General features: G+C 46.9%; 9 protein-coding genes and 2 long non-coding RNA genes across 30 annotated transcripts; 5 read left to right on the top strand and 6 right to left on the bottom strand.

The window, feature by feature from the left end:
- The first annotated feature begins 7,892 nt into the window (after positions 1–7,892).
- On the top strand, positions 7,893–63,650 carry LOC130529898 (thymocyte selection-associated high mobility group box protein TOX-like). 3 transcript variants are annotated; one of them, XM_057040578.1, is made up of 9 exons: positions 7,893–8,551; positions 30,304–30,396; positions 37,567–37,626; positions 47,035–47,322; positions 57,382–57,612; positions 58,938–59,018; positions 60,236–60,631; positions 61,140–61,279; positions 61,936–63,650. In XM_057040578.1, the coding sequence occupies exons 1-9, from the start codon at positions 8,447–8,449 to the stop codon at positions 61,973–61,975; spliced, it is 1,434 nt and encodes a 477-aa protein (XP_056896558.1). In that variant the 5' UTR covers positions 7,893–8,446; the 3' UTR covers positions 61,976–63,650. The 3 variants fall into 3 exon arrangements, with proteins under 3 accessions (XP_056896558.1, XP_056896559.1, XP_056896557.1); XM_057040577.1 differs by having other exon boundaries at positions 7,895–8,551; positions 61,933–63,650; XM_057040579.1 differs by lacking the exon at positions 30,304–30,396 and having other exon boundaries at positions 7,894–8,551; positions 61,933–63,650.
- Positions 63,651–65,511: 1,861 nt separating this feature from the next.
- LOC130530626 (large neutral amino acids transporter small subunit 1-like) lies at positions 65,512–74,221 on the bottom strand. The gene is made up of 11 exons (XM_057041968.1): positions 73,859–74,221; positions 72,984–73,517; positions 72,786–72,911; positions 70,989–71,094; positions 70,859–70,903; positions 70,658–70,781; positions 70,477–70,580; positions 70,184–70,280; positions 69,912–70,061; positions 68,409–68,583; positions 65,512–68,192 (listed from the first exon to the last, which is right to left on the bottom strand). Exons 1-11 carry the CDS (start codon positions 73,932–73,934, stop codon positions 68,116–68,118), a joined length of 1,614 nt encoding a protein of 537 aa, XP_056897948.1. The 5' UTR covers positions 73,935–74,221; the 3' UTR covers positions 65,512–68,115.
- A 3,119-nt stretch (positions 74,222–77,340) lies between these two features.
- On the bottom strand, positions 77,341–86,524 carry LOC130530630 (N-terminal EF-hand calcium-binding protein 1-like). Of its 2 annotated transcripts, none has more exons than XM_057041975.1 (12): positions 86,238–86,524; positions 84,936–84,960; positions 82,415–82,523; positions 82,159–82,184; positions 81,971–82,068; positions 80,195–80,453; positions 80,005–80,084; positions 79,371–79,424; positions 79,177–79,289; positions 78,610–78,687; positions 78,392–78,483; positions 77,341–78,129 (listed from the first exon to the last, which is right to left on the bottom strand). In XM_057041975.1, the coding sequence occupies exons 1-12, from the start codon at positions 86,352–86,354 to the stop codon at positions 78,026–78,028; spliced, it is 1,155 nt and encodes a 384-aa protein (XP_056897955.1). In that variant the 5' UTR covers positions 86,355–86,524; the 3' UTR covers positions 77,341–78,025. The 2 variants fall into 2 exon arrangements, with proteins under 2 accessions (XP_056897955.1, XP_056897956.1); XM_057041976.1 differs by having other exon boundaries at positions 77,341–78,245; positions 86,238–86,522.
- Positions 86,525–87,742: 1,218 nt separating this feature from the next.
- alas2 (aminolevulinate, delta-, synthase 2) lies at positions 87,743–91,931 on the top strand. The gene is made up of 10 exons (XM_057041967.1): positions 87,743–87,901; positions 88,722–89,049; positions 89,124–89,210; positions 89,292–89,514; positions 89,644–89,828; positions 89,918–90,097; positions 90,180–90,344; positions 90,967–91,235; positions 91,323–91,485; positions 91,573–91,931. Exons 2-10 carry the CDS (start codon positions 88,743–88,745, stop codon positions 91,734–91,736), a joined length of 1,743 nt encoding a protein of 580 aa, XP_056897947.1. The 5' UTR covers positions 87,743–87,901; positions 88,722–88,742; the 3' UTR covers positions 91,737–91,931.
- Positions 91,932–92,754: 823 nt separating this feature from the next.
- Positions 92,755–97,870, bottom strand: ttc34 (tetratricopeptide repeat domain 34). Of its 6 annotated transcripts, XM_057041962.1 has the most exons (9): positions 97,219–97,870; positions 96,976–97,011; positions 96,764–96,862; positions 94,917–96,457; positions 94,650–94,842; positions 94,366–94,532; positions 93,893–94,166; positions 93,589–93,803; positions 92,755–93,528 (listed from the first exon to the last, which is right to left on the bottom strand). In XM_057041962.1, exons 3-9 carry the CDS (start codon positions 96,834–96,836, stop codon positions 92,983–92,985), a joined length of 3,009 nt encoding a protein of 1,002 aa, XP_056897942.1. In that variant the 5' UTR covers positions 96,837–96,862; positions 96,976–97,011; positions 97,219–97,870; the 3' UTR covers positions 92,755–92,982. The 6 variants fall into 6 exon arrangements, with proteins under 6 accessions (XP_056897942.1, XP_056897939.1, XP_056897943.1 ...); XM_057041959.1 differs by having other exon boundaries at positions 94,917–96,862; XM_057041963.1 differs by lacking the exon at positions 96,976–97,011.
- Positions 97,871–99,696: 1,826 nt separating this feature from the next.
- On the top strand, positions 99,697–107,359 carry LOC130530627 (zinc finger protein 362-like). Of its 5 annotated transcripts, none has more exons than XM_057041972.1 (9): positions 99,697–99,853; positions 101,569–101,632; positions 101,882–102,110; positions 102,218–102,316; positions 102,724–103,042; positions 103,434–103,658; positions 104,873–104,951; positions 105,027–105,185; positions 105,260–107,359. In XM_057041972.1, the coding sequence occupies exons 2-9, from the start codon at positions 101,570–101,572 to the stop codon at positions 105,374–105,376; spliced, it is 1,290 nt and encodes a 429-aa protein (XP_056897952.1). In that variant the 5' UTR covers positions 99,697–99,853; position 101,569; the 3' UTR covers positions 105,377–107,359. The 5 variants fall into 5 exon arrangements, with proteins under 5 accessions (XP_056897952.1, XP_056897949.1, XP_056897953.1 ...); XM_057041969.1 differs by having other exon boundaries at positions 101,855–102,110; XM_057041973.1 differs by lacking the exon at positions 99,697–99,853 and adding an exon at positions 99,895–101,368.
- Positions 107,287–117,831, bottom strand: ccdc30 (coiled-coil domain containing 30). Of its 6 annotated transcripts, none has more exons than XM_057041956.1 (30): positions 117,713–117,831; positions 116,949–117,039; positions 116,267–116,449; positions 116,057–116,177; positions 115,773–115,957; positions 115,496–115,576; positions 115,330–115,401; positions 115,078–115,231; positions 114,653–114,768; positions 114,461–114,561; positions 114,193–114,385; positions 114,002–114,100; positions 113,751–113,882; positions 113,524–113,661; positions 112,861–113,021; positions 112,304–112,553; positions 112,090–112,212; positions 111,874–111,990; positions 111,400–111,558; positions 111,048–111,170; positions 110,372–110,488; positions 110,082–110,291; positions 109,745–109,902; positions 109,496–109,661; positions 109,244–109,323; positions 109,052–109,163; positions 108,838–108,965; positions 108,542–108,653; positions 108,410–108,462; positions 107,287–108,335 (listed from the first exon to the last, which is right to left on the bottom strand). In XM_057041956.1, exons 2-30 carry the CDS (start codon positions 116,964–116,966, stop codon positions 108,173–108,175), a joined length of 3,825 nt encoding a protein of 1,274 aa, XP_056897936.1. In that variant the 5' UTR covers positions 116,967–117,039; positions 117,713–117,831; the 3' UTR covers positions 107,287–108,172. The 6 variants fall into 6 exon arrangements, with proteins under 6 accessions (XP_056897936.1, XP_056897933.1, XP_056897935.1 ...); XM_057041953.1 differs by having other exon boundaries at positions 116,831–117,039; positions 117,713–117,793; XM_057041955.1 differs by having other exon boundaries at positions 113,751–113,879; positions 116,831–117,039; positions 117,713–117,793.
- Positions 117,527–120,848, top strand: LOC130530631 (epithelial membrane protein 3-like). Of its 3 annotated transcripts, none has more exons than XM_057041977.1 (6): positions 117,527–117,544; positions 119,044–119,169; positions 119,901–119,988; positions 120,069–120,171; positions 120,240–120,380; positions 120,662–120,848. In XM_057041977.1, exons 3-6 carry the CDS (start codon positions 119,911–119,913, stop codon positions 120,835–120,837), a joined length of 498 nt encoding a protein of 165 aa, XP_056897957.1. In that variant the 5' UTR covers positions 117,527–117,544; positions 119,044–119,169; positions 119,901–119,910; the 3' UTR covers positions 120,838–120,848. The 3 variants fall into 3 exon arrangements, with proteins under 3 accessions (XP_056897957.1, XP_056897958.1, XP_056897960.1); XM_057041978.1 differs by lacking the exon at positions 117,527–117,544 and adding an exon at positions 119,421–119,497 and having other exon boundaries at positions 118,509–119,169; XM_057041980.1 differs by lacking the exons at positions 117,527–117,544; positions 119,044–119,169 and adding an exon at positions 119,602–119,736.
- On the bottom strand, positions 119,177–120,163 carry LOC130530633 (uncharacterized). Its single transcript, XR_008951885.1, has 3 exons — positions 119,920–120,163; positions 119,580–119,727; positions 119,177–119,479 (listed from the first exon to the last, which is right to left on the bottom strand). It is a non-coding gene; the product is annotated as an uncharacterized LOC130530633 (long non-coding RNA).
- A 3,427-nt stretch (positions 120,849–124,275) lies between the features above and the next one.
- On the top strand, positions 124,276–125,449 carry LOC130530632 (uncharacterized). The gene is made up of 2 exons (XR_008951884.1): positions 124,276–124,969; positions 125,217–125,449. It is a non-coding gene; the product is annotated as an uncharacterized LOC130530632 (long non-coding RNA).
- Positions 125,450–126,946: 1,497 nt separating this feature from the next.
- rimkla (ribosomal modification protein rimK-like family member A) lies at positions 126,947–137,688 on the bottom strand. Its single transcript, XM_057041974.1, has 5 exons — positions 136,941–137,688; positions 131,320–131,550; positions 130,069–130,155; positions 129,055–129,258; positions 126,947–128,606 (listed from the first exon to the last, which is right to left on the bottom strand). Exons 1-5 carry the CDS (start codon positions 137,101–137,103, stop codon positions 128,095–128,097), a joined length of 1,197 nt encoding a protein of 398 aa, XP_056897954.1. The 5' UTR covers positions 137,104–137,688; the 3' UTR covers positions 126,947–128,094.
- Between the last annotated feature and the right edge of the window lie 365 nt (positions 137,689–138,053).

Raw genomic sequence — 138,053 nt, 5'->3', positions numbered from 1 at the left:
TTAATGCAGAAAGTAGGACACTTAGACTTTGGCTCTGCGTTGCAATTCACTGATGGATCAAAGCTGTCAGCGCAGCCCGGTTCCTCTCAGGTGCCTTGGTCGGGTTCCTCTCCAGATCTGTTTGGACCGTCAGGCCGAGTCCGGGCGTTCGTTAGCTTAAGCAAAAGTCCATTTACCACAAAGTTACCTGTATATTAGGATTCCTTTTGCATCTCATTGCAGCAAGATGGCAGGGTGCTAGCATGTCTGCGCGGCTCCGCCTGCAGAAGTAATGAGTTACAGTGGTGTTCAAGGGAAAATTCAGAGATAACAAGGTGACTTTGGCTTCCACCCGCATCCTTAAGATGTAGAAAACAACCAGTTCCTTTAATAACCCATGCAAGCCTTCCATCAGCTTTGGTATGCCTGAGTAAATTGAATACCACTGCTTTGTCTTTTATTCCAGAAAATACATCAAATTGATTGAAAGAGGCAATTACGGGAGCAGGGAGCAGTATTGATTTTATGAAAGTGTGCAATTACTTTAATTGGGATAACCATGTTTCGATGATGCCCTTTTGCTGAAGCTTTGGTCCAAAAAAATCAACTAAATCTGCATTTCATTGTTGCTTTCTATTACTAGCATCACACGACTAGCGCACCTGATTAGCTTGTTTATTTTCTTTTTCGTTCCATTAGTGACGACGCTGCTTAGTGTCGCGTGTTTGAATCATTCTTAATCTGTGCACAAAAATGCAGAACTGTGTTCCCCCCCCCCCCGAACAAGGACAATCGAAACACGTCTCCTGAGTTGGAACCAGGAAGGAAAAAAAGGAGAGAGGGAAAATGAGGAGTGAAGTCAAGCCTTAAATCTGGCTGCATACCATGTGACCTGACATGAGGCAAACAAATGAAAGAGAGAGAGACAGAGAGAGAGCGAGAGAGAGCGAGAGAGGGAGGGAGCGAGAGCGAGAGAGCGCCATACCCCCATAAAACCATCTCTGCTTTCAGTTCAAATAGGTCCTATCATCTCCATGACAACAGTCGTAATGGTAACATGGAAATATATTAATGTAAAACCATGGCAACGTTCTCCAATTGAATTAAGCAGCACCTGTGCACATTACACAAGAAGATAAAAGACAAAAGGAGCCAGCTTCTGCCTGCCAAGCAGCTGTGGCTTTCAGACCTCAGAAAGAGAGAGAGAGAGAGAAAAAAATCTACATTTCCTCAACACATTTGTTTTCCTGTGTTTCCTGTGTTTCTGTGCAGAAAATTACCGTAGCGCTGCATGTTTTTCGAGTGCTTTTCCCCTATTTGGGCAAACAGATGATAGGCAGCGTAATTGTGTGTTGTTGTATTTTTTTCCCCTCCTTCCACAAACTAGGCAGTCTTCAGCAGGTCTGGATTAACAGCATGTACCATTAAATCACAGAAACGATCGCTGTGATAGGTAAAGGGCCCACAAAGGGACACGTTAGCCGCGAGAAGCCCTAGCATCGGGCTCACTTTGAGTTAAAAACAGAGGGAGGGAGGGGGGCAAAGTGGCTGTGTTCTACCTTCCCCTCTCTGAGCTGCACACAGAAAACATTATCTACATCACCATGCCATCAAATCTGATGGATTTCATCCCATCCCCCCCCTTCCTCTTTCTTCTCCCTTCCTCTCAGCCTCTGTGTTCACTGGTAATGTTGCATTCTCTCACCCTTGAAAATCTGACTGATTGTGTCTCTGCAAAAGATGCGTCGAGGCTGCAGAGGAGACACAACTCAAGTACTGTATATTTACCCTCAGAAAGGAGATCGTCGCACCAAAAAGAGTGGTGAGCGGCATTGTCGAAGCGCATGTTTTATTCATGTCCACAACAGCGATACGTACGCTGATTTCTCCGTCTCTGGGAGAAAATCCTTGTCCTGTTGCAGGGTGATGTAGGAAGCGTTGATTTAAAACCTCTCCAAGGATCTGAGAGCCACAATCTAGAGGTACCGGCTCTCCACGGGGCGCCCCCAGGTCGAGGATACGTTGAGGTTTTCAAAATTTGCCAAACACGTTGAACTCTGACCCCCTCATTCGCTGCGGCCCCGCCGCTAATTGGGACGCTACGAAAAATGAGCAGTCGGTTTTTCCGTCAGAATTAGTCCGTGCAACACGTTTTACACCTAACCTTTAATCACCGGCGTTCCTCGCCGCGGGAATCCCCTCCAGAGCGAGACTGGTCCATTTATAACGCCAAGGTGAGGAGGTATTACAAACTCAGCCTTGAGTTGTGAGAACGTAAAAACCCATTCGGCACTTGGCTGAAAAGATTAATGATGGTTCATTTCGCTCTCACGTTTCTCTGCTTTGTTTGGGACATTTGGGACTGACCTTAAAACGACGCGCTTACATAATAACGTCGTCTCGCCCGTTCAGATTCAAGGTTCTCCGCATTAAAAAAAATGTTGATTTTGAAAGTAGCTTCAAGAGCTGGTAAATTAGCCTAGTTAGCTCAGGCCTTCCCGTCACACTTCCTGTTCATCAAACTTCCTGTTCGGATGATGTTTGCACGCTTAAAGTAATTAAATAAAGCTGCAGGAATGATGGAACAATCTTTTATAGTTAGCAGTTACTTATTTATTAATGTTAGCAAAATCCAATCAGTTGACTGTAGCTTTTAACTGCTGCCTTTTGCATTTTGATACCCATAAGGAATTTCCTTATCTGACTGTATTTATATATTAAGGAAACCCCTAATATTATATTCATATACGTTAACATTCAGACAATGTGTGTAATGTTGTACAGTTTGCGTGCAGATTCAGTAATACTATGTTTAAATGTGACCAGTATTTGTGTGCACACATAGTTGTAAATATGGTCCAAAACCCTCATGTACATGTATGAATTGAAAGGTTTTGCACATCGCACTGCGTCACGCATCGACTTTTACATTTCACACAGTGAAGATTTGGGATATTTTAATAATTGCGTTAGACTGAGTCAACAAGATCACTTTTCAAGCCCCGTCCAAATATTTACTATTTCTACACGTGCAACACGTCTGATAAAGCCAGCGTGGAACGTTCATATTTTAATGTTTCTAATCTATAATCTTTGTCTAGTTGTTTCACAGCCTGCGGGACCTGGATCCAGGCCAGTGCAGGCATCATCCTTCAGCTCCGATAACGATCAAGCACGCCTCATTTAATCAGTGGATGGAACATGAGAAGCAAAAGCATTGTTTCACCACTGTGCACGGTGGAGATTACACAGGATCTGCATGTCCTGTGGTGAAAACTGGGAAGGGTTCTGCTGATCGTGGCTCTGGTGTCGTACCTGCACGGGATGTCACGGGAAGGTTAAGACCTGAGAGAGGCTGATGTTCAAATAAGCTGTCGCCTTCCGAGCACATATGTTCTGTCTTTAGGAGGTAAGTCTATTCACTGCTGATGGGTCACATAAAAATGAATTTGGATGAGAGTTTTTCCCGCTCTTCTTTCCCCCCTCTGCTCGGTAAAAAAGCATCTATAATTTCAGCATCTCAAAAAGAATGCTAATTGCTCATCTCAAAGGGAGCCTGATTGGATGCTTGAATTTCTTTATATAGGAGTGACTCACAATTCCTCCGCTTGAATGACAAACAATTTGCTCCGGCACCGGATGCCACGTGTCTCCTTCCAGCGAGGGTGAGAAAAACAGGCCCTTTTTCCCCGACACGTGAACCAGAACTTTCCCTCCGTTGCATGACCAACTGACACGGGAAAAAAAACCCACCGAGTGACTTGTGCCGGTGCCCAACTCGGGTTCAGAAGTCTGAAACTTTCCGCCACTTGACGCGGCGGACGTACATCCATAGGACGCTCCGATGGCGAGGCTGCTGCAGACTGCAGCGCTTCCCCGGACCAGGGCCGGGGCGCTACGGGCAATTACAAGAACCTGCAGAATTTCCTTGAATAGAGGCGCTAAATGAAACGTGGTCAGACTCCCAAGTCCGCTCTCCTCTTTTATTGAGCCTGTCTGTCTTCCTTGATGGTGGGGGGAGAGGTGCGCACCTCCCCGCTCTCACCCATGTGCTGCCTGTGAGCCCTGCTGTGATTTTGCTTAATTGTGCTGGGGTGGGGTGGGGGGGGGGGGGGGCAAGGTGTGTGACGCAACCGTGGACGTTACGTCAGTCAAAGAACACTCCGGCGTTTTTCTTCTTAAGCTAACAGATGTTCTGATCTGAGACCTGCTGGGGGGCTCGACACACCCTCTGTATGGAACAGATCAGGAAAAACACACACACGGACATAATCTGTTAGCGGCTGACATCTCAGAGGCTTAAAGTCTTGCGAGGGGGGTATGGGAGCTGACCCCAGTGGAAACTGGGTCGCAACCTTTTTGCAGGCGGAGCTGAAGGGACGACGTGGCTCCATTACTGGGGTTTATATCAGCTCACGTTTAAACATTCCTGATGGCTTTAATCTGGTGAGCCACTCCAAGAATTGCTGTTTTAATTTCTGCCCATTGATGGGGTAAGTTCTCATGCCCTGCAGGTATCGGCAGACGCAATCAATTCAGGGAAAAAGTTAAAAAAAAAAAGAAAAAAAGAACAACCCAGTGGGGGTCAATGCAGCCGAGCTGAGGGGGTTGAAGGGCTGAGCCTGGAAAATACTGTCATGTGCCTCTCAGGTGACTCTAAACTGTGTGTGTCTGTGTATGTGTGTGCATTTGGTTCATGAGTACCAAAATACTCATCCTACTATCAAACTGAGGACATTTGTCTGAAATGGGGCCATTTTGGCTGGTCCCCACAACTTTAAAGGACTGTTTAAGGTTCGGGTGAGGGCTTGGGTTAGGGATTAGTTGGGATGATTAAGGTTAAAATAGGAAGCTGGGCAATGTATTAGGTATTAGGTCCCCACAAGGACAGTAATATGAGGATGTGTGTGTAGTTAAAGTCCTCAGATGTTTATGTGTCCTCATTTCACTATTATATTGATCAGTGGAAGAATTACTCTAATGTGAAATAGCAAAACGATCCGTTAATGCAGATACAGTTTTAAATAACATAAAGTATTACATAAAAGAAGAGAAATCAATGAGATAAATGAGGTATGTTGATGTACAAACTGCGCAGCTTAACAGCTAATGGCGAATTCATGTCTAAGTTAACAACTAAAATGTGAACAAGTATTAAACCCAGAGTGTTATATAAGAGTAAATGTTCGCTTAATGATTAACTCTTGCCTCATATTTCACAGTCAGAGCAGCAAAAACCTTCCGGGATCATTTGCGTTACCCTTCCATGCTGTTTGCATAGATCCAAATGTGCTTAATGCTAAAAGCTACATTCCTGAAGTCGTTTCCTGACGCAGCGGTACCAAAACCTAAACCTTTCTGGATGAGATGCATCACCGTGGTTATGATGGACACACATTCTTCAGACAAACAGTGTAAATTTGAGCCCTTGCAATAAAGTTTGCTGTTTCTGGCAGAGCATCTGTTTTTTATTTAAATCTACAGCCGCCATATCCAGAAACACGCTCCCAAAATCCTCCCGGATAATTTGCTCAGCCACATAAAATCTCTCAAAGACTTTGCGTTGTCAAATACAGATTTACAGTCGTTCAGCTTAACACCCCCCCCCCCCCCCCCCCCCCAACCCCCCAAAAAGGCAAACATGTCTGCAACTTTGAGAATGGAAGAGAGTAAAAATAAAAGGTGTTGTGATCCCGAGTCTCAGGCTGGCAGCTGTGAGAGTTATTAAGGCTTCAACTCTAACAGCTGGCAGCCAGAAACTTGTAATCTGATATTATAAATAAAAAGTCGCAGGAATACAGAAGCACCTGTAAGTGCCGTGCAGACTGCCGCAGACAGCTTTCTTTCATTTTCCCGAGCGGAACAGTCGGACTAGCGTGTGCTGAAAGGTGCAGGGAAATAATTCTGGGAGGTGTTTTAATGATGCATAAATTTGGACAGGCTCCATCTTTAGAAACCCCCAGAATGCTTTGGTGCAGACCCGGCTGCAGTCAAAAGCAAACAAATAAACCTGAGACTTTAATTCCCGACAAGAAGAGCTGGAGTTGCTCCACAGAAGCAGTCAGATTGGGATTTGTAATGTGAGGGAATTGTGATGTAAATAGAGGTTGTTGGTTGTGTTTTTTTTCCGAGGGGGAGACGGTCGATATAGCAAAACAAAAGCCAGATTATTCTGAAATGTCAAGGCTCCGCGACAGCATCTGCTGCTCCTCAAGAAACAAAACCTCCTCGCAGTGCAAAACAGTCCACAAATGTCTGAGCTTTTAGGGAAGCCGCTGTTTTGGGGGGACACCTACTGTTTCCTGCTCTTTAACTGGACAAGAAATGCTCAGCTATCACTTTCACTCATCTATATATATATATTTGGGAAAAAATGCGCTGCCGGAGGTGACTGAAACTGCAGTTTGACTCAATTTTGAGATGATTTCAGCTTCGGCAGCTCTTTTGTTCTTACAGCTCAAAAAAGCCGTCGTTTCTGCGGGACAGACGGACGGACCAATTATCTTACCTACCTTTCATCTTCATGTTTTTTTCTTCTCTTCATCTGCATCACATTTTATTTGAGATTAAAATAGGGCTGTGTCTTTGTGCGGCACTAATTGCCACAGAGATTCTGTAATTAAAGCACAATAAAGCCTTAGTAGTAATTAGTTTCTCTTGTTTGGTTGCTAGCCCATCAATTGTGCTTCAATAATACTGATCATTAGCATGCGCCTGGGCAGTGAGGGATGCTGGGAAAGGAGCCCTGCACACACAGCACTCCACATTCCATTCCCATGAAGCCATGGCACCGAGCCATGCGGTTAACCCTGCGTGTGCTGGGCCGGAGAGAGTGGTGGGCTCGTGCCTGCGCCAGGGAAGGAGCCCGGGAACCTCACAGGCCTGCTGACTCTACCACCAGCTTCTTCCTCCTCCTGATGGTGGGCTGCGGGCACAGACCACCATCAGGGCTTGTGCGGAAACACTTGCACCCTTCTGAGCGTCGTGGCCTTGGTTCCCCTAATGAGAGCCTTCCTGCGACAGAGCGACGGGCTGATTAAAAAAGAAAATGTGTATGATTAGTAATTAAAAGCCGAGGCATCTCAAAAACTGGTCCAATGATCTCCTGAGCTGAGCAGAGAAGGGAGAGTAGGGAGCGTCTCTGCAGAGGGAGCGTGCTCGTCCTGGTAATAACGCCAGGCAGCAGAAAATGTGCTCCATTCTGTACCTTGCCTTGACATGATTGAAAGACAATAGTCCCATGGATAGGCCATTTCAACATCAAATGTGCATGCACATCACAGGGCAAGGGTGCACTATCCATCACATTCAGTGAGCTGTCAAACGCAGCCTCGGCTTTCTCAACACATTTACAACTGCACGGCGTGCAAGATTAAACCTCCACCTATACGTTTCAAACAGAGCAGATCATATTTTAGTCACTTATGGGAGTCATAGATGTGCATTAGTGTTCAGTTTAGTTGAAATAAAAGAAAAGATTCAAGGTATTGGGAAAACCCCTATATGGCAGTAAAATCTGCCTTTTTGCGTGACTTTATAGCTGCTTTTAAGGCTCAGAGACTGGCAAGTTACTGAATTGTCCACATGAGGATGCTGGTTGGTCCACAGATGAGATGCTGGATTAGGGAAGATGGAAACAGAACCTGCATCTCTTTAGAATTGATCCATTTATGGAAGCCAAGGACTCTGCACCCACTGTTCTGCCCCACAGACTGATTATTTTTTTTCTTTTTAAAATAATAAATGCCCGAAAAAAAACAGGAAACAACAAGTCAGAGACTGTTCAATCGTTAGAACAATAACTCAAATGGAAGCCTTTATGAGGGGCTGATAGAAGCAGGGAGCGCTTGATAATGCACAGCCGTGCACACCACTACATTTCCAGCTAATCAGAAGCGCGCAGTTGCAGAAAGGAGAGCGGTTGCCAAGGCAGCCACATCTCCCCTCCCCCTACTCTTCTCCCTCCATTCCTCTTTCCCGTTTGTTATCGGCAGAGGTCGCATGGCAGAGGGAAGTCCAACCACTTCTGCACTGGAACCAAGAATATGCACCTCTACAACAAAGCCCGAGTGGAGTCCTGAGAACAGCGGGGGCTGCGCCTTTCTGGACTTTCTGAGCAAAGAGCGTCTGAACACGGTGGATCTAAGTTGAGGGATTTTCTTTTCTTTTGCTCTGGAACAAGGGGATAGTTTTGCCAACACGTGCGTATCCACCGAAATCTCCCGAACGCGTTTTGGCATCCCGGCGCGGAGCTCCGGCGGACCGCTGCGCATCACCAGAGTTGCTGCTCGAAGTTCGGCCGCGAACGGATGTTGAGCAAAGAGTTCTCCGAGTAGAACTCCCTCACTTGTTTCTTTTCCTCCCCTCCGTGCGCGTCTCTCCTGCCTCCTGTGCTGTGTTTGCCGAGACAATAGTGAGTCAACGACGCCGAAAGTGATTTCATGCCTTCGGTCTCGCACAGCCTGACATGGACGTGAGATTTTACCCTGCACCCCCGGCTAATGTGGGTTCGTGCTCCCTCCCGACTGATCCAAGTTGTCTGAGCCCGTTGGACTATTACCACTCGAACAAGGTAAATAACACCCGCGCGTCCTCACGCACGGACACGGTTCATATCTCACCTGTCCCCCCCCTCTCCTTAATATTCTTTCTCTCTTTTCTGAAACAACGCGCGTTTCGGGCTCATTCCGCCGACTTCGATGCGAGTACACGCACTTTAAAAATCTAAACCAAATCACAATAACAAATATCTGCAGGGAAAAGTGACAAGAGTGGTGATGGACTGCTTTTAATTTCGTCTAACTGACTAAAACCCTGCACCGATTTCATTTAGCTGAAAGAAAACGCGCAGTAACTTATCTCCCCCTTCCTCCCCTAACGTGGTTATAATGTCATATGTGGGGGGATATGGATGCGTGTTTTGCACAGAGCTGGCACTAAAATTGTCCCACTAAAGCTGGAGTGCCAGTATAGAATCCATACTGGCTCCGCACTCCAGCATCATCCCTCTTTCAGCTTATGCGCTCAACAATTAAATGGATGTGGATGTGTGCCACTAATGTTCTGGTAATGACGGTGTCAGCGGCAGCAGCAGCCTGGTGAAACTATCACTCTTCTCTCTCTCTCTGTCTCTCTGTCTCTCTCTCTCTCTCTCTCGCTGCTTTTGACGCGTGCCACTGTGCGGGTTGCATTTAAAACAACGTTAAAGATGCGTGATGGAGCGTGCAGAAGCCCTGGTGTAACGCCAGAGATCTCCTGGTATATTAAGGCGTGAAAGTGAAATACACTCATAAAGAAATGTCTGGCAAACAGTGGCGATGACCCAGGAGAACCCCAGAAACTACTTCAAACTGTTCAATTAGGAGACTCACAGCTTCCAGCGGCGCTCTGCTCACCGTTGACCGTGCGACTCGCCAGGGTGGGACCGTCAACAGGCTCCATCTCCGCTGACCTGCCGCCTCGCGTGAAGTTCTCACAGGAGATGAGAAGATTGTCTCCGACTTGCTGTTTTCAGTTTTGACGGTGCTGGGAATGAGTGAGTTGGTTTTTGACTATGTGGGCCATCAAACACCTGTGATGGAAAATTCCAAACATCATCTCGCTGAGGTGGCGTTCTTCTCTTAGGTGGTGTTTTTCTCTGTATACGAGGGAGGAAAAAACCCCCGCAAGGGATGGAGTGATGGTATATGGTTTCAGGAAATGGGTAGAAAAGGTTCCCCGAGCAGGCTGGTTCACACCTGTGACTTGCAGATGGGCTCACACGGCCGTGTCCTCCTGGCAGGCTCCCTTTTTTGTAGGTCAGGCGAATTAGGATCATCCTCCATACGGATAATCCCAAGAATATGCTGATATCCACACACACCGCATGAATCCTGGAAACAAAGCTGCGAGATATTAGTGATATAAAGTGCTCTCCGAGGGAGTGGGTGTGTCACAGACACTGTCTCCGCTGACAGCGAAAGCATGGCTCCCCTCAAAATTACAAGTGTTCCTCTTAATTATTGCTTAAGGGAGTGTCAGCGAGAGTTCTCCCAACGAGGGCAAGAGCTGGGAAGTTCACCCTCATCGCACGTGTGCCACCAACCGGCCTCGCTAACAATGCAAATGAGGGTCGTTTGGTGTCTCGTTATGAGGTCAACATCGTCTCCTCAGACCTTCCAGGAGGCTTCTGATCAGGTCTGGAGGTCAGAGCAGACTTCTTTCTGAAGTGTTGCAGAAACAACAAGCTGATTAGCAGACTGGAAATGTGTTAGAGTAGGTTAAGTGAGAAAGAAAGTTCTCTCATGGCAGTTTTTAAAATATTAACATGCGTCACGTGAGGTTTATTGCTGGAGGAAAGAGCGCTTTGCTTCACTGTTTGCAAGCCTGGTTGCAGAACTGGCTGGATGAAGGCGCCTTCGCACAGCAATCAGGAATCAGTTTATACAGCATGTGCGCTGCACTCTCACACCGCATGCACGTGATTCAATAGCTGACGTGTGCACGTCTGCCTCTGGATGTACCACTTCTTCCACCATGTTCAAAGAAAATTACCGCGATCTTTAGTCGGGTCGCAGCTCACTTCCTGTGGTTGGCCCCGATTGTTGGCGACAACTGGCAGGGAAGAGATCAGACATTTTCTAGCCATCTATCACTAACAAAATAATTTTAATTGGCCTGCCTGCACGTTAGTGACAGTTCCCACTGTAAGTGAAGGCATCAAAGAAGCGATGAAGCAAGATGGATCGGTCTGGTTGAGGAGAGGAGGGAAGAGAGTAGGAGAGGAGGGGGAGGCGAGGAGAGGAGAGAGGAAGGGTGGAGGAGAGGAAGAGTGGAGGGGGAGGAGAGGAGGGAAGAGAGTAGGAGAGGAGGGGGAGGAGAGGGGAGGAGAGGAGGGGAGGAGAGGAGGGGGAGGAGAGGGGAGGAGAGGAGGGGGAGGAGAGGAGGGTAGGATAGGAGAGCAGAGGAGAAGGGAGGAGATGAGGGGGAGGAGAGGAGGGGGAGGAGAGGGGAGGAGAGGAGGGTAGGATAGGAGAGCAGAGGAGAAGGGAGGAGAGGAGAGAGGAGTAGCGGAAGAGAGGAGGAGAGGAAGAGTGGAGAGAGGAAGAGAAATGCAAAAACAAACATAGATCAGCATAAATCATACATGCAGTACATAAACAGGGTACAAACAAGGGTACATAATACTGAGCATTGCGCGATACACCAGAGATTGACGCAGGATCAGATCAAACCAGCTGTCAAAGTAATGATTATGGAAGCTTAATGGCTGTACACTCAGATTACTGTTATGAGAAGAAGCAAGGGCATGGAGGCAGAAATTGTAAAATGAGCACACAATGTACTTCAATGCAGATTCAGATGATTCAGAGATATATAAATAACCACGAACGCGTCTGCTTCGATACTTTCAATACTCACTTGAATGTGTCTACTCATTACTACCCACCCCCAATGCAGCTAAACAGAATTAAAACACACACACACACACACAAACACACACCATGTCATTACAGCTGCTTTATATTCGGATGGTAATATGAATACATGTGTCATTTAATAACACCGCATGCTTCCTTATAGACTGGGCGCAGTATATTACTCATAGGTGCTGTGCAAATGCAGTCCTAATTTGCACATATATCGCTGGAACTATAAAGATGCGCTCAGTCTTGTGCACCTTGTATGACTGTAATTGCACGGCTTGTTTGTCAGGCCCTTTTAGTTTGCTCTGCGAAATGGGAACACAGTGTCTGCTCCTTTATTTGAATACCTTAATCAAACAGAGCTGAATGGTGCTGCGGCAGCTGCAGCTGAGCTTGTCTACAGTATAGTGCCGTACAGGGAGAGTCGGCCCTTGTTTATACATCCAGGCCCCACCCAGCTCATATATCCTCCCAACAACTGATATCTGCTGAGATAGGGCAGGACTGAGGAGCTGGCTTTGTTAGTTGGTGGTCCTCTCTGCCTCGGATATGATGGGAAATGATGTGCTCCATTTGAATGCCTTATCATAGTTTTCCTTTTAAAAAAAAAAAAAAAAAAAGACAGGCTCCTCATTCTGTGCAAAGTTTTGATGGATTTGCATTTTAAAAACCGAGTCGGTCTGGCTCGAATGACTATTGTTGAGCGAAATGAATTCACAAATGTGTCGGAAAAGTAAAAAGGTTCCATTAGCGCCCAACAATCTCTAAATGAGCCAGTGTGTGATATTCTGACCTGACTTTTGCTGCGATATGTGACAGACGAGCAGAGGGGGGTAGTCAAAGGGTGAGTGAGAGTCAAATGTGTACGTGTGTGTGTGTGTGTGTGTGCATGTGTGTGTGTGCGCCTGCTAACCATTCAAGCGTTTTGCTGACTATGGAGTCACAATCACAATTGCTTACATAGCCTTGTGCAGAGGAAGGCCACGCATACCACAGCAAGTGCTGGTGACACACAGCGAGCGGGGGCAAAAACAGCCATTAGGTTATATTATCCCTGCCTCGACGCTCCAGTAAGAGGGTAAGAAGAAAAGAGGGATTCTGCCAGTTTTATATATATTTAGTAAACCTCGAATTAGCTTTGATATTAGCTGAGTCAGAAAGAGAGTGTATGGCACTGTGGGAGACCCTGGGAAAGCGGTGCATTTGGCCATATTTTTGTCGTTAAAAAGAAGAAAAAACATGCAGAAATGATAAGACTGGGCTATTACACCTCATACAACGTCACTAATGTTTCTGATTTAGTGGGTGAAGGGGAAATTATGAACACATTTGCTCTCAGTTGCCGGTGGTGAGGCCTTGCCCGTGTGCTCATTATCGGTCCTGGAAATGCAAAGTTACTGAGACGTTGGTGGGAAGAAGCGCGTCTCCCTCAGCGTCTGTTACCGTAATTAAGACCCGTCGCCCTGCCGAAGTGTGCTTACATTATTCAGCCTGCGTCCTCCCATGGGGCACTGCAGTGGCTCCCTCATTCTTACCACAGAAGAAGAACAGAGCTGGCACCTGCTACAGAACATGTCCCAGGGTGCTAGCTCATTTAGGGTTGTTAATGCCCACAACAAATGAATCAATCAATCAATCAATCTATCTATCTATCTATCTATCTATCTATCTATCTATCTATCTATCTATCTATCTATCTATCTATCTATCTATCTATCTATCTATCTATCTATCTATCTATCTATCTGTATAGGTGTACATGCTGTATGTGATGTTATTAGTCATTGTTTGTCATTGCCCTATATGTCACTGGGAATAAAAATAAGGGATGAAATCATTTTTCACCCCATGAAAGCATCCTGACATGTTAATATGACCATTTTCCCATCTACTGTATATGTATGTACAGGCGTGTAAGAGGCTGGAAGCTGGACAAACATTCCCAGTTGTCTCAGCTTCCTGAGGTATGTCCTGTACAAACACGTTGGGCAATGGAATAAGCTCTTTGCAAAGGGATTGAAGGTTCTTTCCTTGCCTTGTTTTCACTGAATATCCTTCACAAATATTATCAGCCTGGTGTCAGTAACATGTTTGGACGGGGGCCTGAAGGGATTCTATAGAAAAGTTCAGTTTATGGTAAAGTCATGGCGGTCATTCCTCAACCGCATTGATCGATTTCCTATCCACGCTGCTCCGACTCGCTCTCCTCCTCGTCTGTTAGGAACAAGTGTTTATTATTAGTGACACATTTAGCAGCTGATATAATTGCTGGTGTGCGTCTGTAATCATCTGTATCATCCGTAACTCTTTGGGAGCTACCCAGGAGCTAATCCAGATGCCACGAAGATCTTTGTTTTGCGACGCTGAGATAACCTCACACACGGATTCCGTCAGGAATGTTAAAAAAAAAGCATTGACAGAGGTTAGAGGAGGGTTGTGGGTTGAGAAAAGGGAGTGAAGTGAGGGAAAAGAGGCCCTCTCTGTGCTGTCAACCCCTTCAGTCTCAGGCTGGCCAAGAGCCACGTCGATGAGTGATGCTGCTCGGAGAAATGCACAGAACTAAATGGGATTTTTAGGGAATTTTGATTAATGCTCTGCAGCCTTTTTGCTTTTGAGGACATTCTCTTAAGTAGTCCTCAGCAACTTCATAGCTGTGAGGAAGGGTTGTTTAACATACAGGAAAGGGAAACATGAGCAGATCTTTTTATAGAATTGTTAATAACACAGTAGACAGTAGTGAAAACCGTAGCCTGAAGCTGCACACGCTGGCACAACCCAGAAGAACCAGGAAAATAAGAATATGTACGCATGAGGCACCTTCACAGTGGTGGAAAGTCAAATTATTTACAGTGGGAAAGGTCAAATAAACGGACACGAAAAAGGCAGCAAAGTCTCATATAAGGCCCCGTTCGCCGTGTTTTTAAACTAAATTAAACTTGCACCTCAGTCCAAAGTAGAATGAATCAACATTCTAGGAGTGAATGTCATCATCAGGTGTAACAGTGTTGCGGGAGCGGGCCGAGGCCTGAAAACCCAGAGATGGTCATGTTTTATTAAGCCTGATAATGCTGACTAATCTGCGGTTTGGGTTACACAGGCGCTTTGTGGGTAATTAGAGATCATGTCGTATGCCTGGCTTGCTGAAAAATCGCGCTCCACCCTAATCCCCTCCAGTCCGCCTTTCACCCGCTGCCTTCCGCCCCCCCCCCCCCCTTCCCCCTTCACTCTTCAGGCTTCCCAACGAGGCAGCTCAGTCGTAAATAAATAACCGAGCGTGGCGGCGTTACTCCAGGTAGCTCTTCGTCGCTGCTATAAGACACTTGGAAATGTGCGCATGTGCTCGGAACTGAATGAGAGGAAGTCACCAGTGGCGCTCTCTGTGGTTTGTTTTGTGGAACTTGTTAGATGAGTGACTAATGCCTGCTGGCAAGTGCCTCAGGTTTACTATTACCAAAACAATGGCACCTGATACGTAGCATCGTAGCCTTGGGCTGTTGCTTTCTTTTAAACCCTGAATGCTGACCGCTCTTTTATGCCTCTAACTCCGCCCGCCGGCACGCGAGGGAAATTCGCAACCGACACAGCAGTCCCCGCTTTCCTCGCACGTTGTCCACAGTCTTTCCAATTTAAGGATTTGGTCGTGATTTGGCCACATGTGAAGCATTAGCATCGCCGTCATCTTGGCTTCACCGGGGTTACCACGGCAACGGTATTAAACTTTCGGTTTGCGAATGCAGTGTTGCAGTGTGGCAGATCTATAGGTGTCTCCCACCACAAACTCAGGGAAGGGGCGAACATCTGACGAATGAATGAATGAATGAATGAATGAATGAACACACAGTCTTAAAACCTGTCGACAGGAAAAAGAAAATCCCCTTTATATGAAGAAAGTCGTAAAAACCACAGAAAAACATCGAGCAGCGTGTCTTTATCAGCCTCTTTATCTCTGCGTCTAGTCATAAACCATCTCCAGCCTGCACCATGATAAACATCACTCAACTGGGTCACGTGAGCGTATTGTCATGGACACCGTCTGCAAACATTAAACAGGACTTTTGCATGTGAATGCGCACGTTTGCACACTCACATTGAACTCATTAACCCTCCAGGACCTCTTCAGAGCAGGCCTGGACGAGGTGTGTGCCAGTTTGAAGGTTGATTAAGGCCCAGCGTGGCGCGCAGGGATGTGCTAGCGCTGCCATTTCGGAAACGTGCTTTCAAACTGCCTCTATAGGCCTCGCATTTGCATAAAAATGTATCAAAATGCAAAACTGAGGTGCATTCAAATGTTCAAGTATCTTGGTGATTACTGGCTGAGCTAAAAAAGGCTTTTAAGAGTCCAGGCAGCTAATAGCTGCTGGCTCTCACGCCTGTATAGTAGGTGTCTTTTTTATGGCTGTGAGGGAGACGAAAGAGGAGGCAGAAACCGAAGTTAGTAAGGTGGAGATGACGTCGAGTTTTTGGTTTGTTCTTTCTGATTAGGGATGAACTGATTGATTGTTGTTGATTTTAATGTGTTATCACAGCAATTATCAGTGCATTTCTCAATAAGACTGATGTGATAATGAAGAGTTGGGCGATGAAAAGGGTTAATTTCACCTGGTTTTGTGAGATCAGGACCTTAAAAAAAGATGAAATGATGTTTGAGCTGTTGTATTTTTAGTATCTGGACCCCCTTCTGCTATAAGCAATACTGCCAAATTAGCATAAAACAGTGTATTAGACTTGCAGTAATACACACTAAACATCACGCCTGAAATCAGAGATTTTTAATATGTTAACTGATATCTTGTCTGTAATTCATGGGAAAAACATGCAGATATGTGGGGTCACTCTCTCTCACACACACACACACATACACACACATACACAATGCAGCTTCAAGGCATTTCATTTCCTCTCCTCCTATGACAACATCCGAATATAATGGAACATGGTGTCATGTGACAAGAGCAAGAACACGGGGCGATCAAATCGCTCTCTGTGTCTCTCTCTTCAGCTTGAAGGGCAGAACGGTCGTTTGTTACATAAACTGCTGTTGGTTCAATCACAGAAAAATGTGCAATGTGTCCTTGTTATTTGAGAGCAAAAAACTTTTCTATTTGTGCTCCTTCGGGACTTTCTCTTCCGTTTTTGCTCGTTAATAAGTGTTAAACAGCCCAACGGTTCGTGTAAAAGCCAGCTTGAGCATCAGATGTTGCCGCTGCTGTTCCTGGTACCTGGATGCTGTCCCAAAGGTGCGACACACACAGACTGTTATTTTAGTACTTTTCCAGGTCGAGGCCACAGAAACGAAGATGTATTATACAATGTTGAGCTGATCCAAACTGCACCGCTTTGAGTAAACACACCTATAAGTAGCTCCCCTCAACACAATTCTAATCACCTGTGCACTCCAGGAAGTGACAATAGGTACCAGCTAACAGGTCGGCGGTGAACAAAAAAATGGCACGTCCCAAGAAATGGAGTCATCGGAGCAGATGTTCACATGCGACCGCCACTGCAGGTACTCACCGTCTGCTCCGGCGCGGCGCTGCCTCACACGTTTCAGGCGCGTCTCTAATTAAGTCATCTAGGAGCCGTGAGCTGAGACCAATTTGCTGCTAATTGTCCCAAGTTTTAATTTCTAATGGAATAAGGGCCAGAGGGAACGCTGTCTAATGAGATGCATTTACTCGATAGAGAGTGTGTGTGTGTGTGTATGTGTGTGTGTGTGTTTACTGTGAGTGTTGAACAGACAAGCGAAAATGAGTCAAGCCCGATGTTGCCTCCCGTTCTGTTACCTCGTTTCCTTCAAAAAGTCCAGCACTCTGGTTCCACCTGACTTAGCGAAAGGTGAGTTCACGCACGACAAACGTGGAGTTTGGAGCTCTGGGAGGAGTGACAGAAGCATTGATTGGGGTGAGGATGGGCCTTTAGCCCAGCCGGTGCCCCCTCCTCCTAATAAGTGCTGGGCAGAGGCGATTCCTCCGACAGCGAGAGGTGCGTTTACCCTTCGCCGCTGCAGTTATTGCTGGGAGAGCGCGGCTGCAGACTGGAACGGGAAAGGTTGTTTACATAGCCTCGGGTGTGTTTGTGTCAGGATTTAGATTCCAGCCATTTCAACATTCAAATAAATCAGTTTAGACTTCTGAGGACAAGTAAACCATGAAGAAGAAGAAGCGGGCCAGCTGTATTTAAAATGGTGAGGTGCTCTTATCTGTGCAGCGCGAGCAATTTTGTTTTCAATTATTGCAAGCAAAGGAAGCAGGGGTCAAAGGTCACGAAGCACATGTGTTTCAGTGCATCGGCCGCGTCTGTTTATCTTCACCGTGAGTGATTGCTTCAGCCGTGTTTGCGTTACAGTGTGTGTATTATTGCACTCCATTTGGTATTAACCACACACACATACGCGCCCACATACACACACGCACTGGGCACCACTTATCCGAAGAGGCGCTACGCAAACAACAACTTCGGAGCCGAAAAAAGACTTCTTTTTTTTTTTAAAAACCAACAAAAAAGCGCGTCAGCGTCGCACAAGACGCGCGACTTCGCCAGCGTTTCAAACACTTTGGCGTCGGGGAATCTTAATTTTTCTACCTTATCGCTCGTGAGTGGAGTTTGCTTTCGCGGCTGGCTCAAGGCCCTTCCTCTTATTGTTTCAATATGTCAGAGCATTGTTTGAATGAGGTCACCCATTACCGACGTGGCCCGGGGCCAGCTCGACTTCAGCTGATTTAATTGAATCTACGACATGAGTCAAATTCAAACAAGCAGAGACTGCTTCGCCGTGACAGCCTCATTACTCCACATTAAGAACTCATTCCAGAATGGTTTGTGACTCTGCGCCTGACAAATGCCGAAAAGGGATGAAATCCAATAAGCGACTGTACTTTTGGGAAGACTACTGCACTTCTGTATGTGCGTGAGAGGGCGGAAACCCGACACTTGTGCTGTTTTGTGTAAATGACGGCGGGTGCCTCCTGGGTTAAAGCGCCGCCGCGCTCGTCATCGGCTGTAATGGAATGACATTTCCCTGTTTAGATGGAGTTTTTTGCCCGAGCGTTACAGATTCAACCTGCTTTGTCACCAAGGGGAGGGGGGAGAAAAATAAGAATGCTGCTCCCCCCCCCCTTCCCAACCAAATAACGATGTCTTGGTGACGTCTGAGGCCGGACCAACAAAGGAATCCTTTTCATTTCAGGGTCACATACCGCAAGACGTGATACGAGGCAGAATCCGTATTCCCGGCATCTCGGCCTTGTTTCATCAGCTCACCCCTGAATTTCTCAATTAAGCATACATTCTTTAAGTCCAAGCGTGCCAGCCCCCCCCACCCCCCCACCCCCACCCCCTCACCGGGGAAGGAAACGTGGAGGCTGTGCAGGCTGCGGAGAGGAGATATGGCAGTGTTTGCTCAGGGCTAGGTATCGGGCACCAAAAACAAACATGGCCGCCCTTAATGAGCCTGTTTGCCTGCCAAAGGTAAAGACAGCTGTTGTCTCTCAGCACAATGAAGCAGGCCCCAGCGCCGCTGAGAACACAGCAGCTCCCACGTCCCCATAGTAACTCCCACCGCGTGTGGACTCAAGAGGGAACTTATTATGTCCTCTTTCCAGAAAAGTAGTGAGCAGAATCGACAGCACACGTCGGGAAGGTCCATGAAATGCGCAGGTTTGTTAAATCTTGTCCTCAGAGTGCTAAATGTGACGCTGGCGTGTGGGAGTGCGAGACGGCTGTGCGGGGAGGGGACACGTTTGACTTAGACAAAACACCAGCGGGCGCGCGTGGAGAGCGCGAGAGGTCGGACACTTTCTTTGCATTTGTCTTTGGCCGAAGGAGAAAAAGAATCGCCTCCGGCAAAGAAAAGCGCGTTTTCTCTGACATGACTTAAAACAATGGGGCCGTACCTGCGAAAAGGAATCAGCGCAGGCGGCTCTCGGCGCTAATTTTAGAGTTAAGAACAAGAGCGAGGCGACTGTGGGTAAGAGATCGAACATTAAAGGTCCGATTGTGTTTTAAAACAGGGTGACCCCCCCCACACGCTGCTTTCCTGCCTTTGTTTACAGTACAGTCTGGGCTTTTGTGTGCACTTATGAACTACGACACAGTAAAATGACAGTAAGTGAAAAATGTCTCCCAGGACTAAACACAGAGGACACCTCTGCCGCCGTTATCACGATCATCTGCTGCTCGAATGTTGCCAAAAGAGTCCAAGTCGTTCCAGCCCAACGAAGAGCGCGGCGGACGCGAGCAAATGTAACCGGAGCCAAAGTTAAACACTGGACGTCATCTGTAAACATTTCTGCCTGAGTCACATCAGATAGACTTAAGTATGCACTGGTGGTTTCTGAACAATAAAGACAACCATTCCCAGGACCGCTGGACCTCTGATCCTCAAGCAAATATCACACTAAAAACAAACATATCAGTCAAAAAGACCGTCCATAGTATGTTTAGAAATGTAAATCTACGCCCCTCTGTTGCCTGGATTGCGTGTTTTTACAGCTATGTTGCTCCTGGATATGTATTTACATTTAAAATTTGATGTTGTAGGAGTTTTTTTAGGTTGTATTTTTTTCCCCAGCAAATCCTTAAATTCCTTCCCATCCTGGATTTTCTTTATGAATTGATTGGCTTGCGTTCACTTAATGGGTGTAATGGGATTAAAGGGCCAGTTCAGACTAAAATAACACGGTTCGCTGCGCTGAGCATCTGGGTCGCGATTTAGCAAGTTTGCAAAACACGTGAAAGCAGGTGCACGAGATGTGTCACGGATCACTTTCTAAAAGTGTGTAAACTGTTCTTGACACAAAACACTAGTTGCTCGGTCAGAAAGTTCCCACCTCCAACGTGCAACTGCCCTGTTACACGTGCAAACGTATCAATCAAACCCTTTTATTTCAAAACCGTTGTGATGCATTGAATGAATTTTACTTTCAGCATCCTGAAGGTAGAGTGATGTTTATTATTTGTCCTTTTATCCCTAAAAATAGATCCTTTAGCATGTTTGGTTACTTGCTAACAAGGGCAGACAGAAGGTGTTGGCAACTAGCTACCCTCCTCTCATCACACTCATGATTCAGCGGATCTCATCATCACCATTTCCAAGTTTTGCTCGGTCGTGAGCAGCAGCTCCTCGCGCGTGCTGAGCTCGGCACATTCTGCTTCCTTTTGCCTCTGTGATTCAACTCTAAGGACAAGTCATCGCGGGACGCTCCTCGCCGTGTCCGGGCTGATGCTCCCGTCCGTGTTTACGCCGCGCTGCGATAAGAGAAAATTGGGCCGCGTTTCGGTCGGTCTTCACTTTTTATCGTCTCAGTTTAAACTGCATTCCTGCTTGTTAGGGTAGAAAAGGCCCGGAGGCAGACGGTTGATCCTTCTCCACGCCGCCTCTCGGCATCAGGTCGTCCCTTTTTTTGTTCACTCTGAAGAACCATCGGGTAAAAGTAACGAGCCCGGTCTTAATAAAGCTTATTACATTATGGTGATAATGAAGCTGCAGTCTGGGAATAGATGCAGAGTCTTATTTTTGCAGAGGCACCACTCACTTTGTCAGAGGCCAGGAGGATGTTTGGTTTATTTCAACCTCCCTGGATGGAGCTGAGGAGCTACTCTGCCTCTCATTTGTCCCGTAGTCAAAGACGGAGCTGTTAGATGATCTCACTCCCTTTTGTCTATTTATTTACAGCATCAACTTCTCTTTTTAGTGCTGCTCAGTTTCCCCTGCGTGCAAAGCTGTTGGCAACTTTTTTTCTTTATTTAAAAAAAAAACTCTTTTGCAGGACCTTTCAATTAAATGGCTCGGTGAGAACATTTGTCTTCGTGCAAGGCAACAGGAAATGGTCGAGCGCATCAGATGCGTTCGCCGTCTCTGCTCTTTTAAGTCGGCGATACCCATTTCCTCCATCTGAGGTGTTTGCGTTTGCAGCGTGCAGCTTCCTCACAGTCGTTTTTCTGTTTCGCTGCAGGTCAGCTGGCTGTTTTCCGACGGTGTTGCGTTCAAGGTGGCCAACTTTCTCCTCCACCGGGGCTAAAAGTGCACTAGTCACAGATTATTACTTAATACCCTTTGCTAGTTGTTGGTTGAGAATAAAAAGGCAATTATCTTAATAGGATACGGAGCATAATGACGGAATTAAACGAGTGTGACAGACAGACAAAAGGCCCGCTCTGTCATCGCCTTAGCCCAGCTTTGCTCATTAGAATTAATCTGGCCTGATTAAAAATGCAAATGGCTCAAAGACACTGACAGAGTTTACATGTTTTTATAAAATTTAACTGATTTAATTACATGGAAAATGAAATGGTGGGAAGTGCGATTAAATGCCCCCCCCACACCCGCGTCCTCACCCTCCTGTCAGTCGCTACAGAGAGATGAATATTCTCTCATGCCAAGAAGACAAGGTAATGAGATTAGCCGCTCTTCCTCCCGCTCTTTCTCTTTTTTCATCTCTGCCTCTCGGAGGCCGTCGGTGTGGTTCATCGAAGCAGGGAGACGGTTTTTTATTGTTGTAATCGCTTGGAACATTTTGGTCTGGGTCTCAGAAGCACCTACTCTATTGTGTGGGCCGAGAGCCTCGCTAAAATTTAAAGAGTTTCCACCTACAGTACATCTTTTCAGACTCGCACTGTATATGATTTTAGCTGGGGGGGGAACATGTTCTGATTATTCCTGCTGTTGTTTTTCATCCTTGAACAAGCATACATCCAGAGACATCGGCACCGAGGGAGGATCAGAGGTCCTCGCAGACAGATTTAATTACTTTATATTGAATATATGAATATTTCTACCGTTCTTTCGCAAACAGAAGCCATTTCTTTATTTTTCAAGCAGCCAAATGTTTCCGATCAGTCAGCCAGTGGGACACAATGACCTGTTGGAGGCTCTGTTTGCAACCTTTTCGTTGATTTAAGTGGCGACTGACTGGTTTTTACATGCTGAAACGCGCTTGGTGTTTTTGCACCTTTCAGCCGCGGACGCGAGAGCGTGTTGTGGACATCCTGTTTGGGGGGGAGGAAATTGATTTTGTACATAGTGTGAAGTAACAAAGCAACTGCTGGTTTGGGGTTTTTTTTGTGTTTTTTTTTTTACACGTTTTCATTTTGTCAGTATCTTATGGAACTTTTTCTGTATTTTCGCTCTGCAGGTCATGACAAAAAGTTAGCAGCGTGCGCTAATATAAATGTATTTAGCGGTTTTTCTCTCTTTTCTCTGTCTCTGCCTGCCGCCATCAGGAGCAGCACTGATCCTTTTCAGCCACAACAGGCTTTGACACTGTGAACGCACCGTTGAGAATAAGCTACAAAGCTTTCAGCTCGTATAAAGAAATAAATAAACGCCGTTTATTTTTGCAGCGGGAAGACGCACAGCGCTAAAACTTTGCGTTGACAGGCCAGGATCAATTCCAACTGTGCGTCCTGCACATCAGCAGGCATGTGTTGAAATGGAAAGTATGCTATTGATCTGTGTGCATTAGCGCTGTACTGTAACATAAGCAGCGAGCGGCAGAACAAAAGCGGCACTGTGCGTCACGCCGGAGGAGAGCCGCGCCACAAAGTGGACATTTAACCTCCTCCAATCTATTGGCATTCTATTGTTTATCATTTCAAGTCCACGTGTGTGTTTTTCTTTCATGAAAGAATCTCACCCGCCTGCATCTGGAGCTAATTTTGGTTGGCTTGAAACACACAAGCCTAATATACCATTTGGCTCCGCAGAGAGAATGTTTAATGTGGAGGAGTTGGGCATTAAAGTCCCTTTGTCGGAGACACTTGGTAGCAGAGTAGTGAGCCCTCTCATTAGCCTGTGAAGAACACATCCTGGCTACTATTTTCTCCACCTCTCATACTTCCCCTCTGGGGACGGAAACACAATTACTTCATTGTGCAGCATGGCACGGTTCATCACATACTGTACATTTCTGCGAGAGGAAAGAGGGAGCACTGTGTTGGGACGTATGGCTTCGTGATGAATATCTTTGGGAGGCTGGGGTCAAAGATCGGCGCGGGGTCTGCTCCGGGGCACAGAATGAATGGGCTGTCGTGTGGAGATCAGCTTAACACATTGTCAACAACGGGCAGCGTCTGTTAGCGTCATAATCCCAGAGACCTGGACGAAGGCAAGACGCTTTTCCCTAATCGGGTGTGATTAAAGGCTGATTTTACTTAAAACCGAGACATCCTCTGCGATGCGTTGTGTTAAATATATAGAGGAAATTGCCTGTTTATTCATGAAGGAGGGAGCATTACCACAGGAAGACACAATAGCAAAAGAGCAAGCGAGGCGGTTAGCGAGACAGCGCCAGGACCTTTGCAGCAATTGCATCGTTCAACTGTAGACCTGTAACAGCGGTGACAGGAAACATCGTGGTGACAAAGAAAACCCCGAGATGCCACAGAGAAGGGTAAATATAGGCCGCACGAGAGGAGAGTCAGCAACGGTGGAACATCAATGCTCAGCGCCGGGGGCTTTCTGCTGCAGGGCCCAAACTGGAAACCTCACTCCGTCTTGATGTTAGATGTTAGTTTCTTCTTCATTCCTTCCCTGAGAATCGGCCTCTGTTGTTTCTAATTTACGGCCAGCGTCGCCGGCAGCTGCCAGCTTTGTCCCATCGCCACCTCCAGCATGTTGCAAACCTCAGAGCAGAGCAGCGCCGCCCATACTTGAGCCACTGAGGCCAAAAACCTTGTCGTGGGTGTCGGTGCAGATTTAGAGGTGCCGCGCTCGGTGTGTGAAACACTTGGTAGCCTGTTGTAGTAAACAATGCTTTTAATTTTTCCTGAAGCTGAAGCTGATCCCGCTGAGCTCACAATTTGCAGCCGACTCTAAGTTTTACCTTAATCTCTGAAGAAGAAGGGAGGAAAAGTTAAAGCGAGGGAAATTTGCAGCGGGAAAACATCTGGGTCCCCTAAAATAATGACAGAATGGAGGCGAGGGTTTTTTTTCAAGTGGGTGGCTACGAAAAGTATGTGATGACCACAAGAAGCAGCGCTGTAGAGGGAAAACCATGAATTCATTTCCTAGAAAACAGCTCTGTATGTGGAGAAAGTTTACCAGAACAACACTGAGCAGAGATAATTCCTGAAAGAGGGGGCGGCTGAGCAAGAACAGGTGGCACGAGAATCGATGTTTTTGAAAAAGGAGCGTTATGATTGGATTTAGTAGCTGTATAAATGACCTTAATTCATCCATTTTCTGGTAACTGCTGCGGGAGTCTATCGGCTACCTGTTAACATTAATTTAACCTTGGAGAGGTCCTTATTTGCTCAAACACACACCGAAGGTCGTTTAGAGCCACCCTGTTGATGGTCGAACTAAGTTATTCAATGTTGGGCTGCAAAATAAAATCATTTCTTTCTTTCAGCGACTGTAATTTGGGTTAGAAATTGTCATAAAGTAACTTCAGTACATTGCTGGTAAATAGCATTCCAACAGTGAGGATATTAAACCACCAACCAAACCTAACATATTCAAATTCTTTATTAAAAAAATCCCTAATTTGTCAATTAGAGCACGCTCAAGACACCCAAATACAGTTGATTTAAACGACGCCAGAGCCATTCATTTCCCCGAACTGAGCTCCGCCTACTCAGAATCTATAGATTTTTCAATTCATTTCGACAAAAAATGTCTAGAATCTGATTTTTGGAAACATTAAATAGATCATCAACTAAGTCTTAAACAAAAGAGGTCCTAGAACAAACCCTTGTGGCAGCGAGCGCCCTAAAAAACATTAATCTGAATACATTTATGTAAGAAAAAGAACTTAAGTGAGCATTCAGTAGTATTCTAAGGGGTTTCTTTTAAGTAAAAAAAAAGCTTTGTAACTGTACTAGGTATAATTATTACAAGGACAGCTTGGTTTGGACATAAAAAAGAATGTGTTTTATGAAATTGTACTGTCCCCTTTCAAATAAACAAAGATCAAATAAATAAAAGGGGTGTTGAGGCGCGTGATATTTCTGTCAGCATAGCAGACATTTATACTAACGGCCATGACTGCTTGCTTCAGACTCATATTAGGCCACAACCTCAAATGTGCCGCCTGTCATAAGGAAAAATCAAAGTTTGACCTGCGTGAATCCCCCTGAATTATTCCCAACATTCGGGCTCTGACGGCTCAGTCCGGATCTGCATCCAGCCCTCGTGGGATGGAAAAATGGCGCCTGCCCAGGCCTCGCCCTCCTGGGTATTCCAGTTCACTCATCTGGGCAGCTCATTAAAGGCTAATTACCTGTAATTAGCAAATCATGTCGCTTTAATGAAGATGTTGAAAGCTGCCGGAGCCAGAAGGACTGGTCTTAATTCTGACTGATGCTGGAGATTAGCGGAGGAGAGGAATTCAATATAGATGGACACCTTAATGTGGTATTAACCTTATTTTTTCTCTGCTGGCCACCTTAGCAGTGTTACACTGTTAATCTAGAGGCGCAGAGTCAGCACTTGGCTGTGTGTTACGCAGCAGGCTAACGGGCTGATGATGACGACGGTGACGAAGCTGTTGCGTGTATGTGTTACTGTAATGTACTCTGTGTGAGTGTGTGCGTGTGTGTGTGTGTGTTCCCTGGCGGTGCGGTGACTGTTTAATCCGGCCCGGTGGCACGCCGCTGGCCCGGCTAATCACAGTGTGTCTGTAGGAGTTCGCTGAGCCATGGGTGCACGCCGCCGCTAACAGCGCCTGACAGACTCATTAGAGAGACCTGGCACTGAGCTAGCAAGACACACACACACTCTGAAACACACACACACACACACACACACACAGTGGGAAAGCCACTCAGATGCAAAGACATTTGGATATTCCACAATTAAACACCTCTGCTTCTCCCCCCCTTCTCCCATTTACACACACACACACACACACGTACGCGTGCACGTGGCTGATGGTGAGAACAAGGCTGACGGTGACCCCTCACAGTTGTAGGCCAAACACGAGAACGGGGAGAGCATCTGCGGAAAAAAAGGAGGGGGGGGGCTTGATGCAGCCACACTTCCTCTCATCCAACAGCTGTATTTACACAGGCAAATGCTGCTTTCTCAGGTTAATTGCCTGCAGTCAGGAGATCATCTGCACCCTGTTGACAGCCTGAAGAGGATAAAAATCAGCACGATAAGGGTTTATTGAACTGGTGCTCCATTTACGGTCCATTTAAAGTTGCACTTTTCAACATTTTCACCCATTTTTGGTGGCGCTTTTGTTTTATTTTCCAAGCATCGAAACCTCAATCATCAAAATAAAAAAAATAACAATAAAAAAATCTTAATTACGTGTGGTTAGCTGAGTTGGGGAAAGAGCTGCTCCGGACAGAGAGGCTGAGAGCGTCTCTGTGGAAACATTAGGTTCGGCTGAATAACAGGTGAATGCAAAGCAGGTCAGCGCATAGTCAAGTATAGGCCTGCCAGCTGTTCCCTCCCTCTGCTCTGTCATCGCCGCACAATGGCCACACACACACACACACACACACGGGTATGAGCGTGCGTGTACACACACACATGTTGTCCTTTTAGCTGTGTTTCTCGTTGCCAGCTCGTGAAACATTTATTCAGCTGCTAAATACCCTCCTGTACAGCCCGCGAGGCAACTTTCCGTCCCCTTCAAAGTGGACAAAGTTGAGTCGACGGACATTTTTTAAAGTGCTGCTGTTGCAGCCGCCGCGCGTCAGGCGTCCATGAGGGTGTCACCCAACGCCAGGAGACACCGAAACGGGTCCAGTTTAAAACCGGGCGGTAAGATGCGTGGCTGGCGTCAGTGCCCCCCTCCCCCGCTCGCCCCAACTGTCCGTCATCATGACAACTTTTCCCGACAACCTTGTTTCACCTTAGCTTATTCTCTGGGTGCACCCGTAAAGGGCGAAATTTCTCTGATTCTCTGCTTTTTCTCTCTTCATCATTGATGTGCGTCATTTCCTCCCCCCACCCCACCCCCACCCCCTCCCTCTCTCCAACACAAGGCTGTGACATTGAGGGAATGTGATGTGATGTATTGTAGTGAAGTGAATAATGTATTCTGTGAGGATTGTAGAGAGCACGTAGAGCAGATGGCAGCAGGTTGATCTTGAGCGTGTGTGTGTGTGTGTGTGTGTGCGTGTATGTGTGCGTGCGTGCCCATGTGTGTGTGTTTTAATGATGATAGTGTGTATATGTGTATCTTGTGTGTACTCGCCCTGAATGGGGGAGGGGAGGGGAGAGAGGGCGTGAGGAGAAGGGTGGGGGGAGGGGAATGGGGGTTGGTTTGTATGTGGGCCTATGAGATCCTCCTTTGTGAGATAAAACATGCAAATTGTGGACTATTTTAATGCATTTTTTTCCTACCAGAGCCCCCAAGCCTTAATCCCTAAAGCAGTCGAAATGAAAATAGTATATGTTTTCTTTCAAAGTCTCCCTCCCTCCCTGCTTTTTTAGTCCCTGATAGGACTTTACAACCACCAGCTGTCTAGGAAAACACGATCCTTAGCGCAGAAATTTCTCTGTGCCGCAGTTACGGCTGAAGACGGATGATTGTATCCAGATTGCGTCAAGCTTTTTAAGCCCAAAACAATGCGTCTGAGTGAGCGCTGGTAAAAATGTCCATCACCCAAACGAGGCTCGATGCTCGTCTCGATGCGGAAGGACATATAAGTTATGCGCATTCATAAATGCGCGCGCGTGCTAAGGGGCGATGCCCCGGATTACAGAACTACAGCAACTTTATATGTCTCTTTCCATGTTTGTTTGTGCATTCTGTACACGTTAAATATGCCCAAGAAATCACAATTTGTGTTAGTTTGTTGGTGGGTTGATAACAAAAATGGAGTACCGCATGGCACTGAGCTGGGCCCAGGAGGGATTTTTGTCAAAACAGTAATATGTGGTTTGGTCAAAATGCTCTTAAATGGCAGAAAAATGTGTTGCACTATTATTCCGTCACTTTTGCTGGCAAATGTATATATGAAGTAAGTATTAACTTAAAAGTGGGCTGTAGTCATGCTGTATCTCAGTGTTTGCGTTGCTTCAAAAACCTCCTGCTAATTTCCATTCTGCTGTCCTTGATGTGTCCTGCAGTAGCGTTAGAATAACAAAAACCATCCCATTATATCTCGCTTCTATGCCGACGATGCACAAACGTAGGAAAGTGAGGAACACAGCCAGTGATTTCCTTCTCCAGTGAATCAGTTGATGTCAGGAGGATTTTCTCGTCTTCTGAAGGCTGCTTTAGAGCACAAGAAACAGAAACAAGAAAAAAAAAAGCTTTTACAGTCTTGTCTATTTTAGATCAGGGACAGTGAGCATAATGGAATAAATGTATTTAAGTATTTGAGCGGGCTGATTTGGCCTCGCTGGGATGGTTGATATTGTGCTTGAGAAGAATTGCGCCCAAGGCGATTCATTAGCGGTAAATAATTGAGCAGCTCGGATAGTGCTAAGGTGAAATGTCTGTTATTATTTTATGGAGTTTGTGTTTTAAGGGCTTTCCAGTTTAGAATATTAAAAATGCACAAGCCTTTCCTCAAATTACTCACTCGAAAGATTCACAACGGCCGCCGACGATTAGCAATTTATCTGCTGTTATTTTCGAGCTTTGAAAAATATTCCGCTCCTGCAAGATTAATTCTGTTGTGGCTTCTGGGACTGGTTATTTAGTGTAACAGGCTTTTACTCTGTGTTAATGCTTATTTACCTGATTGAGACATGTGAAGTATGTCAGCACTGTGCTGCACGTCGTGCAGGTTTGCTGTTTTTCCACTTGCACCATTGTTTTTATTTATTTATTTTATTTATTTTCTTCTAAATGAAGAGAGAATATGCACAGGTGTGGGTTCGGTCACCTTGACCTCGATTCTAACCCTTCATCTGAGGGCCAAGAGACTGGGCACAGGGGACTTAGTTAACTTGCAGATAACCTAGCATGAAGACAGCAATGCTAACTGTGTCACCACTTGTCCCCATGCAGCAGGGGGTTGGGGGGAGGGGGTAACTGAGCTTCCAACCGGGTCTGAGGCTTGTTAGTACTATGAATAACACTGTTTTATCCATAGATCTTCCAGCAGCAGTCTGCGAGGCTAATAAACAGTTTACCTTGAATCATCGGACAAGTTTAAATGTGCTAATATTATACAACAATATAATACAACTCTCTGTGTTGTCACCTTTACACTCTGGTTTTCCTGTGATGCAGCTGAGGTTTTTTTTTTAATTAAACATCTTTTCACCCCCACTCACCGCCAAACAAATTGGACATCTGAAAACCTCACGGCATTGTCTGCAGGATAAATGAGCAGTGGGTTCAGCCCACGGTCTGTGGTCTGCACTCGAGGACAGATGTCCACAGAATAAATTGCGAGATGTTTACCGCTGGAATAAAAGGATCAGCTTTTCATCTCCGGGACGAAATACTGTCAGCGGTGGCCGGGGTTGTCCCTGTAACAGCAGGTGGCGCTACGCAATAGTTTTTGTTTTATGCTTCGAACAAACATGATCCAGAGTCACCGGGTGGCTCGTGTGACTGAACCGTGGACGGGGTCATTTTTATTTGCTTGTCTCGGGAGATGGTGCGCTCTAGATGCACCCTTTAGTCTCCAGCCCACTGACTCAGCGCTGGTCCCCAGCCCACCCCCCCTCGCGTATGTGCTTAATGTGTGTAAGAGACAAGGGAGGTGGGCACAGGGAGGAGGCGTGTTCGGGGCTCATGTCAGCTCATTAACCTCCATTCTTCTCCTCGCCGTGTAAGTTTCATGTTGCCACTCCTCCCCTTGTACACGCGTGCTGGGCGTGGGGGCGTGGGGGGGAAGCAGATGACGGGGCATTTAGGAGAGAGGCGGTGGGTTTGGGATTGACATGTTCCTTTTGCCCTGGTTGAACCCCGTAAAACTAAAGTCCTGCCATCTTGTTTTCTTCCCCACTTTTGTTGTTTCTGTCTCTCCTCTTTCTCTCCCTGCTGTCTCTCTCTAACCACAGGCCCGCTACAGTGTGGGTGAACGAGGGGTTAGGCTCCACACTGCGCCCCCTGCAGGCATCAATCCAGCTAGGAAAAGACTGCCCATTGCTGTGGTGAGATACAGTAGCAAAGCCCCTGACTGGTGTCACCCTCATCTCTCACCCTTAAAATTTCATTTAAAAAGAGGGACCTCAGGGTCCTGATCCAGGCCCACTGGTTTATTTAATGAGCGGCGCGTTGCTGATAACAGAAAATGGTTTCTTTTTTAAAGTTTTAATAAAGAAACCAAGGCATACTAAAAGGAATTTAATTTTACAATATGCTTAAATACTCTTGAGCTGCATGTTGTTTCCATTAATAATTTGATTGAAAATACTTTTGAATATAAAGAAAAGGATAGAATGTTTTAAAAGCTTGATAGAATCCAGACATAAAACTGCTTGTTGCAGTCTGATAATAGATAAAGAAATAAACCCTCCATCGGCTTTCACTCTTTTAAAGTTCATATGTTCAGTTGTTCCAAACAAGCCTCTCGAGCTTCTTCACATTGACCCCTCCTCATCTTTTCTACACCCTTAACTGCAACATTTCTTTAAAAAAAGTACTTCACACATGGCAAATCAGATGTATCAACTTTTTCTGTTGCTTCTTTTCCATTTCTCATCTTTTTTCCAATATCAGCTGATTTTTTTTGACCTTCACATTTATTCTATTATCATTTCCTTTTGAAACCGAACCTCTCGCTGCCTCAACCACAACGTTAACAACTGTAAGAATTATGCTAAGTGTAAAAGATTGATAGATACTATAAAAACAATACTATAAAAATGTTTCCTGTGCTTATAATGATTTATTTTAGTTGCTGCAAAAACTTTCTGTTCTTCTACCTTTGCACTTTTGTACTTGATTCTGAGAGCAGAAGATCACAATACGATAACCAATTATATGCTAGAGGAAACCAGAGTTGGTTTTTTTCCCCTTCTTGCTGCAGTTATCTGATGCTGCGGTGAGCAGAGGCAAAGGGCCGGGCTGATGTGACATTCACTCTGCCCTTTATCTGCTCTCATCATTGTTTACTCCAAAGTGCCTTGCTCTGCAACCTGTCTTAAGGCACGTTTACTGTACAGACAAACGTTTTTCTCTGCACACACACGCGCGCGCGCACACACACACACACACACGCACGCACACACATGCAGACCAACCCATCGCGTACTTCCTCAAAGTTGACCAGGTGGCGTGTGTGTCAGGTCGATCCGTGGGAGAGCTGCTTACAGCGGCTTTGTTGTTGCCTGACTCGCTGCTGCTCCTGCTGGGGAGGGCTGCTAATTGCAGGCGTTGCTAAGTTGGCATCCCAGCGTTGGTTACAGGCGGACTGCTGAAGGCCACCCCAGCAGAATGAGGAAGGCCTCTGGGATGGTTTTTATGTTTTTCCTTTAGAATCCTTTAATCCAGGATCCACCTGGGAACGCCAGCTCTCAGGTTTTTATATGCCGACCTCGTTTAGCACTGAACTCACATCCACTTTTCCTTCTCAATTCCAAAAGTTTGTTGTGATATAAATGTGCGCCGCTGCTCCAGACGCTCTCCTAAACTGTCGACTTTCTGCCAGTTTTCCATCAGACGTCGCCGTTGATTTTGAGAAAGAATGAAGACATAGTGAGGACTTAAATAAAGCAAATCTCGAAAGCCCCACAATCAGCCTGCATCCACCAAAATCTTTGTTAGTCATGTGAACAGCAAAACCCTAAATTTATTCCTATTATTTTGAACTGTCTTTTATTGTGTCACAGGTTCCAGAACTTTGTCTGAGTTTGTCAGAGCTTCCATAGATGGTCTAACTTATCATCCAGTTACAATCAAAAAAAGAAAAGCAATAAAAGCAGCTGAGCATCAATGTTTAGTAGCATTGTTATTAAACCCTACGTTGGCCGAAGGATGACATTTCAAGCTTATATTAAGGCAGCAGATTCATGTCTGTGACAGCCATCGGTTACCAAGCAACCCCCTTCATTTGGACCAATGTTACTTACTTTTTAATGTACACATAGCATTTCTTGGAGTCGTTCCATTACACTGCATAAACCTTCTCTTTTTGGCCTTGCAAATACTTTTTACCAAGAAGTCACAGCAGCGTTCCCTTCCACCGCCTGTTCACTGGGGCCGTCTCATGTTTCTTCCACATTTTTAAACCTTTTGGTACTGTACACTCATGCAGCGCCATGATCACGGCTGCACTGTGAGCTCACAATAAGAGCGTCTGGATGCTAAAAATACTGAGGGCTGTGATTGCTGTCAGAAGAGTGTCGGTTATCGTCTGTGCCCATCGCCGTTAAGATTTTTATCCTGTTGTGAACAGAGAATTCACAATGGAAACTTAACCACACACCACCCCACCTGGCTCCCCCCCTCCACACACACACACACGCGCGTGCGCACACACACACACACGAGCAGGAGCCTCTCCTTTATCTCCCCTCCCATCTTTGGTGTTGACTGTTGCTGCTGTTATGCGGTCGCTCCAGCGCAACAGAAAGTCGGCCTGCTTCTTTATTTTTACACATCACTCAGAGCCGGAAGCGGTTTGGAACACACGTCATGTGTTGTGCGGGGAGGGGGGGCGGGGGAGGGGGGGCATATTTTTCTGTGCGTTCCTGATGGGAACGGCGCCGTGTGTGTGTTGTTTGGCTGCGGAACGCTTCACACCTAATCCCAGCCAGCAGAGACGAGCTCATTAGTCTTAAGCTGATGGATTGCATTGTTGTTGACAGTGAAGCGAAACATTTCTCCGACACAAGAACCTAAAGAGAGAATGCCGACTTTTAACACTCTTCAAGCAGTCATTTGAGGAAATTCCCTGGCAGGGACTCATGTCCAATTCCTCTAATTAAGCACTTCCCAGAATGGCACCAGGCCAGCTAATTCCAAGCAGAATTCCTTCCAAACCCAACTGCGCTGCACGCGCCTCATCGATACTTATTTCCTGGGGGAACGCGTGGTCAGAGGTCTGCATACGACAATAAAGGACGGAGTGGTTAAAGCTGAGGATGCATAAGACGAAGGGTCTGGACGACGGGACCGCCCGCGCCCAGTGTGTTTGGGCGTGTGTCGGGTAAGGGGAGGTCAAACTCTTACACCAAGGAAGAGGCCCTGTTTCCCTTATCTAACGGCAGCAGAGCGTGTGTCGCCATGGCTGCGGGCTGCTCTTTTCTATGGGCCTGGTGTGTGTTTATTGTTCACTCAGGGTGTGGCGCAACATTACTTGTGTTCCTGTAGTTCCTCTGTATCGCTCACATAATAGCTGTGCATTCTACAATACCCTCTTTTCTTCTTGGTCGCACACGCGCGCGCCTTCTGTCCGTCTGTCCCTCCGGCCGTCCACCTTCCAGCCTTTCAACTAAACGTTGAACCAGCTGGTTCCGGGTCGAGGCAGCATCGGGATTCAGCAGAACGTCACTGCCCGGGTTCGTCAGGTCTTAATTGAACAGAGGACGGGGGAGCGAGACGCAGAAGAACTAAAGAGGGGGAGGATGAGGGAGAGGAATGTTCAAACAGGCATACATATTGCATGAGCCCACCCCACCCAGGCCTACCTCCACCACCACCTCCACCACCACCTCCACCACCACACCCCGTTTTCTTCCCAGAATGGCTGTGTACTGTTCTGGGGTTATTAATTCCGCTCGGTGAGAGGATTATTTTTAGAGACTTGCCTCACCGGCAGGGGCTTTTAGAGTCACAAGTATTGTACTTTTCTGCTCAGATTCTTTTAAGGATTGAAAAAAAGTTCTGAAAGTTTTTTTCACGGGGTTCTCCGGTACGGAACACAAACCGGTTCATTTTTTTTTTGCAATTTACTCTGGATTTAATGGTTAGTCAGAAGGTTAAAATGGTTCCAAATGTAGCTGAAATGGTTAATAAAGGGGAAGTAAGAGCATGGCCACTTCCAGAGGGTGTTTTATTATTAATGCCCGAGCCTATACGCACAATCTAAACACTCCTGCCGGTCGAAACAGAGTTTCGTCTATTGCAATTTGCCATCATGTCTTGCAGCAAAGGAAGAAAATCTGACTGTTTACACTTTATAAAGTTAAAATGCTGATCTGCAGGCATGATAAAGTCTTTTTCCGTGGCGAGACATTGCTGTAAGCACATTTTCCAGCGCCGGCGACGCCCTCTCTGACATTCTTTTGAAAAAAATCTCAAACAACTCGATCATATTTGTGGTTGATTCCGCTTTATCCGACTATTGTTGATATTGTTTTGCTTACTTTTAAAGGAAGCTATCTTTTAAAATCTCACATTTGTTTTTTTTCTCTAATGACTGGAAAGTTGTGGCATTACACGGGCACAACAGCCTTTCATCCCCCACCCCGCCGCCCACTCACCCACCCACCCCACCTCTTCAAAACCAGATGTTGCCTCAGAGGCTCTATGATGAGCTCGTAGCAACCGTCCATCAATCACAATCAATCCCTGGCAGAAGTCTGTAATTTGGCTTCCACAGTTAACCGTCGCGCCGAGATGAAAAGGTTCCGCCATGGCGGTGCACCATTAGCGTAAATATTCTGCGTTTTCCTCGCGCGTGCTAGTTAGCATTGCTTCTACCTCGCGGCTTCATTATTTCTTGAACCCCTCGTCTTTGTCTGCGATAGCACCTCGTTTCTGACCCACTTCTGCGGCTCCTTCTGTCCCTCACTCTCCCTTCTCTTCCCTCATCCTCTTTCCTCCGTCCTGTTTCTTCCCCACCTCATTTTCCTCCTGCCTGGGCTCGTTTATTCATTGTCTTTTTTCATTCATTGCCTCCATTCCTTTAGTCCCCCCCCCTTACTCTCCTCATCTTTCCCTCTTATCTGCGCATTCTTTTTTTCTCTCAATTTGTCTCTCTTCCACTGCCTTTTATTATTCCTCTCTCTTCCCCCTGCTCTCTATCGCTCTTCTGCACATATTTATTCCTCTCTCCCAGCACCACATGTGTCACGGAGGGAAACATTGCGAGCAGCGGTCCCTGCTGAACAATTACCATGCAAAGCAATCCAAATAGAGATGTTTGCCGAAAACAACATGTGTGTAATTACTGCTTAATGAGGCCCTTGTCTCAGGCAGAATGCCCAATTAGGCTGCCGATGAGGAAGTGATGCCAGGGCCCGGCAAAGAAGGAGAGGGAGAGAGGAGGATTGAGAACATGGAGGGGGGGGGGGGGGGGGGGGGGCATGAAGGGAGATGGAAGGGAAGGGGCAGAGAAAAATGAGCCAGGGAGCGAAGTGGAAGATGGAGCAGGATGGAAGGGGAAGAACAGGGAAAGATGATGTGTGCTGTAAATGTGGAGTCATGGCAGAGCGGGTAGCACCGAGCAGGAGGAGAAATTGGCATTTTAAGTGGGAGAATGAGGTAAGGTAAAACTGGGGTGGGGGTGGGTGGGGGGTGTTGCGCCATACTGTAGAGGGAGCCATGTTGAAGCACAAAATGGCTGACCTTTGCAGCCGTGCTGTGCTGTTGGGAGCTTCAACGCAGCGTTTGAGGCTTGGAACCAAAGATGGTCGACCTGCACGCGGCATCGCCCCGCACTCGACTCGATGGTCAACCATGTGACTTTGTAGAATGAAACGACCTTTCCCCCAGATTTATAGGCAGAATCTTGAGGCCTGCCTTGCTTCTTCACTTTTAAGTTTAGGTCCGAACAAAACTCTATTAAAATCCCCTCTGGCCTGCGTGCGATGACCTACAGGTGACAGTTAATCTGAATCTGCGTCATTAAAAATTCGTGTTGGCAAAACAGGACAAAAGTCGTCTCTCCTTCACGAAGGGCTCCTCTTTTACCGGAGAGTATCTTAGGGACGGTCTCTAAATGGCTTTACATCAGCGGCGAAATCAAAAGAGGATTTCTGTGAAATGAAATTGCTCGGCTAAGCGAAGACAAGAGGCTTTCGTGTGAGCAGAGAGGAGAGTTTATTGTAGATGTGTCACCAAGGTCAACATCACTCGGGCCCACTGAGTGAGTGCCAGTCACTTCTGGCTGTCAGGTGACAGACGCCGCCACGCTCCGTTAAATAAATTACCGCACCTCCAGCGTGGAGCGTTGCGCAATTAGCCCGGCGTTGGGTTCGGCTTGCTTGCAGGCGCCTACGCGGGGCTTCCACGTTAATCATGTGAGGTGTGAACAGTGTCGTTTTGGTTCTGGCGTCTGCGGCTGAATGTAAATGCAATCATTAGGATAACCACGCGAATCCTCACAAGGGCGTCCATGATATGCATCGTTAACCGTGCGTCGCCCCAAGGCGGCCGCACGCTCCCTTAGCCTTTTTCCTCCCATAATTTACAGTAATTTCTCTTTCTCGCCATTTGCTCATGTTTAGCCGCTTCTGCTTTTTCCTGTCTGGGAGTGTGGATATTAGATTTCACCCCCCTCAGGAATTCTGTCCATTTCCTTTAGGCTGCTCAGTTAGCGTTGTTTCTGAGCACGATCGGGCAGCCATGTTCATCAGGCACATTTATTTTCCAGCGTCTGTGTATTGTCCTCCATCAGCAGGAGGGCGCCCATATCTTCCTGGTCCTGCTCAAGGTTTCTCCCTGTTAAAAGGGAGTTTTTCACTGTTGCCTGCTTGTTGCTTTCTAGCTAAAGTTGGAGTGATCTGAAATAATGAGGAGGACATCTCAGACCGTCCTAAATCCCTTTGGGCCTCGCTGTGTAAGGGACCCTCTCTGGGTGGACCGGAGCACCTTGTTTTGTTTTCGCCGGAGTCAAAACACAGCACATTTTTGGAGGAGGGGGGGGGGTTGGCGTCAGCCGAAGGCGAGCAAACGGAGAGCCGCATCCCAAGCTCAACCGGTGACCTGGAGTCGTTTCCCATCGCACACGGGGGTGTCAGGGGTCATTTGTTGTTACATGAGTCATAACCCAGTGTCAAAGCGTGTTTTGGCACCTGCAGCAAGTGATCTTTCAATGCCCGATTAATCCTTGAGACACCGCAAGGCCTCACACACACACACACACACACACACACGCACACAAACACAGAAGAGAGCCCAGCGGGAAAAGCCTGTCTCTCATCACTGTGCTCGTGCAGCCTAATTACCGCCCCACTTACGAGCAGTAATTACCCACGCTGCCACGCCACCACGAGGTTTAACCAAAGTGACAAAGTCATTAGTCTCCCAGTTCAGGCCACCCGTAAAGAGCGTTCCCCCCTCCGCCACCCCTCCCAGCCTCCCCCCATTATTTCCCCTCACACCTCCTTTAATGTTGCAGATAGTTTAATTCTGCTCTCTGTTTCCGTCCACAGTTTGATGGTGACAACATGTACATGAATGACAGCAACCAAGAGTTTCGGACTCCGGCCCAGGTAAGCACAGCCTGTTCACACCAACGCTTGTAGACGAGTACAGATAAATGTCTGCTAACCCGGAGGGCAAAGAGGTCCGGTGCTGCAGCTGAAAATAAAAGAAAAATAGAGGGATTTAAGTGGTGAATCACTTTTTAGCTGTCGGGAAAAATAATTTATTTCTTAGATTTTGCTGGCTGAGTGTCGCAGAGCGTTGAACTGTATGATTCAGGTACCTTTTAAATCTAGGTGTGTCCAGAACTCGGGTGGCTCCTGTGACTCCAGTGGTTTGTAGACACTTTTGTTTAAAAAAGGAGCGTTAAATAAATAGTTTATAATGCAAAAGTGATACATTGTGGCAAACCGGCAAGATTTTTTTAAATGTTTCACGCCGACCTAAACAAAAACAAACAAAATTTACACATTTAAGTTAGCAGTTCGCTAAGATCATTCTCACAATGTGCGCTAAATACATTTCTTTTTTCTGGGACAGCATCGACATTCAGATAAACAACAGATTTGCACTCAGCGGAATCCTTGTTTTCAGCTGAAATATTAAAAAAAAAGTTTGATGCTTTGATCTTGTTGATTGTGCATCTAGCTTCATGAGAACACATCCATGATGTTCGGCCTCTTGTGCTTAGTGGGGGGAAAAAAGCCCTTAATTCCCCATAAACCACAGCACAACATGTGCCCTTTCATCCAAAGCACATTAGCATACGTAGCATACTATATATCTTTTACATTAGAGGGATTACGCCATCAAGTCCAGCGGAGTTGTTACAACGTTAAACAGGTCGCTCACAAATAAATGCTTCCACAGTTCCGGGATCGTTTAACCCCACTGTCACACTGTCACAGAGGCAGACAGGCGCGCCGCTGAGCGCTCTCAGCTGCGTGGTGAGAACACATGGTTGGACATATGGCACAGTTTGGAGCCCCGGCATTTGCCGATCCAGCGCCGAGGCCCTCGAGTTCTGACTAAATGCTGTGAGCTGGAAGCTCCCAGTCAATTAGCACCAGATTCTGGAGAGGAGTCACAGGACGAGGCCAGAAGGCTGAGAGCGAGACACACACACAAACACACACACACTTATACACACACACACTTACACACACACACACTAGCATAAATATGCGTGTGTAAGTGACACATTCTGTCATTCTGTGGACAAGTTGACACATTGTTTCACTCCAATGACATCATGACCAGGAAGGATCGCTTATTAAATTATTTCCTAAAACAATATCCTTTTAAATCCCCAAAATGTGAACGGAAATCACCATTTCGTGGCCAACACGCTGTGTTTTTGCCCATTAGCGCTCGAACGTGTGTGACCTTTCCCCACCGTTCCTTTGATGTCCAGACTCCCTGACCCCTAATGAGGAGCCCTAAAAGACGCCACAGACTGCCAGGCCCATTGTCATTAGCCACCGTCACTGATCTGCCCTAATTACGTCACTTTGCTTGGGTTCACGGGTTTGGGATAAACAGGATAAGTGTCCGGCTTTGAAGCCGCGCTGCCGCAGCGGTCGTGTGTCCATCACGCGCGCTGCAGGTTTGCTCTGTAGGGTCAACAAACAGCTTCTTAGCAGCTAAGGCAATTTGGGCTTTTCAAAACATGTCAGCTGCGGTTGACGCTCCGTCGGCGCTGTCAAATAGAAGCTTTGCTCACCACTTCTGGAGCGATCGCTCATTGGGCCTTTTTTTATTAAATAGTTTTGGCTCTAAAGACGCTCTGCGGTCTGCTGTGTTGTTTTAAAGCTGAAAGACTGTTTAACCTCAATGTAGCCATCCGTTGCTACCCATTAGCGCTGATTTTTACAGAGCAGCATTTTACAGTCAGCTTGTACACATTGTCTCATAATGTCCTTTGATGCAGCGTTCCTTATCCGTGATAATAATGGGCATTAATGGGACACAGGCCAGAAACTTGCTACAGCTAACCTGCCTCAGAGATGGAAGCGGTTCATTTCATAACCATCTTCAAAGCCGCCACATCTGAGGAATGCGTGCATGCGTTTTCTTTACGTCTCATACAAAATTCATCAACGCGGCCTCACACTGCGCCTGTGATTGTTTCTTAATTGAGCTGAATTGTATGTATTAGGTGACGGCGCTCACGTTTGAAGATAATGAGACAAAGTGGAGGTCCAAATATGGAAACGTTTTCTGCACCAGTTTTAAATGGGGGGGGGGGTTACTCCAATAAAGCCCAGTGTGATGTTAGCATCACTTAGCTGTCTTTATAAAAGAACACACTGTGGTCACTTTGCCGGCATCGCGAAGATGCTAAAGGCTAACGCTCTCTCGGTGGTCAAACAGTCTGTAACACGACGCCGCGATGCACGCTCACACCGCTGAGGTGCGAGCCGCCGCCTTTTGCATGACGTGTGACTGTGAAACGGGCCAGAACAGGACCTCCTTTGTCTCTTTGAGTCCGAGTCCTCCACAGCGCTCACGCCGAGGCAGCAGATTGCATTACACATACATCTCTGAGCTTTTTATTTTTTTTTTAAAGAGAGAAAACCACTAATAAGGAGCAGCTTGGAAGCAGTAGTTTACTGTACACCCAGACACAGTCTGTCCATTCAGACCTGATGTTTTCAAGACGTTAAATATTGCGTGTTTTTTTTAATTAGATATTCATACGGGCTGCACATATGGAGCTCCCAGACTTTTTACTGGTATTGATGGTTTCCATGTGGCCCCCCACGTTGATGTTTTGGTCTGTTTGGGTCCGGTTGTTTGAAATTGTGCACCCACGCCTGCAAACAAAGCTAATATGAAGTCACTTTGCAGAATTAAAGAGTAAACATCTCACTATGAATGACCGTTTTAGGCCTTTCGCCTGTGTGCGCTCGTACCAAAAGTCCACCGTCTGAGGAAAGTTCTGGCCTCCATGTCAGGGAAAAGCAGTGTAGGCAGAAGCATTGGCCCGGCCCGAGTGTAAATTCAGATGAGACTAATGCAGTTCCATCTGATTCTCATGCTCCTGCGATAAGGCCGGAAGAATCATTGCGGCCGAGCCAAAATCCAGAAACTCCCGCCAGCCATTGTACCTCCATGTATTCTGTTTATTGCACGTGGACGAGCACGTCCCTGCCCTGGAATCAGTCTGCAGCATATGGAAGTATACGTTTGAGGCAAAGCAAGAGACCAAAGGCTGGTTAGAGAAGCTTGAAAGAGAAAACCAGTTGGTGGCAGGAAGTGGGACAGTAACATTGCAGATCTCTAACTCTCACGTTTTACTTTGTTCTTGTGCAGGAGCGGAAGCTCGGAGGCCGACCCGTTAGGGGCAGCATGGTTCAGACCACGCGCCTCCAGTGTTCTCTGTGTCTCAGCCATTTCTATTGATCCGAATGTCTACGAAAGAGCAGCGGCTAACGGAGGAGATTAGCATAGAAGCCTCACGAGATGCTCTGAGAGACCCCCCCTTCCCATTTTGTCCTGTCCGTTTATTATTGTGTACTTCTTAACTGTGTCACTCTGCCGCATTCTCTTTTGTCTTCTACTTTTTCCGGGGTTTTCACCCACATGACTGATCTCTAAATATGTGTAGTCCTCCCTTCCAGCCTTAGCTGAACTAAGCAGATTACATCTTAGTTATTAGCGTATTAGTTATTTAGTTACTTCCTTATTACACAGTTAGAGTAAGTCATACAAAAATAGACACACTTGTTTTTTCATTATTTTGTCATTTATAAAGTTTCAACGCATTAGTTAAAATGACCATTGACCCAGGAATTAAAGCTCTTATAGCAGCTACCAGAAGCTAAACCTACGGATAATCAACTAAAGGAACCACGACTGCTTCTTGTCATTCAGCTAAGCTAACCTGAATGTAGCTTCACCGCTAATAAAAGTAGCAATTTGTAAGTCATCCGACTATAAACACAAGCTAGATTATAAAGGCAGGAATGTCTAAAATCATGTTGACTGGACAACTTAAGTTAAAGTTGGAGCCAGTTAGCATAGCCTAAGGTAAAACACTAGCCAGGAAACAAGTCATCTCTGCTGATTTGACTCCTTTTTTCCATCTCATTATTATATGATTATTTTCATTTGGATCCCAGCTCGCTGACCCCATGTGGTAACATCGCCCCTTCTTTCTCTCGTTCCAGCGCTCCCACCTGAGTGCTCCCTGGCACCGCACACGCAATGTGGGCGATGCTGATGTGAAAAGGCACCATTACTTAACGGTGACTCACATTGCACCTTTACCCCCCCCCCCACCCCCCCATCCCGCCACAACCGCAGCGCTCTTCCTCACTTCACAGCGTTCCGCTTCGTCCCCCGTGGTTCCCTCCTCTATCCTTGCATCCTTCCCCCTGTTTGAAAAAAGAAAAAAGTTCATGGGGGGGTACACATGAGACAAGAACACTTTTGGCTCCCTCTTTAAGGCCGAACGGAGCCGCCGGCAAGGTTGTTGCCAATGAAGCGCTTGTTTAAATTCGAAGACATGAATTCCTGTTCTCAGGATCCTCGTCGGGGGCGCGCTAACGTCCGCGCACATGCTCCAAGGCCCCTGACCTGACCGGGGATTTGTAGTTCTTTATGTAGGTCAGTGAGCGGCAGCCAATAACTCCAATTACCATCAGCCTCTGAAAGATCTGACCCCCGCTCAGCGTTCGTGGAGCCCAACGAGGGATCTCCTCTGAAATAAAAAAAAAAGATCGACCACAGAAGTAACGCGTGTTCAGGGGCGTCTCCTCGGTTCTGAGCGTGTTAGATGACAGAGGGTGGGGGGGTTTGAAGAGCTAAAATGATTCCTGCCGGTGGAAAAAACTGCCTCCTTGAACTACAGCACATTGATGGGAATGGGGAGGAAATAAAATAATAAATAAGAGCAAGTTATCAGCAGTGAGAGTGCACTCAGTGATTCATGGAGTCTTTTAAGAGAACTTGAAACCAAGGCTATTTCAGTCCCAGCCGCCCCCCTCCCCCCGCCCCCCCCCCCCCCCCCCCTCCCCTCTTTATATGCAGAACGATGGATTTAGCGGGACTAAGCAGTTTGATATTTCTACTGGTTTTCTGTGTGTATTTTTGTCCCTCCCCCCACTCGGTGATCTTCCTCATCATATGGAGACCAAGGTCACGGCTGATTGAAATATAATAGAAGTGCAGACATCTGGCCTAATACAGTGGGAAGCTAAATCTATTTTAATAGCCCCGCTGCACTGGATTCTCTCTGATGCACTCTTGCGCTTCACTGACAGTAAATCACAATGTTCTCTTATTACCCTGACTGGAATGAGGGCATAGAGAAAGAACAATGAGGGATCCACATCATTTGTTTTCACCCCTCCCCTCCCCTGCCCCACCCCCCCGCTGCGTTTGCGTCTCATAAAGTAAGGGGGCTTAAAGAGAGTGACATCATGAAAATAAAAATAAAGGGGATTACGGGCCGGCGATTGTGCCGTACATGATTACCGGGGCTTCTGAGCTCCCTTGGGGTGGGGGGGTGGGGGGGTGGTTCAGTTGACTATGAGACGACATGTTTTACGTATATATACGATGGTTTCTAATAAAAAAAAGACCTTCTTAGATCTGTCAGATGGAAGACAAAGAAATTGTTTTGGTATTGAAATGACAGCAAAAGGCAGATTTACAGTGTGATTTTTTAAGAGAATTTACCGGCGTAATTTACCTTGGAAGAGGTTTAGCTTACTGCTCCCTCATCGACTGGAGCTGGGCGACAGTCCAAACCACCCCGAGTCCACCATCACCCCCCTCTGCCAGGTCCGTCCTGTAGATCGTCAGCCGTGTTGCGGGTCAGGTGGCCTTCACGGACCCGGCAGACCACCACTACGACGGTCGCTCCCAGCTGCTTTCTGACTGTCGTGATGTTTGAAGGTGAACCTTCAAGATGCGCTCCAGATCCACGGCTGCAGCAGCAGCCTAGAACGTGAAGAACGTGATCTATATGCACGGCCAGCTGGTGTTTGTCACCACAGCGAGCCGCTCTGTCATCTCTTTATTCTCGTCATCCAGCAGCATATGGCTGAATGACTTTTAATAGGACACCCATTCAAAGTTATAGAGCCCGTTTATGCAAAAGAGATGTATGTTTCCGTGGAATTCAACTCCTGCGTTCGACTGTCGAGTTCTGCTGTTGAAGATGCGAACAACAGAAAAACAGCTTTGCTGCCTCCTCTGGTTTAAACTCTGGCTCTAAACGCTCTCGTGTCGTTGAGCAGCGCGCCGTTAGCATCGGCGTACGTGATGACGTACCGGGGTTCTTCCGAGCATGATTAAACGGGCTCCGCCAGCAGCACCACACAACGTCGAGCTTATACGCTAATCCCCGCCAGATTAGCGGTTACATCGTGCTTTGGAGAGAGCGTTGCCGAGGTCACGCTGATGGCTCAGGTTCACCTAGAAGGGCATTTGTTTTCACACGCGCGTTGCATTCATTCTGTGCATTTAGCTGTGGCTCAGTGGTTGCTTTTAAAGAAAGGACTTGGCTTTTCACCTTTTTTTAAAAAAAATAATAAAAAGTGAAGCTCGAACAGAACATACATGTTTTGTAAACCAGGGCCTCATATGTAAAGAAAAAGCAACACTGTCCCCTGTGGGTTGTGTCCCATCAAAGAACCTTTATCTCTGCCGATAGCCAATACGCCTCGGAGCAATATCTCACATCTGCAATGTTAAAGCAGTCTGGCAGTTTGATGTCAAACAACTGATGCACAAGAGAACCCCCTCTGCTATCACGTCTTAGCATCAGAGGGAAAATAAGAAAGAAGTGATGTGCAGATTCTCCAGGATTACACAGTCCTTGTCCATTAAGATGACAGATTTGCTTAAATTTCACCTCTGAGTGGGGGGTGTGGGGGGGTGAAGGTTAGCCCGAGCAGGCCGAATCAACATTTGGCCTTTTCTTTCTGACCTCCTCTCTCTTTTATCCGCTCTCCTCCGTGCGCTGAAAGACAGTGTATTTATGAATTATTTATCCCTGTTTGAAAATATTAAACTTGTGATGTCCTTGTCCTGCGTCTTATCTCCAAGGGCATCATAAGAAGCTGTTAAAAGAAAGGGGGGAGAAAAAGGCACAAAGAGATGGGAGGCATGGTTGTAAAGTAGTTCCTGACAGCATTTAAATCTCAGGACATAACTCACCATGTTAAACTGCTCGTTCTGTTCTGCGCGAGCTTTATTTTTCTCCTAACAGGCGATAGAAACCGAGCCACCGATACACAGCGGCTCGCTTCAATGTAGTATTTTACTAACTTACACGCTTGATTTTTATATTGGAAATTTGTCTCTAACAGTAAAATGCCAACTTAAAAAGGGTTCCATCATTCATTGATGTGCATCGTTTGCAGTGATATAAAATAAGTTGCTGCCGTGACGCGGAACAGATCTCTGAAACTGTCAAGAGAGGTTGTCTCGTAATTTCGGATCCCGGATGGCGATGCGGAGCCAATATCACAAGAAGCAGCTGAAAAATAAAGCTGTGCCTGTTTTTCTTTCATAAAATGAACGTATCCCCATCATCCCTGCTGACGTTTAAAGACAAGAGCAACGCTAATATACTGCTAGCACATGTGGACTTTGGTTATTACACTTAACCAGCTGGTGTTCCAGAATACAACGAAAGGATGAACAGGTAACTGCTTCTCAGACAGCGTGCCGCAGATTAGGCTGTAGCGTACCACTTATGGCCCATGCACCTCAGATTTCTTGACAGACAGACAGAATATTTTAGAACCTAGTTTTTCCCACCCCCACGGTGACACCAGTGTCACAAATACTCTAAATGCCCTAAACTCGAACCCACGGTCATTTTATTTCATCTTAACCAACATATCCTGGGAGAAAGCGACTTCTCTAAAGTGAAAGTGTCTCTAAAACTAAAGGAAGGAAGCTCATTTCCAACAGCTCTTTCTCTAGCAAAGAATGTTCAGCACAGAGCTTTAATAACATGTTGTCTATTACATGGAACCTCATTTCTGGGTGAAATTAGTATTAAACAAGTTATAAAAAAATAAATAAAACTACAAATTTGTTGTTTTGTCTGACCAATAAAACCAAAGATGGAGTTGTTGGTTCTGTTGACAAAAATTCTCTAAAATTGGCTGCATACAAGCCGACTGTTATAAGAAGCGAAAATAGCACAGCCCTCGATAATAAACGTGGTATTTATGCTGATTCTCTCCCTGATGGCAGCGCACATTAGCTGACTTTTATCCCATCTTCAAGAAGCACTTCTGTTCACGGGGACATTGTAGATGTTCCCTGTCATTTCTTTCCCCATTTTTTTTTTCCCCCTCTCCATTTGTTTGCTAAAAGTATTTGTTTGCGAGATGAATCGCAGCGCTGGCAGGCGGGATGACAGCCTACACAACGATGATATTGAATTGATTTCTGAAATGTTGCAGAACAGAGTGGCTGATGTGTACCACGAGACATGAATAATAAAAATTCTATTAAAAAGCTCTTGAATGGCTGACAGTGGAATATTATTTGCGATGATTAATTTTCTTCAGTCATTATAAAGGGGAGTTGGCATCAGATTGCCTCTGACAAAATTGCTTTTCATTCCCTGGTGACTACCATCAGTGTGCTTTTGGAGAGCACAAAAACATATTTCTCACTGCAATATTATGTCAAGTTGGGCCATAGAGAAGACAACCTCGGGCATTGTCCATGTATCATCTTGTTAGCGCGCACGTCCACCTGGTTCGGTCTCTTTTGGGCCCACTGGATACATTTCTCCACCTTCTTCTGGCTTTAAAATCCACGACTGCCGCTATATTTCCTCTGAAGGAACCTCTGAATGGCGGCATTTTCCCTCCTAATGAATTTGATTAACGCGTTTTAAAGGCAGTATGTCGCTTTGAAGCTGTCAGGCTTTCTGAAGCAAATTGCTCTGTACAGCAGCTGTTGTTGTCAAACTCTAATTAATTTGCCGCGTGCGTGCACGCGTGCGTGCGTGTGTTTGGGTTGAATTAATTCTTTACACTTTTGCAGGCACAACAATTTGCATTTTCTAATTATTTTTATTTGCAGCGAAGGGAAAACAGCCTAAATTGGCCGCGGTATAGCAAAAAGCTGAACGGCTGCGAATCAACAGGTGCATTTAAAAGGCAATTACGTTGTTTATTTTTTTTAATTACCCACGATTAACCTTTGTTGCTTTTTTCATATAAATGGAGCACTGGTGGGAAAGAATGCTTCAGGAGGGGTGAAGATCAAGGCAGCAGGTCCGTTAGAAGAGGAAAAATGCCGCTAAATTTAGCGATATGGGTGTTTTGTTTCAACTCCTGAGAGACTCAAACCCTAATTTATTTCTTCTGTGACTAATTGAAACATGTAAGCGCGCGATGAGATGCGGAAATCAGATTCTTCCCTCCTCACGTATCAAACACACGCATGATGCTAATGCAAATGTCAAAAATGCCTCTCCTTCTCTTCCTTCCCAGAGCTACTCCAGTCAGGGCCGCGGCAGCAGTGGTGGAGGAGGAGGTGGTGGCGGCGGCGGAGGAGGAGGGGGAGCGGGTGACGAAGACTACGAGATCCCGCCTATCACGCCCCCCAACCACGCCGACCCTTCCCTGCTGCACCTCATGGAGCACGAGGCCGGTTACCCCTTCCACTCCCTGCCCCACAACGGCCTGCTCAACACCTACTCCTACCCGGAGCTGCCCGCCCTCAGGATGTCCAACATGCTGGGTCAGGACACCCACCTCCTCACAGGGCCGGTGCACTCAGTGAGTACCCTCCCTGTCTCAGCCTGTTGGATCTTTAGCTTCAACGTTGATAATTTGCCTTCATTTGAGGGACGTGAAGCCCAGTTGAACGCTGGTGAAAACAATGGAAGCGAATTTACGTCAGGTCGCCTCAAACTGGGAAACCTTTGTCATCGGTGATGATTCGGAAGGTGGAGAAGTTGGAGGGAAGGGCTGACTTTGAACAGATAATCGCGATGAAGGATTGGGGGGATTTCCCCTGTCAGCTCCTCTTTTTTTCCCCAAAAAAGCATGTTGAGCATCGCGCCCCCCTCCCCAAAGCAAAGGCACTTTTTCTTGTGTTAAACATGCTTCAGACCGAACATGTAAACACCCCCGGCGAACACATTCAGATGCTTTAATCATCGTATCGAACCAGATGAATTATAGATGGTCCCAGCGCTGAATAATTCAACGTTATATACTTTCATCTGACATAAATATAACTTTTCTCTCTGCAGCTCATGAATATTTACGTTTTAATGTGAGCATCCGTGGCATTTATCCTCCGTTAATCAGGACTTATGTGATTTTCAGAATCAAACTGCATAAGTTGCAGGCTCCGTACTTTATTCCACTTCTCTTTTTTCCTCCTGTGGGTGGAAGCTAAGGCCTCCAGTTAAGCAGTCTCCAGGATTAGGTCAGAATCCACTGGCTGCTGTGCTGAGTGATCTCTGGGAGAGTCTGCAGCGTTTACAGTCGGACCCCTTTTTCAGTCCCACTGCCTGGAAACTGCTACCGTTAACCTGGTTTCAGTGTAAAATAACAGAAAGGGCCATATTTTTTTTCGACTGCGTTTATTAGAGGAAAGCAGCCAATAGAATTTCAGAATGGCACAAGGCGGCACCGCCTGCCTCTCACACTGCTTTTGTTTCACCTTTGCAATTATTTATTCTCCAGCAGCCCTTCGGGGTAATGTTCCATTTTCTTATTTCACACCCCCTTTTCTCATAAATGAACCATCATCGCAATAAATCACCGCAGAAACAGAGACTTGCACACACTGTGAAAGGTCCAGAGATTTATGTAACACATTCATGTTTCCCACTTCCACATTTTAGTACTACTCTAGCAGAGCCGGGCTAATAATAGCTGCTATTAATATTTCTTGTTGCCTAGCAACCCTTGCAAGTAATAGCTTACTCTGGAAAAATAGATGACCGATAAGGAAGGAGAGGGGGTGGGGGTTGGAAAGTGTGTGTGTGTGGGTGTGTGTATGTGTATATGGGGGGATTCAATTCATTTATTATCTCCTGGGACAAGGGGAGCTTATTTCTGAGACTGCAGAAGAGGAAAGTAGGATGCGTATAAAGAAATATTTTAACGCAATTGGAGATGAAGTTATTTTCATTACGGCTCCATTAGGGATGTTTCATTCGATGCTTCGCCAACAAAGTCAATTAACCTTAATTTCATGCTGATAAAGGCATAATGAGGGGGATTGAATTTGAGCCTGTGGAAAGGGTGAGGAATAACCAGGGCGGACTGGAGGAGGCTGGGGTTTGAAACCTTTACCCCTGGTCTGCTGGAGATGGCTGGGAAGCATTAATCGCTCCGCCGTCTCCTCACACCGTCAGCGAAGACGCAAATAAAGGGTCAAGAGCGTTACCTTGAAGATACACTCCTCTTCAATAGGAGCCATCCTTCAGTGCACGTACACAACCTCCTACAAGTACAAGCGCAGCTGGAGCAACAGATATGCTTCATCTCAGGGGACGTTGTTGCTGGGTTTTTTTGTACAACATTTAGCCCAAGGCTAAAGCTCTGTAAACTTCTCCCTGCTTTGGGATTTTTGTTTTCAGCCCACATCGATCGCACCGCAAACACAGTTAAATCGCTACAGAATCGAGACCAGCAGATTGATCATCGCTGGGCTAAATAAACCCGTAATTTTTCATCAGTCTGCGATGGGGAGGAAAGCATGGAGGCAGATTGGGGCGAAAAATGAACGTCAAGATATTCCTGATAATCCATACGCAGCAAAAAAATACCATTTTTGGTAGTGAAATATGTGCCTGAACTTTGTCTAGTTAGTCAGCTGTTAATTTGTGTTTATTTAAAAAGAAACCACCCTGGAGCAAAACTGTTGTTCTTATAAAGATTCCAGTTATAGCGGGATTATTGTTGCAGCCAGAAGAGATGGTCCTCAATGCTCTTCAGCTTGACCTGCTCTGTGGGTTGGTCCCTTAATGTGAATGATGTGAATGATGAGGGACTCTTTCCGCCAGGCTGGTTGTCAGGGAGGAGGTGACATCCAGGAGGGTCTCATGCTGGCCAACCCGCTCCCGTCATTTAGGGCCTGCCTGGCCCTTTGGTGACTTCATATCTATTCAATAAGAGGGAGAGAGAAAAAATAAGGGTCAGGGGACTCACAAGCAGACGGTAATGATGGGTCAGGAAGGAGTTTGAGGAGTCCCAACATGGAGCCTTGAGGGGCTTCAGTGCTGTTAAATATTGAAGTAGATTGGCAGCCCCCCCAAACTCATTATCAAAGAGAAGAGGCTGTTTAAAGGCCTCTGGTGTCAGTTTAAGTTCATGCCAAACCATGTTCTTGTAGCGGACACCGCAGGGACCACAGATGGAAACTAGCCTTTGGGCAACATTTGGTGTATTTACGGATACATGTTTTAATCTGCATTGGCTGCCTAAAACATCACAAATCCGACTGACTCGAGAATTCTCAGGCACTGGGAACCTTTTTTAAAGAAAACCTTTGCTGAACATCTACAGAATGGTGCTTTGATGTCATCTTCAGATGGGAATATAGATTATAATGGGATTAAAAGTAAACATCTTTAAACCAAACCAAGGTAGACCAAACTATCAGACACAAGGGACTAAAGGGATGATTTTTCTTGACAACCTCCTTCTCGATGGGCGTATACGTCCCAATTATTCCTTATAATAAATACTGACTGTGGAGTAGAGTTTAGATAATTCATCTCACTGTCGTCTCTTTACACTAATATAGAGTAAAAGGCTATTTACTATATATGTGTGTGTGTGTGTGTGTGTGTGTGTGTGTGTGTGTGTGTGTGTGTGTGTGTGTGTGTGTGTATGTCTTTATTTCCTGGATCAGCCTTTTGTCCAAGTGAATGATTGTTAAAAGGTTATATGAGCTCGACTTCCTTTGAATTCATTTATTTAGTGAATGTAAAATTGTTTTGCATCACTTGGCATTTAGGGCAGAGACAGCGGAGGAAAGGTCGTAACCATTTTAATGCAGCCGCATAAAAATAAAAAAAAGCTGTATTGACAGCTGCGGTTATTGACAGCAGGCGTTAAATAAAGGCCCGATCAAACATTATAACAACAGACGGAGCTTTTCCAAACGTAATGGAGCTCGGTGGAGTTTGGCTCCGGCAGTGAAAGACACTCAAGGGCTGCCTTAAAATAACCTTTAACTTTAAAAATACCCCTCAAACGTTCAAATTCTCGTGCTACTGCTCGATTGCTTCTGAAACAGCACCCCCCCCCCCGTGCAGGTTTCAGACATATCTGCTGTGACCTGCCTGCTCCGCTGCCTCTTACTGGGATAGATGTGGCATCTCAGTGACGTTCCCAGATAAATCACTTTTTTTTTTTTGGAATAGTAAAAAAAACCTGAAAAGCGGCTTTTCATTTCAAATCAAGGCGACTGCCCTTCAGCGCCACGCTCGGCGACCGGGGTGAGCACTGCGTCTTGTAGTTGTCGTGGGAGACGACAGCGGGATAATTGGGAGGGCACGCCCATTTTCATTTAAAACCATGCAAACAGGCTTCGGAAGAGATTGTGCTTCTTTTTTGGGGGGGAAAGCGACGCTTTGTTTTCCGCAGGTTATCGCGCCGGAGCTCCGAGAGGAGTAATGAAGACCGAAGTATTAAGGGATTGAGCGGTAAAAACAAATGCTCGCTCATTGCAGTTCATGAATATTCATGTGGCTAATTCAAACAACCTCGGGCGACGGTTACGACTAATGAATATTTGAAGCAGCTCGGTTACACATTTGCGCTCGGCGCCGCGACTGACTTTGTGGGATCATCGTGCATCAGGGTAAACAGTTGGGGATGGCGACAAAACAGATTCCAATGGTGATCAAAATGTAGCCGGTAGGCACTCTCTCTTGGTGTCACCTTAGCCATGGGCCATTGGCGCTCCAGAGGACAGCGGCGCTGATGAGTTGGCGAATTAGCATAGCAGGTTTTATCACCTATCTGGGAATTTCAAATTCAATTTTGAGCCGAAATTACTGGACAAGATTCCAACCCAAAACTTTCCTCAAACAAAGTAGCTAGCAGCGTGGTATTGCGTTGTGATTTTTTTAAAGTAGTTTGGCACTTTTATTCCTCTGTGCATGTTTGGTTTGGGAAAATGGAGCAAAAAGAATAGAAGCTAGAAGAGTGAGATTCAGGCTCTTTTGATCTTATTTTCTGAGGAGGGTCGGCAACTTGAGCTCGTGTCAGAATCGGTGAGAAGTTGAAAAAAAACCCAAGATTATTAGATCTATGTAAGATCTTTTACACCCCAATAACTTTGAGACGTGGTGGAAAACGCACACATTAAATACATTTCAGGAAAAGAGGTGGAAAAGGGGCTGTTGCCTTAACTGATTCATGAAAATGGAAGGTCAAGGAAGACGTGGTAAGCCGTTGGACGTGCCCTCAGATGGTTGACGGGATGTTTACATTCATCACAGCGGTTTTGAGAGGGAACACACACTTACACACACTTACACGCTGCTGGTATAAAAATCCCCCACTGCCCGCTTTAAAAGGGAGCTTCGCCTTCTCTCCTCTGAGGGATCAGCGTGGTGGCTCGTCCTCCTCGCCGCCACCGCAACGCTAATTAGGCCCACGACAAAGCCAGCCTGTGGGGATAATGTCCCATTATTAGAGTCATTTGTTTCAATTAACTGCTCTGTGATTCTACAATAGCGCTGCGCAGCCCAGTGTAAAGAAGCCATTACTCTCACCCAAGGAACCGTTGAGGTCTGGGAGGAGAGGGCTACTGACAGGGTATTCGGGATTCCCGCTCCTGCCAACAGCTCCCACGCACTGACCAGTCTGCTGGTGGCTGCCCAGCACTTCTTCACATCTTTAATAAAGTGGATTCTGGTGTTTTTCTGGCAATTGCTGTTTCACTGGAACTTGTTACTATGAGCACAAAGAGCCGAAAACGAAACAATAGACTGCAAATCATCCTCGGGCAAATTACAATCTCACGTATGATAAACAACATGAAATAAAAGCTCTCAAAGCTACCGAATCTATTTAAACCCACCGAAAGATCATATGTAGCTGTCTGTCATCCCCCTATCCTCTAAAGAATACAATCATGTAGAGTACTGTTAGGTCCTCTCTGGGCTAGATAATGGAATCTGCCATGGTTACCAAGAGGTTGCTGCCCTGTGATGCCTTTGTTGCCAGGCTCTCGCTTATTTGCACACACACACACACACACACACACACACACACACACACACACACACACACACACACACACAGCGCAGATGTTTACAAAGAGACATCACCAGCTCACATTAAAGGGTTCAAACTGTCCCCTCAGGCTGTTGCCATGGAAATAACCCGGCTCCGGTTGCTCATTCATATTTGATTAATTGTATTTTTCCCTTCTATGCTATTTGCTCTACAAAGAGCTCATCATGGGAACATTTCATCCTGAAAACAAACAGTTGGAAAAGATGAATATGACCATTTCAAAATAAAAAAAGAACTCTTTCTGCCTGAGTTGTGGACATTTTGTGGATGTTCTTTGCTGCTAAAAGCATCAGAAATTGCATTAGTGAATGTTGAATGTTGACAAAGCCTCGCCCGTAGAGCGCCGCAATAATAGACGGTGGACTGATTGGCAGATTTACCTGGACTGGAGAAAAGCATTTTTGCCTTTTCTCAGCTCCTAAATAACACTGAGCACGGCTGAGCTCCAGCAACCCACTGGGGCCAATTAGGATGCCAGCAGAGCTAGGAAGTGCACAGCAGATGCTTTTGCCACTATTTATTAAAATCCAATCTGCGGGGCCCCTCCAACAGCTCGTTAAGCTACAGTTAATCTAATTAGCTCTCACTTGCCACTGTTTTCACCGCATTACCAAATACAAGGGCCTCGACTTTGCGGTTTAGGCTGATTAAGTAGGTCCGGTGCTGTTAAGGGTTGTTGCTGGGAGGGGCTCTGCGGCGCTGTCAGTCTTCCAGAGCCAGATAAATCACGCCGCCTTAGCGCCCGCTCCCGCATGTGTGAACAGACCAAAGAAACTCAGAAGAGCTTGTATGTTTTTGATGGCGTGGCCTCAGGACTGGATCCATACTGGGCTCTTTATCCGAGGCCCGTGCGATGCCGCGTCTCTCAGGTCCCAGAGTCCGTACTGCAGGTTCATTATGCTCCTGTTTTTAATCGACGAGCGTTGCACTCTGGGCGAGTTGCGCCCGCCCCTGCTCCCAGATCAGCGTGACAGGTTGACATGCGGTCTCGCTCATTGCTTACAGATGGGCAGCCTGTCATGGAGCCGTAATCGTTTCCAGATGAGAAGGGCGCAGTTTGTCATTTAAGACAGATTTTCCATCGGGCCTTTTGTGACGGACTAGGTGACGAGAACGCGGGAAGACAAGGCCAAGTCTGGGGCAACTGTAAAATCAAACTGCGTTAGAAGCTGTTTGGACATGCAAGACTTTTTCAGCTAATTACAATCAACGATAACCAAGTTTAAGCCCACCTTATCCAGGGCCCTAATTAGTATTTACAAGACTTCCCCATTGTTCTCAGCTTTTTTTTCTCTCTCTTCTGGATTTTCATTCAGGCAAGTAAAAGACATCATAATTCATTATACAAACGCGGTGTCCAGGAAATATTCACTCACAAACTGCCCCGCTTTAAAACCAGCAGGAGACGAAGCGCCGTGGGGCCGCGGGAGCCTTTGTTGTGATGTTTTCACAATACATGAGCGTGAAACCGCTTCTTCTACGAGGCTTCAAGTTGTGAAAATAGCAGAAAATTACATACAGTCTGTAAAAGCTGCATTAAGCTGCAGCGCACTGCTACACAGAGGTCAGCAAGTAAAGAAATTGCTCCTATTTTACTTTTATTTTCTCAAATTAATCAGGGTTGGAGAAAAGAGTGGAAGGTAATGCACCCCAGTCAGGGTCGGACGGCGTGGCGTTCGTGACGACGGGATACAGGACAGCTAGCTACCTGGCTAATACACTCCCAAACCTGACATTATTTCTCAGAACAGAAACTCTGGTGCTCGGTGATCCACCGGCAGGTTTCCTGTCCTGAAATCTGACTCTCTGTGTGACGCTGTGCTCATTCCTCACAGGAAGTTCATCAGTGGGCCCTGACTGGACACTTCCTGTTTGGTTTTGGTTCGGCTACACCCGTCCCCTCCACCTCACCTCTCCAACTCATCTGCCCCCACCCCCTTATTTTCTAACCTCACTCCATCTCGATGCAGTTATCAGGCTGTCAATTCTAATCTTGTCTTGCTGGTGCAGAGCTGTCCATTCAGAACAGAGGCAACCCCATCCTCCCCATCGCTCCTCAAATTACCCCCGAAGCCCCCCCCCCCCCCCCCCATCACCACCACCGCCTCTCCTCAGACAACAGAAACGCTGATGGCAAGAGTGCTATGGCCGATTCTGCAAGGTCATGGTGAACAGCTTTGTTTTGGGTTGAGGGTTCTAATTTGAGGGACTCAGCATCTTTACTGAAGCTGTCGGAGAGCAATTAAATCCTCAAATCCTCAACTTCTCCAGTCGTCCTGTTTGAACGGACGAATGCGGCTGAAGAAAGGTTCATCATCTGTTGGCGCGACGTAGCAGCAAACATGCAAGATTTGAGTCAAATGCTTGGCACCGCGACGTCGTCAGGATGCAGACGAATAGGGAGAGTAAATTGGCTTTTTCAAGCAGTCATATTCTCTGCACTTGAATGGGGGGGGGGGGGGGGCAGAACTGGAGCCTCACTTCAGACCAGCACTACCAGAGAATAGCTGTTCTCTTCACAGCCTTGCATTCACTCTATACGCAGCTGCTGAAGGACGCTTTAGTCAAAGTGTGAGATGTGTCCAGGGGACTCACCTCTACTCTGACAGGAAATGTTGGAATTAAAAAAAAAAGAAAGAAACATCTTGATTGTATCTGCATAGATTCATTTTTTTTATCTGTGTCGGCTGTGAGCCACCTTCACTCAGGTGTCACCTGTATTCTCGACGCTCTTCCGGTGATGCTCGATGTGTCGAACTCTGAGAAGATCACACGTGCGCGTGACGTGCGGGAGAACAAATAAAGAAATAAAAGAGCTGGGCCCTTGTTCGCCCGGCTTGATTGCGTGTACCCGCAAGCTGTTAAGTGTCATCACTCTCCTCCGCGTGAATCTAGAGATTATTTAGCCTTCTTTTCTCTCTCTCTCCCCTATTTTGTCATTCCATTAGCTCTACCTTCAGTTTATTCTATTTTCACTTCAAAGGCTCGGGTGGAACAGATGTCATTTCAAATGCCTGTCTTCTGCCTCATTGCCTAAAAGTGAGGGATGATTATTTTTTAATGAAACCAGGAGCTTACACACACACACACACACACACACACACACACACACACACACACACACACAAGCACAAATTACCTGCAAGCTGTGTAATAGAGAAGAAATTTGCGTTGCCCTGAATGAACATCCATTCATTTTCACACACCACAAAAGCCATTTTGAAGTTCTTCTTCTTCTGCCAAAATGTGCTCCCGGACCCTGAATTTTGATTAGTTCATTTCATTCTGGCTGGAACGCATCGAGCAGTGCACTTTTTTTTTCTGAAACAATGTGATTTTCGCGAGGAGTCATTTCCCGTTTTCCCAAACGGCGGTTAAAGGGGAAAGTGTCTGTTGCTTAATCCGATGATAAGTATGCATTAGATGGACGTGCACTTCTTCCAGCAGATCTCCTCGCGGCTCTCTCCCCCCTCTTCCCTGCTGGTTCCAAACAAGCTCAGCAAAGCTGCTGAAAATGTCTAAAATACAACTTAATAAAACAGCAACTTGAAGCCTTTAAGGGCCGTCCATAACCCCTCCTCACCCCTCTCTCTCTCCATAACCCCTCAACCATATAAATACCTTTCATTTGACATAATACCAATATATATCATTATCATTTAGTGTGTCATTATATCTTCTATTATACAGCTGCTAAATTGGATTGTTTTTTTCCTGCCTTTATAGCAACCAGGAAATCAGGTTAACTGATGTTCCGCTGATACTAATGGCAACATTAAGTCGTCACCCCATCCTCAGCGTGGTGCGCCACCTCCTCCCTCTGTTCCTCCTCTCTCTCTGCTCCATTTCCTCTCTCTCTCTCTCTCTCTCTTTCTCCCCCGCCTGATGTTTTTTCCACGCAGCAAAGGAGGCAATTTCCATACAGAATCACAACCAGGATCAGGTGACCTGGATTTGACTCCGCGTCAAAAACGCCGCGCACGGGAAAAATGCAAACGCGTTCAGATGTGCGCTGTTGTCGGTGGTGGTGGCCGATTTAAATGGGTTTTAATGCACCCCGCAGAAGAGGGGACTGGACTTCTGCTGATCTGAATGACGGAGGTTGAAGGAAGAGCAGGAAGTGAGCACACAGGTGATTCAGACCTGTGAAACTACGTCAAACAGCCACAAATGAGACCTAAATCAGCCCAGCTCCTCTCTGCCCAGGCGCCACCGTGTTGTTTCTCTATAGAGCTGCAGCTTCATCACCTCCTCCTCCCCAAACCTCACCCCAGGCCAACCCGCCTCACCATCTCCCTGCTCGTCTTCATTGGCTCGTGTCCGTAAATTGATCTGTTTTCTCTTCTCCCGGCGAGCCGCCGCCGCTCTTCACAGAACTCTGCCGCCTTTATCGAATGTTCTGTTTGGCTGTTTCATTAATGCTGAGCGCCATGTGCATTCCAGTTAATCTTTATGATTTGATAGAGAGAATGAAGCTCCTCTTCAGTCAGGGCGGAGAAATCCACCTCACCTCGAGTGGTTCCTAAACGCCAGTTCTGGTCTTCTCTCCATTCGTGCTTTCAGATAGGAAACGAGAAGCGGCCCTCGGCGGACATGATGAAGCCGAAGCCCAAACCGCAGAAGAAGAAGAAGAAGAAGGACCCCAACGAGCCTCAGAAGCCAGTGTCGGCCTACGCGCTCTTCTTCAGAGACACCCAAGCGGCGATCAAGGGTCAGAACCCCAATGCCACCTTTGGGGACGTCTCCAAAATCGTGGCCTCCATGTGGGACAGCCTAGGAGAAGAGCAGAAGCAGGTACGTCTGGAGGAGTGTAGGGAGATGTTTGTCAGAAATCATTCATTAAAGACAACTAAAACTTAATATTCGCTTGTTTTGAAAAGGGCAGATGTTGTCAGCTGAGATCCACTTCCTGTTTACTAATCACATTGACCTCATCACTTCCTCTTTTGCAGCTTTGATTTATTAAACTCACCAAACTCAGCCAATGATAGCTCTGATTAAAAGACCGTGTCCAAGCGCTACATATGAGACCAGATTGGTCAGGTTTGACCCTTTGAAGCCCCACCCAGCTGAGTGGGCGTACTGCCGTGTGAGAACGTTTCCTCGTGTTCCGCGCTGTGTAATTAGCAGAACATCTCTCCGAGACGCAGCTCACCGTAATGAGCTACTTATTCTCTTTCCAAAGATTATCCATCCCTTTGTCCTCTGGTCCCGTCTCAGACAAAAAAAAAGATTTGCTTTCTATATTTAATTCGAGCAGATGGAAGGGAGAGGAGGTGTGGGGGAAGTTTACGTGCGTTAGCAGCCTGTAAATCATTCACACAATTCCAAACGTCTGACATTCTGCAGGCACAAGTTGGCCAATGTATAAAAAAATAAATATGCTAGAGAGGGAAATTATTAAATATTTCCTGCTGTACATAATTGACCTATTTTGCCTGAGATTTAGCTGCTTTTAAAACCTGGAACTGGTTAGCAGGTGCTTTTTTATCATTATCACCACAAGGTTGCAGGCGAGAGGTAAAACTCAACTCTGGGAGGATGCCATCTGAAGAGAAAAGTAAAGTTTCCCACACTCTCCTTTTGCAGAGACTCAAAACAATGAAGCATGTTAGTTAAAAAAAAAAGATGTACTTTTTGTAATTTCCGATAGACGACGAGAGATTTTCACATCACCCTAATAAAATAGAAAGTCACGTCCAGGAAGAGGCGAAAGCCAGCATAGCTCGCAACCTAATGTACAAAACAATGATTCTGGAGCTCCGCTAATGTTGCTATGATGATAGGAGCATTATTGTGGAGCTAAGAGACAAACAGAGAGGAAAAGAGGGGGAGAGAAAGAGAGAGGGGAGGCAGGGGGGGGGAGTTACAGTTCATTTCTCTTGGATTGTCATGGAAATGATGTGTTGCTATAATAGAGGGAGACACATTGAGATGAGAGAGTTTTAGTGCTCTGATGAGGAAAAGGAGATGTTCTGTAGCACTGGCTCTGATGGGAAGGGAAACATTAGGAGTGTGTTTATACGTGCACACACAGGCACATTTAAGAGCATGTCAACCTTTCACATGAAGACTCTAGTTTTGATTTGTTTTTCTCTTCTTCTTCTACTTCTTCACAGGGGTACAAGAGGAAAACAGAGGCGGCCAAGAAAGAGTACCTGAAAGCTTTGGCCGCGTACCGAGCCAGCCTGGTTTCCAAGGTAACACTTAGGACACACGGGCCCCGGCTAAGGCCGATGATGGATTGGATGGAAAATCCCTGCTAATGGAATGGGCGGGGCTTACAGGCAGCGATGTGTGTTGGTGGGTGGGGTATATGATGCAAAAAAAAAAAAGAAAGAAAGAAGCTGGCCGTGTTCGGAACAATACCTGATTTCCATAGTGTGCAGATGTTGAAGGGGGGGGGGGGGGGGGGTGGGGGGGGGGGGGGGTGTGTGTGTGTGTGGGGGGGGGGGGTGTAGTTGTTATGGTGACATGGTTGGGGGAAGGGTCAGCCAATAGAAGCAAGAGCGCACGTGTCAATCGAACAGGGGAAGATGACAGAAAAATGATGTGGCGGGCTGAGCGCAGACTGACGCTTGTTCCAGACGCATCGGCGGGAGAACGCCATTCCGTTCCTTTCATCCTTCGCGTCACCGCCTCCACACCTTCCAAAACAAGGAAGTACATCCAAATCAGCGAAGGCAATCATAGGATTTCCTGCTCTTTCCACATCTGTCACCTGCGTGCTAATTCAGATTTATGGCCCCCCTTTGGCCCAGTGAGTGATGGCACACAGCGGCGTGGTCGCGCGGGGGATAAAGAAAAGCAAGGAGGGCCGCATTGTTTAGTGCCATCTCGTATTAACCATACACAAAGTAGCGTGGGGAAGATTCCTTTTGTCATTCCATTTGTTCTGCAGGCAAACAGCCTCATTTCTCTGGCTGCGCCACCTGCACACGTGTGTGTGTCCCTCTCCTTCTCCCATCTATCTGTCAAGGTGTCTATTGATCATTACCTTGGGCCCCCGCTCTATTCATACAAATGGGCTCCATTACCTTCTAATCAGCACCGATGGTCGGAGATGAGCAGCGTGACAGCTCATCATAGGGGTGGGGGGGGGGTGGGGGGGCAGAGGTGTGCTGCACCTGCTCAGAGCAAAACTGGCCAAGAACAGAAACTTTGGAGGATCTTTGGAGGGTCCGCGCTGTTTTGTTAATCGCTGTGCGTGACCCCGTTTGGCCCCGAGCGAACTGTGTGAGTGGTCTAAAGACAAAGAGACAAAGAGTTAGCAGAGAATACTGAAGTAGACTGATGGGGGGGGGGGGGGGGGCGCCACCATCCCCAGCCTAAAACTCAAGACTTTACTTTTTTATTGCACACCAAAATACATTTTAAAGTAGATTTTCTTAAGAAGCTTCTGGGTTTTTGTCCACAGACCTACAACGATGAACCAAAAAGTGCCCAGCAGACAAGTCAGCCCTCTCACCTGCTGCCCCCGAAGCAGCCCCTGTACAGCGTGCCCCCGCAGCCCTCCTCGCCCTACCTGGGCCCGCCGGGCTCCTTCCCCCTGTCGGACCTGCAGAGCTACGCCGGGCCCCCCCGCCACAGCCTGGCTCCGACTCTCAGCCAATCCCAGATGCTGCCTCCTAGCATGAGTGCCTCTCCGCCAGCTCCCTTCCAGATCAGCCCGCCTCTGCACCCCCACGCCCAGCTCTCGCTGCACCAGAGCCCCCTGCTCAACCAGTCGCTCCACATGCAGCAGTCCCAGCCAATCATCTCACACCAAATGGGGCTCCAGGCACCTCTGCATTCCCCACCGCTCAGCCAACAGGTAGCATTAAAACAAACAAATTGTTTTTCTTGATCAATATCAGCTGTTTTCTGGTTTCCAGCTCAACTATATGATTATCGGAGCAGCTGTTGACTGGTTTGATGATTGAATAAGGGAGTTTTGCATAGTTGGGAACAGTAATGCAGGTGTATAAACCAAATAAAACTTAAATCAAACAATCAAATCTTAATTACACAGACAAATATAGACAAACACGATATAGCAAACAGAGAATGCTAACAGCAGCGGTAAAGTGGTCAGTCCTGGTTAGCTTAGTGCAGCTGGCAGCACATTGACAAACCACAGGTCTCCTGTGTCACAGAAATGCTAATAAATAATATATAAAACCAGTCCCATCTGAGTTGGAGAAACAAGCGCTGACAGGAAATAAACGTGTCTTCATCTTCTAAAACCCGCTGCGAAACTTCACCCCCCCTCCCCGGCTGGATTGTGAACTACGAAAAAATCGATGGCTGACCTTCTGACCCCTCCCTCCTCTGACTGACAGGGATTCTCCCATATCCAGGCTGAGTACCAGAACAGTGTCGGGGGCTCCCAGTCTCCAGGGGGCCCGACCCCACTGCACGGCCAGAACCCTGACTGGGACGGCGAGTACTGCAACAGGGACTGTGGACCCAACCACTGCAGGTGAGCTCAAAGACCTCAACGGATAAACAAAACAAGTTGCATCTCCATCCTTGTGAGTCTCCTCTGGGAAAGTCGCGTGAAAGTTAGCGTGGAGAGACTCCGAGCGTATTAAAGATAAACTGAAAAAGGAAATTGAATTGAACGCTGCCATTACTGACCCCTGTAAAAGTGCGACATCCAATGAAGTCCCCCTTGACGCGCATGGTCCCTCGCACCTGATTTTTACTGCTGTTTTTAATCGTTTAATCGCTCGTCCAGCATTCCAAGCTGATTCATCTGAATGTCAGACAGCATCGGGTCGGGTCGAGGGACGTTTGGACACTCTTTGACTGCAGCCTGTAAAAGAACCCCCCCCCCCCCCCCCAACCCCCACGAACCACCAGGTCACGATCACCTGCGGTTTCGGAAGGTTTTCGAATTATTTTCCGCCTGTCAGCAAAGCGGACAGATTGAATTTGACGTTTAAGAACCAAGTGATCTGCAAATTCCGACTTTTGCATTTGTCTGTATCCTCATTGATTGACGGCGTTCCTTGTTTTCGCCTCGTCCGTCTCCTCCTCCTGTCGGCGGAGGACACGAGCTGGAGACGCAACAGTCCCGACATGCATCCAGACGTGCATCCAGACTTGTTTTAACGCTCTCTTCTCCTCCAGCAGTGCTATGGGAGCTCGGGACAAGCCTCTCTACCTCACTTGAAGTCCTAAGACCTCCAGATGTCAGTCTCCCGAGAGCTTACCAACATCACGTCATCGATGTTCCGTCTTGTCCACCAGTTTTCCTTTTTTTCTTTGATTCTTCGTGACGGATTTCTGAAAATCCCAAAGACTGCTACAGCAACATCACCTATTTGCCAAGCACTTAGACGGGCCTGAAGCCCGGGGCACTTGTCTCGTTTCTAGCTTTTTTTCCTCCAGTTTTTGGTGAACTTTCCATTTTTTGTTGCTTGTTTTTTTCCCCCAGCGAGGGCAGGGCGGCGAGCTTTAAGCTCATGCCAACATACTGGAAATGAAGACCAAAAAAAGACGTCTTCTCATTTCTATTGGATTCCCCCCCCCCTTTCTTCTTCTTCTTTTAAGACGCCTTCTTTCTTCTTGGCTCCATTACTGCGTGTTTGCCATGGACCGCCGCCATCGGGGGGGTAAAGACGCTCCAAGCTGAGCAGAGGGGCGGATGGATGATGTACCTGAGGGCCGAGCGAAAGGGCCCGCGTGAGTCAAGGCAAAGTGATATTTTAATAAAGATAATCACAGACGTTTGTGAATCACCCCTCCCCCACCGAGCAGGACTTCCTCCTTTCTGTTCTTTCTCATAGAGTGATTGTAAATATCACCAAAATGGATCCCTCTTCTGTGTGTATTTAGCTGCAGTTGCTCTCCTGATTTTGCTTTTTTTTAACACGCATTTTATTTTTGGGTCATGTGATTCTCAGATACACACGCACACACAGACACACACTCACACAAACACACACACACACACACTCGAAGTTTTGTTCAAACTGTGCTCACTGTTCTTGTTCTCCGAAACAAGGGAGAACGGACCAGAAAGCGTTCCGCGACCTCAGCGGGCAGAGCGGCGCTCTCTGGCCGCGACCTCAGGACGTTCCAGAACTGTAGAGGTCAAAGATTGATACCTCTCCTCTTAGGCCCTCCCCCTGGCTGGTAAAGACCGCCCACTCACCTGTAACCCCGCCCACCCCCACCCCCCAATCCTTACACCCTTTTACTTGTACAGGTGAATTAAAAAAAAAGATAAATGTGAAATGTTACTAAAGAAAAAAAATAACAGTGGGTTTTAAAGTTTTTGACTAGTTTTATTAGGTGTTTTAGAATTGTGTTGAACTCATCTTTATCATTATTTTGTGCAAAAAAAAGGAGAAAAAAAAGATTTTTTTTCGTTCACCGTAGCAGGATTTGCATTCTTTTGGACCAGCAGTCACAGAGGTAGATATTTTGATTTTGTGTGTAAACCTGCCAAATGTCCTTTGATTTGTAAAGCCAGTGATGAGAAAAGCCGTTTTTGTTTTGTTAAATATCAGATATTTTACAATATGGTCATTCTATTTAATTTGGTTGCTGGTTTTTACATCTATTTATGAATGATATTAAACAACCTTTTGGCAAAAAATCATCAGGGTGCATTATTATTGTTATTATTATTATTATTATTATTATTATTATATTATTATTATTATTATTATTATTATTATTATTATATTATTATTATAGATCAAACACCATGATTATTAGAATAACAAATATTTTTTTCAGAAATGGCTGCAGCGCTGTTGCATCAGCATTAAATTCATTTTGTGTCAAAAATGCTTCTTTTGTTTTCTTTTGTCTGTAATAAAATGTTTAAAGTGGAGAAACTGAGTTGTCTGCTTCACTCTGTCTCCCTCCGTCCGTCCTTCCGTCCATCTGTCTGTCTGTGGTTAATCAGGAGAATGATCCTGATGCTAAAGCTGTCACAGGACTCATTGGCTGGGGGGGGGGGGCTAGCCTGCTTTCACTTAACGAACTTTGACCTTTCCTGCTTCTTGGCCTTCTTCCTGGCAGACCTGATCGATACTGTATATGGTGAAGCACGCAGTACATTTGTGCCTGCTGGTGCTGGTGGGGGGGTACGGGGGTTGGGGGAGGGTGGTTGGCAGAGGTATGATGATGAAACAGCTGAGGAAAAAGAAAGTGTTTTTACTTATGAATTTCACAGTTGGATTAAAGGTAGAAATAGAAATGGAATCCATCAACTCTCTCTCCCTCTTTCTCGCTACTTCTCTCGCCCTCCCTCTCTCACACTCTCTCTACCTCTCTCACGGTCTCTCTCCCTCTCTACCTCCCTCTCTCTACCCTCTCTCCCTCTCTCTCTACCTCTCTCTCTCTCTCCTCTCTCTCTCCTCTCTCTCTACCTCTCTCTCTATCTCTCTCTACCCCTCTCTCCCTCTCTCTACCTCTCTCTCCATCTCTCTCTACCTCTCTCTCCTCTCTCTCTCTCTACCTCTCTCCATCTCTCTCCATCTCTCTCATCTCTCTCTACCCTCTCTCTCCCTCTCTCTACCCTCTCTCTCCCTCTCTCTACTCTCTCTCCCTCTCTCTCCCTCTCTCTCTACCTCTCTCTCCATCTCTCTCTACCTCTCTCTCCCTCTCTCTACCCTCTCTCCCTCTCTCTCCCTCTCTCTACCTCTCTCTACCTCTCGCTCTCTGGTGACTATGATGATGACGACACAGTGCCCCCTAGAGCTCACTTACAAAAGTCGCCGCCACACTTTTTTTTCCACATTCCTTTCTTTTCTCTTTTTGAAGCGTGACGTGTTTCCTCCTCCCTCTTACTACCATCAACAGTGCCCAGGTACCGTTGAGCAAGGCCGCTAGTCTGTGTCATGACTGAGCACGTTCAGAAACCTGCAACTGCGTCGGTGCAAACAGGAATTTAGGAAATAACGATCATAAAATAAATTATCCTTAAGAGAAGAGGAAAAACTACTTTTGTAAGTACAAATTAATTATTTGCTATTTTTTAAAAAGGAATCTATTAGATTATAACACAGCTAATTAATGATATCACCCTCCCAGAGGCAACGTCTGTCTTATACAACTCTACCACCATCTGTCGGTGAGGTCTGGTACTACAGCAAATATCCTCAATGAAAGTATCTTTTGTTGGTTTTATTTTGCTTTTAAATCAAACAGCTATTCCGGGGTGGGGTAAATCCACGATCTTGTCATTCAATGCCTCAGAAAACAAGGTAGGGTGAAAGGAATATAAATGGAGCTGCTGTTCCTTAATAACAAAAATAAACTCAGTTAAACCAGAGCGATGAAAATGAATGTGACATCTCTGTACATCGTGTTGACCCTTTCCTTTCTACGTGCGCTCATCATCCTCCCCCCTTGCCGAAAGCTTTCAAAATATTTTCCATATCACTCGTTTAATATGGGCTGCCCAATCTTCCATCACTAATATTGTCTGCGACAGGCCTGATGCCGCGATCGGGCTCTCTCATTTCCTCTGCAGACGGATATGAGGCCAGTCAACAGTGGCGTCATTGTCTGACGGAAAACAAAGAAGACAAAACAAACAAGGAGGGGTCAGAGCACTTCATACACATCGCTAAATAAACATGTGATGGCTGAGAGGACGGCGCCACTGATGGTGGCGCCCGATACGGAAACATCTTCATTTTGAGCTTGATGCTGCTGCATCAACAGCTTTATTACAAACCACACACAAGCTAGCTGTGCACAAAAATATCATTTAATCATCACATGTACCACTGACAGATCACAAGTCACAACAGTTCTGACGGTCCCCCAAATATACCAGAAACGGTACTTTCAGATTGCGCGCACGTTAAAACGTAAGTCATACGGTATGTTGTGCAAAGGCTAAAACTGTAAGACGAGCTCTGCAGAGAAAATCTAACTTCACGGTCCTGCGCTCTCTTTTAATCCTGCTTTTAGTGACTGATGGGAAACAATAAATCGAGGACTCGTAGAGCCTCAGCAGCTGTGTAATATCAAACCAATTCCATTCTTCAGAGGCGCAACATCGCAACAGTTTCATCCTGATCCAATAGCATCCAAATTCAAGCTTCAGGAGTTTCATTGAGATGGGACCGTTGTTTCCACAGGAGCACAACGTCCGGTTTACCTTTAGGGTGAGCGAGGAGACCAATATCTGCTCGATTAAATATTTGCTCAGCTAAATTCTCCACGCGTAGCGCTCGTTCTATCAAGAGGCTTTAGGTCACCAAAGTGCTTCTCTCTCTTTACATTTGTTATTTTAGATATTGACGATTGTCCCGAAGCATCTTGCTGAGGCTCCCCTTCCACGCCAGGAGTGAAATATATGATTAGCGGCAGAAAGATGCTAACGACCCGGTCACGCTAAAGTCACAACGTTTGCAACATTCATTTTGGTCAGACAGTAACATGACACGACAGGAAACACACCAAACGGCGATGGTACACAAGAGCTCAGCAAACACCAAATAGACATTTGAACAGCTTGTGTGAGGATGCTGCTCTGCTCCTCTGACACGATCTTCGAAAATAAAATGAGATCCAGACAAAAACACCAGCGTTTACTTTGTCAAACGCCATCTGTGCGTCAATGCACTGCAGCTACATTGTTAGCCGCACTACCTCCCATCTCACCCTTGCTAGGCTAAATAACAAGTCAGCTTTTATTGAGATCTGCTGAGTCGTTCTTTATGCTGTGAAAAACGGAGTCACTGTTTTAACTTTCAGAAATAAATTCTTATTTGAGGTAAAGTATTTTATTGGATCGGGATAAAACAGTGACCTCATTCCTCCAGCGCAGCTAAGATCAGTCTGTAGACCAGATGGTTTTATACGCGATAGTCAGGGATGTGCTTCTTGTTTTGTAGAGTTTATTAAAAAGTAGAGAAAGTTTCTAAAAAGAAAGAGTTTCTTGTCTCACTGAGCTACTCGCCTGAACTCCGGAGGTGCTCGCTAACCTGGAGGCCGCGAAAGTTTGTGTGCAGAGTCTAATGTTGTCTATAAAAACAGAAGAAATCTACATGGAGCAGCATTCAGCACATACGTGAGCATGTTGGACCGACGACATTGCGAAAAAAAGAAAACATTTGAAATGTCTTTAACCCTTCGATGCACCTTTAAAGTTCCTTTGCACAAAAATTTGCTCATCAAAAGGCGATTCGATTGTTTTTCCCAAACACTTTTGGCTTTTGCAGCCTTTGTGAAGCACCGTGAGGTGAGGTCACGGAATCGTGCCCCGTCATCATGCTGAGCGCCGCCTCACTGCTGAAGAAGAAGAAGAAGAACCTCTTCTTCTCTGTGTTTCTGTGCTCTCGGCTGCTGCTGTTACTGTGGCCATGACTATATATGGTCATGTGACATCATCAGGACGGAAACACCTGAGATCCCATTTATGCTCCCAGACCGCTGTATTACAAACACCCTTCCAGGAAAGGTTTGGACTCCATTTTGCCTTCAGGACTGCCTCAGTTCTTTTTGGCATCACATGGTCAGCAACACCACCCAGGGAGGCTGCTCCTTCAAATCATGATCAACTGGTACTGAACATCTCCGGATCAATGGTTTCATGGCCCTTCAGAAGATCTTTCCAATTTCCTCCTGTCTGTTCCTCAATTTCCTGCTCTTAGCTGACAGGAGGGGCCCCAGTGTGGTCTTGTGCTGCTGTAGACCATCTTCTTAAAGGTTTTTGGTGTTGTGTGTTCCGAGATGCTCTTCTTCTTTCCTCGAGTGGTTATTTGAGTTACTTTTGCCTCTATAATCTCTAACCTGTCTGCCCATCCTTCCCTGACCCCTCACATCAACCAGGCACTGGATCTTTCCTCTTTTGTGGACCATTCTCTGTAAACCCTAGAGATGGTTGTGCCCATGTGATTGGCTGATTAGCTATTTGTGCTCATAAGCAATTGAACAGGTCTACACCATAAAGTGGCCGATGAGTGTCCAGACCTCCGGTGAGGCTGACGAATAAGAACATGCAAGTCTTATACCTTTGAACTGAGCAGGATCCAAAAGAACTATTTGAATGAGCCAATTTTTGTGCTTCGGGACTTTAACGCTATATTTTTAGTTCACGTTTTGTATGAGAGGCTAACATTTTAAAACAGCAAGCTAAGACAGCACTCAAAAATGCAGGTCTGTGTATACATCCTCACCAAAATGAACCGTACTAAAACTAAAATGGGTCTGGGTGCATCAAAGAGTTAATCAGGAGCTCCACGGTGAATCTGCTGGCCTAAAGAAAGCTGTAGCCACATGTTACATGGACAAATGTAAACATTTCACGTTCAGGCCATGATGTCGACTGAGTGCTTGGTGCTATTCCGCCGCCTCATGCTGCTCCCTCTCTTCAGGAACAGACATGAAGATCTTCTGGCAGAACATGGTGAAGATTTCTGAGGAGAAACAACTCACAACATTAGCCGTGCTCGCTCTCCGCCGCCGGGTTACTGCATGTCAAACGTTGGATTTCCTGTCATTTACTCAAACGTTGTCGCCACGTTTCGAGGCCCTGGCTCCGACCGAGCACCATCCATTCATAACAAACGGTAATAAACACTCCTCCAGCCCTGCCCGAGCAAATAAAGGAGGTGGGATTAGGCCTCACTCACCCAGCATCTTCTTGACCATGTGGGGTTTCTTCCACTTGTAGCCCAGGAGGTAGGCGGGGATGCCTGTGAGAATGATGCTGCTGCCTACCAGGCATTCAAACGGAGCTGCCCAGAAGGACACGGCGATCATGAAGATGCAGCCCAGGACAAACCCTATGGGGATGAACAGTGGGATCTGCAGAAGGATCGGAGCAAAATCGCTGTTATTTACTAAAAATGTCAATGTTTGCCAACTGTAATTGTCACAGCATGAGATGTTAGCGCTGTGACTTCATAATAATGCAACCTTAAATCTTTGTAGAAGAGCATCATGGGAAATCTAGTCTACCTGCACACTTCCATGTTATTGACAAGTGTGTAATAAAGAGGCCCCTGTGAAGGGCCGGGTTAGAAGCATGGAGGTGGGCTTACGGTTTGTTTGTTGAGACCAAAATAAACAAATTTGGATAAGAGGGCGGGGCTGGAGGAGGAGTGAGGGGCCGGAGAGTGAGAGTGGGAGGAGTCAGGGTGGGAGGAGTGATGGGTGGGATGAGTGAGGGTGGGAGGAGTCAGGGGCGGGATGTGGGGGTGGGAGGGGTCAGGGGCGGGAGGTGGGGTGGGAGGAGTCAGGGGCGGGAGGAGTGAGAGGTGGGAGGAGTGACTGTAATGTGCATCAGGCATGCCCATCAAATAGATATGTCCCTAGTTTAATATTTAATTAATAATGGAAAAAAATTCAGATGGATGACCAGATTGTATTTGAGGATGATAAAATTTAACTCTGGACAGTGTAATGAGTGTAGCCAGGGCTTTTTGGAGCAACCCCCAGCTGATCTCAGTGGTACTTGACATTAGGTACATCTTTACCAATATGTGTTTAATATGTGTTTTGTTTATTCCGTTATGGTGAGAAGTTGTTAAATGGTGTTTTCTTTAATATCACTTCAGTGGCTGAAGCTAAGCCGTAGCTAATGTTAGCCTAACTAACTGGCCAAACTCCACACCCACCACATGTGACACTGACTGAAGCCTGTTAGTGAAACAGGAACCAGCAGGTTGATCCAGAAGCTCGCAGCATTCTTCGACGAGCCCTCAAGTTGTGGCCGTTAATTTTATGTAAATGTGACTAGAGACCGCTTTGCATTTGATGGCGGCTGTAATTTTTACATTGTCACAGTTCAAATCTATGTGGCCTCTGTAGCAGGCATGTTCGACGGGAGTTTCACATTTGCACTTTGCATTGAAAACATCCCTTAATTTGTCCCTTGAACTGCTCATTACGGATCTGAGTGCAGGGTGATGACAATGTAGCTTTTCAGCTAGTCAAGCAGCATTTGAAACTCAACAGTGTTGCCATTGTTTCATGGACGTTTGATATGGCCGACGTCACCTTCAGAAACTATAATTATCTGAGAGAAATCAGCTTCAAAGGAAATGTAAGAGGTGCAGCTGAGCTAAGCTAACGCAGAGCCATCCACACACAGCAGGGCCACACTTCCTGCTAATACCAACAGTAGGTGTTACCTTAATGGGCCGTCTGAGGTCCGGCTTGGTGATGCGAAGCCAGAGCATGCCTGCGATGGCCATGCCCACGCACAGCCAGGTGAAGAAGCTGAAGAGATTAATGACGGAGAAGATGTCCTGAGAGATGGCGTACATCATGGACAGCAAACACTGGGACACAAGACACAAGGAAGACCGTTTAACCTGTCCTAAAACCATCATCAACAGGACCAACCAATTATTCAGGAAATCATTTGAGTTAAATGGGAATGCTGGAAGCAGCAGAGTCTTACGGTGAATATAAGAGATGGAACTGGTGTGAAAACATCTGTATGAACCAATCCCAGAGCAGCAGGGAGCTGGCCTTCCCGAGCTCCGGCATAGAAGAGCCTGGAAAACACAGAGGGTTTTGAAATGAAACACACGTCGATTCATTAACGTTCATCTCCTAAACTAGCGATTCATTCTCCGAGGGAACATCTGGGTTCCATTATAAACATTGCATAAGACAAAGGGCAAACAGACTTTTTCAACAGCCGATCTTGTGGGCAAACACACACACACCCACACCCACACCCACACACACCGCGCAGAGGTGAAAAGGGATCCGTTGACGGCTCCGAAGCAGGACAGTCCCACAAAGACAGGAATCAGCCAGGACATCACACCAAGATGGTACTCCCCAAAACTCTGCCAGCCAGAACAACATGATGCTTGTTAGCAGATCTGACGCCGTTGCCGCCGGCAGCAGGAGGACGGACGCTCACCACAGCGACGGCCTCGGAGTCGATCATGACTTGAGGAGAGATGGTGGTGAAGTAGGCCAAGTTTGTCAGGACGTAGACCACCGTGACGATCGGCATGGATATGATGATGGACAGGGGCAGGTTCCTGCGGGTGGGCGGGTCAAAGGTCGTGATCATCTGCGTGTTAACCTGTCAACCTGCACCACGGTTTAAGGGTGTTACCTCTCAGGATTGATCATCTCCTCTGTCACATAGTTCAGGTAATTCCTGAGAAATTAAGGAGGCCATGTTAAAGCGTGGAATAAGCTGCATATTGGAAAAACTGTAAGATAATGGGTGACCAGAGCCTCACCAGCCTCCAAAAGCAAAGAGTCCGCTGTACAGAGCCAGGACAATGTTGTCCACACCCATTTTGCTGCCCTCAAACGCCTTGTCTGGCATCAGGTACGGAACGTCACCTGCATGAGCAGGGAAGAATGGACAAAGGGAGTGAGGTTTATGGGCTGCAGCTGCTGCCGCTGCTGCAGCTGCTGCCGCTGCCGCTGCCGCTGCTGCTGCTAATGCTAATGCTAATGCTAATGCTAATGCTAATGCTAATGCTGCTCTGCTGCTGCTGCTGCTGCCCTTTAACACTGGTGACATTTTGCAGACAGTTGAGACTTTATCTGATCGCCTCCAGGTTGATGCAGTGAAACAGGATCAGGTTTAGTCCAGGCTGACATTTAGAAAGGAGCAGTGACCCCTTTTTGTAGATAAACCTCACTCCACTCATTTAAATACATCAGATCTGTGTGTGTGTGTGTGTGTGTGTGTGTGTGTGTGTGTGTGTGTGTGTGTGCGCGTGCATCCTTACATTTGCTACATATTGATCATCAAAAGCTTCGTTCTACAAGCAAAGTGAGGACATTTTTGTAAATTCAAAGGATCTTTGGAGGGTTAAGATGTGGTTTAAAGCTTGAGGTCAAACTTGGGTCTAGGTTAGGGTTACAGTTAGGAGCTGGGTAATGTATGATGGCTATCGGTCCCCACAAAGATAGAAATGTGTGTGTGTGCATCTGTGTGTGTGTCTGTGTGTGTGTGTGTGCATCTGTGTCTGTGTGTGTGTGTGCATCTGTGTCTGTGTGTGTGTGTGTGTGTGTGTGTGCATCTGTGTCTGTGTGTCTGTGTGTCTGTGTCTGTGTGTCTCTGTGTCTCTGTGTGTGTGTCTGTGTGTCTGTGTGTCTGTGTGTCTCTGTGTGTCTGTGTGTCTGTGTGTGTCTGTGTGTCTGTGTGTGTCTGTGTGTCTGTGTGTGTACCTGTCGCTTTCAAATGCTAATGATGACTGTACTTCCCTGGAGGCCCATCGCACATGCATTATATTTTCACTCCGTCTCCCTCAGAAAGACCTCAGTGTGGCAACGGCCCCCAAGCTTCGCCACCTAGTTTCCATGGTAACCCAGCCGGGCCCACAAAAGTGGCAGGCGGGGCTTTGCAGGAGGGGTTTGTGGGAGGGACCCAAGAGCAGCTTGGGGTGGATCGGTAGCCACCCCGAGTTACCCTGCGTGGTTTTTATTCAAACGGCAGATTTGATATATGTTTGTGATCTACTGAAATCCGAGAAATCCAAAATAATTTCCGATATTTCACTTTGATGACACACCTGATGTCAGTTGTTTAAGATAAACACAGGTGCAGGTGAGAATAGCTTGAATGTGACTAATTATGCCCAGCATCCGCATGGATGGTCTCTTATTCTGGCGCTGCAGACAGACAAGCCTTGTGTTCCGACTCAACTATGCTAACACGCTAAAAAGAGCACAGTCGGCTCATTAATGGTCGAGAACCCTCATTACAGACAAAAGGAGCCTTTGATTCTGCCATAATGGTGCTTATATCACAAAATGATGGGAGGGTTGGAAAAGGTTCCCAGTGATTATTTTTTGTGTCACACATAATTGATGAAGTCCAAGGAATCACCATAACCCGTTTGGTCTTTTGATCTGGTTTTCCAGCTTCAAGGCTCTATTTGTCTCATCTTTACTTTGCATAATCACCCTAATCTTTCTCGTCAACAACATTAAATTATACCTGGAACCCAAACGTCAACTGTCGATAGTGGACGAAGCATCCCAGCCAGTTTTGTGATTGTGGAGATTGTCTCTCAACGCACCTGTGAAAATCTGGATGAAGCCAAAAAGGATGATGGTGATCAAGGCCAGTAGTTTGGAGGCGGTGAACAGGTCCTGGACCTTGGTGGCCGCTCTCACGCTGATGCAGTTGACAAACGTCAGGGAGGCTACGGGAGATGAGAACAGACGGGATATTGACTTTGGCTGTGCAGGGAAAGCTGGAGACAAACAGCACTCACTAAGACACAGGCAGGCGATGAGCTTGGCAGCACTGTCGGGGACAGCACAGTTGGGGTAGAGGGGCTTCAGCAGGTAGGTGGCAAACACCAGCGACACCACGTACTGAGAGGAAGGTCGGATGATGAGCATTTCTACCCAGAGTTTCAGGAAAGCTGCCAGTTCTCCGTACACCTCCAGGATGTACGTGTAGTCGCCGCCCGACTTAGTTATGGTGGTACCCAGCTCGGCGTAACACAGGGCGCCCATGGTGGAGATCACGCCACAGGCGGACCACACGATCAGAGAGAGGCCGGCAGAGCCGGTTTCTTTGATCACGCCGGTCGGCGTGACGAAGATGCCCGAGCCGATGATCGTGCCGATGATCATCCCCACGCCGTTGAAGAGGGTGATGCTACGTTTGAGGACGACCTTCTCCTCCTTGGCCAGCGAGCCGTCGGTTGGGGATTTGGCAGGGGAGGAACGGGCCATGGGTGGAGATGGAGACGCTGGCTCCTCTGTGATGAGACCCTCCTGGTCTGCATCTGCTCCAGCCGCTGGACAACACAAAACAGAACTCAGAGTCTCACACACGAGGCCTTCAGAGGATATTTTACTGTCACTTGTGTCTTCTAAGAAGACACAAGTGACAGCTGAACAAGGAGTGAGTAAACTCTCTCTGCTGCCCATCAAAGGTAATTAAGTACCCATGGAAGTACACATGAGTTACACAGGACTGGGATAATGTGACATATGGTCAGCCCCCCCCCCACCTGCAGCCATCACAAATCCCCGTGGCTGCATCCATGTGGCTGTACATCAGCGTTGCATCATGGCGGCATCATGCAGCCCTGCACCATGTGCTGTGTGGATGAGAGTCAGCATGCGCTGCACCTACCCTCCATCCTCTCCCGGCTCGCCGCCTTGGCAACATCTTCACGACTGCTCCGCGATTTCAGCTCTGGCTCAGCCATCTTCCTGCTTAATCCAGATCCTTTGGCTTTGTCTTTTTACTCCTGACCCTTTTTTGCGTCCCTCCCTTTATTCCTCTCTTAAACAGAGCCCACCCCCGTCTATCCTCCCTCGCTCTCTCAACCTCTCTTTATTTTTCCCACCTTTTTTTTACGGACACATGCATAAACAAAGCCGTCGTGAGTCACTCTGAAATATATCTGACCCTGATCCTGTCTCTACCTCACTCCCCTCCCTTCCGCTGGTGCCTCCAGGATACGGCAGGGAGGAGCCCAACCTTTGTGATGCTGCATGAGTGCACACCCACTCCCAGCGAAGGATGGAACAACTCGTTGGAGGGAAAATAGGTTATTGGCAGGCACCATTTGGAAGGGGGGAGACACCACGTGACACTGTAATCTTGTGCTGCTCTAATCCAGTGGGGCACAGTATGTGCATATGTTTACCTTCGTGGCAGAGTTTGTTAGAGGGACACGGGTAATCTGGAAAAACAGACATCTTGGCATTCCTTGGGCGGTACAGTAAGGTGACACTACAGAGAAACTGGAGATGCACTGGCCACATTCAACACAATGCAACAACACAATGACATGGCACGGTATGTTCGTGCTTTTCTGAACAACATAATTCATTACAACACAGCCATACACCGAAAAAAAAAAATTTAAATATGTTTTTATAGCACCATCATATGTAAACTTGGGTGCTACTTTGAAATTTAATTTTTTTTCCTTTTAATCAATTTAAGAATGATGTTACCTTATAATATGTGTCAGGGAGTATTCAAAATTTGACTTGCAAATGTAAAGAGAACACTGAATTTATCTGGGGCGCGTGGCATCGCGTTGATCACAAGATGGCGACATTGAAGCGCGAGCATTTCGTGTGTTGATGCAAAAGTGTGCAGCATTCTGAGAATGAGCCCCGTTCTGTTCGAGCTTCCAGCCCACTTGCATTCCTATCGACGCTGACAAAGTCGGCTAGCAGCTACCAAGCTCGGTTCACGTGAACGTCTCCGCTTAGAGGCGGTAGAGCGCGAGCCGACGGCGGATCTACCCACGGCACTTTCTGCCTCGTGTCCGGGGACTTTCCCCTGGGCGGGGAGGAGAAACCGAGTTCTCTGCTTGTAGCCCAGATAGCAAGCCGTCCGAATGCCCGGATGTTTTATCGTGGTTGCGTGTTTATGTAGAAAGGCTGGTGGGACTCGGTTTGTGTGATGGTCCAACTTTAAAAACTATTCACGAATGTGGTGTCAGGTTTTTGAAAAAATATTTTCTAAATGTCAGAGCGGTAGTTTTTTGTTATATAGACCGTCTTTGCTGCATATACGAGCGCACATAAACGCAGCAACTCCTAAATTAAACGGCTCTCGACCACAAAGGATCATGGGAAAATTTAAAGGCACAATAGCCAAATAAAGAAGCTCAGTGGCACAAGTGACAAAATAAACTGTTTAAAAATGAAGTACCAAAGGTTTCTTTTATGAGTGTTTAAAATACACCTACTCAGACATATCTTGCAAGATTTTTTTGTACTATTTAATATAATGATAAGAAAACAACTTAGAAAGTAGTGTACGCTGACATGTGATGGATTTGAAATACACTGAAAAAATGAGTGAAATATCATTTGCAGCACTTTTTTTAAAATCCTCACCCAAAAAAAGCATATTTTTACTGGTAATCACATATTGTTGTATTGTTGAGGTTATCAGTTAGTGACTGATAATTGCCTGCGTATTCTTCTGAACATTACACCCCATATTTTGCACCGTGACGTTGGCACATTAATTGCTGCTGATGGGGAAAAGAAGCAGGTCGTGCTGCAGCCCACGCAGGAGCGTAGGCAGCACGGTGACAGTCGGCACCGTTGTGGGAGGTTTGTGTTGATCTGCCTTCTTCTTCAGCAGTTTGGAGGAGGCTTCGTGTGCTCCTTCAGGAGGTCACAACGTGCTGACAAGTATTCTAAAGCGTGCAGAGTTTAAAAATAGAAATTAAGATAGTTGGTTCAGCAAAAATAAGGAAACGTCGGTTAAATATTCAGTGCATTTTCCCTGTTTTCCCCCCATTATGTATCCATTGCACTCTCATCATCTGTTATTTCATTTTATCCTCAGAGCTTTATTCAAAGCCCCGGTTCTGTTTCCTCTTCTCGTCTCAGTATTTCCGTCTCGTTGCGTCTCCCCCTCGAGCATCCTTCTCACTTCACACTCATTTGCTATCTGTAATCTTATTTCACAGGCAGCTGCAGACTCCCCGTTTCCACCTTTTAATCTCTCCTTCCCATTACGCAAGCGAACTATTTCTTTTCACCCCTGCCCTCTTTTCCTTCCAGGGTTTTATCTCCTGCACCACTGCATTACTTCACAAAGAGAGCAAGCCCATATGAATGTAGTCCTTGTTTACAACAAACACAGACTCTATTTGTTACATTAATTTACAATATATTATGGGCAAATGACAGGACAGCTATCCTGCTACCCCACGACGCCCATCATCTTCCCTCGCTTTGTATTAGACTAATCACAGGAGAGTTGTTGGAGCGACGTGGGGCAACAATGTGCACTTGAGAGTCTGATGAAACCCGATGAAACCACAGCTTCAGCATCCACCACTCTTTACCGGAGGGCAGGAGTCTACAGCACGCGCTCCCGTACGTTCATGGCCGGGCTTTCACAAGCCCCCGTGAAAGTCTGGGCAGTGCACGTAGGCAACAGCGGCGGCGGATAGCAAACATCAAGTCAGCTGTACATTTAAACCACTGGGATGTTGCTATACGTTGCCTTCCCTCCTCCGCATGTGTTCTCCTATATGCTATACGCTCCACTCCCAAAATAGGCTGGGTTTTTAAGGATGAGGACAGCTGGCTTTATGTCAGGGTTAGAAGGTTAAGATTACAACTGAGTTTAAGGTTAAGGTAGGCGGCTAATGAGTTCTCTTCATTAGCATCAATGTGACCTGACCGTCGACCCTGATTTTCTTCTTCCAGAGTCTCAATTTGCCGTTTTTCTTCCTTCTCCTTCTTTCTGGATGACTTTCTTTGTCTCCACTCGCCCACAGACGCTTCCCATCCCATATTTTCTATATCTAGCTACTCTGTATCTTGACCACACATAAACACCAGCAACTGAACCAGCAGCTCTGTAAACAACCCCGGGGCATTAGCGCCGAGGAGCCGTCTGCGTGCTAATGGATGAGAAACATCATAAACAGAATTGATTTTGAGGCTATCATCTCACGCCAGTGCAGTCATTAGCTCAGTCCAGAGATGCTATAATCGACTCTCTCCCGAGCTCACTGGAACAGAAAAATCTGTATTCCGGGGAAACTGAATTAAAGCCGACGTATTTATTCGTGTCTCCTGCTGATTTCTCTGCTCGTGTGGACGGAGATGCTTGGGACATCAACGTGTGTCGCTGACAAGTCACGACTTTTATTTCATGCCAGGAAACAAACACTGCATCCACATGACAACTGTATATTCTTGTTTCAAAGGGCGATTTCAAACATTCCTCCGGCCTGTACTGTACATTTAACAGTGTTGTACAACATCTACACACGGCTTTTATTCAACACTGTACAGTCTTATCACAACAGGTTCTGCTCAGCTCCTGCACCGTCCACCAAACACACACTGCAGAGGTAAAACAATGGCTCCTGGGTTTTATTCCTAAGCACAGGCAGAGCGGGGAGTTATTAGGTCGTTATCGGCCACTAATGTCTCTCTCTAACTCTACGTCGTGAACAAATCTATCCATTCCTCACGATTAGGTCCATGTTTCGTGTTCTAAAGTGCAGCAGGGACACAGATGTTTGAAGTACAGATATGCACCATTAATCCCTTATTTAGTCTATCTTTAGCTTTGCCCACCCAAAAAAAAAGGGACGAGGGAGCACAAAACCACAAACACGGGTCAACGGGTCTTGATTCTCTTTTGGTCTGCACTGATGAGGTGATGGTGAAGGACGGATCTATATTTGTGGCATCACTAGATCTACTCAAAGATGGCTTAAAATCAATCAACACCGAGGAATAAGAAACCATGCAAGAGTCTGTTTCGTTTTTTCCATTGAATTAAACGAGAAGCCAAAAATCAGCAAACAGCCGCACTTCCTCGTTTGCTTTTCTCCGAGGTCCTCGTTGCTTCGCTCTCGGCCGCCTCGCCCTTCGAGGCCGCCGGGGGAAACCTCTGCAACGCTGATCCCGAGGAAGGGGGAAAAGAAACAATGAAAGGATTACACAGTCTGGGCCTTTGTTGTGCCGAACAGTAGCTGCTCTCTTCTGTCAGTTGTTGTTCATGATCCACCAGGAGGCTGTTGGAAGGAAAAATGACCACCAAGGTCAGGAACAACCATGAAACACAGCTGAAAGGAGCAATTTAATGAGCGCAAACTCCCCTGCACATGCATAATTAAGATCCTGGAGTCTTTATTTTTTCATTCAAGGGTCTGGTTCTGACCTGGGAGGAGCATGGTGGACACCATCTCCGGCTCTTCCAGGGAGTCGATAACGCAGCGCTGGAAGGTCTTGCTGATGGAAGACTGCAGGTAGCTGAGAGGGAAGAGGGGAGGAAGAGGATGAAAGGCGGAAAAACATCGCTCCAAACAGCCAGAGAGCAGCCGCGCGCTGCATAAATTTCAACTCGGAGATCTAATCTCAGGAAGAACCTCCGCCTACCTCATCCAGGAGAGGCGGTCTTGCCAAAATTCATACATGATGAAGCACGATCTGTCCTGCAGGTTCTGGACAGAGACGCTGTGAGAAAGAGTGGAAGCAGAGGAAGACGAGGGGTTGAACTGAAGTGATCTGCACCAAGCAGGATATTTCAGTAACGAGACCTACACTAGTTTTAGTCACCTCTGTGTTCATCGTGTGGCCTTAGCAACACAAGCAAGCTAAAACTAACAAGCGAGAACGCTGCACCTTCAGCGTTGCTTCTCATTAGCGACACTCTACATGTTACCTCGACTGGTAGTGATGGATTTAAGACATACTTTGCTTTGCATGTTCGCTTCTTAATGTTTGGGAAGGGAGCGATTGCGCAATGTCAAGTCACCTAAAGTTGGCGGATGCTAATGCCGCTGCTGCTAACATATCATGTTCGGTATTTGTTCTGGAATTAACATGTAATCCGTTGTTGCTCTTTGAGCTGCGCCTCGTCAGGCGACACGCTACACACTGTGGGGTAAACATGAGCCGGATCAGGGTCCTACGTTCCAGGGCGGAAAAGCCGAAAGGACCTACTGCAGGTTGTTGAGCTGGCTGCAGGTGGCGTCCGTGTAGATCTTAAGAGCTTGTTGAAACTGCTCCACGTCTCCCTCCTTCACAGACATCTGCCTCTGAACCAGCAGGATGTTCTAAAGAGGCAGTAGCGGAAACAATTCAGCTCCTTTTCTGTGACATTTGGACAAGCGGCTTCCGATTGAGCTCACACTCACCGATCGATACGTCCCTGCCAGCGTGTCCTCATTCAGAGGCTCCAGATGTGGACTCTGAAAATAGAAGCATAAATATTTAAGTCAGCCTTGATTTTATGGTTCTCAACATCGAGCGGGGGCGCCGTCACAGGAGGAGAAGAGGACAATAATGTCTCTGTGGGAGGAATCTGGGAATTCTAGAGAAAACCCACGCACGAAAGAGGGACAAAAATCTGCATTAAAAGAGACGTGAATCCAGAAAAAAGACAGCGCTTTCTTCTGTGATGTCATTGTGCGCCCCCGTCAGCAAGCAGCAGAGCAAAAATTAGCAGCACACCTGGCCTGAGAGTATCTGCCAAAAGCAGAGCCTCCAGTCACATTCCGTCACAAAGCATTTGAACCAAAGGAATATTTGAAGGAGCCGCAGCCCCGAGAACAGCGGCGGTGCCGCAGCATTTGTTCCCGCTGAGCAAAGATAAGAGAACACCATCAGATCAATCGCCTCTTCATCTTTGAAGGGCTTGTATCTAAATTTTGGAGGTGACAAAATCCATGAATCCCACCACATGGAAGGTATCGTCTGTCCACAGCTGTGGCTCTTCAGACAGCTGAAAGCATCACCCACAACCTGCACCAGTCTCACCAGTTCACGCACCTCACACTCCAGTTTGTCCATGAGCTGTTCCAGTTGGTTGATCTGGGACCCCCAGTGGTTGTCCGGCTCCACGCTGACCCCTGACCCGAGAACCAGAACACACAACTGCTGAACGCTAATCTCACATGGACCCAATGGAAGGCCAAGTCTGCCTCGCCTTACCCACAATGCAACTCGGCAGGGCCCCTACCTGTGGTGAGCATCCCAGAGTAGGGGTCAGTTGGGGAGAGACACATGTTCTTCTGGTTGCGCCTGCTGGGACGTTTGGCCGCCCTCTGAACGGGCAGCTCCTCGGGCTTCTTGGGCGCCCTCCTGCCCGTGCAGCCCTGGTCGTGCACGGCCTCCGTGGCACAGTCCAGCGACGACTGAAGGGACTGAAGCTGGGTGGAGGTCTCCCTCAGGAGGAAGCGCGTCACAAACTGACCCAGCACGGATGAACCCTGGTATTCCTGAAGGCAGAGACGAGACAGAGCATTAGCCACAATCAAACGACAGCTAACCCAAGTGAGACGCTTTAGAGCTTATTAGCATGAACATCCCCGTCTCTTTAAATAAACCAGTCAGGTCTGAGGCGTGAACGCGGTGTGAAAGAGTCATTGTGGTGAGCATCCAGAATCGATAAATGCAGGGCACAGAGGCGGCGAAGGCTCCATTTTATGAGGTGGGAGCTAACCTACTGATGATAGTCGATGGAGCTGTGGTGCATAAAACATGATCATCCCACTGTGCGGAGAAACTGAATTCAAATAAATTAACCATGAGCTCGTTAGAACTCCTTGGTGCCGCAGAGACTCTGACGTGCCTGTGCAGCAAACCGGAGCGCGTTTGATGCCAAGAAAACAATTTATTCCTGCGAAATGCTCCCCTGTGATGTTGGACACGCTACCTTTACTTACAGGAGATTACCCCCCACAGTCCAGAAATGAGCCCCTCGGGTCAAACGCCAAAAAGATGGCGTTCGTGTCGCATTGATCAACATCATCGCTGAGGCGAGGAGGAGCTTTATGGTAGAGGAAAGCTTCGGGCTGATAACAAGCAACGTGAAAAATGCATGAGCTGTAGGACGGCACGAGGGATACGGAGGCGAGGAAACCTAAGAGCAAAACAAGGAGGATGTAGGAGAAGAGGGATGCAGAAAGAATCTGAGAAGACGGGAAGATCAAAGAGGACGAGAGAATGTGGCCCACATGGTTGCGATGCGGCATCTGCTGTGAGATGATTGGAACAGTTGGAGGGGGGGTGTCAGCCTTAATTACTGTCACCCACACGCTGCACTCACAATCCCACTAAAATCACCAGCATCTATTTCTTCTTCTGCAGCAAAAATAAGTCCCCTCCTGAGAGCCACTGGACGTGCACATCCACATCTGACAGTCGGTGCACGTCTCTGCTCCACAGGCAAAGAAAAAGAAACCAGCGGATGTGGTTGAGAGGTCGACGATGTCTGTGTCTGAGGGTCTGAATTAAGGCGAGCGCGGCCCCCTCCAGCCAACGCCACCGCCTTCTCTGCTACCGTTTGACTAGCATGAGTCACAGTTCATGCCTGAGTTACATGTGGAAACGCAAGAAAAACCTTTCTTTCAACTAATCCCAGCATTTCCCAAGTTCATAAAAGCCCGGATGGGGTTGGGATGGTGTCTACACCTAAAATACGCCCCTTCCCCCCGACCACATGCCAAACATACCTTCAAATAACGCTGTTTGGTGTTTATTTCTCCTAGCATTAGCATTATCATAAAGCAACAGAAGACCTATTTAGTTGACGCTAACCCACCTCGAACGTTAGATCATTTTATTAGCGCGTCTATCAGACTGTGTGCATGCAGAGAGGCAGAGCCGCCACCACCGACCGCCTCACGCGACAAATGACCCCAAACTCCTCCGAGAGGACGAGCCGTTCCCTCAACACCTGGAGGTTTTACACAAACGCTGAGGCGGACGGACGGACGGAGACGTCTTCACTCACCTCTTTGGTTTTGTCCATGGCCTTTAAGATGGCCACGTTCAGCTTCTCCAGAGCCGCCAGGACGTTGACGTACTCTCCCAGATACGGACCAAAGTACTCTGGTAGAAAAAGAGAGTAGGACATAAAATGATACCACACGGACGTAGAAGGTGGGTGGGTGATTCAGCAGTTCCAGAGAAGGTACACACCCGAGAGTTTGTCGATGTCCAGGTTGCTGAAAGACAAGAAACATCTGCTTAAGTTCATCTTTCAATCAGACTTCAAATAAACGTAAATTAGCGGCGTCTCTATCTGTCTGCCTATCAGCGGCGCTAGTGAAACTACCAGATTTAACCATCACCTCTGGCTTCAGTGCTCAGGGAGCTGTGAACCAAATCAAAGGTGGAATGTTCTTTCAGAAATATGGCCATGATGGGCTACAGATGGCGGCAGCGGTGAGCTTACTTGGTGCGCTGCCTGTCGATGGAGTAGTACAGCTCCTGCATCTGCTCCTCTGTCAGGATGCCATCGGTGAAGTACGACTGGAACTCCTCCAATGACAGCTTCCCGTCGTCTGCGAGGAGAAGGCGGCAAGAAAATCACACCTGACAGAAGCTTTGGGAGCTTTAGCGCTCGGAAGAGGACGCGCGACAGCCTGACACGACAGAGCCACCTGTCCATATTCGCCTGGAACGATCCCAGAAAACTAGTTCCTTTTTCCCCATTAAAACTTTATGTAGCCGTTGTCCGTGCTGCTCTCCTTTCACCAGGTGTCCATCAGCAGGAGGGTCTAGATGAGCCTGGTCCTGCTCAGGGTTTCTTCCTGTTGGAAAGGAGTTTTTTCTGCCATTGTTGCCTGTTCCGGAGACTTCATCGTCATGTTGGTGAATCGTGCCAGAAAACACTGTCGTAAACATTGGAATAGCAACGCGGAAGGCAAGCATGGAAGCTAGCTTTAGCCTTGCCCTTCTATACTTGATTTTCAACCCTCGCTTTCAAAGCACACCAACTCAACGCTGACTCGGCGATGTTCGAGGGCTGCTCCAACGGAGGGGGAGGAAGCTTTAAGCTGACAGGACAGAATAGAGTAGCATCGTCCATGTTCAACGGAAAAGAGACACATTTCTGCGTCAGTTCACATGTAGCCTCCCCGCCGCTATTAGAGCCAAAGCCAATAAAAATCCAGGTCTCTTGTAATTTTACCCATTCACGCCAACTAAAAAGCCTGATATTTGTAGGCGCTAGCGGTGGGAAAGGGATATTGATGACTAGAGATGGAAAACCTGTGGGGTCTACCGAGTTTGGTTCTGGAGCACTTCTGCTCCAACTTTACGCAATTGGAAAGAAAATCCTTAATTTTCTCTGACGTGTGAGTGAAAGTGGGAGATGGTGGTTCCATCAGAGAGGGCTCAGTTCTGTTCACAGCCCAGCTCAGCTGTTCCAGTCAGAGAGCTGGATCCCTTCAGCCAACAGAGTGGACCTCTGGTTAATCCCGGTTTATTGACGGCCCAGACGGACCAGTCAGTGTTAAACGTCTCGCTCGCGCTTGACTTTCACCTCCACGTGCCGCGGCGCTCGCGCAGAAACCCGCTGAGGCAGGCGGCGAGCGCGGGAACACCAGACAGGAGACGGAATGTTCCTGAATGTGTCAGCAGAGAAATGAAGATCAAAGAGACTCCGAACGAGCAGCTGCAAAGGGGAACGTGACCCCATCGGTGGCCCGCTCACCGGACACGATCCCCCCCCCCCCCCTCGTCCTCCTGGGTTAACGCGTCTGACGTTCATCGCAGATGCAGGACGCAGATTTAAAAATGCACAAGCGTTTCCCCGGGAGATGATTGCGGAAAATGTTTCCTTTGAAGCGGGGAAGGGATCGCATTCATCAAACCGAGAGAGGGGACGTCTGCCGGGGGGAGGGGGGGGGGGGGGGGGGGCAGAGGCGAATTAGCTGCAAATATCTGACAAATCTGTAACGTTTAGAGGCTATTTTCACCGTTGGGGACGTGTCCACGGAGGACATTAGCATGGATGGAGGCACAGTATAACATGCAGCAATTACAACCATTGTGTGTTACTTTAGCAACGATGACTCATCACCGGAAGTCCCCCCGGGAGCACGGTCCCGCTCAAGGTTTCTTCCTGTTAAATGGAGGGTTTTTTTCCAGCTTCTTTTGCCTGTTCGGGCTCTGGGGTGAAAAATAGGCTAATCTTCATCGGAACTGACACATAACCAATAACGTTAAATTGAGAGGAAGTGAATAAGCCCCTCCCCCGTCCCCGTCCCCCATCGCCTTCCCTCCTGTCTCCTCGGGGGTTCTAGTGTTCCCCTTCTTCGTCTAATCGTTCCTGCTGTGTTTGACCTTTGCTGTGCCGGTTGGAGACGCGGCCCTGTGATTTCGATTTGTTCGCCAGCTGGATCGACCTTTCATGTGTGATTAAATCCTTAATAACTCTTTTTCATCTAAAGTCCGGAATCTACCTCGGTTACGACCATCAAAAATCGAGAAATGTTAGCGTCAGACAGTCAGTAATGATACCGACTTCCCAGCAAAGGAGCTTGAACTTTATCATGGTAATAATATAGATAGATAATCCCCTCCTCTTAACTTTGACCAGTTTAATGACACAGATTGACCCCCTGCAGCTGGAGAGCCCATCAGAGGAGGCAGCCGATCACCTTCAGTGCCTTGCTCAAGGCCGGGGATTGAACCCGTGACCTGCACAAAGGCGTTTCAGTGAAGATTACTGCAGTTATGACCTGTCAACGCTGCCCACAGTGATGGGGGCCCAGATATTGATCTTTTGTTATAAGTTGTTGCTTTTATGCATGTTTTCTGCAGGCGGTGTGGGTTTTCCGAGCCTCGCAGGAGCTGCTTCCAACAGTCGAAGCCGTCGTCGCCCGTGCTCCATTCAGCCACCAATGAAGAGGTTTTTAATTAAGCGGCCACTAAATGTGTAGCCTCGGTGGAGGGTTTCGCTGACTCACCGTTTTTGTCGGCCCGGCGAAATATCTGCAACGAGAAGAGGAGTCGGAATTAGCGGGAACGCCGGGACAGAACCCGCAGCTGAGAGGGTCTCAGTGAGGCGGAACGCTTGGTTTTAATCAGCTGGAATAATGAGATGCGGCAGAGCAAACCGCCGCCGCGGCAACCGTTTTGGCCCCTCGCAGCAGAACATTTAGGAGGCGCTGCTGTTTCTGACGCTTCAATAAGCAAGCAAAGGCGTCTGGAGGAGGAGGTGTTTGAATTGTTGGAATTCTCTCAGTCATTCGGAAAATAGCCGACTTCATCAAACAGCTTCCCGTTCTTTTGCACTAATGCGCGCAGATATGACACACAATCATCACATAACTGCTGGGAGCCGAGCACGAGGACTCAAACCCAGGAGAAACAACCTGCCGTGACTGACAGGGTCTAATCTGCTGGTCTGCTGCGGGCGACGGCTCCACGCCATCCACTTCCCTCAGCTCGCAGGAAGTGCTCGTGCGAGCTGCCTGTCAGGGAGAACTGGAGATTTACGGGACCTTTATTCCCCCTCTGTGCCGATAAGTCAGTGTCAATGGAGCCTTTGTTCTGCTGAAGCCGTTTGAGGCGGCGAGGATGCTGCTCAGCCGTTTCATCCCCCTCAGCCGGTCCCCGAAGGCCGCTAAGATGTCACTCTCAGTCCTGGTAAACACAGCCGAGCTGCCAAATGCATCCCATCAGCCTCCTTCATCCCAAATGTGCCAATCAGGGATGTGAGCACAAAGAGGCGATGAGGAACATCTGCCCGCTCTGCTGTGAAATTAGGCAATTATAATCAGCTGTTAAGGCAGAGGGAGAATAAAAGCGCCCGTGCTGCTGCTCCGCCACTTCTAATGGTCCCCTGAGCTGCCTGGAGGAAATTGTCAGGGAGGCAAAGCTGGAAAATGACGCTGCGTTTAGTGTCCTCGGAGAGCAGAGCGCCCACAGAGAGCAGTGCCAGAGCACCAGAGCCTTTCTGGACGCGTCCTCCTAAATCCTCTGGACACTAGACCAGTGTCCCCCCTCCGTTCCATCACGGATGTCACCGCCACGGCGTGGAAACCATCCTGAAACAGGCGCGAGCGCGTCAGCTGCGTAGGCTATGGAGGTCAAAGGAACGTGAGCACGATGGGCACAAACTCACCTTTCTTACATAACTGAGCTGCTTATGTCAACATGCACGCGCAAGGAGCAGACTGAAGGGTGCAGCAAGTACCAAAAGATGACTGAATGTGGAAACAACAGGGAGGAAAAAACAAACAAAAAGAATTAAAGAGTGGACTTACGTCCTGCACCAGGGAGAAGCCTTGGTTCTGGTTCTGGTTGTGCTCCTGCTGCTTTCTCAGGTGCTCGTGTTTGGCGGATTGAAGACACATGGTTATCATCTCTGTGCAAGCCAACATCTCGCTGCTCTCCCGTGGGGCGGCTTCTGCCTTCGAGTCAGATGAAAGTGGGTCCTGTCGCCGCGGCCTGTGCGCTTCGGTTCGGGCGGGAGGGCCGATGTCCTTGTCGGGATGTGTTTGAGGATGATGATGTCGGTCCGGTGATCGGCTCTCTGCTCCCCGCCTGCACGACAGCAGCGTCAAGCCCCGCCCCCACCCGGCCAGCGGCGGCGATTCATAAAAAAATCTGGGGAAATTCCGCCACCTGGTGGCAGAGTATGGAACTGTTTATATATCGTAAAATTATATTACCGTAGGACGGCGGAGGAAAATAAAGTTAAAACAGGTTGAATTTGGTCCCTATCAAGTTATTATCATTATTATCATTATTATGATGCATATGATGTAAGATGAGGCTGATCTATGATCTAAGAATAATATATCCACATACATATAAATATGAAACATTACATATGCAAAGCACATATATTTGGTAGCTGTAATCTGAAAGTGAAATAATAATATTGCTCTGGAGATTAATTAAATGTAATTATTCATATGTTTAAATGTATTACTTGGAATCATTACAAACAATTATTCTTTGTAAACACCATATTACGTGTTTTTATTCATAAATATGAGTGACAATGATGGCAGCACTTTATAAATCTCTTGCATTGTTTTGGCATTATAGTTCTGTATTACATTTTTTCTAATTTTAGCTCTTGAACGAGGGGTTATAACATGTTTCCTATCAAAGTAATAAAGAATTACCACTGAACTCAGACACTGAACAACAGAAACAGAAGGTTTCTGGATTATTATGTCTTATATTTATTCTGATTAATCTTACTGTTGTTTCTTTTTTATAATAATAATTATTATTACTTGTATAGATGAATCTGCTGTTAATGTATATAACAACACAATACATTATTTAGCACTTTTATATATACCATTATAGACCAGCCTGTCAAAGGGGATTACAGATGATTAAACAGGAATAAACAGAGGAACATGACCAAAAACAAAACTTTTTGGACCTTATGGACAACATGTGTGTGCATGTGTTTGTTATGTGTATTGAAGAACTGAATTTTTGTTTAGTTGTTCGTTTTTTAACCAATTTCTGAAATACAGAACATACTTTTCCTTTAACTGCACAAAGTTCTAAACATCTAAGTTGCTCACTGGCACCACTATCATGACAGAGTGGGTGTATTTTACTGCCTCTTCCTTTGTAAATAATAAAAATCTATGATAATGTGTTTCTAATACAAATAAATTCACTTGTGATCTCAGTCAATTGATGTCTGTGAGTCCGAACCCCAAACCCGCGACGTTCACATCCCAACACATTCAAGAGAGAAAAGAGAACTTTAATTCGACCTTATCACCACGCACATGCATGTGAGCGTGCACACACCCACTCTAGGCGGTCCCTGAGGCCATCGTTCGTGCCTGTGAGAGGCTTCAGAGCTCATCATCATCCGACCGATAATTGTCAGAACTCTGTCAGGTTGTGCCTATTTGCTGTTCTGAAGTTCGTCCTCAGTGCAGGTCAACAGGTGAGCCTCCCGTTTCCGTTGTCCTTACAACAGTTATTACATTTGTTATTACAATAGTCGCCCTCATTATTGTTCAGTACTAACAGCAGAGGTGGCAAACATATTCATGTCTTATGTTATTTTAACAGCGGTAAATACTGTTTTATATGACTGGAAATGCAAATTATTTAGTTTTAAATCCAATAAATAACTTTAAATATGACCAAAATTTATTCATGGTTGTACGAAATGATGCAATATGTATATGTCTGATCAGCAATTCAATGTGTTGTTTTACTTGATCAGTTCTGTTTGGTCATAGGACTAAAAACAGAAAATATTCAACTTCACAAATGCAGCTTATTGGACTCTAAGACACGTGTTTTTTCTTTCTTATAATAGTTATGATTATTCATAATTCATCCATACAAATCTATGCCCAGTATGTATTCATGGTCTGAGTAAAGAAGAAAAATCATCAAGAGGGGACAAATATAGTGAGGAAAAGGACAAATATAGTGAGGAAAAGGACATTGTTTCTTTATTGTAAAGAGGAATCTTTGACAGGTAATCAGCTGATGACGTCTGTCAGCGCAGCCTGCAGGGGCGAGATAAGAAGCTGTGACCTGCCGCGCCCTGCAGGACTCACCGACCACGCTCGGGTCCCAAATCTTCCACTAGACCACAATGGAATTATTAGATTAAATACAGATATATGTTACGGTTAGACGGGTCGATGATGGAGGATTAGAGGGCTAGACGTGCGCGTGTGTAGAGGCTATAACATATTTTCACTGCCTTGTAATTAACCTTATTTTTAAGCCAAATGTTTTCTCCCCAGACTCAGAATAGCTGCAGTACAATGGCTGCCTTCCTTCATCACTGCCCCTTCCTGAAGTCCGTCCCAAAGCCGGCTTTGAGGAGAACGGGGATGGCTCTGCTGTCCACGGCCCACCGGTGCCCCATCATCGTCCGCCAGATCAGCAGCATCGTCCCCTCGGTTGACGACCGCAGCATCTCCCCAGCCAAACGCAAGGCCGATCAGAGGAGGCTGTTCGCTCAGACGTCTCCTCAGGTGGACGTGTCGGCGTCGAAGGGCTGCCCCTTTGTCACCTCCCACATCGGGATGGTAAAAGCCAGCCCGGAGGTGCAGGAGGACATCCAGGAAGGTGAGGTCACCCAAAACACAGACAAAATCGGGCAAAATATGTGGGAGTGGCAGCAAATATCTGCTCCTTCACAGGTTTGCTGAGTTCTACACTGAAGGGATTAAAGGACCCGACCCTCCCCGGATCAGCTCAGGTCTCCCACCTGCTGAAGGACAACATGGGTGAGTGCTACACTCAGGCAGAGAGAAGCAGGGTCACCGTGGCTGCTGGACCTCATTGTCTCCCCTCCGCCCATCCCACAGTCGGCCCCAGCTTCGATTACGACTCGTTCTTCATCGAGAAGATAGCGGAGAAGAAGCAGGACCACACGTACAGAGTCTTCAAGACCGTAAACCGCAGCGCTCAGGCCTTTCCCTTCGCCGAGGACTACTCTGTCCCCGGGCGGGACGTCCCACAGGTGTCGGTCTGGTGCAGCAACGACTACCTGGGGATGAGTCGGCACCCGCAGGTCCTCGGGGCCATCAGGTGAACTGACAGGACTTTTGGAGCAATCGTTTCCATGGCTGTAATAGAAAGTGTGTTTGACGAGCAGAGCGGTTAGTGGACTTTTTAGGTCCGACATTAAACGTGTGATTTGGCTCTGGATGAGTTCAGGGAGGCGCTGGAGAGGCACGGCGCAGGAGCAGGTGGCACCAGGAACATCTCAGGCACCAGTAACTACCACGTGAGTCTGGAGAGGGAGCTGGCCCAGTTGCACCAGAAGGACGCAGCTCTGGTCTTCTCCTCCTGCTTTGTTGCAAACGACTCCACCCTCTTCACATTGGCTAAAATGCTCCCGGGTAAGCGCTGACCTCTGACCTATAGTTCAGGCTAAGGCCCCGGTCCAGAAAGGGGCCGAGCTTTAATGGTGCCGTTGCTGTCTGCACAGGCTGCGAGATCTACTCTGACGCGGGGAACCACGCCTCGATGATTCAGGGCATCAGGAACAGCAGAGCGAAACGCGTCATCTTCCGCCACAACGATAGCAAACACCTGGAGGAGCTGCTGCAGCGCGCCGACCCCAAGAAGCCTAAAATAGTGGCGTTCGAAACCGTGCACTCCATGGACGGTAATCACTGAACCTTCACTGGCAATAAAAGAAGAAAATCCACAGATTACGCGTCTAACTTTGGTCCCTGGGGGGGTTTTAGGTGCCATTTGTCCCCTGGAGGAACTGTGTGACATCGCGCATCGCTACGGAGCGCTAACATTTGTGGATGAAGTTCACGCTGTGGGCCTGTACGGAGCACACGGAGCTGGAGTGGGAGAGAGAGACAACGTCATGCACAAGATTGACATCGTCACCGGGACACTGGGTGAGTTTGGTTCAGGAAAAGTCTGGGAAGCTCACTCTGACCCTTCCCATCACAGCAGTGGTTCTTATCGAGCCCGTTGCTGAGCCGACGGAGGTTAAATGAGGACAGAGCGCCGAGGTAGAGGCTTTATCAGCTGGTGCTCCCTCCCACTCATGGTCATATTGATAAAAAGCGGCATGAAGGATGGATTGGCTGTTCTGGGGTTCTTTATAGAAAATCCCACCAAGGACAGCTAAGGTTTCACCGAATATTGAGTAAACTGAAATATAACTGTAAATAAATAGTACTGTAAATATATATATAAAACGATATATTTGCTCTCCATACCAATGTATTGGTGATTAAGGTGTTACGGAGCGTATTTTTTAGTGTAGACACAATAGATACAATGCATTCCACGTAAAAAAAAAATCTTCATAGCAAGAGAAAATCAGTGTGTGTTTCATGTTGTGGTGCCTTTAATTGCACCTGTTCGTCTGATGACTCAAAAGGTGCTGCAAAGGCTAATAATGAGCATAAATCGTCCAATTTGATCCTAAATAAATTCTAATGCCATCATAAATGGACAATATGTCAAAAACTATTGAATGTGTAGTCATGTAAATACTCTTTACTCTTCCAGGCAAAGCGTTCGGCTGTGTTGGGGGCTACATCGCCAGCAGCGCCGCCCTGGTGGACACGGTGCGCTCCTTCGCGGCCGGTTTCATCTTCACCACTTCCCTGCCGCCGATGGTCTTGTCCGGAGCTCTGGAGTCTGTCCGGGTCCTGAAGAGCCCTGAGGGGCAGGCGCTCCGCCGGGCTCACCAGAGGAACGTCAAACACATGAGGCAGCTGCTCATGGACAAAGGCCTGCCTGTGGTCAACTGCCCCAGCCACATCATCCCCATCCGGGTGAGTTCAGCTGTGCTGAGCCAACATCCGCCTGTAAAAATAGTAACGAAAGTCTTCCGGTGTCTTAAATTCATGACCCTGTGGCAGGTGGGCAACGCCGAGATGAACACCACGCTGTGCAACAGCCTGCTGGAGAGGCACAACATCTACGTGCAGGCCATCAACTACCCCACAGTGCCCCGCGGCGAGGAGCTGCTGCGCCTGGCCCCGTCCCCTCATCACGACCCAGCCATGATGGAGTACTTTGTGGGTGAGTGCGGAGGATCCTTTCCCTTGGGAAGTGAAAGCCACAACGCTGCGGATGCCTCAGCGTCATCTTGCTGGATTCTGTTTGCAGATAAGCTGGTGGAGGTGTGGCAGGAAGCAGGGCTGCCGCTCCAAAACCCCACCGCGGCGTCCTGCACCTTCTGTGACCGCCCGCTGCACTTTGACCTCATGAGCGAGTGGGAGCGGTCTTACTTCGGGAACATGGAGCCTCAGTACATCACCGTAGCTGTGTGATACTGACCTTAACCCGGGGCCTCAGAGAGAATTGCAGCACGTGTGGAGTTACATTTATATATCGTGTCAAATCGCACACTCCTTATAGTCAAAGAGTTGGACCCATTCCCAGGGTTTATTTTGGTTTTCTTAGGTTGTTAAATTCTGTCTGACTGAATAAAGTGGTGCATTGTTGTCCACTCTACATGCATTAAACCTGCACACTGGGCACTTTCTTAGACATGCTTTCCTTAGACCAGTGCTTCTCAATTATTTTCTGTTACGCCCCCCCCCTAGGAAGAAGAAAACATTTTGCGCCCCCCGCCGTGACTATAATTAGTATCATTTGTCTATGAAATTGTTATAAGTACACTTCTGCATAACATTGTATCCTTATTAATATTAAAGAAAACAAAAAAAGAAAGAAATATAGACCAAAGCGGGATGATTGTTGCCAATATTCGGCACGTTTTTGCCGAAAAAACTCAAGGGCTGATCAGCGTGACTGGGGTGTCATGTCTTTAAGTGAGGGTTAGGGTTAGTGTTAGGGTTAACCAGGGTTAGGGTTAACCAGGGTTAGGGTTATCAGCGTGACTGGGGTGTAATGTCTTTAAGTGACGCCTTCATTTATTTGGCTCCATGCTGTCCTGCCAACATTTTTAGACACAGTAAACACACCGGTCTTTCCTCGTCTCCCACCGTAGTCGCAGTGAAGCCAAGCGCTATAAATGCTTCGTCATATTTCCTCGTCTGAGCTTTCGGGAGACTTTCGCATGTCTCAATATCTCCGTCTCTCTCCGCCTTTCTTTTCATCACTGTTAAGTATTTTTTCATGCTGTCTCTTGGTGGTTTGTTCACTGCACTTCCTATCTCTTGCTCTGTGGTGTGTGCGCGCGGGATGTGCAATTACACTTTATTCTAGTACGGCAAAAAAAAAAAAAACATGTTCTCCGGGGTCACACGCGCCCCCCCTGGCATCGCACCGCGCCCCCCCTATTTGAGAAGCGCTGCCTTAGACACTATATGCTGCATCTGTTGCTCAAGTGAACTGCTATTTATCTTGCATTGTGTCATTTCAAAATATCAAAACGTCGCGTCCATATCAAATTAGATTGTCCTAATTTGGCTATTTAAGCTATATTACTGAAGCACACTGGTTTAGAATGAAAATCGCAATCTTTGTTTCGTTGTAAATCTATAACTGCTGCAAAATAAAGCTACAAAAATGAAACTGAAAGTGAAAAATGTTATCTGAAGGCGGTCAGGGCTAATTGACGCTGCAGGGGCTGGCCTCTTCTCGTTTGACCTTTGACCTCAGTCTGCGGAGCTCCACATTCTCGCTGTCCACCCAAAGGCCACATTCAAGAAATGTCCAGGTTTTCTGGAGCTGCTGCTCCCCATAATGCCGCAGCGCCCCCCGCAGGAAGCACTCAGCGAGACGTACCCTCCCCAGACCCGCGTCTATACACTGGATGGCCCGGTTCTTGTGGGCCTCCAGAGCTCGGCTGAAGTCCTCCAGAGCTGCAGGCTCTCTGGAACAAAACACCAGGCTGCTGCCGCGCTGGCACAGGTCCTCCACCCAGACTCCCAGTTCCTCCGAGCAGGGCGGAGGTGATTCCCCGTGGCTCTGAATAACCGCGTCCAGGTCAGCCACGGCCAGCTGGTGTGAACCCATCTGAGCCAGGCACGCTGCCCGCTGGCGGAGGTGCTGGAGTCTGTGGCCGTCCGCTGCCTGAACGGCAACCGTAAGGAGAGAAACGGCCCGAGTCCTCTGAGCAGCTGAGGACAGACCGCTGGCCTCCTGTGCTGCTGCCTGTTAGGATACAGCTGTTAAATAGCTGAGGATGGAAAATGTCCAATTGTGCCATCTCACCAGCGCCACCGCTCGCCGTTGGCTGGGTGGGATCAGGGTTAGTAGCGTTTCCAGGCTGGTTGGATCTTTCTCCGCCAGTCTGCCGAGCCTACGAGCAGCGGCGCCGTAGTTGTGCTGCGCGGCCTCCACCACGCCCACCCTGGCCTGGGCTGCCGCATCTCTCGGCTCTTGACCGAACACCTGGCGCAGATGAGCGCCCGCTGCCTTATCCTCACCTGGAGCGGTATCATAGCAACGGGAGCGGGGGGTTACGGGGACATCGAGCCGGGAAGCTGCGGGGAGCTGCGGAGCGTTGCCACCTCACCTTTAGCTAGCAGGATGTCCACGTGCAGCAGATGCCACCTGGGTTCCCTGCAGTCGGTCCTCATCAGAGCTGCACACGTGACAAAAGCCTGTCTGAGCTGCTCTTCTTGACAGGGGACAGACGCAGAGGCCAGAGCGTCCGAGAGACTTCCCCGACAGAACTGGTGCAGCCAATCACAGACCAGCTTCCGGGCCCCGGCCTTGAGCGCCAGGATGTGTTTGGCGACCACGTCGGCGTTTACCTGGAGGGCAGCCAGGAGGTCGCGAGTGCATTCCTGAGGCACAACATTTGAAATTTAGCTTTTCAGTGCAGTTATATGTTTCCTACCGCTGGAGTGGATCAGTTCAAATTTTATTTAAAGCTTAAAAAAAGTCGATTTTCAGCCACAGTGTCGCACTGATTGAGTGTCCTGTATGATAATGTGAGGCACATCTCATTCTAATTTGATTCCCTTTCCTTTACGGTGGCGTCACCTGTTGCTGACTCAGCATGAGATACGTGAAGCTTCGTCCACACAGGGCCTGAACATGTTGGGGATGATCCTTCAGGATGGCGCTGAAATCAAAGATGGCTGTTTTCCGTTGCCCCAGCGAGGCGTAACACCTGGCTCTCTCCAACAAAGAGTCCACTGCCTCCCCACCTTGGAAACACAGCAAGCGACTGGTTTCATGACACTGAACTGACGACAGTCCTATTTAATTGATTCCAGGGTACAGCTTAGGCCTGTGAGTAGATTTGAGGATTCAGAGCATATCACCAGAGGCCATAATGGCGATTGAGAGATACGTCACAGCCTCTCTGAGGGCTCCCTCGTCTCCTGAAGCCTCCAGGATGCGTTTGGCAGCGGAGTGACAGTGAGTCTGCAGCAGCGCCCGATCCCTCTGTTGTGCCACCGCCAGTAGCGGGATCAGACAACTGGTATCGCCACAGTGGATGAGTTTTTTAAGTAGCTGTGGGGTTAGAGATGAAGATCATTTGAAAATGCCTTTGAAAGAAGGCCTGTAGACTGCAGCCCTCCCCATACCTGGTTGGTGTTGTAAAGGAAGCCCCTGTGCAGCTGCAGCAGGGCGAGGCGGGCCAGAATCGGTGCCCGGGGACCAGCGGGCCCGACGGAAAGCAGCAAGCGGTAGGCCTCCTCCATGCGGCCGAGCCGATACAAGGCATCTGCTGCCAGGACCTGAGGTCCATCGGCGCCAGGCTGAAGATCCATCAGCAGCAGAGCCAGTGAGTGGACCCCAGCAGGCGAGGCAGACCCCGATCTGTGCTTGACTTTGGATGGCGTCTTCAGCTGAGCCTCTTGTTGGTGTTGTTGGAACTCCCCGCTGGCCCTTTGTTTGGCTTCCTGCTCTCCTGCGCCCTCCAGCATGACTCGACCCTGCTCCACCAAGACAGTGACGAGCAGCCCGCGGCTGTTCCACGGCACCAGGCAGCGGACAGTCAGGGCCGTTTCCTGAGGCTGCAGCCTGCTGGCTGTCACATAGTCCACAGCCGTGAGGTAGTTGGACCCGCTCGTCATGCGAAGGAGCCCCCTGCCGCACAACGCCCGCACGCAGCTGGGCGGGTGCGGGGCGTTGTGTTCAATGACAGCCTGGAAGTCTTCTAACGCCCCCTTGTGGTCGTCACAGAGAAACCGTGCGTATCCACGGAGAACCTGCACAGTGTTCTGGTAACTGTGCTGACCTTGGGAAGCAGCCAGCTGGCTACAGATGGAGAGAGCCTCCCTGTGCTCTCCTCTGAGAAGGAGACAGTCGGCCAGTCGCACTCGCAGCTCCCTGCCTCCTCCGTTGGGCTCCAAATGACACAGAGTCCGTAACAGAGCGATCGCTGGATCCAAGAGTTCAATTCCATCGGTAGATCTAAGGTCTAAACGGACCAGGACCCTTTCTTTGAAACCAGACAGGCCCCTGTCCGCTTGTTGACGAAGAAGGTTGCGAGCAGCCGTCCCCATACCCCGACCGGTAAACAGCTTCTGGAAATAAACTCTGGCGGTAGCAGGGTGGAGCTGAAATGCTTCCCCCAGGTCCGAGCACACCTCTGCACTCCGCCCCCCCGCTGACAGGTAGGCAGCTGCTCGACCCGTGAGAAGCGCGGCTCTCCTCTCAGGAGGGTCTGGATTACCGTTAGATGAGGTCTGAGGACAGCAAAGCTCCAGGAGAGAAGAGTAGACCTGTGCGCTGTCTCCAAACCTGCCCGTCATTAACAAATGCACCGCGTTCAGCTCCTGAACTTCTCTGCTGCTCGGCGAGAGGGCTGATAAAAACTCAATAACCTTGGAACAGGCCTCGTCTTCCAGCTTGTCCTTTGTTGAACCTGTAGAGTCTTCGTTCATCTCAAAAAAATGATGCGTGTGCAGGACTTTTTCTGTCAAGGTCTTGACTATTTTAGGGAGGTGCTGAGCTTGTCTGCTCTTAACCAGCCTGACGGTTTCTGATTTGTCACTCTTGTACATTTTGAGGTAGAGCTTCAGTCCTCTGATGCTGTGAGACTCCGACACCAGGCAGGCGAGGGCACGAGTCAGCTCCAGCATCATGTTCGCGGTATCTCCCGGAAGACAATTTGGCTTCCCTTCGAGGAGAGAAGTGCAGCGCTCAAAAATCTCCTCACAGACCTGCCCACTGCTCTGAAGAAGAGACTCCATTTTGAAAATGGTAGCTGACAGATTATTGGGACTTAGCGTGGACAGAAAGACTGCAGCGAGACCTTTGTTACGACCGTCAGCTGGCCGGTTCTCACCGTGGCCGTCGAGCCAGCCCTCTAGAGTCGAGATCACCCCACTGAGGCTGGAGTTTAACTTCCGCATGTGGGCCACAGTGGAAGCGGCGTGAGTCCTGAAGGCCGACATGTAGAGAGCGGTCGCCCTCTCAAACTCACCTGTCTCCAGAAACGCGTCTGCTTCCCGGCAGAGCGCCGAGATGTTGGCAACAGGTCGAACCACAGCAGTCATGATCAGTCAGCAGCTGCTCTCTCCACCTGTTCCAAAGAGAAATCAGAGAATAACAATTCAGCACAAGCAGCCACGGCAAAAACAACCATAATAATGCAATAATCAGGAACCTCTTAAAAGTAACAGAAAGAAATATCACCTGGTTAGGTTTAGTCTCATTCATGGATCCATTTTTCTGATAGAAATAGATGCATGTAGCACATAGTACGTTTAATTACAATTATCGTATCAATTCAAATGGATGTTGACTTCTTTTTTATCGGCTTTACTTATTAAAAATATTAGAACCACAGTTCGGCCAAGTTATATTTTATATTTCTTCGTCATTGTACTGGTTTGGATAAAGAAAAGAAGACTTTTAATCTGATCGTGTTTTTCTTACCCGCTGCGTCACCGCCAACAGGCCGGAACTGACGCTCTCCCGTCGGCCTCGTCCTTCCAGGGTCCCTGGGCCCCGTTTCGGTAACAGAATATCTCCCGTCGCTGTTTCTAGGCAACAGGCGGTTGCGCTTTTTCAACTAATGCTGATTTTTTTTTTCAGACGAATTGGTGGAGGAACACACAAAAAAGTTGCCACTTCTGTGGACTCCTCAAAGTTTTCTCTTTTCTCTCTTTTCCGGACCGTCCTGCGGCTCGCGCTGTTGTTCTCGTGAGCACTCCGGTTGCCATTGGAAACCACCGACGCTGGTGCTCATCGCGCGACCCCAACACCGCAACGTAAAAAAAAAATACAAAAAAAATACAAAAACAAGTAGTTTTCAGGAGAATAATTAAATTTCTGATTCCGATGGAGTGACCCACCTTTAAAAAGATTCAGCTTAAAAGAAAAAAAAACTGCGTCTCAAAGCCAAAGTACTGTGAAGAGGGTGTATTAATTAAATAAGTTAAACTGCTCCACTAGCGGAAATATGCGGCATCGACAAGCGCGTGGCCTGTCATGTAATGTCATGTAATTAAGTGGGAAAGTAAAGTCAATGTTGCAACGACTCAGAATTTTCCACATGAAAAATGTAGGTTAACTTTGCAATGTTTTCTGTCACAAGAAGATGGCCAAATGTTCTTTTTCTACGGAAACATGATTTGCAATTCATGTGAGTCAAGAAAGCAGAGCCAGAGTTTCCTTTGTGTTCTGAGCACCTGCACAAACACAGCGGTGCTGCCACCCAGTGGCCAGAATGCGTACTGAGCGAGACTTACCGCACTATACATTTAAGCAGAGACAAGACACAATTTATTTAAGATATCAGAGGGTGTAAAAGATATAAAGGTTATTCAACCCCCTATTAGGAAGGAATTTAGGGATTTTATTATATGCAGTCAAAAACACTTGTTTTATTCTCTGGGCTGAAAAAGGATCGTCCTTCCAAAGGAATGGATGTAAACTGTATATCTTAGTGTCCAAGAAGCAGAGACTCTGATGGCAGACATTATTTTTACTGTTTTATTGGGAATAACTGTCACACAAACCCCCTCACCTACATTTCCCCACTTAACAACATGAGACCCTCAGCTCGGATGGAATAATATATCATTATTATCATATAATATAATATCTGCTGAGGAACTCTGTCTGCTGCACACAGACATTTATTAGCAGTAAAGGCCGATATCAGAGATTTGCCTTTTCTCTTTGAGACACAGCTAAAATATCCAGCAAAAGTCAGCAAATGATATCAAATATATTAAAATTATCCTCCAAGGCCGCACCTTCTCAGAGTGGTGAAGGCAAAATCGTATTTATTTTGATTTTATTTCAAACCAGACCTAAACATTCTGAAGTGGAGCAAATGTCGAAGGAGTTCCGAAATTGAGGAATGCCAATTTTAACAACTGGACGTAGGACAAAGAGGTATATGAAGTTCTTCTGATGTCTGGCTTTGATTTTGTGACCTTCCTTTGAACTAGCATCCAGTCGTGGGCTTGTTGACTCCAAGATTACTTTAAAACTATCAGCTTCTATAAGTTATCCACAACCCCTCCACAGACGATCAGGAAGAACTTTTGTTTTCTTCTTGCCGCTTCCTGATGATTCATTATTATTGAAAGTTGCAGATCTTTAACACGATGCAGCTAAAACCAGAGGCTCCCGTCGTGGCCTTTAGCAGCCGAAGCTCAGCAGCTCATGGACAATTAAGGGTTTCACTCATTCAATGGGGAGTCCCCAGGAATGTCCTCACAACTGTCCTGATGCATTCAGAGGGGCCGATAGTTGGAAATCACAGCTCTTTGGGGTGCCATGATGGAGCTAACAACCACGGTGAAGTGGACTCTAATAACAGTCAGACATTAACAATAATCATTACTATTGTTGTATTTAGCTCTACATTTTGGCCATATTGTTCGTGTATGAATCTAAATACGTGTTCATGTTATTGTGTGTTGACATAATCAATTACACATACAGCAAACACCCTCCTTCAAAATAAGATTCTTTTTCAAAAGTCAGAATTCTGCAACACGCAACAACTAAACTGTCTATAACTCAAAGCCGTGACTCTGATGGGCAAAAGAAGTTAATAAGAAACGTCTTTTTGTGTGGGAGATTAAAGACTCGGCCACATTCCATCACATCATTTCGCCATTTTCTACAAACAAAACCTGTAACCAAACAGTTATAAAGGTTTGAAAGGCTGTTGCGCTGCGTCTGGTGTTGAAAATATTCCCATAGTCGCTTTTAAACCCATTTTTCAATCTTTTCCCAGCCATTATTTTCCCTTCGCTTTTTGATAATAACGCAACATTTTCAGAACCCGTCTTTGTCTGCAGCCCATAAATGTTGGATCAAGAGGGCCGGGGTCTACAACAACATTCCAAAGCGACATTAAATCATCGGAACGTCCGTGTTTGAGAGTGCGCGAAGTCTTGCGTGCGTGCGTGCGTGCGTGTCTGCAGCAGCACCCAGAAGTGAACAAAGCGACCCGGAAGCGTTGATCCGACTAGAGGCAGGCAGCAAGAACATCTAGCTTTTATATTATAGCTGTGCTCGCAGGACAATATCTGCACCCGGGACATCTGAGGTATTTCTGCACGTCTCCTCTCGTCCTCTCCGCGGTGCATTTGTTCGAATTCCGGTCGGGATCGCCAGCTTGCATGCGCGCAAGAACAAAAAAAAAATACATCCGCCGCGCTTTGATTCGTCCAAAAGTTGCAGAACGTCGGACTGGGGGGGGGGGGGAAGCCGCTGCGAAAGTGAAATTGGGCTAAGATGGCACTGCGTGCGGTCGCGGCCCGAGCTTTGTGCGCCGAATGTGTCGCGACCCGCCGGCGCTTGTTGCAATCGCTGCGGTTCGGGGTCGGGGTTGCATCCCGTCCGCCTGTGCGTGTGTGCACGCGCGTGTGTGTGTGTTTTTTTTCAGGGCACGGTTGTTGTAGGAAGTGTCAGGGTTTTTTTTAGAGGTGGGAAGGCCGGGCTATTCAAACCTGCGATCCGCTGTAAACAATCATTCACGCCTTTGACGCCATAAACACACCTTTGTGTCCGCCGCTCGCCCCCGGCTCCGTCCCCGCCGCCACAGCAGCCTGCTCCTAATTTTTTGGGGGGTCTGCAGAATATGGCGTCCCGCCTTATAAAAATAAGGCTGCCATTTTTGTTTCTCTTTTGTCTGGAAATGTTTAAAGAAAACTGTCTGAGAATGTCTGAGCCGCGCCGGGAGGCTGGATCCGTCGCCGGGCTCCGTCTGCGGGGCCCCGCAGAGGCTCCAGACCGGGAGACACGTCCGAAAAGTCAAAGAATGAAAAGTTTTTCTAGCGTTTGGCTGGAAATTTAAAGCGAAGCCTCCTCATTTTTCAGGAATTCTGGCAGACAAAAGGACCAGAGAGGTTAAAGGTCTCATTCAGACGTAAACCAAAAATAATTTGGGACATTGAAATTTGAATGTAAATGGGCGAAATATATAATTATACGAATAAAGCAGAAATCTTCCGCAAATTAGGCCCTCTGTTTATTTATAAAATAACATTCCCTTCGAGATTACCACAGATTTTAAACATATTTCACCTCTTTTGATACATTTTTGTCCAATTTTGCCGAACGTTGTCCTCCTGCATATGTAATGGGTTTTTTTGTTACTTGAGTGGTTACCTTGACAACAGACCTAAAGGCCACAGGATGCTGAGAAGTAGAAAAACACAGCACGGTTATGTTTCACATGCGCATAAAATCGTTTAATATTCTTTCTAAAATGCATCTTTTGTTTAAAACCCCAGAGTCAACATGATATTTACTTCTGTGTTTGTCTACTTTTCTGTGTGGATTTAGCCGCCTGTCTGATTACAGCCAGACAGATTGAAATGAATGTCTTGGTATTTGCTTTAGAAATTTGAACAAATGTTTGCATATTGAAATTCTCCAATTGCCCCTAATTGGGCAGTGTTGGTGTCTTATGATGTCACGCTGTTTTTCCTCTGGGGGAGGGGACTTTATTGCAAATATCTGGAGGAAAAAAAGAGAAAATGTTCTGTTGTTAGGGCAGGGAAGCGGAGTTACTGTCGAAAAAAATCAGTCAGCGTAAGAGCAGCGCAGCTTGACACAGGTAAAAAAATCTTTCCTTTTTTTTAATTAGTTAGCGTTTGAGCTGCTATGGTCGTGTCTTTGGCTCCGTCTGTTCTGGCACCTTGGTGCATGTTGGGGATATTTGAAGGTGTGATAAAATACTGTGGCGTGGTGCGTTTATGGCTCAGCAAGTTGAACGCGAAATGTTTTCACGGTGGCTAAGACAAATGTCGATTTCAGGATGGCTGAGCCTCGATTTAACAACCCGTATTTCTGGCCGCCGCCTCCATCCATGCCTGGCCAGGTAAGTGTAATTACACCCACTTGCTCATCATTTACAGCCGTTAATTGCCAGTTTGTTTCCACGTGTGAATGTCCTTTCAGCCGCTCAGCGTTAGCATCTCGGTAAAACTCCCTATCTTTTTTTAATCGTTTGCTGCTGTGACGCCCTGTGTTTTTGCCGGCGCGAACAGCGTTCACACGTGGCGGCTGTTTGCTGTTGAGCATGACCCGTTAACCCTTACAGCTGGATAACCTGGTGCTCATTAACAAGATCAAGGAGCAGCTGATGGCCGAGAAGATCCGACCCTTGCACCTGCCGCCTACCTCCACCCCTTCCCAGCAGCCCCTGCTGGTGCCCACCTCGTCCTCGGACGGCGGCGCTCAGCACGGCCTGTCGGTGCCAAAGCCCCAGCCGCAGCAGGTGCCGGGCCACCACCCGCAGGGCTCCGGGCCGTCAGACATTGCTCTGCACGCTCGCTCCGTCTCCAGCTCCGGCTCAGGTACGGCTTCCATCACGTTCCCTTTTGTTGGTATCATAAAACGGCTGCGATTCCTGGACAGCGCGATGTTCCCCCGCTGATTCATAAATCGTCATCATGACTTCCAGAGATGGACGACAAGTCCGCGGTGAAGGCCAAAGGACTGTGGGAGGACTGGCACATGAGGCAGCTCGGGGAGCAGCCCGGCCGGAACAACCACCGCTCAGGTGCTGGATCCACTCTGCCGTCCGGGGGGAGCTTGGGGGGTGCTGGATAACGACCCCAGTGGACGTTGTGGGGACGTTGGACGTCTGCAGCAGATACTTGAGTGTTGTTTAATATAATTAGTTGGAGGGTTGGGACATTATATTAAACTGTTCCCGGGGCTTGCATTAGGCAAATGAACTCAAGCTGAGCCAAAACCAGAAGTGTCAACAGCGCCGAGGGAACATACTCAAAGATGTAGCTGTCAGGCGGGTGCAGGTTTTTTAATGCAAATGTACGTGTGAAAATGCGAAATGTTACACTTGCCCAGGACGTCATCCAGTAATAGGAAAATACTAAACTGTGGTTGGTAAATGAGCATCAGCAGAACTGTGGTACTGGGTGCTGAAGCAGTTCTGGATCTCCACAGGTTTGGCCCCTGCGTCCAGACCTGAGGGCCACAGCACCTCAGAGGCTCTGACCCCAACCACGCCAACCTCCAGCAGTCACAACCGCCTGGGCGGCGCTCCGTCCGTCAACATCATCTCCGGGCTGGCCAGCGGGCCCGGTATGGACCACATGAAACCCGGAGGCCTGGCCGGAGTCCTGGGCCCTCCGCCGAAGGCTACCCGAGGAAGGAAGAAGATCAAAGCAGAAAACGCCACTGGCCCCTTGTTGGTGGTGCCCTACCCGATCCTGGCCGACCAAGGCTGCATCACGATTGCACCCAAAGAGGGCAAAACCTACAGGTTGGGCACCAAACAAAACCCCTCCCTCTCTCACTGTCAGGCCTTTGTTGTTGTGCTGATCCCTTACTAAGAGATAATGGAGAAAAGGTCCTTATAATCTGACTGACCGCTACAAAGTACAGGTGGAAACACTCAACACTCCGGTCGGGGTGCACCTAGCGAGAGCATGAGATAGCGAGCGACATGTTCTGTCCCGGGTGTGGTCATGTGATCCCTCCCCAGCTGCCACACTCCTCGGTAGTTTACCTCCACAGTAAATAGACCAGAAGCCAGTTGATTTAGACCTGCGAACAGCTGGATACCCCACGAGGATCCTATTGAGTCTGCTCCTTAAAGATAAGAAAATCCAACCTTGATGTCTCTTTTTTAATGTCTCTCTCCTGTCACAAAGATGCAAAGTGTGCCCGCTCACCTTCCTGACTAAATCAGAGATGCAGATTCACTCCAAGTCCCACACAGAGGCCAAACCGCACAAGTGTCCCCACTGCTCCAAGACGTTCGCCAACGCCTCCTACCTGTCGCAGCATCTGCGCATCCACCTGGGGATCAAGCCCTACCACTGCTCCTACTGCGAGAACTCCTTCCGGCAGCTGTCCCACCTGCAGCAGCACACCAGGTCAGTCCAGCCGCCAGCGAGGAGAAGCCCCAAGCTAACGCGCGCTAACGGCCTTTCTGGCTCTTTGCGGGAATACAGCCTGGGCAAACGCCTGCGAAGAACCGGGGTATTTACCAAGACTGTGGAGTCAATTTAGAACATGACGAGTGATTTATTCAAGTGTGTAAACCATAGCAGCCGTTTTGGCGAGAACTTAGCAGAGCAAACAGAGGCGCTAATAATGAGAGCTGGAAAAGTGCCGCCGTCGCCGCTCCTGGCTGACTGGACGGGTTGTGAAACAGCGTCTCTATATCATTTTACTAAACATACTTCCAGCTAACCTGCAGGTTCACGCTAATAGAGCGGAAGGTGGGGGGGGTTCAGAGCAGGCTCCTATCTCACAGATGGAGAATATCAAGTCACGCCCTGTTTGGACAACAACGTTGGCCAAATTGATGGTAAAAGTGTTCCCCGTGCAGACCGTCTCCAGGCACAGACGCTGTAGTACACATGCCTGGCCAGTAGTTGGCAGTGATGAACCAGACCTGCCAATAAAGAAGAGCTCGATCCCAACAGTGAACATTTACGAAACAACAGCGATCATAATGGCGAGCAGCAGTTTTCCTGCTGGAGTTGCAAGCAAGCCCTGAACTATAACGCTGAAACCTTTGGAGAACGTAGATTGGGCAGCGTTTGGAAATGCTCCTTTCTGGAGGGAGTTTTCAGATTGCTCCGGTTTCAGGCGTTCCAGCAGAAACGGACAGTCCAAACGGAACTAAAGTGTTGCGTTTTCCATCCGAAAACATTGTTGTGCAAACAGGGTGAGCACAGACCAGTTCAGCGGCGATAGCAGAGCTGAAGTGTGGAAGCGACGCTGCCAAGATTAAAATGGTTTGTTGGATAAGGGAAAAACTGGTATGGGAGGCTGCTCAGAGGCCTGAAGCCACGTTAAAAGAAACACGGCAGTAATAAGTTCTAACAGTCCCTTTAGCTTTCCAACCAAGCCTGGAAAAATGTAGGGAAAAAAGGAAATAAAAATCAGAATAATGTGCCGTTGTCCCAGGAAGGAGTACCAGACCGCCTTGAGCTCAGGCCGAGGTGATGGGTCCTGCCAGCGTGTCGTTAGAATCCTTCACGTAAAAGAAATCGCATCATAATTTACCTGCTCTTAAATGCTGCTCTTAATGTTCTCCTACCGGGTCTAAACTTCAGATGTTTCAATCTTTCCCTGACAGAATCCACACGGGCGACCGGCCGTATAAATGCGCCCACCCCGGCTGTGAAAAGGCTTTCACCCAGCTGTCCAACCTCCAGGTAGGTGACCCGGTCGAGGGGGGAGGGACGAAGGCCTGAGCGGCTCGGCCACACGTCTTTGTGTTTCCCCCTCAGTCCCACCAGAGGCAACACAACAAAGACAAACCCTACAAGTGTCCCAACTGCTACCGTGCCTACTCGGACTCGGCGTCGCTGCAGATCCACCTGTCGGCGCACGCCATCAAGAACGCCAAGGCGTACAGCTGTAGCATGTGCGGCCGGGCCTACACCTCAGTGAGTACAGGCGCGCCGCACCTCTGATGCACGGGTGTTCCCGCTCGTTAACCTGCGTCCCTCTGATTGTGCAGGAGACTTATCTCATGAAGCACATGTCCAAACACACGGTCGTGGAGCACTTAGTGACCCACCAGTCACCTCAGCGGACCGAGTCCCCCAGCATCCCCATCCGCATCTCCCTCATCTGAGTCGCCCCCCCCCCCACTTCAACTGACCGCCCGGGCAGATTCCCAGGCCCTGCCCCTGGAGCCACCCACCTACACAAGGCTGACACGAGCATTCAGTAAACTGGCTGCCTCCATCCACCCCGACGAAGGCCCGTCTGTGGAGGAACAAAAAAAATCCGAGCACAGCGTTTCTTTTTTTTTCTCCTTTTTTTCTTTCTTTTTTTTTTTTTTTTGTGAATGTAACAGCACAGCCAGATGTCGTCCGGAAGGATTGCGTAGCGAAGAATGTCTTGCGTCAAGATTTAATAAGCACTTTGGTGAGCATCGTGTAAACCTCCCGGATGCATTGGCCGCGAGAAATACTTTACGTTTCTTTTGCCTCTTCCATGAAATGGGTTCCAAAACGTGCCAGATGATATTTGCCCTTATTCTAAAAATAGAAAATGAGAAGGTTTTCCAAAAAAAAAAAAAAAGAGAGGAATAAATAAATGCTGGGTGTGTTCTGGAAACATCCAAAGATAATCTTAAAGCACTTTTAGGTCGTGTGGCTTAAATCGTTTCAATCTAGTAGGATGGGAATGCCAAAGGGCATTACTCCTGGCAGCTAAGAGAACGGACTGTGTTTAAAAAAAAAAAAAAAAAGAAAAGAAAAAGTCTTTTTCTGTTCTCTTCTTTTTTTGTACTCAAATTTACAGGGTCATCTAAATTTAAAGGAAAGGCAATCTACAGATGACAATGTTATTGATTGTATAAAGCAGCTGTGTTGTCGACTTTAAGGGGTTTTAAAAGCGTGTAAGGGAAAATGAATGTTTTTTAATTTTTCACAATCTTGGACTCCATATTTGATGCAAACCTTTTACGGCACCTTTCTGATCATAGCATATGATCCACCCCCCGCCCCCCCCCCTTCCCCCTTAACTATAGTGCCATATATACATGAACCTCGCTTCGCTCCCGGCTCGTGTATCAGTGTCACCTCCGCTCAGCTGAAATTCAACCCAGCGGTAAAAATTTCAAACCCAAACATTGGACCAAAATGTGAATTGTACAGCTACATCGACCGAGATAAGTGGGGTTTTTTTTTGTTTTGTTTTGTGTTTAACTTCATCCTGAATAAGCTTTACCAGTTTGGGATTAACTGCAGTATCGACTACCACAGGTCACACAGGCCGCTCTGGTTGCGTTCTCTCCTCCACCATCTTTTACAGCGTTCTCTGTATTTTTACTGTAATTTTAACTTCCGGATGGTACAAATAGGGTTCTCCGCATCTCTTCAGGGCACCTAAGAGGTGCTACAGCTCGACATTACCTTGGAGGTGCGTTCGTGATAATAATGTAACATATATATATACAGTATATAGTATGTTTTCAAAAGAATAAAGACGTATTACTCAAGCCACTGGCCTGAAAAGACATTTAACGCCAACAACAGACCCTGCCTCTTATTCTCTCTTTTTTGAGATAATGGGAAAATGTACATGTTGCTGTACTGTAATACATGTTACTCATGCATAGTATCTACTTTTATGTTTTCATCCACATGTTCTGTTTGGCTCGTGTATGAATTTACTGTAATTATCTTTAGTTTACCCGTATGTTATTAATATTCATGTTTTATCTGACATTTACTTTTAAGCCTTAAATGTTTTTATCAGCCCGTTTCATTACCCTGTATGGTTTTTTGCAGTATTCAGCCGTATATACATTCTTTTATTTTTTTTTTCTTTCCGCATGGAGTTCCTGAGCTGTAATCTGTATTATAACTGTTTAACCCATGTTCTCTATGAAAAGATATCGTGTAGATTGATTACACTTTTTTTCCCTGTCTTGCATTGTGGTTTCATATGAAGTTTCTAGACAACTAAATATGCACAACCAAGACTGAGAAGGTAAACTAAGGTCATGATTAAAAAAAAGGAGAAAAAAAAAGCTTTGTATCTTTACCTTGTTTAATAAACAGACTGTTATAAATACAGAACGGGTCAGTTTTGTAATATAACCCAACAGATGTGTCGTTCTTTAAAAATGCTCATATAAATATGCATTATGCATTTATACAACCCAGCAGAAGGCACAATGAACAGGTGATTGTCAACACATCGTGGCGAAGAAAGCACAGGTGGGTGCACATAGTTAAAAAGGGCAGCGTTAATACAAAAATAGAACAAAACCAGTCCTAAAATGGTCAGAGGCGTACATAAGAGGGAACTTGGCCACTGAATGAAAGCAACAATGTCATGCAAATCTAGAAGGAACCACAAAAGTGTTTATCACACAAAATCAACGGAAATGGAGCAGCTGTGGAATCGGCAGTGTTGTGGGTGATAGCATAGGTATGTTTCGCAATTTTTAAAAAAAAACGTACAATTACAGTAACTTATGGGAAAGGTACCACTCATAAAGCAGTATACACACTGTAAACGGCACTGCTACAATTTGATAAAATGTAAACATAAACTGTGGTTTCATAAAGTGCTCAGGCTTGTTTAAATTCCCCTCCTTCTCCTGACATTTATAATGTCTGGTGTTATAATCGAGAGAAATGTAACACGTTTACAACTTTACATAATGAGGACAATTAGGTTTGAAGGGTGAAACGTCCGCTGCAAACAAAGCGAGGACGAAGTGGGCAGGAAACAGGAAACAAACAGGGAGGAATATTTCCATTACTGACACAGAAAAGAGGCCTCCAAGACAGCGCCACCTAGAGGTGACACAAGGAACTATTCAAAGGTCCCATCCCAACCTTTTTCCCACTGCAATTGGCTCTGGTTATGCCTCAGACTGCTACAAAAGTTGGCGTGCTTTAAGGGTCCTCTACTTGTCTCCGGGTTCAGGAGGAACTGATGGCATTGTCAGATTGAGGTAGCCCTGCTCTGACCGCTGGAGCGTGGAGACGGACAGCTGCGTGCTGTTCATCACCGCGTGCTCGATCACCTTCACGTGGCACTTGTCCAGGTTGTCCACATAAGATGGCAGGCTGGTGAAGGCGCCAACGGGAGCGTTAGAGAGGGGGAGTGCGACATGACTTGGAATGCTGACAGAGACTCTTACCGCAGCGAAGCACTCAGGAGTCCTTCGATGGAGCCGTTATTCGTCTTGGTGTTCTGGAGAGAACACGGACAGGTTCTTTAAGCAGCAGAGGGGACATGACCCCCCAGGTCCCAGTAAGGTGTGAACAGTTACCTCCAGTGTGCTGCCTGACTTCCTCAGGGCACTCTCTAAGGAACAGTTCTGCCTGGAGAGCATCTGGATTTGGTGGTGCAGAAGTCTTTTTTCCTCTTCCAACATGTTGACCCTAGAACGCAACAATTTATCCAAACGCACTCAAGATTAAATGTCCAATTATTGCCAGAACGCGCTGACCTTCGCTATTGAGCAACAATGATGAGATCCCGGTAAATGAGAGCAGCAGTTAGACATGAAGCCATTTATCTGATCAAACGTAAACGACCATCTCAAGGGTGATTCATAAAGCCAACCTGTGCTGGACAGCGGACGTGGTCCTGGCGCCTTCCTCCTCCAGCTTGGTTATCTTCTGCAGCAGCTCCCTCCTCTCTTCTAGAAACTTGTCTCTCTCCTCCGCCAATGTGCAAATTAACCGTTTCGCCTGAAAAACACGAACCCGTTTCCGGTGTGCTGAAGTACCGCTACTCCCATAGCCGTGGGGTGAAGGTGACGTCCGTGTTTTTTTACCTCTTTCTCCAGCTTTTGAATGACGCTGTTCCTCTGCGCCGTTTCCTTGAAAAACTTTTGCTTGGTCTGGTGCAGCATGGTCTTGGCCTGGATCTGCTTTTCCATGTACTTGCTGGATGACAGCAAAGGAAACTATGAACTGACGAACTACGCTGTCCAACAAAGGAAGCTCTTGGAAGTGAAGTTTGAAACCTGTGTATCCGGTTGTACTCCCTTCGACTGTGCAGCAGGTCCTCCTTCAATTTATGGTTGAGCTCCTGGCTGGTTTTCACCTGCTCGACACACGATTCCACATATTATTCACACTCGCCAGGTGAATATCACAATCATACATCACATTTGTGCATTTAGGAGCCAGGACTGAAAACATAAAGCCTGCTGACAAGAAGGAAACTAAATAATTCTCCAAAACCCTTCAAAATGTGAAGAGCTGCTGCCCCCAACCTCCTCTTTGGTCCTTCTACTCTCAGCCTCCACGTCGGTCTGACGGGCGTTCAGCTCCTGAAAAAGCTGGTTGACCTCTGCGTTGTTCTGGGTCAGAGTGGCCTCCTTCACCTTCAGTGTGGTGACCTGCTGCTGCAGCTCCTCCACACGTTTCTCTAAGAGAGTTCTGAAATGTGTTCATGGACAGAAGAATGTCAGTAATTACAGCGTACGCTGCGTATTTGCTCAGTACAGAGTGGGCCGGTTCACCTGGTGGTCTTCTCCTCATGGTGTTTTTCTCTCAGGACCGACAGGGTGTCAGACAGGTCCCTGTTGTTCCTCTCCAGATTGTTGATCTTCTGGACCAGGACTTCCTGCTCATGCAGCTGGAGTTCAACCCTGCTTAACTGCTGCTGCAGCTCAAACACCTGCATAAGAACACAGAAACTTGACCTCAGAGGAATTTCATCAAAAGCAATAGAATTATTTTTTACCATTCTTAAATTAAGACCATAACATTGGTGGAACTAGATATTATAAGAAGATAATATTTATTGGAGTAAACCATTGTTCCCTGTAGAGCTATTCTGCTACCGTTAGCAGTTACCTTCTTGTTAGCAGCAGTGAGCTGTCCCCTCTCTGTCTGCAGCTCCACCTGAAGACTGCCGATCAGGCTCCGTTTTGTGGAATTGTCCGCCAGCTCCGCCTCCAGTTCCCTGATTTTCTGCCGCTGATGTTCACACTGGGATAGGTGACTGTGAATGGTCTCCTCAGCCTGGTGAAGTTTGGTCTGGGCCTGTTTTAGCTCTGCAGAAAGCTGAGGGAAGACCAAAAACAAGTTAGCGTACAGGTGAAAGAAAGATGACCCTGGAAGATGATGTGTGTTTGGATGCAGACCTTGAGCTTTTCCTGCTCCAGCAGGGTGTTGTGTCTCTTCAGGTCCACATTCATCTCCTTCACGTGATGCAGCTCCGTTTCTGCTGATGTCAGCAGACTCTGAGACTTCTGGAGTTCCTGCAGTAGAGCACAAATGTATAAATATCCTCTCGTAACGCTGATTGTGACCGTCATTCCTCTTTAGGACGACTAATCTCTTGTTTTAGATACATTATGTTCCAAACACGACGCTGGCACCAAAGGTCAGTATTCTTTAGACTGAAATTCTACAAAGTTAAATATTGTGCATAGTTTTAACCAAACAAAACCTAAAATAAAAATGTGAAATGTGCAAGAATGGCACACTTTACCACTTGAGAGCTCGTTCCCAACCAAATATTCATTCAAAACACTGCACCAAAATATTCAATGTCATTTAACTTCAGGGTGCAAGATAAAAAGTGCAACGTAAATCAAACAGATTTGATGTTTATATGCACACCAGTGAGTTCAGAAAAAAAAATCTTATTTTGAATATGTACAAATGTCAACTGAGATTAATTTAAAGGCTACGTCAAAGGTAACTAAGTATATGCTTTTCTATGTATTCATTCAGTTGATTTATTCAATAGGGGATATTTTTTAATCTGGAATAAAGGGGCATCAAAGCAAAACCAAATCAACAGAACTAACAAACCTTAACATATTCTCGGCCTTCGCTGGCCTGAGCCTGCAGGACAGATTTTTCCTGAGAATTCTTCTCCTGCTCCTCCACCAGTTTGGTCTCCTTTTGCTCCAGTTCCTGCTTTAGATGTGAAACCTACAAATCCAACACACTATTATAGAGATACTTTTCAGACGAAAATATGGAAAAATTACGGCCTTAATGTATATAATAACCCTGGCCACCCAATAGCCCTGTTAACATAGGTTAGTTAAGACGCTCACACCAACATTGAAGCAATCGGAACATGTTATTGTTTATCAGGAAATTCTCCATCAGATTCTACATTGTTCCCTAAAGGTATTCTGCTATTGTTAGCAGTTACCTTCTTGTTAGCAGCAGCCAGCTTGGCCCTCTCGGACTGCAGCTCTTCCTGAAGACTGCTGGGTTTTGTTAAACTGTCTGCCAGCTCCACCTCCAGTTCTCTGATGTTCTGCTGCTGTTGTTCACACTTGGAAACGAGACTGTGAAGTTTGGACTCGGCCTGCATTAGCACAGATAAGACAGCTGGAGACATGAAGGGAAAAAAGTCCAGTGCGAGGCTAAAAAAATCAGATGGAGGAGCTTGTGAGGGATATGGCCACGTTTCAACAAGATGGAGGAGCATGTTTAGTGATTCCTAGATGACAAACTCTCTCACATCCAGCAGAGTGTCTCTAATATGTCAAGCACACATAAAGCAGATTTTATTCTGTTTGTTGTCTATGAATAGATGTTCGCGCATGATTCTCAGGGCCCAAGAGTTGGAACAGTAGCAGTAAGGACATTCAAAGTGTGTGTTTGTGTATTTAGATCCAACCTTGAGTGCTTCCTGCTCCAGCAGGACATTGCATCTCTTCAGGTCCACGTTCTTCTCCTTAATGTGATGCAGCTCTGCCTGTGCTGATGCGAGCAGACTCTGAGACTTCTGGAGATCCTGCAGGTTCATGTTACAGATGAGCACAGATTCATCTTTATAGCTAAAATTGACTGACCAGCAGGGCTTAAATGGACAGCTGACTTGCAGCGACTGTACCCTCTTTAACGCTTGGCTTTCACTGGCCTCAGCCTGCAGGCTCAGCTCTAGCTGAGACACCGTCTCCTGCTCCTTCACCAACTCCGTCTCCATGTGCTTTAATTTAACCGTCAAAGTGGCAACCTACAGCCACAAAATAAAAATTATGAAGCATACATAATAATACAGTAATCACGTGCAATGTTTGTTATAACTGAGGGGTAGTTCCATTTACCTGATCACAGTAATGACTCGTGTCTTCTGAAATGATGCTTAATTTGTGAGGCTGTTCTGGCTTTTGACAACTGAAAATTTCATCTTTGACAGAGTTTTGTTCCTGATATTGCTTTTGATATTCATTGAAAGAACGCTTCTCCAGCTCTAGGGCCTCTATTTTCCTCTCAGCTGTCAGCTTCTCCTGGAGACAAGAGCTGAGCTTGGCTTGGAGCTCTGCGGTCTGCTCCCTTTCAGAAACCAGCTCAGACCTGTGAGATAGACACACATGCTTTTAAATAAAAACAGACCGACTCTGGAGCTTAACAGACCTTTCTGGTGATAAAAGATGAATACAACAATGAAATAATTAATAAATGCATCAATTAAATGGGTTCATTGGTGTTAATTTTTCCATATATGCAGTTTTCTGTCAGACCTGGTACGCTGATGGTCAAAATGCCACTAGCATGTTGGCAAAATTAGCTTTGTACTACAAAGAACAACACACATCTGTGTCTAACAATCAAAAAAATGACACCAGCTCAATTATTTCAGGCCATGCAATTCACTGGTAACCTCAAAACGAGGTGGGCTTTCTGGAGTCCCTCAAAAACCCTGTCGTCCCTCTGCTGGTCAAGGCTGTCGTCTTTTGAATTGCCCGATGTGGATTTACTGCCGGGACTTTTGTGTCCCTGCTCGGACTGCAGCTGGTTCTGGGACTTCTGCAGCTCATTTAACTGTCAGGGAGAGAGGCAAGAAAAGTAAAGATGTAGAGAGAAATCTGACGAGGCTGACGATGAAGTCCACTATTTTCACACCATCCTCTTTGTTTTGTGCTGGACAGTGGGCTGACATCTCTCAACACCACTGAAGCTAAGCCAGAATCCCAGTTACTGAGCAGGGGATATTATGAAAGTTAGCGTGGCAGAGCTCAGTGAATAACAGAAAAAGATTTTTGATAATAAAACAAAGGTAGGTCTTCTTTGTGTTTATTACAGAAGATCCTGTTCATTGTCAGAGATATAAACACTCTGGTGAGATCAGTCTTGAAATGCCACAAAGTTAAGGAGCCACATTTTACATTCGCCTGCATAAAAAGGCCCTGAGGCTTGATATAAAATCACTATATAAAGCAACTGTAGCTCAAAATTCTGACCTGAAACTTATATTTAAGATGCTGAAAATGACTGCGTTTAGAAGAGCTAAAAGAGCCGCAGTGGAACTGGAGCACGTACTAACCTTTTCCTCCAGAGCAGCTTTCTCAGCCTTTACTTGGGTGAGGCTCTTGATGAGTGTCTTCCCTTGTTGACATTCTGTCTGGAGACTTTTGACCTCCAGCCTCAATTTCTTCAGCTCTCGCTCACCTATCTGCAAAGCCTTTAATGGACGGAATCATGGATTACTACACAGCAGTGAAATTATTTTTTGTAAGGCAGAACTCTGGATAAGTGCACTTTGTACCGTACCTCCTTGTCTTTCCTAAGAGCAGTCTGTGCAGCGCTGAGGTCTGCCTCCAGCTGTTTCCTCCAGTCCTGTTCCTCTGTCAGACGGGCCTCCAGAAGAGCGAGCCTCTCCTGGCTGCTGTCCCTGAGGTGCTGCTGTACATAAGTGATGACACAGAACGTTTACAGGAAGGAGCAGACAGAAAGGGTGTAATATGTTCAACACTATAAACAAAGAGGAAAACAATGATCTTTAAAATGAAGTCCTGTATTACCAGCTGTAAATAGGATTCAGGATGTTTGACTTCTTCTCTGTTTGTCATCATTTTATCTTGAGCATCCTGCTTTTTCAGCTCTGCCTCCAGGACTTTGATCTGCAGCATGTCAGCCCCTTCATGTTATTACTCAATCATTAATGAGGGAATACGACAGATTCTTGGAGGAAGAGTTGAGGGCTGCTTCGTACCCGCCTGTGGAGTCCCTCTAGCTCTGCCTCATGGCGATGCCTGTCCTCCTTGCTGGCATTCTGGGCCTCCCCTAGAAGAGCTTCGAGTTCCTCATTTCTCTCCTCTAACTCTCCCTGGTCTTTGCGCAGCCTCTGGAGTTGCCTCTGCAGCTCCCTCACCTGCACAAACCCATCCTCCATTGCCTCGAGGCACCTTACAGAAATGAACTTGTTAAGGTCATCTGTCAGATTTTTAGAGAGAACCTTATTGTTGGATGAACATATTTACCGTTTGTGAATGGTATCATTTTCGTTTTGGACGTCCCCGCTGATGTTTTTGTCCTTTTGCTGCTCTTTAGCAGCATCTTGCTCTGCATCATGTATTGCTAACTGGACAAACACGGATCACACACCATTAGGCCCTTCCAAGAATAATTTTTCTTTTTTCCTATTTGCATCAAATATTTAGAGACAGACCGACCTGCACAAGAATTTTTTTGTTCTGAGCTTCTAACAAGTGGATTCTCTCTCTCAGCCCTCTGTTCTCAGCATCTAGTTTCTCATTTTGCTCTTTGGCACGTTGCAGCTTAATCAGATCTATGAGGAGGTGGAACCACAATCAAATGTTAGTGATAATTTTGGATGATAATGTTTGCCGATTTCGTGGCTAGGTTTGGAATGGGCCTATGTAATCATCTATAACCAACCATAAGATGCTATTTATAAATTAGCAATGCAAATTACTGTCACTGAACAGGACATGGTGAAATCATTCTTCTATCTTAAAAAGTTTCGATGTATAATAATATTTATAATGAAATCAGCCCTGTTGTGTTTAGTTCAAGGAGGCGACAGTTGTGATATTTAAACTCAGTGTAATTTCTTGTATAAACCTTTGTAACACACCACTTGGTTCAAGGTTGTTGTTTTTAGCAGCATCCAGCTCATTAGTAAGTCTACGGATGTCCTGATGAGCCATTGCGAGCCTTCTAGACGCCTCCTCTAGGTCCCGTTCCAGCCACTGGCGCTCATTTTTCTCCAGAGAGATCTCGCTGTGGGCCTAATCAGAGAGACAAGAGCAGCCAGAAATGAAGCGCATGGTTATGACATGTGACACATTCAGTCAGATAGTGTGATATGCGTGAGCTGGAACCCTACAGGGGTGATGTGTTTTCTCTGACGAGACTTGCGCAGCCCAAACAACTTCTTCAGTGGACTCTGGGAGGACGACTGCGTGGAATGACAACAGACAGTTGACAACAACCAACTTGTTCCTGGTAAACAATCAAAAATAATAGAGGTAGCTCTGACAGGTAACTCTCACCTTTGACACGTAATCTACAGTTTTGTGTTCATCCTTTCCCGCTTGTCTTAGCTCCTCAATCCTTGTGTGACAAACAGGCTCCTGTATCACAGAAACTGAGTTAAGAACACTTACATGGTCTATGCATCTACCTTCAATAAACAATAATTAAAATAGGACATGTTAATTGAGTTGTTTTTATTTATTTTTTAGTCAGTAACTATAATAACTTTGCTTTCACTTAGAGACAATCACACAGGTGTAACACTACAGTTACGGAAGTCAGTTATCCCTTTACCAGCTGAGCGTCCTCCTTCTCTGCAATGCTCCGACTCTCCAGCCTCATCTCAACAGCCTCCAGCCTCTCCAGTAGCGTGGCTCTTTCCACCAGTAAGTAGGCAACCTGCTCACCAGGGCTGTTCAAACCCATCTCTCCAAGGTCCTCCTGAGCCAACATCTCCTCAAGCTCTTTACTCTCACTTTCTGTAAGAGAGAACACCAAAATAACATCTAACAAATGATCGATGTATCAGCAAATACAGGATAAAATGAAGTAAATGCAGTCACTCTCAATGAATTGACCTTGCTGCTGCCTGATCTGATGAAGCTCTTGTCGCAAGTGCTCATTGTCTTTCTCATATTCCGCCGTCAGACCTTCGCGTTCCTCCAGAAGCCCACGAATATGCGCGACATAGCTCTCCACCTAACACAGGGAAAGACAAAAATGTCACTGACCTGTCATCAAGTTCGCCAGATGGTTTTAAGTTAAATTTCCAAGGAACGAGTGTTCGCCTCCTCCATTTCTTTAGCCTGTTGGGCACGCAGGGTTTCCAACTCCTCTGTGGTTGAATGAAGCTTGTTCTCAGTGTTGAGCAGCTGCTGCCACAGGTGGAGCAGCTGCTCCTCAACACTGGCCTTTGCAGGCAAGCCATTGTCCAAAAGGCGCATTGAGATCTGGCCCAGCACTGTCTGCATCTGAGAATCCAGAAAAGAAAGTGAATGGTATAACTAGCAGACACTGAACCAGAAACTCCTTCAAACTGAATCAGGTCTTTTGGGGGGGGGCAGCCTGGTAATAAGCTAATTATTTCCCATGTTAAATAGTTCTGCGTGCCAGCACTACACACCTGTTGCTGTATCCAATACTTTACATTCTGGTGCCTGTAATTTGAGCGCTCCCACTACAAAGCCTTTAATTTACTGCGAGAGCTTCCACTACTCAGACTACGTGCACCGTCACAAGCTGCACATCACGTCTCACATGTCAGCTGTATTTAACAACACACCAACTGGTGATTGCTCTTGCCAGCATTGGCTATCATGAAAATACACTGTATTAATAGCAATCAAACCTACCTCTTTATGATCCATTGCCGAGATAAATGATGGACTACAGAATTTCCACACTGGTGAAAGCACAAAACCTAAACAACACTGCTCCTGTAGTTCCAGGACACGTTGCAAGGTAACATACATTGATTAGTAGATGCATTGTGGAACGATCATCAAACTTATGTCTCTGCTGTTGCAGTCATCCATTGAAATGCCTCTTGTCCATTCTTCCCCTGTAAAAAAAGAAATGATACTGTCAGGCCCTGTTAGGATGTGCAAAAAACATAGTCACCATGCAAAACTAAGCTTGCTATGCAGACGTGCAAACTGCATTATCATGAAAATTTGAATGCCTTGTCAGAGGAACATAACTAATTCTGCCATCACTGGAAAAAGACGCGTGCTTTCAAATGGGAATCGTAAAACGGAGAATACGCACAATAATCTCTCCAGTGATTCTGGTGATTTATCTTCGATGTGAAGCAATAGTTTGTAAAGGGTTTGTAAGGTTTTAAAAACCCGAGTTTTTCTGCTAAGTCCTCGTCCCAAAATGTCTGACGAGGAGGAGCGACTCGGGCTTTTTTAGGACACCAGCCGCTTGCATTCCTCCTGGCCACAGCATCCACATCACTCACATAGATACTGTTGGACATGGTATTCATGATTTACTGACCAGCCTTCTAACACACTTGGGAGCATTGGCGTAATGACTACCAGCAACACGAATTACTTTCCAAAGTTGGTAAAAACTTATACATTAAGTTCGGCTAATGCTAACTTGCTAACGTTAGCGATAGCTTTTTCCTGTAATTGCCCGACAGCCACGGATAATGTTCCCTGTTTTGATGTTCAGTTATTTCAAGGGATTAAAGCAAATATGCAGCGGGTGACTGGCGTTCTTCTTACCCTTCAAAAAAGAAGAAGGAACAAGAAACCCCGGGTTAGCAAGCAAGTGGAGCGTAGCGGACTTGGCTTCTTCAAGCTCCTTGGCAACGGACCGTACCATTTACGAGATGCCGGTTAAAAAAACACACACATTAAAAACGCGTTATGCACGCACAATGTAATTGAACTATTAAAAAAAACAGTGACAAATGTAGACAAAGCAAAAATGATAACGAGAACCAGAATTTTACACTTCAATATGACGTGAATAACTAAATCAACCTGGCAAAATGTTGTATATGTGCGCTGTGTATTACAGACACGTTGTCATATTAAGTGAACAGCTTATTGGTCTGTTCCACCTGTTTGTGATAAATAGGGGAAATAATAAATGAAATGCTAAAGAAAGAAAACATCTGAAGTGTTAGTATAAATGCTGGACTGAATATTGTAATAACAACTGGTGCATTCAATATGAAAAATGTCTCCTAGTGGACACAAGACTGATGGTGCTAGACTGAAATCAGTCTCCATTCAGATGATGTGAAAACGCCACACATATATATACCAGTTCATATATTACCATTGTCGTTATATTTAGTGTTAAAGCCACTTTCAAGCTTTTCCTCTGGCAACACTTTCACTGTCCGCTTGTTATTCATGTGCTGGACTGGTCCAGTGTGCGTCACCATGCTTATCAGCTCCCTACCCTCCAAGGCTCAAACAGAGTTACACCTTTACTGCAATGGCCTCATTTCCTTTACTGTTTCAGCTTTAGTTTAATAGCATAGTCTTAATAACACATTTATTGACTGCAAGACGAGAATGTTTGAAAATGAACATCCCAGCAGGTGGGAGGTGTTTTATTCATGCAGTGTCTCTCATCACCACTAGACGCAACCAAAACTTGGAGCTTTTTAAAAATATTCATAATTCATGAAGCGGCGATGCTGCATAAATAAACCCAATTTTCCCAGAAAAAAAAGAAAGAATGTGTGTTCTTGGAAGCATGCTTTCTACTTGAAGTTGTTGTTGCCTCGGTTGACCCTCAGTGAACTAAAACTTGTTTGCACAGCCCACCCTGATGCTGTGAGCAACCAGAGCACATGAATGTATCATGTGCACTCTAAATAGTTTTCTGATGCAGCCACTCCATTATTTATTTCATCAGGCCGAGCTCAGATATGATATGGTGCAACACCCACGATGCAAAGTGAAATTTAGCAGCCCTTTTCACGCGGGTTCCTGTGCCTCCACCACCCCTGGGAGGGTCTCATGAGGGGCCTTTCAGGATGGAGATGTTGTGTTGAGGGACTAGGAGGCAGAGTTAAAGGGGCCTCTGTTCTGCGCAGAGGAAATGGGCGTTCACCCTGGAAAAAGAGGTGTGGTAAACGAGGGGACCACCAAGAGGGGCACAAAGTTGAACACCAGTGAAGCTGCTACTGAGATCTGCTTCTGATTCACCAGCAACATTTGAAGTAAGTACACATTTACTTAGCTCATTATATAAAAGTGTGAATTATTAGACAAAGGTTATTAGACAAAAATAGGTTTAATGATGTCCCATCATGTTGTTTCTAAAAAAAAAAAGACAAATACAGCATGAATGTTCATTGCTGTTCCAGCATTAATCAAGGCTGACTGTATAATATTTCCACTTTCTGTTCCTTTAAAAAAGAAATCAATAAAAGACTTACAGTGTTTTGAAACTTTGATGCTGATGTGATAGATGGATTCTGGGATAATGACATAATTTGACGGTAATCGTGACTCCACCCTCCAAGACTCCTGATAAACATCGACAGGGTACAGGCACATTTATCCTCGTGTTTCCCTCATTTTTATTTCTGACTGAACATCCCCTCCAGCTCCACCCAAAAATCGCCACCTTTTCCTTGGATTAAGGTGGATTTGGCCATGAACCGTGTGCAGTTTTCTTTTCCTTCTACGATGTGAAACATCTCTTCAGATGGTCAGAGGGTTGAACCGGGTCAATATTTAGCAGGGTTGTCGTGTCATGGTCAACACATTCCGGCCTAAAGAAGGTGGAAGAAAAAAGGGGTGTTTCTCTACCTCCAGCACAGAGAACACTGTGTTCTGTCATTCACATTTCCAGTGTTGTGTTTTGTGACAAAACAGAAACACCGTATACAAAAAAATGGACCTTTTTTCTGAGAATATTTATGTTTTTGTTTCTCTTTTTTTGCAGAAAATTGGAAATGGCCTACCTGCTCATTTTTGTGATCCTGCTGCATCTGCTTACCCTGGCGATGTTGTTCATAGCCACCATGGAGAAGGTAGTGATGGGGGGGTTGACAGGCCATGTCCGTGTGGAGACGCGTGTCAGCTGTGCTTTGTGTCTCATTTCTCTTTCCAGTCCTGGTGGGAGTGGGGCGGACTGGAGAACTCGGACCTGTGGTACAACTGCCGGTTTGACAACTCCACAGGAATTTGGTTGTGTGCGTCCTCCAAAGAAACTGGTAAAGAAAGAAGAACTCCATAAAATGCAGCTGGTGGCACCTGAAATCAGGGGATTTCTTTTTTGTAGAGTGGCTTCAGGCGGTGCAGGTGCTGATGGTCCTCTCCGTGGTCTTCTCCTCGGTCTCCTTTTTGGTGTTCCTGGGCCAGCTCTTCACCATGTCCAAGGGAGGACTCTTCTACTTCACTGGACTGTGTCAAGTCTTCGCAGGTATCAGCTGAGTTTAACAATGTGCCGCTAAACCCTGTGAAAAAAAGAAAGCATTTCAAAATAAGTTGCTGTTTTCAGTCTGAATTGCCGAGGAACAGCAAAACTGAGGAGTTCACAATGTTAGTAGAGAACATTTTGATGCAACACTGTGACATTTTTTCACTAAAAGTGGCAAAACGAAATACTAGACTTTCCTACACCTGGTTACAGTTTAGCCTCCATTACAACCGTCAAATTGGTGCAAATTCTCTAACCTGGAAACGATCTCTTTTCCTTTAAAGGCTTGACTGTGTTTTCTGCGTCTCTCATCTACACGCTGCACCATAAAGAAATCCTCCAGGACTCCAGAGAACTGTTATCAGGACGCTTTGGTTACTGCTTCATCCTGGCCTGGGTGTGCGTCCCCTTGCTGCTTTGCAGCGGGGTCATCTACATCCATTTGCGTAAAAAAGAATGACCGAAAAACAGTGCCAGTAACGGCATTTGATCATGATCAAAACCATCCAATTTTATGTTGCTGTTCACTGCTGCAAAGAATACAAAAAAGAAATTCTGAGCTCTGTAGGAAAGTGTTGGATTGCATTTTAGACTGTATATGTAATTACATTTTGTTCATCAGTGATGTAGGACATTAGAATAAACTGCTTTATATTGATACTGTTGAGTAGAATCTGTACAGTCAAATTATTGATCTGAAATCCATACAAAGAAATAAAATCTGTGTAATTGTTCAAGTTTCAATGCCTGAGGATTCAGAGTATAGAAACATTCCTGAAAATATACTCTTAGAAATAAAATACAGAGAGAATGTCTGTAATAATTTCATCGTTTTGTGAAGTTTGAATGAAAAATTCTAAAACATTCTACCAATTTGCAGCAAAAATGCTACTTTTCCTTATGTCACTGACATTATCATCATTACTGATGTGATAAAAGAATATTTACAAAATGAATGTTATAAAAGAAACCATTGTCTTTTTATTCTGTTTACTTCGCATTGATCTCCAGCTCAATAGTGTGTATACTGCCCCCAGCTGGACAGCCAAGGAAACGCTTCTCAGCTCACCTCTTGCGATGAGCATTTTCAAGGCTACCGCAGAGATAAATGTTATGTCGAAAGGAACCGGAGGGGTATAAACAGCACATAAATATCAAATGCTTGATATCAAGTAATATCAAGCACGCAGGGAAACGTATGTTTGAAAATTTTAGAATTTCATAGCGTATGGTTGCAAATGTGTGGCCTCCAATAGCATAACTGATGTTAACAACCACCATGTACCTCAGGGGGAGCTGCTATTTGAACTGTATGTTAATTATTGTTTTTATATGATAAATCAAATGTTGGACATCTGGCTGGACAGTAGGTGGCAGTGTTTGATATCATTTCAGAGCAGAAATCACAAAGAAGCCATGCGGCTTTGGGTGGATGAGTGTGACATACCAGCTGGAAATGAAATTGCTTTATTATTATCACACTGGTGTTACTGTTCTATAATATTGGTGGTGCCTAAATCACACACTTTTGTGTGCCAAATGTCCCCAGTTTGAGTGAAGCCAAGCATGTGGCATCATCCACCCCTGCAGGGATTTGTGTAAAGGGATGAGTCTGTGCAAAGCCTCTCTCAGAGGGGGCTTACATCCACTTACGGAGCTCGACTCTCTCCGTTCAGCAGGAAGCCCGCGCCAAGGACTGAATATTCTGCACCTCACACCCAAAACAAAGGAGTTTTTATCCCAACACAGACTAAATAAATGTCCCAGCTCAGATGGATTCAGAGTATTTTGTCTCTGGTTGTTTGGATTTGGCCTGAGGTCACATTACTGATGTGATATTAAGCTTTTGACAGTGTAGTTTCCTTAAGTTTGTCTCAACAGTTGACTGTGAGGTGAACTGTAAAATGATGACTGTAAAACATAGATTGAAATTCGTTGAAAATTCAGAGGACAGGAGACAGGACGGTCTCACTGAAAAAAGACAGAGACAATGTTCTGTCTCCAAGAAACTGGGAGCGGAGAGGAATCCATATGTAGCACTGGCCATAATAAAATATATATAAACCCAGACTAGTTTGAGGAGTCAGTTCAGCCCTCTGGGTGTTTTAATGGGGAAAAGAAGAGCATGTTGACCATGTTGAATTATGTAATCATTATAATAAAGTATATTGAGAAATATAGTGATTTAATTAGATCTTTGTAGGCATTTTTCAAGCCATATTTAAAAGAAGTTGAATGATGCAACATAGTAAGTTTAAAGTGCCATTTATCATTAAAGAGAAGGTAGCTGGCGTTGCTAATCGCTAATGCTTTGAGGCATGCTAATTAGCCCACTCCTGTAATCACGTGGATGCTCTGCTATTATGTTGATGACTGTGAGACTGTAATATTGTTAACATGTATACATGTTACACACACACACACACACACCACACACACACACACACACACAACACACACACACACACACACACACACACACACACACACACACAGAGGCCAGGTCCCCCTCACCATTCAGTCCCACCTGCTCTGAAAGAAGCTGAGGCACCTGAGTCAGCTGTGATTTTATAGAAATGATATAATTGTTGTCATGTAAACTGCTTTCTTAACTGGAGGCTGCTGATATTAGCTCATCGATCGGTTGTAAGTTTCTCAGCTGGCTAAGATCTTTCAGTAAATCTGGGGATTTTGGATAAAAGCCCTGAAGGAGTTCCATCAAATGTTGAACTGGCTCATTTCTCGATTTTATCACGCAAAAATAAATGTATGACTCTTGAATGTGGGATTTACAGCTTGATTTAAAGCACCTTTCTCGCTATGGGCGAGCTAACTGAGTTTTCCGATCGATGGCAGAGAGACAGGGAAAACTGGAGCTTCTGCCTGGAGGTTCAGCAGGTGTTTGGGAGGTTCTGCCTGCCACGTTACCCCAGCTGGTCAAGACCTGCTTGCAGGACGTCCTTGACCTTGCTGGAACCCCCCTGGCAGCGACTATCAAAGATGCTGCCCGAATCAAAGAACGCCATGGGCGATCCCCTGACCCCGCCCACTCAACAGCAGATGGAACCGATGGTGCTACCTCAGAAGAAATAAGGTCAATGGGGCTATATTTAGCCGAGATGCCTTGCCGTGTGGTCCATAAGCTAAAGCCCAGATTTGTGCAGCCAAGGTTAGGACTGACTGGAGATGGATGCTGACACATCTCAGGCTGCGCGGCATCCGTGCCGCCGCCCTCCGTATCGCAGCTGTTGGCCTACATATGATGCTAAGCCTGTTGTACAGCAATGCTGCTACTCGGAAAAACTGGAACACTGGGTGGGGAAAAAAAGTGGATGAATCCAGCCACGAAACATCCAGAAAATACAGGTCACATGGTCTCACTGTCAAATGACATCAGGTCAGAGAGGATGGGATGTGATGAAACAGGTTGGAATCCACGAGCCTGCGAGGAGTGGGGGGGGGGGGAGGGGGGGAGAGGTGGGCTGACCGTGCTAACCCTAAGCCTCAGGTTGACACAGTGGCACATTTCCCTCTTAACCCCTTCAGCGGACCGTCTCAAAGTAGGATTACGGCTAATTGGCAAAGCCGTAAATTTGAGGTTGTGTTAGTTGTTGGCACGTCTGTCTCAGCCCTTCCGCTCTCTGCAACGCCGCCGTGGCGGCGGGGGCGACGCAGTGATGCTGCGGTGACCGATCCAGGCTCACACGGGAAGTTCCGGAACAGACGTAAAGCCTGTCTCTACATGAAGAGATTTGGTGGCTTAAGCGCAGGTGGCCAGGCTAAACCCACGGCGACACGGATGTCATTGCGTTGGCTGTATAACCACGAAAGTAGACCCATAAAACATAACAGCGCCGCCAGAAAATCCCCCTCACCTTGGACCATCGTCGACCTCTGACCCCTGCTCACCCCGTTCTGCCTGCGCTGTGTTTGTCCTTTCTGGGCTGCCGTAGAAACATGACAGACCAAGCGTCCACGGAGAGACCAGTGTCATTACTTATATCAATGCCGTGGAGAAATTAAGCCGCCGACAGGGCAGGAACTCATGTTCCCATCACCAACCGCAGCTGCACGTCGACCATAAGTGACTCGAGAGGTAAATCCAGCGTGTCCGGTAAGATGGGACACGGTTGTTTGGTTCCGCTTGTGTGTTCACTGATAGTTTTGATGCGTCCCAGGTGCGGCTGCTGTGTTAACAGCAAACATCGTGCCCAACTGTGACCTGTCTGACCCCGTCCAGGGCCTGTACCTGTGAACCTCCTGTACACGCGGACTCGGACAGATCCGAACGCAGTTTTACAACCCGTGATGCTCTGTTTTATACTCTTGCTCACCTATTTGAAAGGAACAAAAGAAGACACAGTTTCCTCAGTCTGGAATCATGACTCAGCTTTATTTTCATCTAGAAAAAAACAAACAAAAAAAAAAAAACAGGATTATTTACACCGTTTTGCACATTTGTGAATCATCAGTTTGGGATCAAGTCTGTAGGATCACGGGACAAAATGACAGTGAGGGAAGTTTCTCCGAACCTTCCGATGCTCGTGGATGATATCGTCGATGGTTCGTGCATCCGCACGACGCGACGTTGCGTCTCGTAAACCTTTCCGCAAACATCCGGTTGGGGGTTAAAACACTGACGGGAAATGAACCTGCTCATTTCAGTGAACTATGGCCTATTATATACAATCCTGAAACATTGTGTCCCCATTTCATCAACAGCCATTCGGAAAAGTCAATTCAGCTTAATGTTATTAGTAATGATTTGTACAACTCAATAATTATTTTTTTTGGCATTCAGATTTTTTTGTGTGTGTGTGTGTGTGTGTCGACAGGCAGTGTTAACTGGAAAGCTCAAACTTTCCATCTATTCCCTTTGAAATATACATTAGCAGCTGTTTGGAATAGAACCGTATGTTCTGGTTTGTGGACAGTAACGTCCACAGGTCCAGTCTGATGCAAACCACCATTCTGGTGTCATCAGTAGCGCGGGTGCCCATTTCCTCCAGTAGCCTGAACCTGATTTCTCCCTACAGAGAGGTCACTCTAAGAGCTGTTAGCGCAGCTAAAACCCTCCCTGCCTCCTCTCTAGTGTTGGTACGGACAAAAGAAAACTGGACCTCGGATTTACAGGGATGGACATAAAAGATGACACTGTTACCAATATCCGGAAAATAAAGGCGAAGAGGAGATTGGGGGGGGTGTTGAGTGTGGGTGTCGGCAGACTGGACCTCAGCATCGCTACAGCTTCTCTGATACGAGCAGTTACTGTCAGAGTGGAGTCACTGTGATCACCTGACAGCAGATTTCACAGAATTGTATTTCGTCGTGGTGCTCGATTCTCAAGCGGGCCCACGATGAATCAAGTGTCACAGTGATTTCACCTTGTTTGGTTAGTGCACACAGACCCCCCCCCCCATATATCAGAAGCAAAACAAGGAACAGTATAAAACAAATGTGCTGTAGCCACGTTTTCTTCCATTTTTTCCAGTCTCACTCAGTCAATAGCTTGATCCCATTGGCGAGGAGGGTGTTGAAGGCTGGATCTGGGAGTTTGGCCAGACTGGGGGCTGTGGACCGGCAGGGCGAGGACTGCGGGGGTTCGGCCAGCTCCGGGTCGCTTTGAAGCACAGACGCCCAAGGAGCGTCGTCGTGCTGTCGGTAGCAGATGCCACGCACGTGGATGCTGAGGATGTTTGACACCTGTATGCTGGGTCCCCTGCTCGCCATACCCGAACCACCTGGAAACGGAACCCACGGGGGGACTGAGGAGCATGGACAGGGCCCAGTCTGCCACGATGCCCAGGCCTGGTCGAAGGCCCGCTGGCCTCACAGGCAGAGGAGCCGTCACCGAGCTGCGGGAGGTCGGTGGCAAGTGTTTTCTGTTTCATTGTCATTTGTGTGCCTGCCTGTGTGGTGTTGTTTCACGTCTCTAGCTGAGATGGATATGTGCCTGTGTCTTTGGGGGGGTCGGGAGGTGAGATCCAGGCTGCTTCCCTGAGTTGTGTTAAACAGAAAAGGGCTACAGGACAGTTGTGCTTCAGACCGGAGCGGCGAACCACGGCGCCGTTTACCCCTACGCTCATCCCAGCATAAATCAGGACTAAAAAAATAAGTCACCGGCCACTGCTGACGTCAGTGGAGGAGAATGCAGCGTTCTGGTTTAAGATGTTGCAAAAATATATCTTCTGTGTTGTATTTGGAACTAATGCCAACATTTCTTTCCTAGGAAAACTAATTTTCATTGGAAAAAAAAAAAAAAGACTCAAAGGGGCAATAAGCCAAATTCATCATTTTTAGATAGAAGGAATTTAAAAATCACTATGCGAAGATCTAAAGGTGCAATTTCCTAGCGTGATGTCCCAAACCTTCTGCAGCTATGTTTTTAGGAACGTGCTTGTGAATCGCCTCTTCCCTCCTCTTGGAGCTCTTGACCCTCCCTCGCATAGAGGGCTTCAGCCATTTGGCGTATTTTCGACGCGTAATGGCGGACAGCGGTACGAAATGTTCACCTGAGCTCGACCAGGAGCTAACATTGCCTCCAAAGAAACAGGAGTCGTTGGAGAAGCTGAGGGAGCAGCGTCAGAGGGAGGCGTGGCTCACGACTCACTTTTATTGGTCTGCAGACGGTGCACAACAGCGAACCGAGCGGTGAGAAAATTCACTTATTGCCCCTTTAAGTTAAACTCAACAAAGCAAATGACTACGAAGTGAAATCTATTTAAAGTCAGATATGTTAGTACCATATTTCAAATATTGCAGATCTGTACAAACACGCTTTTCCCACAGTAGCTTCTATAAATGTTAAAAGTTTCGTAGCCTTCGGTCCAGTTTTGTCAACTAATTCACAACCTATATATTTACAAAAAGGAGTAGAACTATAAACAACCGTAAAACTATTTAGACATAAAGAGAGTGAACGCCTGGGAAAAAAAACAGGGTCCAGTTGAAAAACAGGCGGATCCTGGCTGATATGTCTGTTTGATTATCAGTTAACCCAGTCAAAGGTCACCGTTTTGAGGTATAATTTGTTCTTATTCTGTCTCATTTTTTTTCTAAAGATGCATTCAGAGAGAGAAAAAGGTCGTCAGTTTATTAAAGTGCTGCAGAACTAATTGAATACATAAAAAAAACAGCAGACTGTTACTGCTGATAAGGCTCATCAAGCAATCTATCCAGGATTTAATGAGAAGTACAATTCATTTCATCATATCTTATGGGGTGTTGATATGTGGATAGAAGGAGGTTTGGGTTCTGATTTCAAGGGATGCTTGAACACAAAGAGGTGTCCAGCTTAAGCCGCTTCAGGAGCATGTTTCAGGTTTTACGGCAGCTCGCATTAGTTGTGCCGGCGGTTGACCTGTTTGACCTCCGTTGCTGGAACTGTCGGAGCTCATTTACAATTCCCTCCCCTGGGTGAATAAAGTTTTCAGATTGTGATCACCTGCACCGTTTGAGAAAGCGGTCCCAGCTGAAGCGTGTGGGTGGCTGGGACTGAGAGTGAGACGTGCAGCTTGAGGAGGGTCAGGGGAGCAGCCTCAGATCTGTCTACTCTGTTTGGGTTGCGGGAGATAATGCGTCTCTGGGTGTGGTGCGACTGGACTTCATCAGTCCCCTCGTACTAAATTAAACACTGTGTGAGTGATGGTGTGTGTGTGTGTGTGTGTGTGTGTTGGTGTGTGTGTGCTTTTTCAGAATACATGAAGCAGCTGCAGTCTCACTCAGTCAATAGCTTGAGCTCATTGGCGAGGAGGTCGTTGAAGTTGTAGGCCGGATCTGGGAGTTTGGCCAGACTGGGGGCTGTGGACTTGCAGGGCGAGGACTGCGGGGGTTCGGCCAGCTCCGGGTCGCTTTCGCTGGAAACGGAGCCCACGCTCATGTTGCACACGGCCTCCGGTAGGGAGCCGCCGCCGGTGGGTACGGGGCACACCTCCGGCTCGCTGCTGGTCTCGCTGGTGCTCGACACGACCGACAGCAGGGACATCTTCCGGGTGAGGCGGCTGGGGAGCATGGACAGGGCGTAGTCTGCCACGATGCCCGCCACGTCGATGCCGCAGGCCTGGTCGAAGGCGATGAAGCCAACGTTGGCGTTGGCTTCGCAGACGACAAAGGAGCCGTCGTTAAGCTGCAGGAGGTCGATGCCACACACGTCCATGCCGAGGATGTTGGACACCTGTATGGCCAACTGCTTCCCCTGCTCGCTCAGAGGACACATCATCCCCACGCCACCTACACATGCAGACAGTGATTAGTAACAAACAGATGACTGACCACGACCTGCCACGACCGGCAGAGCTAGCGTCGGTGTCCCCGTCAGCTGTTGACCGATGTCCTAAATATGCCAGCGTGCGTTACAATTCCAGCGGGACGGCAACTGCTCGTCCATGACGCTGAAAATCAGGCGTATCAGCTGAAACTCTTCTTCAGGGCCCACGCAGCACAAGCGTGCTGGTTTGGTCCAGTGGCTTCAAATCCCAAACGCTTCCCAAGCAGTTCATTTTTCAAAACAGTTGATTGGATTGATACATTGTGACAAAAATTCATTGTGACAGTGTGGATATGAGTGACGTGAGAGTTCCAGCAACTGTATTTATATCAGCACAGACCTCATTTGTATGTATTTATTTTAAAAAACAGCACTGTAACTAAACTGTTAATATCAAGGTGTTTTGCCTACCGAGTGAGCAGTTGCTCTGCATGCGACCGTCGGTGGAGCAGCGGAGCATCGAGCCGATGACACGTCCGCCCACGAGCACCACCCGCACGTCCCGACCGTGGGACTCCTTGATGTACTCCTGGAAGATGTAGGGAGCATCGTGGCGGATCAGGTGGCACAGATCTGTCAGGTGGTGTTTGTCCCGTGCCAGGAACACGGCCTTGCCTGCGTGGAGAGAGTGGCGCGGCAGAAATGTTGAGATTAAACATTGTTAATCCAGATGATCTGGATTTTAAAAATCAGTTTATAGACTAAATGAATTGGTTCTGGGAGCTTTTCTGACAAGTGGCTGTCTCTGCTGACTAAGGGAGTCCTGCGTCAGCCCTTGTAGCTCATCTGAGACGCTTCCCTTGGCACCCACAGGTGCCTCGCACAGAGGAAAGAACGTCTGTGTTAATTAGCACCTTTTAGCTCATATACTCATTGATGTGTCAGTATGTATTTATGTCATATTCTTATTTTTACAAAGGCAGATCAGCAGCTGTGACTGCAGAACCTTTTAATACCAAATATCGTTGCCGTTTATGTACAAGAAAGACTGGACTTTAGTCAATTTCAATGCTATAAATCAAATTCTATTAACCGTCTCAATTGAGTTTCCAGAGCCCCTTTTCCTTAACAATAGACTTTTGTGGCATTCCCTGTCATTTAAGGTCCATTGCTATGCCCTAAAAACAATGACAGAGCTGCTCTGAACAACTGTGAACAGGAAAAGGTTTATTAGGTCAGGAGACACTGGGTTAATCTTACGGGAACACCACGTTACAAGGCTCCCACACAAATATACTGTGAAGGGTCAGTCTGTAAATGCTACAAGCTAGCTCTGACCAGCATGGATGATGTGAAGACAAAGACGTGTCCCGCTTTGTAGGACTACAGTCCTAATCATTAACACTCTACCAATGAATTTCAAGCTGCCGTCAGGGGCCGGTTGTGTGGATTTTAAAGGTGCGGTGCAGTCAACAGTCCTCTCACCTCTGTGCCCCCGAGCATTTTTAACCACCACAGGATAACCCAGCGGCTCCGCCTCGTTGATCATCTTCCGGAAGTTATCGTGTCCTCCTGGAAACCACCGATGCCGCCGGATGAGGAGGAAAGACAAGACATGAAAAATGTGCTTTTGTCTCACAGCACGTTTCACACAAGGAGGCTAGCTGGGCGGAGAGTGGGGGGAAGGTGTGTAGCTTGTTGCTATGGCAATGTTGCGAGAGAGTGATGTCCTGAGCTTCTGCTTCTGCTTCTGCTGCTGCTTGAGCAGATATGTCAGGAAAGATCTTAAGCAAGGGCTACCCTAGTTAGCGCTTAGACGCCAAATGATAGCCTTACGGGTAGATTTGCTGCCAACCTTACGATGAGTGTATTATATTTATGCTTCATTTTATTGTCATGTGCATGGTAAATGTGTGTATGTCTGATGTCGTATCGGCTTTTTACTGTAATGGATTTTTTAGTCTTTGTGTGCTAGTCTGGTTTTATGCAACATTCAGGCAAGAAGCACAGATGTGAACTAAACCTGTCACAGTTTTTTTCCAGCAGGGGTGCCCTGGAAACAGTGTAGGGGAGGGGCCGGATGGGAGACGGAGGCCCGCTCATGTGCTCAGCAACTGAGCAGGCAGGAGGGAGGCAGTGGCATCTTTAATTTTGAAAAATCAGGAGAAGGGCACGGCGCGGGGGCATTTGAGCTGGGTGGGTGGGGGTGTGTCCCGGAGTGTTACATAAGCCCTCCAGCCACTTTGCATGCATGGCCTGTGCAGAAAGCCGACTGGAATGTAGGCCAAACACCCCCCCCCCACCTCTCTCTTTCTTTATCTGTCTCTATCCCTTTTTGTCACAAACATTACAGCACGGCGGAGGTTCGGAAAACAGAGAGAATGTGTGACATTGGTTTTAAGCCTTTGTTTTGGCTCATTAAATCACACAAAAAAGATTAAAACCAGCAGTGGGGCGTGTGTGGCACGTTGCGAGGGTTGCATTCCATCAGCCTTTATCAGCAAGAGTTTCATATCCATGTTTGTAAATAGGGCAAAAATATAATTGTGGAAAAGAAAAAAAGGACACAAGGAAGCTCTGTAGAAGACAACCTCACACCCGGCTGATTGAGGCTGGTGGGACATGTGATGCAGGCGTACATGCAACTGATGTCAACCTTAATGCCGTCTCAGCATTTATCAACCCATGCGAGGAGGATGCAAAACCTTACTGTGCATATTAAATATTGAACCGTACCGTAGGAAAAGGTGTCAGGGAGAGGAACCCCGTGACCGGCTAGCTCCTGAAACGTCCAGAACTTGTTGACACAGTTGAGTATGGCCTGGGGCCGGTTTATCAGCCGACAGCCCATCTTCTCTAGGTGCCTCAGAACAGTGATGTCACTGTCTGACTGCACCCAGGGCGTGGGCACCCGCACCACCACCACCTGAGGATAAGATGTCACCAGCTCCTGCTCCACTCGCAGACCTGTGGGGAAATGAGAGATTAGTGGATGTGAGATAAGATCATTTTAGATAGTGAAGTACAGACGGATGACAGTTTTCCCTTCTTGTCTAAAACCTAACACAGGGAATGTAGTGTTAATGTGAAGTAGAGGTTTATAAGGTTGCAATAGGGTCTATCTGCTCCGGACTCTAGAAGGTCACGAGAGGTCAAACCTGGCCATTGTGATTCAAACCGCTCACATGGTCGGGGCCTAACAACTCTGGTTACCACCTTACATAGACAATCCAGCCTGTGACTCCAGCAGTTCCCCAGCGCTCCCCTCCCACTCTTCCTCAAAGACAAGACTATTTGTGCTCATCCACCAAAGTGTCGGCCGTGTGACACGCGGCGATATTTTTTAAAATGACGCGCCCGGTAATTTGAGAGGTAATATTGATTCTCGTCCACGTGTGCGCTAATGAAGTGCAACACGCTGAAAGGGGAGTGTTTTTCAGCACAGCCTAGCATGCGCGCGCCAGACGCAGTGATTCAACAGCTCTTCGGGAACAACAGACGGCGTAGGAACAAAATAAGCCCGTGTGTGTGCTTGGGCATAAGAGAGGAGGTGCGTTTGTCAGCAGCACATCGCTGTTAGGCTGTGACCTGAATCGCAGCCATCTTAGAATCTGCGGGATCAGAGCGGTGACAGACCGGCCGGCTGAGATCAGGGCGGGTCACGAGATCCTTGACCACTGCAGCGCTTAAATGACGTCCCTCCTTTATTCTGTTTGCCTGTTTAACATCTCCAAAAGCAACAAGACACGCCATCTCTCCCCGTCTCCTTTCAACACTGCCACACTACTCTGATTGTGCAATGCCGTTACACTCGGAAACACGAGGGACGTGGTCCCACACCGCCGCCTCCCTTCACAGAGTCCATTTGCATGTCTAAAGAAACTGGACAGAGACCAATAAGGCGGTTCAAATAATCCATTTTATTCATCAGGGTGTGTGCGGGGCAAAGCTCATAAATAACTGTTTTCTTTCCTCTTGAAATACTGTAATGCTTTTGTGCTTCAGCCATGTATCTGCCTGACAAAGCTAACACACATAACAGGCATTCTACGCATGCCGTTACTACATCAGAAAGCGGGCAGTGCCAACAAAGGCCAGTGTTTGGCTGCTGCTTTCTCGGGCTGTGTCTAAATTAGCCTGATAGGGCTCTCCCAGTCGGGGATGGTTGGTTTGCACAAATAATCATGGGACATACGGAATCTTTGAAATTAAATGTCATTTTTTCATAGGCATAGATGCCAGGCAACCCCTGTCACTAGCATCTAGCATACAGGTTTGAAATCTACTAATTAATTTAACAAGTCAAGCTAAACTAATGAATATCGCCACATTTCCAGCATGTCCAGACACACAAGTGTTGCATTTGTGGTCTCCCAGCTAAACACAAGGACGGATCTCATGGTAGCTCATCACTTCATATCCAGGGCCTGTTTACATGCCTCCAGGCACATCTCATGGGGAGCGAAATGCCTCTGTCGGACTGAATGCTGGATTTGGCTGTATTATGCGAGGGGCCATCATTGGTCACCAAATTACCGCATGGATGTAGCCGCCTCTCCTGCTGGGACACACTGAACCCATTAACTTCAAACTTGAAAAAAAGGGCCTCCAACTGAAAAACTCATAACTCATAAGCCTTTGAAACGGGCGAGCTGTGCGGGTCTTATCTGTTTTATGGTTTTGTAGCTTTCCCATAACAGCTACTGTGGCAAATAAAGTTTGGGGGTCAATATCGGCTCTGACACCAGAGGAAAGTTCAACTTTTAAATGGGGCTGGTCTCACACAGCTTTATTTGACGAGGTCTTATTGACAACATTACAGATCTAACGACAAAATCAATCCTGCACAATTATTTCGAGAGCTTTTCAGATGTTATCGGATTGTCCTCACCTGCACGTCATATTGCGTTTAAGTATTTATCCACAGGAGCCATTCCTGCTGCGTTAATCAATATTGTCATTATCGTTTACTCGGATGTTCTGAAGGCAGCATGGTAAATACACCCTATAGCTATGTGAGTCAAAGGCAAGCACACTCAATACACTGACAGTGGTTAAAAATTACTGACCGACTAAGTTGCTATTGATTATTACTTGTCTCGGTTGGTGTTTGAGTAAGCTAAGTCTCTAAGCTCACACACCGTCCGGGGTTTCCGTTATCCGGTAATAAGTTTGATTTATAAAATCTGCCCCAGTCATTTATTTTTTAACCCCTTCAGTAAAAATATTACCTCTAGCTGGGCGTTATACCAGTTTCGTGACTTATACTGATTTTTGAAGGGGGAAAACAACAAACAAGGCCGAACAACAAACGGAAACCCATAAATAAAATTGTCACATTTGTAGTACCACCATAATAACAGGAGTAGATATTTCCAATCCTACGATGGCGATGCTTTCCGACCCACCTCCACTGGACCCTGATTGGCTTGGTGCTCTACTAAAGAGTGTGCGTATTCACCCATATATTTCATTTACATATAGAAAAGCTGTAGCTGTAAACTTTGCCTAACATTTATTTAGATAATCAGCACAAAGAACACTACACAGAACAATGTAAGAGGGTGTACAAACCTTCTCATACAGCCCCCAAGGACAAAGAACATGAGAGTTGAAATCATGTCAGTGGAAGTACTGAAGTGAAACTACAACCTTGGGTTTTTGCCAACATGCAAAAAAAAAAAGCCTCGCTTATGGGCGAGGCTGAAGTGAAGAGATACCCAGCACCTCTTCGACGGCTCTCCCTCAACCAACACTACACTCACGCACGCGCAAAAAAAACACAACGGGAAAAGAAGATGAACACACGTTGACATTCACGAGCTGGTGACGAGCGACTCTGACATGGCGGCGCAGAGGGGTCATGACCACGGTGGTCCAGACCAGTTTGAGCCACTGGTGCTGCGGCTGGCGCCGAGGAAATCGCCAAGTGTGGCGCGCATTGGTGGTTCGTGACGAACAATGCTCCCAAAACGTCTCCCGCCTCCATATCAGCCAACAGAAAGAATAGCCGGGGTTCGACCGGGCAGCCACGCTAACATTTTAAAATAGGAAATGTGCCAAATTGAAATGCTTCAACTAAAATGTCAAGAGTTGGACAGACGACAATTGTGTGTGTTTCAAGAAAAAAGGTGCTCTTGAGGTGCAGCTACACTTGAAATTGTCACACTGTTGCGTGACCACTACCATGGTGGTAACCATTACCATTGTGGGAGCCATTACCATGGTGGTAACCATTACCATGGTGGTAACCATTACCATTGTGGGAGCTATTACCATTGTGGGAGCTATTACCATGGTGGTAACCATTACCATGGTGGTAACCATTACCATTGTGGGAGCTATTACCATGGTGGTAACCATTACCATGGTGGTAACCATTACCATTGTGGGAGCCATTACCATGGTGGTAACCATTACCATGGTGGTAACCATTACCATGGTGGGAACCATTACCATTGTGGGAGCTATTACCATGGTGGGAACCATTACCATGGTGGGAGCCATTACCATGGTGGTAACCATTACCATGGTGGTAACCATTACCATTGTGGGAGCCATTACCATGGTGGTAACCATTACCATGGTGGTAACCATTACCATGGTGGGAACCATTACCATGGTGGGAGCCATTACCATGGTGGGAGCCATTACCATTGTGGGAGCCATTACCATGGTGGGAACCATTACCATGGTGGTAACCATTACCATTGTGGGAGCCATTACCATTGTGGGAGCCATTACCATGGTGGGAGCCATTACCATGGTGGTAACCATTACCATGGTGGTAACCATTACCATGGTGGGAACCATTACCATGGTGGTAACCATTACCATTGTGGGAGCCATTACCATGGTGGGAACCATTACCATGGTGGGAACCATGGACAGCCAGTCGAGACGTGCTTTTGTTAGTTCATGTTAGAAGAGTTTGTGCAATATTCATTATACGCAGGTGAGCCGATTGACTGCCCACATTTTATTTGATATCACCTACTTTTCAATACAAAAATGCATAAATTGGCACGCCTCGATATCATTCTTGCCTTGATATCATTTATCATTTCAAGATTTAAAAAAACCCCAAATATTTAATACGAATTTCAACCATTTTTCCAGTAAATTCAAACCTGCTGATCTCATTGTCCATTACCATTTTTTTCTAGCGAAAACCCCTGACATGCTTTTCTCAGGAAATGAACAGGAGTATTTTGATAACCGTACTGAAATCAGGAATGAATGACACCATAAGCTCAAATGAGATAGAATTGAATACAGCCTATAAACCCTGATACAGTTTCTTGGCTTCCTGTGTAGGAAGCCTACAGCCTCACCAATCTGTCCACTGGTTGTTAATCTGCAACGACAAGGCTCAGAGGACATTTGCTGTGCAGACTGGGAGCCAGCGTGGATTACAGGTCATGCTAAATGACTTGCTAAGCTACAAAGGAAGATATTCCTGACCCCGACTGTAAAATATTGGGTGAATACAGCAAAAATTGTATCACTGTGTAATTTTCAGGTGTCGCCATGCTGTGCACGCTCTTGCATTTGGAATCTATGAGGTGCTCCTGTCTATCCCTTGTTCGGCCACTGTTCTGTGTGTGAAAACAGGTTAGGTGTTGACAGAGAAAGCCCACCTCTTAGCTGGTGACAAGGCCCCACTTTACACTGTTGTGATGAATTTCACGTGTTTTTTTTTGCTGCGCGCCTCTCCCATTGCCATCAATATACCAATGCCTCCAGCACACTCCCAAAATACAATGTTGTAATGCAGAATGTTGGCATTTAGAGAGCTCCGATACAGCAAAGCACGAGATCTGATAAACGTAATTTCTTTTCAGGTCTGATGATCAAACCACCATTTTGGTGGAACAGCTGGTTATACACACGGATGCGGCTTCGCTTTCCTCATTTCACCCGAGGAGCCGATGTGATTCTTAAAGGGTGTTTATGCAAAACATCTTTGAATTCTGACTCAATGCAGCCCAATATGGCAGAACCGGGCATCAACATTTCCCTTAAACCCAGCATGCAGGTAAAGTGCACTGTTCTTATTGACTCCCTGTCAGGTTTTTAAATATATTCCCGTAGCAGAGGTACATCATTTCATTGGATCGCCATGGCTAGATGAAATCAGGCACCATCACTTCCCTGCGTCTGGAGGCAGGAGCCTTAAAAGTGGGTTAGGCGGTCACGGCTGTGTATACACTTGACTTCCTTCCGAGCAGGAAGACCGGAGACAATGACCACCTGCGTCCAAACGCGGCTACTGCTCTCAAATCACCCAAATTACACCCCACACCTAGCCTATTTTTTTGCCAGGCACCCTGCCGCCATTCACCGGTGGCACTTACCCAGCTGCCCCTCGCTGATGGTTAGCACGATCTGATCCATGAGGAGATAGCGGAATTCAACGTCCTCGTCGGCGCAGCGCTCCTTCAGCGCCCGGAGGATCTGAAGTTGGGGGTATTCCTCGCTGATACGCCGGTCGGTCACGAACCAAACCCGAAAACACATTTTTTTGGGGGGGAGGGGGGAGGAGGACGCGTGGATTCAAAGAGAATTTAAAATGAGACGATGGAGATTACACTTTGGCGGCCGCGGGAGGGGGTGGGTGGATGCGTGGTGGCAGCAGGAGGTCCTGAGGTCGGGCGGCAGCGCAGAGATGGTCACACAATGGAGACCCTGGTGGCTAACGGTACGAGCAGGCTGAGATGTGGCTAAAAACACCACCACTGGCTGGACCTTACCGGCTAGGACGAGTAATCTCCTTTATCACCTTTGCGTTCCTTCATTTGCTGCCATGTATTCGCCTGAGGGGAGTGGGCTGGATCCAGACCGCATGCGAGCGAGCTCGAACGCGAAAATAACAATATTTACCCGAAGAAACTTGTTGTAAATGGTTGTATCTCAACGGCGGCGGAGTTCGCGGAAAATGTCCCCCGCCGGATTAAACAAGTCCGTCTTATTTATTCCAAAGTTTTGAAAAGGCTGCCGCGGTGGCGATGCTTTTGCGAGAGCCCGAAATTTGTGAGAAAATCTCGCAAATGAGATGCTCCGGCTGAAATGTGCGCGCGCTTGCTTTACTCCAGTGTTCGTGGTCGGCTGAGGGTGACGCCCCAAAATAACAGCTACAGAGGAGAACCGACCAATCACAGCGCAGCGTGTGCCGCAGCTTCGAAACGGAACTCGTGTGGCGTGGGCGTGGCGTGATGTCACCGCCAATCGAGAGCCGAGTGGGCGGTTCACCGCGAAGGCGCGGGAGGTCGCTGTGGCTGCATCCGCGCACGAGGCCGCGCACTTTCCGAACCGGTTCAGACCAGACGGTGACAGCGGGCTCCGGTGGTGAATTACGCCGAAGGGCACCGTCCACGGCCGCACCGGCAACCACTGTGGTTCGCGTCGGCGTTGGACAATTCACCTGTTCTTTTTAGACGCTAATATTGACGTGAATGTGACAAGAATAA

Source organism: Takifugu flavidus, chromosome 8 (assembly GCF_003711565.1).
Source record: "Takifugu flavidus isolate HTHZ2018 chromosome 8, ASM371156v2, whole genome shotgun sequence".
In the NCBI taxonomy this organism is placed as follows: domain Eukaryota; kingdom Metazoa; phylum Chordata; class Actinopteri; order Tetraodontiformes; family Tetraodontidae; genus Takifugu; species Takifugu flavidus.
This window is presented reverse-complemented; position numbering and strand designations above follow the sequence as displayed.

What these genes read in the sequence shown, in the direction of transcription:
- LOC130530631 (XM_057041977.1), top strand. Translation starts at nt 119,911, where the DNA reads ATGGCCTACCTGCTCATTTTTGTGATCCTGCTGCATCTGCTTACCCTG. An exon ending in TGCGTCCTCCAAAGAAACTG is followed by an intron (nt 120,172 to 120,239) that starts GTAAAGAAAGAA and finishes TCTTTTTTGTAG; the next exon opens with AGTGGCTTCAGGCGGTGCAG. An exon ending in ACTGTGTCAAGTCTTCGCAG is followed by an intron (nt 120,381 to 120,661) that starts GTATCAGCTGAG and finishes TTTCCTTTAAAG; the next exon opens with GCTTGACTGTGTTTTCTGCG.
- ccdc30 (XM_057041953.1), bottom strand. Translation starts at nt 116,950, where the DNA reads ATGTATGTTACCTTGCAACGTGTCCTGGAACTACAGGAGCAGTGTTGT. An exon ending in ACAAAAAAATTCTTGTGCAG is followed by an intron (nt 114,562 to 114,652) that starts GTCGGTCTGTCT and finishes GTGTTTGTCCAG; the next exon opens with TTAGCAATACATGATGCAGA. An exon ending in ACGTCCGCTGTCCAGCACAG is followed by an intron (nt 108,654 to 108,837) that starts GTTGGCTTTATG and finishes GTTGCGTTCTAG; the next exon opens with GGTCAACATGTTGGAAGAGG.
- ttc34 (XM_057041959.1), bottom strand. Translation starts at nt 96,836, where the DNA reads ATGACTGCTGTGGTTCGACCTGTTGCCAACATCTCGGCGCTCTGCCGG. An exon ending in TCATGCTGAGTCAGCAACAG is followed by an intron (nt 94,167 to 94,365) that starts GTGACGCCACCG and finishes GTTGTGCCTCAG; the next exon opens with GAATGCACTCGCGACCTCCT. An exon ending in AACGGCGAGCGGTGGCGCTG is followed by an intron (nt 93,529 to 93,588) that starts GTGAGATGGCAC and finishes GTATCCTAACAG; the next exon opens with GCAGCAGCACAGGAGGCCAG.
- LOC130530630 (XM_057041975.1), bottom strand. Translation starts at nt 86,354, where the DNA reads ATGTTGGCTTGCACAGAGATGATAACCATGTGTCTTCAATCCGCCAAA. An exon ending in TCGCCGGGCCGACAAAAACG is followed by an intron (nt 82,524 to 84,935) that starts GTGAGTCAGCGA and finishes TTCTCCTCGCAG; the next exon opens with ACGACGGGAAGCTGTCATTG. An exon ending in GACCGCCTCTCCTGGATGAG is followed by an intron (nt 78,484 to 78,609) that starts GTAGGCGGAGGT and finishes CTTCCCTCTCAG; the next exon opens with CTACCTGCAGTCTTCCATCA.
- LOC130530627 (XM_057041969.1), top strand. Translation starts at nt 101,570, where the DNA reads ATGGCTGAGCCTCGATTTAACAACCCGTATTTCTGGCCGCCGCCTCCA. An exon ending in CGTCTCCAGCTCCGGCTCAG is followed by an intron (nt 102,111 to 102,217) that starts GTACGGCTTCCA and finishes CATGACTTCCAG; the next exon opens with AGATGGACGACAAGTCCGCG. An exon ending in CCGGAACAACCACCGCTCAG is followed by an intron (nt 102,317 to 102,723) that starts GTGCTGGATCCA and finishes GGATCTCCACAG; the next exon opens with GTTTGGCCCCTGCGTCCAGA.
- alas2 (XM_057041967.1), top strand. Translation starts at nt 88,743, where the DNA reads ATGGCTGCCTTCCTTCATCACTGCCCCTTCCTGAAGTCCGTCCCAAAG. An exon ending in GCAGGAGGACATCCAGGAAG is followed by an intron (nt 89,050 to 89,123) that starts GTGAGGTCACCC and finishes GCTCCTTCACAG; the next exon opens with GTTTGCTGAGTTCTACACTG. An exon ending in AACCGTGCACTCCATGGACG is followed by an intron (nt 90,098 to 90,179) that starts GTAATCACTGAA and finishes GGGGGGTTTTAG; the next exon opens with GTGCCATTTGTCCCCTGGAG.
- LOC130530626 (XM_057041968.1), bottom strand. Translation starts at nt 73,934, where the DNA reads ATGGCTGAGCCAGAGCTGAAATCGCGGAGCAGTCGTGAAGATGTTGCC. An exon ending in CTCTTTGCTTTTGGAGGCTG is followed by an intron (nt 70,904 to 70,988) that starts GTGAGGCTCTGG and finishes TTAATTTCTCAG; the next exon opens with GAATTACCTGAACTATGTGA. An exon ending in TCCCTTTTCACCTCTGCGCG is followed by an intron (nt 70,281 to 70,476) that starts GTGTGTGTGGGT and finishes TGTGTTTTCCAG; the next exon opens with GCTCTTCTATGCCGGAGCTC.
- rimkla (XM_057041974.1), bottom strand. Translation starts at nt 137,103, where the DNA reads ATGTGTTTTCGGGTTTGGTTCGTGACCGACCGGCGTATCAGCGAGGAA. An exon ending in CATCAGCGAGGGGCAGCTGG is followed by an intron (nt 131,551 to 136,940) that starts GTAAGTGCCACC and finishes ATTTCCCCACAG; the next exon opens with GTCTGCGAGTGGAGCAGGAG. An exon ending in CCCTGACACCTTTTCCTACG is followed by an intron (nt 130,156 to 131,319) that starts GTACGGTTCAAT and finishes GGTGGTTTCCAG; the next exon opens with GAGGACACGATAACTTCCGG.
- LOC130529898 (XM_057040577.1), top strand. Translation starts at nt 8,447, where the DNA reads ATGGACGTGAGATTTTACCCTGCACCCCCGGCTAATGTGGGTTCGTGC. An exon ending in ACTATTACCACTCGAACAAG is followed by an intron (nt 8,552 to 30,303) that starts GTAAATAACACC and finishes CTCTAACCACAG; the next exon opens with GCCCGCTACAGTGTGGGTGA. An exon ending in AAAGACTGCCCATTGCTGTG is followed by an intron (nt 30,397 to 37,566) that starts GTGAGATACAGT and finishes TTCCGTCCACAG; the next exon opens with TTTGATGGTGACAACATGTA.